Source organism: Hevea brasiliensis, chromosome 6 (assembly GCF_030052815.1).
Source record: "Hevea brasiliensis isolate MT/VB/25A 57/8 chromosome 6, ASM3005281v1, whole genome shotgun sequence".
Lineage (NCBI taxonomy): Eukaryota > Viridiplantae > Streptophyta > Magnoliopsida > Malpighiales > Euphorbiaceae > Hevea > Hevea brasiliensis.
The window spans coordinates 4,113,282-4,257,460 of NC_079498.1; the positions used below are offsets into that span (position 1 = coordinate 4,113,282).

The 144,179-nt window shown below is 34.6% G+C and overlaps 13 protein-coding genes, 2 long non-coding RNA genes and 2 other non-coding genes across 18 annotated transcripts; 12 read left to right on the forward strand and 5 right to left on the reverse strand.

Moving 5' to 3' along the window:
* Window positions 1–3,287: 3,287 nt before the first annotated feature.
* Window positions 3,288–4,124, forward strand: LOC131180951 (uncharacterized). Its single transcript, XR_009149612.1, has 2 exons — window positions 3,288–3,333; window positions 3,905–4,124. It is a non-coding gene; the product is annotated as an uncharacterized LOC131180951 (long non-coding RNA).
* A 10,562-nt stretch (window positions 4,125–14,686) lies between these two features.
* LOC131180735 (uncharacterized) lies at window positions 14,687–20,096 on the reverse strand. 2 transcript variants are annotated; one of them, XR_009149366.1, is made up of 2 exons: window positions 19,806–20,096; window positions 14,687–15,371 (listed from the first exon to the last, which is right to left on the reverse strand). It is a non-coding gene; the product is annotated as an uncharacterized LOC131180735 (long non-coding RNA). The 2 variants fall into 2 exon arrangements; XR_009149367.1 differs by having other exon boundaries at window positions 14,687–15,951.
* LOC110651299 (fasciclin-like arabinogalactan protein 12) lies at window positions 16,558–17,638 on the forward strand. Its single transcript, XM_021806589.2, has one exon. The coding sequence runs from the start codon at window positions 16,631–16,633 to the stop codon at window positions 17,336–17,338; it is 708 nt and encodes a 235-aa protein (XP_021662281.2). The 5' UTR covers window positions 16,558–16,630; the 3' UTR covers window positions 17,339–17,638.
* A 411-nt stretch (window positions 20,097–20,507) lies between the features above and the next one.
* On the forward strand, window positions 20,508–21,733 carry LOC110651296 (fasciclin-like arabinogalactan protein 12). Its single transcript, XM_021806586.2, has one exon. It carries the CDS (start codon window positions 20,636–20,638, stop codon window positions 21,443–21,445), a length of 810 nt encoding a protein of 269 aa, XP_021662278.1. The 5' UTR covers window positions 20,508–20,635; the 3' UTR covers window positions 21,446–21,733.
* Window positions 21,734–24,223: 2,490 nt separating this feature from the next.
* On the forward strand, window positions 24,224–25,236 carry LOC110651301 (fasciclin-like arabinogalactan protein 12). The gene has a single exon (XM_021806592.2). The coding sequence runs from the start codon at window positions 24,292–24,294 to the stop codon at window positions 25,102–25,104; it is 813 nt and encodes a 270-aa protein (XP_021662284.2). The 5' UTR covers window positions 24,224–24,291; the 3' UTR covers window positions 25,105–25,236.
* Window positions 25,237–26,687: 1,451 nt separating this feature from the next.
* On the forward strand, window positions 26,688–27,711 carry LOC110665388 (fasciclin-like arabinogalactan protein 12). The gene has a single exon (XM_021825474.2). It carries the CDS (start codon window positions 26,776–26,778, stop codon window positions 27,580–27,582), a length of 807 nt encoding a protein of 268 aa, XP_021681166.2. The 5' UTR covers window positions 26,688–26,775; the 3' UTR covers window positions 27,583–27,711.
* A 1,549-nt stretch (window positions 27,712–29,260) lies between these two features.
* Window positions 29,261–30,617, forward strand: LOC110665389 (fasciclin-like arabinogalactan protein 12). Its single transcript, XM_021825475.2, has one exon. The coding sequence runs from the start codon at window positions 29,558–29,560 to the stop codon at window positions 30,368–30,370; it is 813 nt and encodes a 270-aa protein (XP_021681167.2). The 5' UTR covers window positions 29,261–29,557; the 3' UTR covers window positions 30,371–30,617.
* A 1,983-nt stretch (window positions 30,618–32,600) lies between these two features.
* On the forward strand, window positions 32,601–33,773 carry LOC110665390 (fasciclin-like arabinogalactan protein 12). Its single transcript, XM_021825476.2, has one exon. The coding sequence runs from the start codon at window positions 32,666–32,668 to the stop codon at window positions 33,476–33,478; it is 813 nt and encodes a 270-aa protein (XP_021681168.2). The 5' UTR covers window positions 32,601–32,665; the 3' UTR covers window positions 33,479–33,773.
* A 2,173-nt stretch (window positions 33,774–35,946) lies between these two features.
* LOC110665391 (fasciclin-like arabinogalactan protein 12) lies at window positions 35,947–37,037 on the forward strand. Its single transcript, XM_021825477.2, has one exon. The coding sequence runs from the start codon at window positions 36,185–36,187 to the stop codon at window positions 36,875–36,877; it is 693 nt and encodes a 230-aa protein (XP_021681169.2). The 5' UTR covers window positions 35,947–36,184; the 3' UTR covers window positions 36,878–37,037.
* Window positions 37,038–40,096: 3,059 nt separating this feature from the next.
* LOC131181062 (small nucleolar RNA R71) lies at window positions 40,097–40,203 on the reverse strand. The gene has a single exon (XR_009149689.1). It is a non-coding gene; the product is annotated as a small nucleolar RNA R71 (small nucleolar RNA).
* Window positions 40,204–65,616: 25,413 nt separating this feature from the next.
* On the forward strand, window positions 65,617–65,724 carry LOC131181199 (small nucleolar RNA R71). Its single transcript, XR_009149827.1, has one exon. It is a non-coding gene; the product is annotated as a small nucleolar RNA R71 (small nucleolar RNA).
* Window positions 65,725–76,690: 10,966 nt separating this feature from the next.
* LOC110665392 (fasciclin-like arabinogalactan protein 12) lies at window positions 76,691–77,915 on the forward strand. Its single transcript, XM_021825479.2, has one exon. The coding sequence runs from the start codon at window positions 76,944–76,946 to the stop codon at window positions 77,697–77,699; it is 756 nt and encodes a 251-aa protein (XP_021681171.2). The 5' UTR covers window positions 76,691–76,943; the 3' UTR covers window positions 77,700–77,915.
* A 1,231-nt stretch (window positions 77,916–79,146) lies between these two features.
* LOC110665353 (fasciclin-like arabinogalactan protein 12) lies at window positions 79,147–80,400 on the forward strand. Its single transcript, XM_021825416.2, has one exon. It carries the CDS (start codon window positions 79,481–79,483, stop codon window positions 80,225–80,227), a length of 747 nt encoding a protein of 248 aa, XP_021681108.2. The 5' UTR covers window positions 79,147–79,480; the 3' UTR covers window positions 80,228–80,400.
* Window positions 80,401–86,146: 5,746 nt separating this feature from the next.
* On the reverse strand, window positions 86,147–89,063 carry LOC110665354 (zinc finger protein BALDIBIS). Its single transcript, XM_021825417.2, has 3 exons — window positions 88,408–89,063; window positions 87,888–88,284; window positions 86,147–87,636 (listed from the first exon to the last, which is right to left on the reverse strand). Exons 1-3 carry the CDS (start codon window positions 88,541–88,543, stop codon window positions 86,568–86,570), a joined length of 1,602 nt encoding a protein of 533 aa, XP_021681109.1. The 5' UTR covers window positions 88,544–89,063; the 3' UTR covers window positions 86,147–86,567.
* Window positions 89,064–98,809: 9,746 nt separating this feature from the next.
* LOC110665355 (NAC domain-containing protein 68-like) lies at window positions 98,810–100,805 on the forward strand. Its single transcript, XM_021825418.2, has 3 exons — window positions 98,810–99,141; window positions 99,234–99,520; window positions 100,078–100,805. Exons 1-3 carry the CDS (start codon window positions 98,970–98,972, stop codon window positions 100,666–100,668), a joined length of 1,050 nt encoding a protein of 349 aa, XP_021681110.2. The 5' UTR covers window positions 98,810–98,969; the 3' UTR covers window positions 100,669–100,805.
* A 16,524-nt stretch (window positions 100,806–117,329) lies between these two features.
* Window positions 117,330–120,127, reverse strand: LOC110665357 (syntaxin-72-like). Its single transcript, XM_058148260.1, has 6 exons — window positions 119,760–120,127; window positions 119,306–119,431; window positions 118,207–118,369; window positions 118,024–118,109; window positions 117,829–117,897; window positions 117,330–117,600 (listed from the first exon to the last, which is right to left on the reverse strand). Exons 1-6 carry the CDS (start codon window positions 119,913–119,915, stop codon window positions 117,565–117,567), a joined length of 636 nt encoding a protein of 211 aa, XP_058004243.1. The 5' UTR covers window positions 119,916–120,127; the 3' UTR covers window positions 117,330–117,564.
* Window positions 120,128–133,304: 13,177 nt separating this feature from the next.
* LOC110665358 (protein transport protein Sec61 subunit beta) lies at window positions 133,305–133,999 on the reverse strand. The gene has a single exon (XM_021825419.2). It carries the CDS (start codon window positions 133,865–133,867, stop codon window positions 133,544–133,546), a length of 324 nt encoding a protein of 107 aa, XP_021681111.2. The 5' UTR covers window positions 133,868–133,999; the 3' UTR covers window positions 133,305–133,543.
* Between the last annotated feature and the right edge of the window lie 10,180 nt (window positions 134,000–144,179).

The following is a 144,179-nucleotide window of genomic DNA, read 5'->3' on the forward strand; positions in this document are numbered from 1 at the left end:
AAAAATCTGGAGACACTACCTGTATGGTGAAGTGTGCGAGATATACACCGACCATAAGAGTTTGAAGTACATCTTCCAGTGAGAGGACTTGAACTTGAGACAGAGGAGATGGATGGAGCTTACGAAAGACTATGATTGCACCATCCAGTACCACCACAGGAAGGCCAATGTTGTGGCGGATGCTCGAGCGAAAATCTTACGCGATTTGGCGCACATTTGATGAGAGAGAGACCATTGATTCGGGAGGTACATGAGTTGATGGATCAAGGTTTAATCCTAGATCATCGGATGAGGGGTATTGTTGGCTCACTTTTCAGTGAGACCAGATTTGAGGGACAGAGTTAGAGTTTCCCAGCACAGAGACCAACAATTGATGAAGATCATAGAAAGAGTACAGCAAGGTGAAGGTGGTGAGTTTGGATTTGCCAATGATGGTGCCCTAGTACAAGGTTCTAGGATATGTGTGCCCGATGTGGACAACCTCAGGAATGAAATCATGCGAGAGGCACACTACACACTGTACAGTGTCCACCCAGGTTCCACCAAGATGTACCATGATGTGAAAGATAGCTATTGGTGGAATGGCATGAAGAGAGACATAGCAGACTTTGTGTCCAAGTGCTTGACTTGTCAGAAGGTGAAGTTTGAACACCAGAGACCGTCAGGAAAGCTGCAAGAGCTCCCTATCCCAGAATGGAAGTGGGAAATGATTACTATGGATTTTGTGACTGGGTTGCCTCGTACCACGCGAGGATATGATTCGATATGGGTAATTGTAGACCGTCTGACCAAATCAGCTCACTTCTTACCTGTAAAGACTACATACTCTGTGGCACAGTATGCCCGGCTCTACATTCGAGAAATAGTCAGATTGCATGGAGTTCCGGCTTCCATAATATCTGATAGAGGGCCCTAGTTCACTTCTCGATTTTGGAGAAAGTTGTAGGAGGCACTTGGCACACAGTTGAACTTCAGTACGGCTTTCCACCCTCGCATGCAGACAAATTGAAAGGACAATCCAAACACTGGAAGACATGCTTCGCATGAGTGTCTTGGATTTTGGAGGTCAATGGGATGAGCAGCTAGCTTTGGTGGAGTTTGCCTATAACAACAGTTATCACTCCAGCATAGGGTTGGCACCCTATGAGGCACTATATGGAAGAAAGTGTAGGTCTCCTCTGTGTTGGACAGAAATGGGGGAAGCGAAGGTGCATGATGTAGACCTGGTGCAGTACACTTCAGAGATGGTTCCCTTAATCAGGAGCAGAAAGCTTGACTTTGAGGCGTAAGAGTTATGCGGACCCAGACGGAGGGATGTGGAGTTTGCGATGGCGACTATGTATTCTGAAGGTATCTCCAATGAAGGAGTCATGAGATTCGGAAAGAAGGGCAAGTTGGCACCTCGGTATATCGGACCTTTTGAGGTTACGGATAGAGTTGGAGCGATTGCCTGCTCGGTTGGAGCTACCACCCAACCTTTCTCACGTTCATCCCGTGTTTCACATCTCCATGCTCAGGAAATACATTCCCGATCCTTCTCATATACTGCAGCCGGATGTGATAGAGCTAAAAGAAAATTTGACATTTGAGGAGCAGCCTGTAGCCATAGTGGACTACCAAGTGAGACAGCTGAGATCAAAACAGATCCCTATGGTAAAGGTTTTGTGGAGGAGTCAGTCGGTGGAAGAGTGCACCTGGGAGTCAGAACGGGACATGCGTAGCAAGTACCCTTACTTGTTCAATGCATAATCATGTACTTTATTCTGCCTTGTGTAAAAATTCGAGGACGAATTTTCTGTAAGGGGGGAAGAATGTAACACCCCAAAATTTTATTATTTATGAGTATTTTCGGTGTTTTAATTTTATTTGAATTTTAGGAATTTTTTTGAGATTTTTCGGATTTTAAAAATCGGGTTCGATTTTCCGAAAATATAAACTTTGATGATTTTTAAAAATTAATTTAAAGACCATGTGGCAAAACTAAAAATATATTTGGAGTCTACGTATTTTTCTGAGTTTTGCGGAATTTTTTTCAGAATTTTTGGACCTCGTTTTCGGTCCCGAGGCAGAGTAAAAATTTAAAATTTTGTATTTCGAATCGAACCTGCCGAATCGAATCAGATCGGACCTGGCCGAATCGGACCTACTTTTCCTTCTTCCTTTTTCTTCTCCCGCGCGTCGTCCCTCTCTCTTTTCTCTCCCGTTTCTCTCTCCTCTCGCACTTGCGCCCATTGACCCAGCGCAGCGGCCAGCAAAATGCCGCGATAGCCACCCAAACGGCCAGAAACACACCGCGCAACGCCTCATGCGCGCGCGCTTCGACTTCCACGGCCAATCCGCCGATCCGCCACCAATTGGACCGGTCTTGTGTCCAAAATCATCTACTCGAGAGCTTTCCATAGACACCAAGAACGCCGAAATCCATCGAGCGGATTGTCCGATTTTAGCTCGGGAAGATTTTAGCCCATTTCGACTTTTGGGCTAGATTTCTAAAACCGTGAATCCCACGAGGAAACCGAGACCACCAGACGCTCCATTCACGAGAGCTTCGCAACGACATAAATTTCAAATTTTTCCGACACCGTGGGTCCCACGGAACTTCGCAAAGATATTTTCGAGCATTAAATGAGCTTAGAAAATTCGAAAAATTTATGTACTAACCCCGTGTTATGGGCTTCGTAGGTATCCTCGATTCGCGAAATTCGACAATTGACCTGGTTCGCAAATTTCGGGCCAGATGGATTCTGGGAAAAGTCTCGAATTGGGCCGAGGTTTTGGCTAGCCCCCCATTGTCAGACGTCCCGAGCGCGTTCCCGAAGTCGGAATCGGCAAAGGTAAACCCGAACCTAGTTTTTACCTAATTTTCTAGTGCTTAAATAGGATTAAAAATTCATAAAATATTCGTGGTAGCTTAGAAAATTACGATTCTTTTTGCAATAGCTTAGTAATATTGCTAAGGACCGCGGGGCAAAGTTTTATAATTTTTAGAGCTTGTTTGGGCAGTTTTTGCAAAAATGATCAATAATAAGGACTAAATTGAAATTTTGCGTATTGTGATGGATGATTGATTTGATGGGCCCAGGAGGGGCTGTGTGATATGATTGAACTGTTGATATATGGATTGTGAGTATAGAAGTGCGTTTTTAGCCCTTTTGCAGGTTGGGTAGGTCTTAGGTATAGGGGAGACTCTAGGATTTTTATGACGACTTAGGACGTACTTGATCTTTTCTTTGTTTGTATTGAGTCAAATTTATTAAATAGATGTAATGTAATTGTCGTGAGCCGATGCCTTCTTCCTCCGCCCAGCCGCCACAGTAATTTGTCGTCAAGTTTGTGAGTAAAATATTAATTTTAATTGTAATTTCGATATTATTATATGTTCAGCATGCCCATGCATCACTTATATGCATATATTTATGTAGTTAAACTCTAGGCACGATTTATGTTGCATTCATAACTATAAATGTGCCATGAGTGTTGCTGTGGTAATTTGGAGCAGTGTGCGTGCGTTGGCATGCGTGTGATGTGGTGTGGACTATGGATAGGACGGGGTAGTCACGGCTTGAGTTCTTCGCTGGGACCCGTTCCTTCGAGGGGTAGTCACGGCTTGAGTTCTTCATTGGGACCTCGATTTGGTTTATTGCGAAAGTCCGCTTGAGTTCTTCACGCACCAGTTGGATTTAAGAGAGTCAGATAGGGATCAGCTCCCAATATATTATGATTGATGCTACAGGGTGTGTGAGTGCTCCAAATTACCTTTTTGATGCTATGATGTGAATATGATGTTGATGTTGCATTTCACTCTACATGGTGCATTAGTTACAGATAGTTATAGAGATTATGGTTAAAATTGATATTTTACTCTCTGAGTCGAACGCTCACTCCTGTTCAAAAATTTTTACAGGCCGCAGGAGGATATTTTATTCTGGGTTAACCTGCTTTTATACTTCGCAGGTTGTTTATCGATATTTGTGTAATTTTATTTACTCCTAGAATTTCCGCATGTGTTATCAGTATTTATTTGAAGTTGGTCTGTAATATTTTTATCATGTTGGACCTGTAAACTTAAATATGTTATGCATGTTGATGGATTGGATGAGGGAGCTGAGCTCCCATTTATTTTATGTTGATGAGTATGTGGAGGGTGAGCTGAGCTCTCCAATTGAGTATTTATTGTGTTTACAGGTCGGGTGAGTCAAAAACTCCCCGTTGGAAAGTCCATTTTATGGCCGGACTCTGTCCGTTTGTTTCCTTGAAATTGGGCCCAAATGGGCCTTAGAGTTGGGTTAATGAATAGTTAAGGCTTACTACGGGCCTCGGGGGCTTTAGGCTGGCCCAGGTCCTAGTGCCGGTCCGGCCCATAGGTTGGGTCGTGACATTTTCATACCAGTTTTTATACACATAACTTAAATATTTTTATTTCAATTCATAAATATTATTTAATATGGCTTGCAATTCAACATTAGATTGGTTTTATTTTTAATGATTAGGAGGTGCTGATGAGATGCTCATCTTGTAGTGTACTTTCAGTGGGAAGCACATCCTCAACAAAGGTGTCTAAACAAAGAGAAAGAAAAGTGTAAGTTTAATTGTGGAAAAAGAAGCATAGCTATGAGTTGTGATAGTTACAACTTTCTTTTGATTAGGCAGTCAATGATATGATTAAAACTCCATGATTTGGTGATTTTCAATTATTTAATCTCACTTAGTGAAACACTTAAAATATTCAAATTCAATTCAATTATAATTAAAAATTACATAAATTTAAATAATAATATTAAGTTAAAGTTTAAATAAATCCAATTAACCTCAAATTCAATTAGGCAAAAGGGGTGTCGGTGGAAATATAAACAAAGAGGTTGCAATTGATAATTGGTAGTGCATGTGGTGGCTAATTCCACTTCACCCACTCTCCTGTCCCATGAAGGAGAAGAAACCAAGGATGATGATAGTGATATGCCAAACACAGCCGTATGAGCATTATCATAATATTTTTAGTGTTTTTATTTTTTTATATGTAATTTAAGTAAAATGTTGATACCATTTTTCTTATTGTATATATATATATTTTTTATATAATCATTCTAAAAAATTATATTCAAGGGGTATTGATAAAAAATTATTGCAATTGCATCTAATTTTAACATTTATAATATTAAAATCATTTATAATAAAATTATAAAGTCTTGAACTAAAATTTCAATCAAAATTAATTTAAAAAAAATTATTTTTTTCAATGAAAATGAAGAAATATTTCATTAACAAGAAATTGAGTACGAAGGAAAAGTGCAAATTAATATATTATGGTTTTGCATAAATAAAATTAATTACTCATATAAAAAATAATATAAAGAGTTTGAAAAGTTTAGTAATAGAGCATATAGATTAACCAATAGACGGATTATGCATTATACTCCTTGACTCTATAATCTTTTTATGAACTCTACTAAATAATTTTAAAATTTAAATATTTTATTGAAGAAAAGATTTTCACCTCTTTAAGTACTCTTATCTAAAAAATAAAATATCTCAAAAAATAAAAAACTTAATTAAAGAGAAAAAAATTATAAAAACTCAAAATCTATTAATAAGGACGGATGTAAGGGTTTATTTATTTAAAATCTATAACTAATGATAAATTTAAGGAAATATGCTAAAATTTATTTCGAATAGACATAAATCTTAGTGTTATTAAAAAGAAAAGGAATTGCTACCGAATAAAAATACTTACCGACCGATAATCATTAAAAAATAAAAAAAAATAGAAAAATATATTTCCAGATAGAAGAAGAAAAAAAAATCATTAATTATTTAAATATAATATGTAATTTATTCACCCACATTCTATATTTAAATTTAATAGATTTCAAAAAATTATAAAATATTATTAAAGTACTAAAAAAAATGTTTATTACACTAAACAAAAAGTCAATTATCATTAAAATAAAAAGGGTAAGGTGAGTGAATATTTACATATACACAGCAACAAATAATTTTTCCTAAATAAATCTCACTAGGGTTTGATGAACTTAGAAATTGTTAATAATAATAGTGGGGATGCTGAAGACCATTATAGTTAATAAAAAAATAGAAAAATAATATTATAAGAAATTATGTAATAAATTAATTATTTTAGTAATAAACTAAAAATAAAAATTAAAAAACCTATAGTTGAATAGAATAATAGAAAAAAAAGAAAAGAAAAGGTAGATATGGAAAAATTGTAGAGAAGGGTGTAGAATGTAAGAAGGTGGGGTCAAAACGTGAAGAAAGGAGGACTAAATTGAATAATACACATAGTATAAAGGGAAATGGTTGGGAGATGGGTCCCATTAGCCATTCAGTAACACCGTGGGTCCACCACTGATTGGATATTCAAGGGGGTGTCCGGCCGGGATCAATGGAAAGATCTGAGTTAAACGCTTTGCTAGAAAAAAAAAAAAGGAATATATTGTAACAACTTTTGTCAATTGGGATAAATTTGTCAAAATCAATAGTACTGGATAAAATTAAAAAATATTAAAATATTATTTTTTTTTTATCATTAAATGTAAATTTTCGATTTCTAATAATAAGTCTTGTCTAAACATTTATATTTTTACTTAACCATTTTGTTATAAATATGATTTTTGGAAAAAATTATTATATATATTGAGTTCATAATTAATTGAGCCTAAATAAAATTTTTTTTGAATAATATTATGATTTAGAGAGTTCAAAAGAAGTCGCTATTTTATCAGCTTACTCTTTTTAGGAGTGCGTTTTATAATTCTACTTAGATATGACAAATCACTATATCTAAACTCAAATTTAATTAATATTTTCAAGGCTCGAACCATCTTAAATTCGATTAAAATTTATTCTTGACTACTTAAACTCATTATAAACTTGATTATTATTGTCTGAAAAATATCCGAACCCATTTAATTTATATATTTTAATTAAAAATCTACATAGAAATTATTTTTATTAATAATTTATATTTAAAATTTAATAATTCTATAAAATATTTTTTAATTTTATTTTATATAAAATTTATAAATATTATTATAAAAAACATATATTTTATGTTTAATTATGTTAGCATAATTACAGCAATTAGCATGATTATAGGAAATTTATGTAGCATAATTACAGCAATTAGCATGATTATAGGAGATTTGTATAGTATAATTATAACAATTATTATTCTTGTCTAAATTAGCTCATATTCTAATGTATAAATAGATGTAATATCTCTGTAAATAAGATATAGACAAATACACAATTATTTCATTCATTGCTGTTATTATACCATTTTTTTTTTCTCCTCGTCTTGTTATCAATGGAGAAATCTGATATTTCAAAACCTATTGCAACAGTTCTGACTGGTTCCAACTATAATCTTTGAGTTCAAGGAATGAAAAGTTTTTTGATAGGTCACAAGCTTTGGCGTATTGTTACCGGAGATATCATTACGCCGACAAGAGAGAACGATGAAACTGATACAAAATTTGCTGACCGTCTTGAGGATTAGGATAGTAAAAATCATCAGATTATCACCTGGTTTCGCAATGCCTCTGTCTCGTCCATCCACATCCAATTTGCTAATTATGACTCTGCAAAAGAAATAAGGAATTTCTTGGCTAATCGATATTAGACCACTGGACTTGCCCACTATTATCAGTTGTGGACTACTCTTCATAATCTGAAACAAGAAGCAGGTCAATCTGTGAATGCTTTTCTTGTTCAGGTCCAACCCATTTGGAATCAAATATCTCAGGCCAAAATAAGTGAAGATCATTTTATCTCATTCAAGTTCTAATGGCTCTTCGATCAGAATATGAGACCGTTCGAGCGTCCCTGCTACATCGAAATCCACTCCCATCATTGGATACTGCTATTCAAGAGATTATTTTTTAAGAGACTCGTCTCAGCTTGGATAAAACTCCTCAATTTAAAACTGCTCTTGCAACTACTCGATCCTCACATCAGAAATCTGGCAATCAACTCTGTAAGAATTGTAATCAAATTGGTCATGCTTTTGCATATTTTCCTACTATAGAATGCAGATATTGTCATGATTACGATCATATTCTTGAACATTGTCCCACACGTCCTCCAAGACCAAAAGGAGGGCATTCTAAATTCAAGAATGTCTCAAAGCCTGGATCTTCCTCTGTCACTACTGTTACTGCTACTGAGGGTTCTACTGCCATCACCACGAGTGATCTTGAGGCACTATTCAAACAGGTTATCTCTTCTATTTCTCCTGCTGCCATGTCTGCCACTCTGGGTAATTCTTATTGGCTTTTTGACTCTGCATGTTGTAATCATATAACCACTAATCTTAAATTCTTATCTTCTGCAAAACCTGTATCTTCCTTACCACCAATCCATACTGCAAATGGTACTAAAATGAACATCACACATACTGGTCATGTGTCTACCTCAAATCTTCATCTCCCCGACACCTATTATATCCCTAATTTAGCACTCAATCTTATTTCTGTTGGTCAGTTGTGTGAAAAAGGACTAAATGTTATTTTTTCTCCCCATGGTGTCCAGGTACAGGATCCACAAACGGGACAGATTCTTGGGGAGGGTCGCAAAGTGGGTCGATTATTTGAGCTTGCATCTTTACATCTTCCTCAGAGATTTGTGTCTGCAGCTATAATCCCTAATTCCTCCATTCACCAATGGCATCTTCGTCTTGGTCATGCTTCTGCCAGTAAAATTTAACCTTTAATTTCTCGTGGATCATTAGGATCTACTAAGTTTGAGTCATTTAATTGTTTAAATTGTCAGCTTGCAAAACAACCTGCATTATCTTTTTCTCATAATAATACTACTTCAGACACTCCTTTTGGTTTAATTCATTCTGACATTTGGGGTCCTTCTCCTATTTCTTCAATAAATGGTTTTCGTTATTTTGTGATATTTATTAATGATTATTCTCGGTTTACTTGGATATATTTTTTGAAACATCGATATGAGTTATCACAAATTTACATCACATTTACAAAAATGATTAAAACTCAGTTCTCTTGTGACACTAAAATTCTCCGAACAGACAATGCCATGGAATATCGGGATTCTTCTTTACTTCAGTTTCTTAGTCAATAAGGCACCGTTGTTCAACGTTCTTGTCCTCACACCTCTCAACAGAATGGGTGAGCCGAACACAAGCGTCGCAATATTCTTGATTTTGTATGCACTCTTTTTCTTTCTGCCTCATGTCCAGAAAAATTTTAGGGAGAAGCAGCTCTTCATGCTATTTATATTATTAACTGTCTTCCTACCTTAGTTCTTCATAATTTATCTCCTTTTCAAAAGTTGTTTGGACAACCTCCTGACTATTCCATCCTTAAACCTTTTGGATGTGTTTCTTTTGTTCTTTTACAACCTCATGAACATACCAAATTAGAACCCCGTGCTCGTCTATGTTGTTTTCTTGGTTATGGCATTGAACACAAAGGGTATCGTTGTTGGGATCCTGTTTCTAATAAGTTACGCATCTCTCGTCATGTTACCTTTTGGGACAATACTATGTTCTATTCTCTTTCCAAATTTCATCACTCTGTCAATACTGACTCTCTATTTTTTACTGACTCCTCCAAAGAGCTGTTTCCAAGTCTTGATCCAGATGATTGTGATGTGCTCAATATTAGCCCAACTACACCTGCCCCTGTTGAATCTGCACCAGTTGTTGATCCAGTACCTGCGCCTGCATCTCCTCCAAGCACTACTCTTCGTCGTTCTACCCGTGTAAGAGAAACTCCTCATTATCTTTTTGATTTTCACTGTTACTCTACTATTGCAACCCTTCATGAGCCTCGTTCTTATCGTGAGGCAATCGACCCTCTTTGGCGACAAGCTATGGTAGCGAACTTCAGGCTTTAGAGAAAACTCATACTTAGGATTTGGTTGATCTTCTACCAAACAAGACCCCTATTGGTTGCAAATGGATTTACAAAATCAAGACCCGTTCTGATGGAACTATTGAACGCTACAAAGCTCGCTTAGTAGCCAAAGGGTACACTCAAGAGTATGGTATCGACTATGAAGAAACTTTTGCTCCAGTAGCCCGATTAACATCTATTCGCAATCTCTTAGCTATTGCTGCAGTTTGTAAATAGAAACTTTTCCAGATGGATGTCAAAAATGCTTTTCTTCATGGTAATTTAACAGAAGAGGTTTATATGCATCCTCCTCCTGGTTATCATTCTCCTCATAAGGTTTGCAAATTTCGACGAGCCTTATATGGATTAAAACAAGCTCCTAGGGCCTGGTTTGCCAAATTTAGTTCCACTCTTGCTCAACTTGGTTTTCTCTCTAGTCCACATGATTATGCATTATTCACTCACCGAACTGACAGTGGTATTGTTCTTCTGTTGCTTTATGTTGATGATATGATAATAACAGGAGATGATTCATTTGGTATTTCAGAGTTACAACATTATCTCAATCAACATTTTGAAATGAAAGACCTGGGTTCTCTCAGCTATTTTTTGGATCTTGAAGTTTCTCAAAATTCTGATGGCTATTATCTATCTCAAGCCAAGTATGCATCCGACTCATTTTCTCGAGCAGGCATCACTGATAGCAAAACAGTATCAACCCCATTGGAGCTCAATTGCAAACTTACACCTCTTGATGGCACTCCTCTTGATGATCCTACTTTATATCGACAGCTTGTCAGGAGTCTTATTTATCTCACAGTTACTCTACCTGATATTTCATATGCTGTTCATCTGGTCAGCCAGTTTATGTCTGCTCCCGCTTAACTCATTTCTCTGCAGTACTTCAAATCCTTCGTTATATCAAAGTCACTCTTTTTCATGGTTTGCACTTTTTCGTTACCTCCTCCCTAGTATTATCTGGCTACTCTGATGCTGATTGGGCTGGTGATCTAACAGATCGTCGCTCTACAACTGGTTATTGTTTCTTCTTGGGTGATTCTCTTATCTCTTGGCGTAGCAAAAAGCAAACTGTTGTTGCACGTTCTAGCACAAAATCTGAATATCATGCTCTTGTTGATGCTACATCTGAATTACTTTGGTTACGGTGGTTATTAACTGATTTGGGTGTCACTCATTCTTCTGCCACAATGCTTCATTGCGATAATAAAAGTGCCATACAGATTTCTCATAATGATGTATTTCATGAGCATACCAAACACATCAAAATTAATTGTCATTTTGTACGTCATCATGTTGCTCATGGCACCATATGTTTGATTCCTGTCTCCTCTGTCAGCCAAACCGCTGATATATTCACCAAAACGCATCCTCCCGCTCACTTTCAGGATCTCTTAAGCAAACTCAAGTTGGCACCTGTGCTACCACCTTGAGTTTGAGGGGGGGGGTGTTAGTATAATTGCAGCAATTAGCATGATTATAGGAGATTTGTGTAGCATAATTTATATAGCATAATTACAGCAATTAGCATGATTATAGGAGATTTATGTAACATAATTACAGCAATTATTATTTTTGTCTAAATTAGCTCATATTCTCATGTATAAATAGACGTAATATCTCTGTAAATAAGACACAGACAAATATACAATCCTTTCCTTCATTACTTGTATTCTTTCTTCTAACAAAGTAAATATATAAAACGGGTTTTTGGTAATAAATACTCAATATGTAAACTCGAACTCAAACCCAATTTTATACTATCAAAACTCATTCTATTAAAATTCGGTCAAATTGAATACTCATAAAAATTCGACTTGTTGCTATTCCTAATTCCACTAAAACTTGTTAGAACTTATAAGCCTCCTTATTCTCTGATTAGGAACGAGCAAAAAATCAGTTTTTTTTTAATCAAACTGAATTGATATAATTCAGTTTTTGATTTTTTTTAAAAATTTTTAATTTAATTCATTATATAAAAATTAAACTAATAGAATTAACCAAAGTTTCATACCTTATTTGGTTCTTTTTTTTTTATAAGGCATTGTTTCTTACAAATCCAACTACTGTAAGACAAAAAGGCATTGTTTTGTTACCAACCCTACTTTCTCTTATATAAAATCTTCTCATGGTTTTTAAAATATTAAGGCAATAAGTTTATGAGCAATGGCGGATTTAGAAATTTTTTTTTTGTCAATTAACCTTTTATTAGTAAAAATATATTTTTTTATTAAAAAAGAAATTTTAATTATTAAATTTATGAAAAGTTAATTTAAATAAATATATAAAAGTAATTAAAAGAAAAAAAAAGAGTATATTGAGCTCTCTTTCATTGTCATAGATTTGCCATTATTTATAAGTCATTCCCAATAATCTTCCTTTCAAGAGTGAGTCTCTTCCATGTTAGACTTCACTAGACCTGCTTATTCACAAGTAAAAGCCTATCACTCATCTCTTCTTTTCAAATGTGAGTCTCTTTCATATTAAGCTTCACAAGACCTGCTCCTTCTCAAGCAAAAGCCTGTCACTTAACTCGAATTTTTATAGTATCACTAAGAGCCTAGTTACTTCACAAAGCCTATCCTATTCTATATTCCCAATAAATAAATATAAATTAAAAATTTCAAATATTCTTGACTTTTCGAACGTGGCCTGCAAGAAAAATTAAACAAGCGCTGCCATGTTAGTATTATGTTAAAACAAGTGGTAAATTAGGGCGAGGATGGGTTTCATTCACGGGTCATTGGAGGAATCGTGGAATGCGAAGAATTCCGAGACAAAAATGTCACAGTGGAGGCGTCGTGGAGCAATGGATTGGAAATGTGGGGGTGTCCTTTTCACTTGTTTTCCATAAGAAAATGAAGACCCCATGCCATAATTCGGGCTGCTAGCTCATAAAATTGGCATGTTCACTCGTCCATGGAAAAGGACATTTTGGCAATCTACTTGGTAGATTCATCATTCAGTTCAACTTTCCTTTCACATTATTAATGATGGGCTTCGCTTATTTATTTATAGTATCTCATGTTTCTGGAAAGAAAATAGTAAAATTTGTCTAGAATCAACTCTACACTACTGATTCAACGGGTTGTTGTGAAAGTTTTTATTATAATTTTGTTTTTATAAAATAAAATCTATTTTATTAATAATTATTTTTAAATAAATTAATAAATTTCAATTTATTATAAACTATTAAAATCAATAGAAAATAAAACAATCATAAAAAAACTCCTTTTGTTATACATATAATTTATTTTATATGATAATTTATATTTATATTTATATACAAATAAACTTACAAAAATAATAATTCTAAAAAAAAAATACATCAAATCAGTAAAGTGGTTTTTAAAAAAAAAAAATCAGAAATCTCATAATATATGAGGCGGTAATTTAATTTTACGTATTTATAAAAAAAAAATGATTAATTTATCTAATAATAAATATTTATAAAATAAAATTTACCTTATTAATTATAAAATAACAAAAAAATTTCCTTTCATTAATTATTTAAAATAAGTTTATCCACAAATGTGAACACAAGACAAATTCGGCCCTAACTAAATCTAAATGCACACAAATGTCGACCCAAGTGCTTCTACTTTCTAACGATGGTGTTGGACCACGAGAGACAAAGTGCCAAAGTGGTCCTCCAAAAATTTCCACTTTTCCACTTTAAAATTGAAAAAAAAAAAAAAAATCTCTTTTGATCTGTAATTTTTATTTGATGAAGCTGATGTACATAGAATAATTTTATTATAATCATTGATCATAATGAGACCTATGTGGGATTCACTATAATTAACGATTATAATGTAACCGTTATACATATATCAATTTTATTATATAATTTTTCGTCTGATCTAATATTCTGTGCTAATTGAAACTCAATTCAGGGACTTGTCAAGCTTCACATACAAATTAAATTGCATTCTGGTTAATTAACGCAGTTCGTTAATTAAGTATTATGAACTAATAATGGTGAATTAAGTGTCAAAAGATGATATTTCTTGAAATTGAATTCTGACAAAGATGGAATTAAAACACTGTATGCCATATGTGGAATTTGTCCCTTTGGAAAAAAAATGGAAGAAATCATAGTAACGGACTTGTGTTAGGTAATAATGCTTGCTGTAGTTTCTGATAAAGGCGTCGGTGAGGATTTTGTTTCAGATGTGACTGACATTTTGGTAGTAAGATGGTGCCCTGTTACTCTCTTAGTGGGAGCAACATGGTCTGTGCCTATGGTAGTGGTGGTGATCTAAGATTTGAAGTTTACAGTGGTGAATTGGTGAATGAGATGTTATTGCTATCACTGAATTGAAAGGACGGAGATTAATGGATGGACTAAAAGCAAGAATTGATAAAGTATGAAAGTTGGAATTATTTAGAGCTAATCAATTTGGTTAGTTAACCTTTTGATATTTATAAATTCATTAGAATTCATTTTTTCTTTGAGATGTTGGACTGTTAACACTCCCTCTCAAATAGCACTGATAACCAGAACATCTAGTTGATTTTTGAAACAATCTTCTTTAATGAAAAGCAACGGCAACGCAAGAATACTGAATTTAAAGTTGAAATCAGCCTGACTTGCTGTGATATACCACATCACTGAATTGAAAGAGTGGATATGAATGAATGGATTTAGACAAAAATCCATAAATATGAACTTATCGTTTAAATTAGGGCGATTACTAGTTTGATTATTGTGAAAATTAAGTGATGGTTTTTCAACAATTAGCGTGTTATGATTTATGATTTTACATGAAATTGAACAGTGCATATGAGAACAATATCTTGTTCGAAGATTGAAGCCCGACCATACTATAAAACCCAGCCCATCCAAGTATGACAGCTGAATATGGAAGTTCAGAACATGTCACAACAGTAATTTAGTGGGGATAAATGAGCCGAGTTGCTAGCAAGAAGGTTGACATGATATAATTAGCAGAATTGTCAAAATCATCACGCTTCAAGAACAAACTACCAGTACTCAAACAGTAAACAAACAGTATCCAGCTGAGACAAGGAACCAAAGCTTCAGCGAAGGGGAAGACAGAACTTGAAGCCAACGCAGCAGTAACCAGAAGGAATGAACAGAGGTAAAAGCCAACGCAACAGAGCAGAACATAATTACCAAACGCTTCATTGCCACTCACAGGTCAAATAGAGAGCCCAAAAACACAGCAATTCAGACACTATAGCCAAAGCATAATCGTTTATACAGGCCTATTAGTGAAAGACCCCCAGCAGTAGAGCTCAAGCCATGGGGTATCCTAGTTCCATGTAAGAGCTGTTCTGTTGGAATTTCGTACTTTTTCTTTGGCTGGAAGTTTAATATACGTGCTCAGGGTGAAGTGCAAGCAGTGCATGCCCTTACATAGTTGTGCTGTTTGTGACGTTGAGAAATGAAACAAGTCGTTTGCTACCTGACAAAAGATACCATTGTCTTCCCATGTGAAGTATAATCTGCAACAGGAAGTGGAATGTAATTAAAAGCATCCAAGTTTTTGAAATGAAGTTTTCCATCTTATGGTTTGTAGTGAGTTGTTGTATCATTGCCTTCATTCTGCATTTCTTTTTTTCCACAGCCTGGCGAATGGAATTCAAAATTAAAATTAAAATGCTAAGCATTAAGATTTCTAATAGTTACTCTTTAGATCTTCCATAATTATCGATGGTCAATATTTAATTATTAGCTGCCGGTTGATTGCAATTGCAAGTAGGTCTCAAATACAGCAATACAAACATAGTTCTGCTCATGGAGTTCAGAATAGAAAGAAGAAAAGGCCTCGCACCAACTATGTGTCGGTATTAATATGACATCCTTTTCATATTTATATGAAAATTTAGTGCTACCCAAGTGTTTTCGAGTACCTATTTCCCACAGAAAGAAGGGTACCATTTAAGCTTAGATTTACCATCCCTTTAACTGGCCAACTAATAGATGGGTCCATGTTGTGTAGGCTGACAAGCCATTTGCATTAGATGAAGTTGGCTGGTCACCTCTGTACAGGATCAAACGCCCGGCTTTTCAGGCTCTTAACAACTGCAATGTCAACTAGGCAATTATCTCAAATACACCAACCAAAACCTCTGATTATCTCTTTCATGATCATTCTTGTTATTATTTACTCATGGGGAATCAAATTCTTTCTTTCAATGCATCAAAATTCGAAAAACAACAAAGGGAAAAAATTGCCATAATTCAATCCACTGTGGAGCTGAGAGAGAGCCCACAAGAGCAATGAGAGAATTGAGAGAAGATGAAACATGGGTCGGAGGATAAACTGACAAACCACCAATTAGTGTCTTCATCAAAATCAGTAACACATTAAAAAAGGGAAAACCATAACAGCTTATTTCGTGAGATTGTGGCAAGCAAAGCAATATCAAGTTTTCACCCAAATTACATTAACAAAGTAAAAGCAAAGCAATCATGCAAAGTCTTTATTTGCCCACACATATATTCCCTGTTTTTTTCTGCTTTTCCAAGCAAACTAGTTGCTCCAACAGTGTTTTCTCTCTCTCTCCACTAATTTCCCACCACCTTTCCAAGAAAAATAAGGCTACTTACAGCTAAGTTTTTCTAACTAAAAATGCTACATGATACCTAACTTATTTCTTCCCCTTCCACAATAAAAACCCTTTCCTCTCCTTCTTTACACATCAAACACTTGTTGCAAGCTAGGCTAGTAATATTATAGGCCACCTCACTACAAAGTACTATGGTGGCAAAATTTCTCCTATTCTTCCTCCTCCATTGCACCACTACCCTTGCTCAGGGTCCGGCAGCAGCTCCAGCACCGGCTGGCCCAACAAATGTCACGAAAATCCTCGAAAAGGCCGGCCAATTCACTGTCTTTATCCGACTTCTGAAAGCCACCCAAGAGGATGTCACGTTAAATGGTCAGCTCAATAACACTAACAATGGCATTACCATGTTCGCACCAAGTGATAGTGCCTTTCAGAGCCTCAAAACAGGCACCCTCAACTCCATAAACGATCAAGAAAAGGCTGAGCTTGTGCAGTTTCACATCATTCCAACTTATCTATCGAGCTCCCAGTTTCAGACTGTGAGCAATCCTGTGACCACACAGGCAGGATCAGGCGATAGATTTCAGCTTAATATAACCACCACAGGGAATTCTGTCAATATCTCCACAGGACTTACAAATACAAGTGTATCTGGCGCTGTGTACACCGATGGGCAACTTGCCGTTTATCAGGTTGACAAGGTGCTACTTCCTATAGATATTTTTACCCCTAAACCACCAGCCCCGGCACCGTCGCCAGAGACACTTAAAAAGAAGAAGGCAAAGAGTGCAGAGAGTCCAGTTGTTCCTAAGGATATTTCTGGAGCAGTAAACTTTATAGCGAGTAACAATGTGGTTTTCTTTGGAGTTGGTATAGTTAGTGCAATACTTTCTTGGTGACACAGAAGACATTTGATGAGGCATGTTGGGGCGAGGTCAGTTTCCCAGTGGTGTATGATTTTGCTGAGTTGGGTTGAATATGATGATGATCAAGATATGGTGAGTGCTTTTAAATAATTGTTGTTTTTGCTCAGTCCCAATTGTATCATTTAAGTTTGTGATTAAGATTGAGTTTTTTATGTTTTCTTTTGTTGGGATTTTTGTTATTCCCCTTTTTCTTTTTCAGATTTGTTCTACTTTGAGAATTTTGTAACATATATAGTTTTAAAAAGAATATGCATCAAATGCTCTTTTTTTTTTTGATAATTTTGAAAATTTTAATTTGTAAAAATTAATTCATATATATTATTTATTTATTAAACCTTGTAAAGTATTGGTCCATTAACTTAATGATTGATAATATATAATGATTCAGAATTTCAAACACCGATGGAATTTTCACAAATTAAAATAATAATAATAATAATAATAATAATAATAATAATAATAATAATAATAATAATAATATGACAAAAACTAAGAGTATAAATAAGTTAAATCGCTTGCAAGCTGTGTGAGGTTTGATTCGCCTTGATAAAAACTAAGATCTCTTCTACTTATTTGCTTAATTAATCGATTTTGGTAAATAAAATCGAATTTAAGCTTTATTTTTAGGTTTATTTATTAAACAAGATAAGTTTAAACTTACAATTTGTGCGAAATTTGATTTATCTTGATAAAAACTATGCTCTCTTCGATTTATTCATTTAATTAATCAATTTTGTTTGACACTTTTTTTTAAGCTCATTTATTAAAAAGATGAAATTTAACTTACAATTGCATAACTTGTGATCTATTTCATTTATAAACTCATGAGTTGCTAATTATAGCCTTAATTCATAAGCTAACTTTTATACATTAATCTATCAATTTCATTGTATATATATTTTGTGACTAATTATATATAAGCAATATAATTATAAAATTAAAAGTATAACTAAAATATATTTATATAAAAAAATAAAATTTATCATTATAATTTAATTAATTAAACTTTTATAATTATTAATGTAATTATTAAGATTTAGTGAATATATCATTAAATGAGTTTTATACAATAATATAAAAGTTATAACCAGCTAAGTGGAAGTTAAATTTACTAGTTTGATAAATGAGTTATATACGAGACAAGTTAAATGTTAGTTGAGTTTAAACCGAGCTTGAATTTAATAAAATTGAAATGAGTTAGATCCAAGTTTGAAATCCAAATTTAAATCGTGCTCAAACTCAACGAAAATCTAACGAGCTAAGTTTAAGATTTTTAAAATTTAATTTTGCCTAACTCATTAATATGTAGGCCTAATTACACAATTCGAGTCAAAATTAGTGATTCTAATTCAATAATTTAAAGAGATCGAAAATATGTGGTTCCTATCTTTATTTCAGTTTGAGTTTTGATTTCGATTTTATCTTATTCACTCTTTTTTTTTTTTATCAAATTTAACAATTAAATTTTTGTTGAAGGAAAATTTTAATTCTGACTTTGAATCAGATTAAATAAGATTATAATTTTGATTAAATTCAAAATTAATGTTAATCTGATTTCAATTTGAAATTGGATCGTCCAATTTTAATCTGATTTCAAATCCAAACTAGACGGTGGACAAGCTTATTAACACCATTAGTGAAAACTATTCTGGATATAAGAAATTTCTAGCAGGGTTAGGGAAAATTTAAAAAAAAGGAATTGTTCGTAAGACTTGAAATCAAGTAGGATGGTGGCTTCATGGTATGGTGCCAAGTATACCAAATCCCAAATTCAGTGGAAAAATGAGTGAGACCAGGAAATCTTATACCAAATCCCAAATTCAATAGGTGTAATTTATAAGTTTTATTGTATATTTTATGTCTTAAATTTATAATAAATTGAATTAAAAAAAAAATTTATATGATAGCTATAGATATGCTATTACCAACCGAAAATTAAGGATATATATACTTTCAATTATTTTTAATTGGAAAATTCTTTATAATTTAATTTTTGATTCTAAGAAAGAAACAAACAAATAACACTTGAAGAATTCTTGTTCCAATTATTGCCAAACTGATCATCAAAGAGCTATAAAAACTTTATCTTTCCCTTATTTTTCTCACACCATTGCATATCTGTCCTCTCCTGTTTTTCTGTAAAAATTATCTAATGATTAATCAAATAGACCTTGTTTCACTTGAAAAACAGAATAAATTATTGAGGCCAACCATAGAATTGTTGGGTTCTTATTTGGTTCACATTATTTTGACTCATTAAGGGTGAATTAATTTCTTGCCAGAATTTTACACGTGAATTTGTCTTCTAATTAAAGCCTATTATCATATATATCTAATATTCATGATGAATCACAAGTAAAAGAACATGCATGAAGGCTCCAATAAGAAACAATGATACTGTAAATTTAGCTTCATACTTTCATTTGGTATATGAACTTACCTGGGCTGAACCCATTAGAGGAATTATTGGGTAGCTCTTGTTGCTATAGTATTGTGGAGTTACTTCACCTCAGGGACCAACAGCAAACTATACACATAATACCTGCAAATTACCCATAGAAGCCAATAGAGAACATATTTTCATAAGTCAGTCAAACTCTTAGCTTGCCTTAGTTGAACTTCGTGGATTTTACCAATCCAAATCCACTGCTGCTTTATAGAGTTTTGCTTCTTTGTATGCAAGAATATGGTGGCTAATTTTTTGAGTTTGTGCCTTACTATGGTTAATTAATTGTGCTTATTTGGATAAAAGGAAGGGCTTGAGTGTTGATTACTTTGTGCTTCTACTTATCACATGATCTGATGGAACATTGGATTGAGGCTGCTGAAACTGAAGTGAATCGTGCACTTTCTTCAGCTGAAACGTCACTGAGGACTCACTGTCAGTGATAAAGCTATCCTTCCTGCTTGAAACATGACAAGCCTAGCTCGTATCTGCTAGCAATCATGCAAAATCTTTATTTGCCAACGTACCCACTTGAAAATCTCCTCATTTTTCTTTTTTCTGCATTTCCAAGCAAACTAGTTGCTGCAACAGTAGCATATCTCACTCCATTGATACTCTTCACCTTTCGAAGTTAAGATAAGGTACTAGCAACTAATTAGTGTGCGTAACTAAAATTGCACAATACACTGAACTTGATTCTATCTCCACCACAATATAAACCCCTCTCTATCCTCTCTTTACACATCAAGCACTTGCACAAGTACTAGCTAGAGCTGGTTTAATTCCTTGTACATTTTTGCATTTGTTCCGGCTCCATTACAAATATGAAGCAGCAATCTTTCGTCTTATTTTCACTTCTAATTATCTTCATTCATTGCACTATCACTCTAGCTCAGTCTCCGGCTGCTGCACCAGCACAAGGACCCGTGGCTGCATCCCCACCTCCTCCACTCATAACACAGACACCAGCTGCAACCCCAGCACAGCCAGCTTCAGTGCCTGCTCCCACCAACGTCACTAAAATCCTTGAAAAGGCTGGCCACTTCACTGTCCTCATCCGCCTTCTAAAATCCACTCAAGAGGAAAACCACTTACTCACTGTCCTCAACAATTCAAACAATGGTCTCACCATCTTTGCGCCAACCGATGGCGCGTTTTCTACTCTTAAATCAGGCACTCTCAACTCCCTAACAGATGAAGAGAAGTCTGAGTTGGTGAAGTTTCATGTAGTTCCTACATTTCTATCAACTTCCCAATTCCAGACTGTGAGTAACCCAGTAGGAACAGAGGCTGGAAGTGGTGGTCGCGTAGCTCTCAACTTTACTACTTATCCCAATTCAGTGAACATCAATACAGGACTTACCAATACAAGCATTTCTGGCACCGTATACACAGATAACCAGCTAGCCATTTACAGGGTCGACAAGGTGCTGCTTCCTATGGACATATTTACTCCTAAGCCTCCATCTCCTGCACCAGGACCAGCACCAGAGAAAAAGCCCAAGAAGGAGACTCCTGTAGCTGAGACTCCCGTTGTTTCTACTACTGTGAATACGTCTGGTGCAGTAAGTTCTGCACATTATCATGTGATGCTTCTTGGAGTTGGTATAGTTGCTGCAATATTTTCTTTATGATAATGCAAAACAAGAAGGGGTTTTGGGTTTCATTTTTCTGAATCGGATTGAATGGTACTGGTGATCAGCATTGTGAGTGCTCTTGAATAATTACCAATTTTCCTTTCAGTCCTATTTGTATCGCCCAAATATGATTATTTAATTAGGATTGAGTTTGAGGTTCTATCCCTTTTTCTCTCTCTTTCCAGTTCCATGTGTATGGGAAGCTGTAATAAACATTGAGTCATGTATTAATATTCTTATTAATTAATCGTTTTCTTTTTAATATAACTATAATGTCTTTGGTTATTCTAATTTAGACTCTATCTATGAAGTATCATATATAAATATGTAAGCCTATAAATTTATATAAAATTTATTAATTATCATAAAAATTATCAATAATTTTTTATTTTAAATTAAAGTATATAGAGAAAATATAATTTTTTTAAATAAATAAAATACATATACATATGAGTTAATGACATAAATATATCATTATGATAATTTTAACAGAATTTTTATTTTTATATAATCCATATAAACGCATATTTTTCACATTTAATATAGGATCCGAAAGATCAGCCCCTATTGAGATGTGAAATAATACACGGTTAAATATCTTTTTACAAATATCGATTTAAAACCGATTAAAATTTAAGGGTTTTTAAAAGAAAATCTAAGGATTTTTTTTAACAAGCGTTTTTAGAATATTTATTAAGAAGCATATAAATTCTTTTTAAATTTTCTATTATATATATATATATATATATATATCCCATGAGACATGGATCTTTTTCTTAATCTAAAGACACCAATTTACTGGTTGGGTATCAATTTTGAGAATGACTTTTATTTTTATTTTTTTTTAAATTTAGCATGGCCTTTTAATAATAATTAAATAATTGAATCACATTTTATAATATATAATTTCCACATTAATAAGAAATTATGGTATTTTGGTTTACGTAAAGAATCACATTTTTTATTTATAAAATCTTAAAACTACATATAATTTTTTTTATTTTATTTTTAATTTTAACCTTAACAAATTAAATAAAGGGGTTTTATTTCAGTGGCATACAACTCTAATTTAACAAGCTTGTATATAATTTCTCTCTCTCTCTCTCTCTCTCTATATATATATATATATATATATATATATATATATTATTTAAAAATTAATTACTTACACATAATACAAATTTTCTTATGTTATTTAAAATATTAATTTTCTTATTTCAAAAATATAATGTTAATTTTCTAAAAAAAAAATAAAATATTAATTGGAAAAAGCTGGGCACAGCTACATATTTCCATATTAATTAATACATCATTAAACGACGTAAATCATTATTTAAAAATAAAGCTTTTTAGTTTTTAGCATTTAATTGGACACACAAATAAATTTATGGATTAACCTATCATCAAAGATTATTATTATTATTTTTTTTAAATTATGTTGAGAATGCCTAGGCTACAATTGAAACAAAACTCGTTTGTAGATACTAGAAATGGGTATCAACTAGGATTTAGGCCTATTTCATTATAATTTTTAAAATAGTATTTAGTGTTTTGACGCTAATTCAAATATCACTTCTCTTATTTATATTTATATTGTTCGATGATATAGTATTTATATTAATATTTAGAAGTTGATGGAGTGATTTATAAAAAATTATTCATCTTAATTTTTAAACTTTGAGGAAGTATTTTGATTAAAGTTAATAAGATAATACCACTATTTTTATATTTAGTAGCTAATTCAATAGTTATTTTTATTAAATACTTTTATTTTAAATCATTACGTAAACAGTTAACTACTAACGGCTAGTAAAATGGTTGACAACTACTAAAATAACTTATAACTATTAGAACATTTAATATTGCCGAAACAGAGCCTTAGCCACTAAAATTTTTATTTTATGCCATTCTATATATAGATATAGGTAAGTAACTTTTTATTTTTATATAATGCTATTATTAAAATTTAATTTTTGTATTTTAAGAAAACAGATTAAACGTTTCTAAATTTTTTTTCAATAACATACTTTCATTTCTTCATTTATTTTTGTTGATTAAACATTTATTTAGGAGATTAAAAAATGATCCACGAGTGATTAAACTGTTAATAGTGATAAAAAAAACTCACAATTATTCATAGTAGTAAAATTTAAAGATGAAATAATAATTTATTTTGAGGGTTATTAAGATATTTTCACTTTTCATTAAAAAAACTTTAGAAAAAAAAAAAAAGAGAACAAATGAAATTATATAATAAAATAAAAGTTTAAGAATATTTTCATCTATTTCTTAAAATACAAAAATTCAAGTGTTAATTATAATTAATGTAGCACAAGGAAGAAAAAAAAAATTTAGCCTTAAAAATTAGGAGATTCAAGTAATTACTGGAATTGATTAATAAACAAATCTTGATTAGGATTGGAATGCGATTGATGAAACTGAAGTGAATCATATGCACTTTTCTTTTCTTTTCCTTTTGCAGCTAGAACGTCATATGGAAAGCTCTTTCAGCGATATAAACTATAAATCCTTCCCTTAGATGCAGACAACATTAATTAATTCATGCACAGATTGATGCTTAGAAATCTCTTGTTAAGCTTAACTATACTTGCAGTTGCCTGCTGCAAGTTTTACATCTCTCTCCATTGATACCCTTCACCTAAAGGTACCATAAACTAATAAATCTCTGTAACTAAATTCACATTTCACATCTAAATTTCATTGTCACCTTCACATGCTATAAAATCTCCTCTTGTTTATTTACTCTTCACACATCAAACACTTGTGTGCAAGCATAAGCATTAGTACTTCAGCCTTATTCCATACACTACAATTCAATCAAGATGAAGCTACAACAATCTGCCTTCTCATTGTCTCTTCTCATTCTTTTCATCTGCTGCACCAAAACCGTATCCCTATCCCCGGCGGCAGCTCCAGTACAAGCACCAACGGTGGCCCCAGTGCAGGCACCGCCTCCACCTGCTGCACAAGTACCGGTATTGCCTGGCCCCATCAATGTGGTTAATATCCTGGAAAGGGCAGGCCACTACTCACTCTTTGTCCGCCTATTGAAAGCCACCCAATCGGACACAGAATTAACTGTGGAGCTTAATCACACACATAATGGAATAACCATCTTTGCTCCTACTGATGGTGCATTTTCAGGGCTCAAAGTGGGCACTCTCAACTCCTTAAGCGATGGAGACAAGGTCAAGTTGGTGAAGTTTCATATATCTCCTATATACATATCACCTTCCCAGTTCCAAACAGTGAGTAACCCTTTAAAGACTCAGGCAGGAAAGGGTGGCCGGATGGCACTAAATGTGACCACCACAGGGAGTGCTGTGAACATAACTACAGGGGTCATCAATACCACCATATCTGGCACTATATACAACGACAACCAGCTTGCAATTTATCAGATTGATCAGGTGCTACTTCCTATGGAGCTTTTCGCTCCTAACCTACCTCCAGCTCCTGCTCCAGCTCCAGCTCCACTGGTGGTGGCACCGCCGCCAGAGAAGCCTAAGAAGGCTCCGGTTGTAGAGAGTCCTACTGTTCCCATTGATGATGTCTCTGGGGTGGCAAGTTTTGGTGTGCACAAAATTGAGGTGATCCTTGCAGTGGGGGTGGTTGCTGCAATGTTTTCCTTATAAGTGGGTTAATTAATTTGTATGGGTTGGGTTCCCTTTGTGATTTTTCAGGAGATGTTACATTGGATGTGTTGATGAATTAATATATATTACGATGAGTGCTTATATGAATAATATAATTGCCATTTTTCGCAATCTTCAAATCTAATTCATCTCTAGCTAGCATAATTCAACTCTTTATAAGCTCTTCCTGGCTGCTTTGATTGATAAATGGATGTATACAGATTATTGTTTCAATTGCATATTTGAATGGCCTCAATGAAATTGGTTATTAAAATTGATTTTAAATTGATTCGAAACTAGTCAATTTGATTTAGTTTGATTTTAAGCTAAAACTGAATTAACTTAAAAAATATAAAAATTTTAATTATTAAATTTAATTAAAAATATAATTAAATCAAAATTAAAATCAAATTAAATTAAAATCAACTCAAAAGTAAAACATTCAATTAAAACTGTCGATTCAGCTGGAACTTAATATTTAAGATAATCACATAGTGAGTTATACAAAAATCTATTAAGCTAATTTATCATGCACCTAAGATTTTGAGTCTGTTTGCATTAATTTTTTTGGACTTTTCTGGATTGTTCTCAGTTTTACTCTTAGATTATTTATTTTGTCTTTTCCAAATTTTTTCACTTAGCATAATACGTTCTAATTTAGGTGTATTGAGATTGACTTGTTGGCTTGGATTAGTCGGATATTTCCGTGCTAAGTTTTTCTTGAATTTCTTAATTAATAAAAATTTTGCATATAGACAAAAAAGGATGTAAGCATATGGAACAATAGGCTTGGAAATATACGAAATAATGAGTAAATTTTATTATATATCTTATATTTTAAATTCATGATAAATAAGATTTAAACAAGAAAAATCTAAGAGAGAGATATATATAACTAGCGAAAAGAATGGCTTAGAACTTTTTTTTTATCCGAAGTATGAACACGAGTTTTATTGATCATCGTTGAGATGGTGGTTTGGTGATAAAGGTACATGCATATTCGTCAATTTAATTTTAATTTAAATTTAATTTTAATTTTTTTATTTTAATTTTTATTTTTTTTAAATTGCTGTCCAATAATTCTAGTATGCTTATATTGTTATATATGATGCTCATTACCTATCTAGAATTTTTTTTTTATTTTTTTACAAAATTCTGTTTTTTTGTTTTTTGGTAGATTACAAAATTCTGTTTCTGAAAAATAGGATTGGATTGTGACGGCTGAAACAGAATTAATCATGCGTATCTGTCGGCTAAAACATTACAGAAGGCTCTTTAAGTGATAAAGCTATTCTTCCTACTTGAGTCTGACGAATCCCATTTCTGCACAAATCAATCATTTGCCCACACACCCACTTGAGATCTTTTACTTGTTAGACAATTAAAAAAAAAAAAATTAAATTCATTTTGTGTTTCCAGCTTTTGAAGCTAATAATAATTTCAGCTAGTACTATAGCTCTCTACATTGATACCCTTCACCTTGTCAGGATTGATGTAATACTAGCAACTGAGCTAGCGTACCAAAAATCCCATATCTTGCACCTAACTTCATTGTCTTTACTACTATAAAATCCTTCATATATTCAATCTTTTATTGCACATCAAACAATAGCAGAGTAATCCCATTGTTTCCAAGCAATTCAAGCTATATTGCTCAAGAACGCAACAAATATGGCGCAACAATCTTTCTTCTCGTTTTCAATTCTCCTCCTCTTCCTGCACTGCACCAACGCTCAGTCACCTGCTGCTTCTCCAGTACAAGCACCGCCAGTAGCCCCTGTACAGGCACCGCCTGCACCCCCTGCACAGTCACCATCCGGGGTACAAGTAGCTGCTTCACCTGGCCCCCTTGATGTCGTTAAAATTCTCGGGAAGGCAAGCCACTTCAGTGTGTTCGTCCGCCTATTGAAAGCGACCCAAGTGGATACAGAGTTATTCTTGCAGCTTAACAATACCAACAATGGAGCAACCATCTTCGCACCAAGTGATGGCGCATTTTCAGGCCTCAAAGTAGGTACTCTGAATTCTCTAAGCGATGGAGACAAGATAGAGTTGGTGAAGTTTCATATATTGCCTACTTTTATATCGACTTCCCAGTTCCAGACAGTAAGTAACCCCGTAAGGACACTGGCCGGAGCAGGCAACCGGTTTGCGCTTAATGTGACCACCGGAGGGAATTTAGTGAACATAACAACAGGACTAACCAACACAACCATTTCTGGCACTGTATACACCGATTCCCGGGTTGCGATTTATCAGGTTGATAGGGTGCTACTTCCTCTGGACATGTTCACACCTAAGCTTCCTGCTCAAGCTCCGTCGCCGGCAGTGGCACTGGCTCCAGAAAAGCCGAAGAAGGCTCCCATTGTAGAGAGTCCTACCGTTCCTAAGGATCTTTCTGGAGCAGTGAGTTCATTTGTGCAGAATAATTGGGCCCTGCTCGCAGCTGGTACAGTTTCTGCAATGCTTTCCTCGTGATTATGTGTAAATTAAAGGGTTTTCACTAGTTATGATGCGGCTTTAATTTGTGTTATTAAATGGTGTTGATGAAGACATGAGTTACAGATTTTTCTTGTCTACGTTGGTGTAACATGAATTTTAAAATATAAGATACAAGATAAGATTTAAATATTAAATATTTAAATTTTTATATATTTATATTTTATAGTTATATTAAATCAAATTTAAATAAAAATTTGTTGTTAGTGATTCTAAATAATTCCTGTTGTCACCTATCTACAAGTGTAATCCATCATTGATTCTCTTGTTTGTACAAAAAATAATTGTGCTCCAGTTTTATAATTTTCCTGCAGCAATGGATTATCCATCCATCCACAATTTTTCAGTATCTCAAAAATTTTTAAAGAGATATAAATTGTCACGATATAAAATAATATTTTATATTATGAGACAGGTCATAACTATCAACCCATTAATATCTATTGATTCACAATTTATAGTGTAAAAAAATGAGAAATATTATTTGTAACATAAACATATGAGGAATTTTACATTCTTAGATTTTGGTATAATTATTGTTACAAGAAATAGCGCCAATAAATTCTAATTCAATTAAAAATGATGACAGGACAAGGTGTAATTAGATTTTATTATTTATGTTTCTACTTAAATTTCGGTATAATTGTAAGAAATAGCATCAATAAATTCATAATTCAATGAGGATGGAGAAGAGGTAAGAATAGTTTTTTGTTTTAATTTTTAATTTCATAATAAATTTGGACAATTAAAATTTGAACTCTAAAGCCTTTAACCCAAAAATATCTGATACCATATCAGAAAAGTTTAACCTTATTTTTTTTTATGAATAAAACTTAAGAGTTGAGGTTAATTAAAGAATCTATAATGTTATTGAACCTTATTTTTCTGTATTAATTGTTTGTTTAAATGTGAGATTTTAAACCTCTAACAGAAAGGATGGATAGTATAATAAATTGGTGCTCAAGTGAAATAGAAAGATGATATAGTAAGAACAAATAAACTGCATATTTGTGGTGAATCTGGTGATGGATTTAGGTAGAAGAATGTAGTAAATTTAGATAAGATTGTGAAGATGATAAGTTTCATTCCTGGCACAGAATATTTTAGGGCAGGCCAGATGATATTGATGCTAAATAATAGTTTGTACGATATTTCTTATCAAGATCTGGTTTATCATTAATTTAAAATATAAAATTTATGTTAGAATTCACCTATTAGAAAAATTTTTACTTAAATCCTTTCTAACTCAATACGTGTGTCCCACTAATCTATGGTAAATTGAGTTTAGGCAAGAAAAATTTTAATGATAAGTGAATTTCATATAATTATGTCTTAAATTAATAAAAAATTAGATATTGACAAGAATTTTCCTAATTGGCAAAAGCAATTAATTGGGTTTATATTTAGTTGAGAATTGACAAGGAGCAAGGCCTTATTTCTAGCTGCGACATGTCATTTGCCATCAGCATCAACGTTGCCCAATTCTGCTAAACCATTACACTAGGCTCTATCAGTGATGGAGCCATCTTTCCCGCTTGTTGCATACAAATCCCTTCTTTTTTTGTGTCCTTTTTTGTCAGTTCTTCTGGCATCGATCAGAATTAATTTGAGACCTCACAGCCCTTATTTACAAATTTATTTGCTTAATTTTATTTCTTTTCTTGGATAATTAAATTAAAACCCACCTTCAATCTTGTTCTGTTTTCCCTGCTTTTGAAGCAAATAATTAGGCAGTATTATTGATACCCTCTACCTTTCCAGGGCAGATTAAGGTAATGGATAGTAATTAAGCTTGTGGAGCTAGTACATTGTCTCTTCATTACTATAAATAAAACACTCTTAAACCCCTCTTTGTATATCAAACACATCATCAAGCATTAGTACTCTCCTGCATTTATCTCCACTTTACTTCCAAGTGATTCAAGCTTCGTTCCCTAGCTAAAACCACTAGGAAATGAAGCAACAATATCTTTTCTCATTTTCACTTCTCCTTCTCTTTCTTCACTCCACCGAAACTTTTGCCCAGTCACCGGCTGCTGCCCCGGTACAAGCACCACCCGTGGCCCCAGTACTGGCACCACCTGCACCCCCTGCACAATCACCAACTGGAGTACAAGTAGCTGCATCACCTGGCCCCCTTGACGTTGTTAAGATCCTTGGAAAGGCTAGCCACTTCACGGTGTTCGTCCGCCTATTGAAATCTACCCAAGTGGATACAGAGCTATTCTTGCAGCTCAACAACACCAACAATGGAGCAACCATCTTCGCACCAAGTGATGGTGCATTTTCAGGCCTCAAAGTAGGCACTCTCAATTCTCTGACCGATGGAGACAAGATAGAGTTGGTGAAGTTTCATATAGTGCCTACATTTATATCGACTTCCCAGTTCCAGACAGTGAGTAACCCAGTAAGGACACTGGCCGGAGCAGGCAACCGGTTTGCGCTGAACGTGACCACCGGAGGGAATTTAGTGAACATAACTACAGGACTAACCAACACAACGATTTCTGGCACTGTATACACTGATTCCCGGCTTGCAATTTATCAGGTTAGCAGGGTGCTACTTCCTTTGGACATGTTCACTCCTAAGCCTCCTTCTCCAGCTCCATCACCTGCACCGGCTCCCGAAAAGCCTAAGAAGGCTCCCATTGTAGAGAGTCCTGTTGCTCCTAAGGATCTTTCTGGTGCGGTAAGTTTGATAGTGCACTATCATGTAATGTTGGGATTCACTGCAGTTGGTATGGTTACTGCACTGCTTTCCTTCTGATCGATGCTGGTAGGCGCCTGGATTGCCTTGCTATGTGTTTTATGATTCCGGGGATTTGGATTATTGGATAATTGGGGTGGTGATTAAGTGAGTGCTTTTGAATAATTGCCATTCTTCTTGATTTCTTGCAGCACTATTTTTATTTTTATTTTTTTTGAAAGCTTGAGTTCTTGTAGCATAATGTGGTTCAAGTTTTCATTAATGTATCACCAGGAAAAAAAAAAAAAAACTCTTTTCTTGTTTTTATTTTCAATAATTTATATTTTTCTTATTTGTAAAATTTTGTATATCAACGTATATCCCATCATACATCTTGTATATAGTGAATTAGATTTATGTAAAAAAAATTTTATTATAGTAATATTTTGAAAGATCACATTAATTATTTTACAGAATAAATTAATCATATTTTAAAATCAATAGATATTATTAGAAAAAAATAAAAATAATATCTACGAAAAACACAATACAAAAAGATAAATAAAAAAATAAAAATAAATTTGTTATTGAAGGAGTGTATCTGAATTTATTAAAAAAAAGGAAGCTATTGTTGGTTTATAACGTACGGCAATTTCAAATTAAAATTAGAGTTGGAACAATTCTTGTGAGAAAATGCCAAAGATTAGCCTTAATATTTTCTTTATTTTAATTTTACTACATTAGAATGTGCCTTAATACTTACTTTACCTAATCTAAATATGAATCTTCCTTTCTCAAAAAATTATTAGTGTACACAAATTAAATATAATTTATTAACTTTATTTAAAAATTAAAAAAATAATTAATTAGTTGATTGATTGACTTTAGTTCAAACTTAAACTCTTTAATAATTCCACAATTTAAATAAAAAATCTAATTTTATTGAATTAAAAATAAAAAATATAATTAATTAATTAAATAATTTACACATGAAAATAGTTATAATACTATTAGAACAATAACTAAAAGAAAATTGCTACCTTTATATTCTATTTAGTGGCTGCCACAAACATATATGCATTGATATAAATTTTATTTGCTTATATGAATGCTATAAAATTATGATATAAAATAAATAATAAAATTTAATTATTTAATATATATATATATAAATCATATATTTATATTTTAAATTAATAATAAATTAAATCGGGATAATAACCACCCTACCCACATCACATAAATGCAAGATATTGTGCCTCAATATTCTAACTTTTTTGAAGAAAAAAAAAAAAATTGTAACATCATTCTTTTACATCAAATGGGCATTGGTATTTGGTAAATTGATAGGCGTGAGACGGACAAGGGCTAGCTGCTGTATGTGATAATAATCCTCTATAAAATTAAAATCAATTTAATTTTTAAAAAATTCCTAAGTTTAATATTTTTTTATCCTACTTAAAATATACCTATTAAATTAAAGTTACTCATATTAAACGAATTATTAAAAATTTAAAAGTTTAATAAAAAAAATATTGTGAATGTATAATATTGTATTTTAAATATATAAATATTATAAACGGCCACTCAACTTAAAAATATTTTCGTAAAAGTCTCTTAATTTTATTTTTTTTATAAAATTTATTAAATTTTAATTCCACATAAATCGATCCAAATTTTAAAATAAAAATTTAGTTGAGTTGTATATAATATTTTGCCAACTCTAAGTTCAAGTTTTGACGTCACAATTACAAATAAAATTAATGAACTAAATCAAAACCCTTTTTAAAAAGATCACAAGAATTTATTTTTTTTTTCATTGAACTCCAATTGGAGCTTCGAGATGGAATAATTATAATGAATTCAACACTTGAATTCGCTCGAAAAAAGAAAAAAGAAACGTTAATTTTTAGTTGCTCGAGATTCTTACTCGTCCCATTAATCCAATGAATCCAATCATTGCTAAAGATTGGATTAATGGGCAGTCGACGTTGAAGTGAATCTTGCACTTTCTTTAGTTAAGCCATCAGTTCACAGAATAAAGCTCAATGATTGACAAAGCCCTTCTCCAGAGTCTTTTAGATCTTCAATGACCCTACACCTACACCTACTTGAGAAATCTCTCCAGCCTATTAGTTTTTTCCTGCCTTTTCAGAAATCTCTCCATTGATACCCCACCTTTTGCGCTTGAGATAGGGTACTAGCAACCATTAGCAAGTCTCTGTAACTAAACTGAGCATTTTACCTAATTAACTTCATCCTTTTCAGTACCATTATAAGAACGTCCTCTATCTCCATTTTCCACATCGAGCAGTTTCAGCAGCAATTGCTTTTACAGTTTAGCAAAGCTTCAGAGCACCAAGCTAGGCCACAAAAATGAAGCTGCAATCCCCCTTCTCATTTTCCCTGCTTCTTCTCTTCCTACACTGCTCCACAATCCTAGCCCAATCACCGGCTGCAGCTCCAGCCCCTACAGGAAAAGCACCAGCTGCAGCCCCTCCTCCACCACCACCTGCAGCTGCTGCACCAGCACCTGCTCTGGTCCCGGTAATGCCTTCAAAAGGCCCTCTTAACGTTGTGAAAGTCCTTCAAAAAGCTGGTCACTTCACATTCTTCGTCCGCCTCATAAAAACCACCCAGGAGGACATCCAGTTATCTTCCCAGCTTAACGACTCGAGCGATGGGGTAACCATCTTCGCCCCAACTGATGGAGCATTTTCAAGCATCATCAAATCAGGCACTCTTAACTCCCTTTCTGATCAAGAAAAGATCGAGTTGGTTCAGTTTCATATAATTCCAAGATTCCTGTCGACTTCCCAGTTCCAGACTGTGAGTAACCCTCTAAAAACACTATCAGGAGCAGGCAACCGATTCGCTCTCAATGTGACCACCACTGAAAATTTAGTAAATGTAAGTACAGGACTCACCAATACAAGTGTATCAGCAATTGTCTACACAGATGGGAAGGTTGCCATTTATCAGGTTGACAAGGTGCTGCTTCCTCTAGATCTTTTCGCCCCTAAGCCTCCTGCTCCAGCGCCGGCACCGCCAAAGGCTAAAAAGGATGAAGGAGCAGAGACTCCTGTGGTTCCTAAGGATATTTCTGGTGCAGTACTAAGCTGTATTATTCACGATAATTTGGTGATCTTAGGAGTAATTGGTGTGGTTGGTGCAATATTTTCTTTGTGACACAAGAATTCTGGCGAGGTATTATGAAGCAGGTTCGGTTCTTCAATGGTGTATGATTTTGGCGGGTTGGGATGAACGGCGGTGGTGATCAACAGGGCCAGTGTGCTTTGAATAATGCCATTACCCATTCTATCTCAATCACATTTCTATCCTTCTAAGTTTGTGAATAATTTTGAGGGGTTTTCCTTCTTCTTGTTTTATATTTTTACTTTTTAAAATTTTCTTTTTTTTCCTTAAACTTTTATATTTTGTGAATTTTATATATATAAGTTGAAAATTTTCATATATTATTCTATTTTCTATTTGCATACAATTCATGATAATATATATATATATATATCTGCTAGCTGGTGAGCTTAAATTATGATGCTAATTAAGAAGATTGGAATGTCATAAATGAATAAGTAAATTGCTTTTAATTGGCAATATGATTAATTTGATGGGATGACAATAGTAGGATTGTGGGCTAATAAATGATAATGATATATATCTTTAAACACTTTTTTTTAGTAGACCTTTAAATATGTTAATTAAAGAGTTAAATATATTTTTAGTTATAATAATTTTAAAATTAATTTTTTTATTATTTTTAATAATATTTAAAATAATAATTAAAAAAAAATCCTTTTCGAGCTCTAAATTTCAACCCAAACAGGCCTTAGAGGAGTTGAAGTTAATTTTGCTCATTTGTTAAATTTGCGCTCATAAATCCAAATTTGCTGCTTCTGGGTTGCACCCAGTTGTGGGAAAATTATATAATTAGTTGGATGGGCCTCATTGTTTTAAGATTATATTTTTAGTCCTAATCTATTAAACTGAAAACACTTGTGAAATATCCAAAAAATAATGGCCCAATCACATTCAAACCATCCAAGAAAGCATTATATTTATGAATTTCATCTGATGAGACCTCCACGTATAATCCATCCCAAAACAGTTATAATAAAATCGTCGTTCACACATGGGCTTCATTTTGCTACCACAGGCGGCCTTCTTCTGCTTCCCCGGACAGGGAAGGCTGGCTTTCCTCTAACCTAGAGTGTGGGCTCTCTCTCGAGCCATTGGGTTGGCTGTAAATAGATTTGCTTTGTTTCTTCTTCATCGGAGGTTCTATTACCTTCCGGTCGATGGACAAAGCTAGGTGGCGTGCTGCTCCACTTCAACCTTGTCTATGTTTGCCCTAGGTTTAGGATACGTTGGCCACCCGGCCTAGATTCTGATGAGACTATGGTTTTTGGGTCTCTTCTTTCAATTTCTTTAGTTTTGAGATTGAATTTTGTATTGGACCTTTTGTCAAAGGCTGAACTCCGTACTCAACTCTAATATCATATGGCCTATTAAAAAAAAAAAAGGCTTCATATGCCCAACAGGTATCATATGGCCTATTAAAAAAAAAAAAAGGCTTTATATGCCCAACAGGTAACTGAATCATTTTTGTTAAAACTTCAAATAACTTGGTTATGAAATTGAATGGAGGCAAGCCATCGGCTAGCAATTGCCCCATCTTCACTGTCCAGGCATAAGCCTTCATTTGCAAAGGGAAATATCGAATTTTGACCACTTAAGACCTTCACACCTGAGAAAAAAAAATCAAGATATTGAAGAGTTTGCTCATTTATCTTAACTTATAAGCTATTAAGTTTTAAAAATAAACTGACTCATTTATTTATAATAATTTTTAAACGTATAAATTGAATTTATAAAGTAAAAAAAATAAGTTAATGAAATTCAACTTTTCATTTTAATGTTTATAATAAGCTAATTTTAATGATAAGTTAGTTTGACTAAATATTTTACTATATTATTTTTATTTAATTTTTTAAATTTTATTATAAATTTTATTTAATATTTTTTTATCATTTTAATAATAAATGTGCTTATAAGTTTTTTTTATCAAACACATCAATTATTTATTAGTCTCGTATAAGTACTTTAACTAAATATGTGACTGTTTAAAATTTTAAATGTTTATAAGATTAAATTAAGCTGATTATCATAAGTCAAGCTAAATACCCTGAATCAATGATTCACGTTCTTTTAATAACGAATATATCCTTGGTAACTACTAAATCGACTCACTTTAATTTAATATAGCCGAGAAGTTTTCTTATTACATACGTTTTTATTATTATTTTGAGCAGGCAAGTGACCTATTATGATAGTCTTCAATCCACACATTCGTAACATACAATTATAGAAAGCTCCAAAGATCACCTACAGAATTATGTTACCAAATTCAAGCTTTCATATTTTTATTTCCTGTAGTTATATTTACTCCTCTCAAAAAGAAACATTCTCTGCTTTGCAATTCCCACCAGTGACCATCTTAAAGGATTGGATTTTATGTGATGTAGACAATGGAAGGAACCTTGCAATTTCCTTGGACGAGTGCCAGTTTTGTTATTTCAATAATTAGCCACATATTTGCTTATGACAAACTTCAAATTGATCCCCTGTTTTTCCTGCTTTTTGAAGCAAACAAGTTGCTGCAACATTATCATATCCCTCTCTCCATGAATACCCTTTACCTTTTGAAAGAATGATAAGTTACTAACACCAAGATAAGGTACAAACACCTAAGTTTTCTGTAACCAGCCTTGCACATTACACCTAACTTAATTCCCTCACCCCGAGAATAAAAAAAGCCTCCTCCTTCCCCCTCTTTACACATCAAGCTAGCAAGAGAGACCATCATAAACTTCAAAGATGATGAAACGATCTCTCTTTTCATTCTCTCTTTTTCTCTTCTTTCTCCATTTGACCAAAACTCTAGCCCTGTCACCAGCTGCACCTACTTCACCTCTTGGCCCTGCCAACATCATGAAAATCCTTGAAAAGGCAGGCAATTTCACAACGTTTATCCGCCTTATAAAAGCCACCCATGTGGATATCCAATTATCCTCTCAGCTTAAAAGCTCAGGTGACGGCATAACCATCCTTGTTCCAAGTGATAGTGCCTTTTCGATCCTCAGAGCTGACACTTTAAACTCCCTAGCAGATAAAGAAAAGGTCGAGCTGGTGCAGTTTCATGTCCTAACACAATTTCTGCTATTATCCCAGTTTGACACTGTGAGTAACCCTGTAATGACACTGGCAGGATCAAGTGGCAGGTTACTACTTAACATAACAGTCACAGGGAATGTAGTGAATATAACTACAGGAATTGACTATGCAACCATTTCTGACACTATTTACACAGATAACCAGGTTGCCATTTATCAGATTGACAAGATGCTACTTCCTTTCGACCTTTTTGCTCCAGGGCCAGTACCAGCAAAGCCGGCGGAGAGTCCTGAAAATGATGTTCCTAAGGATGCTTCTAGTTCAACGAGTTTGGTTTTGAATTATATTGTGGTGCTCTTTGAACTTTGCAGAGTTGCTGAAATAGTCCTGTTGTGAAATTGAAGCTGAAGAGAGTTTCAAATCTATATATTGGAGTTGGTTAATTTCTTTGCTGAATTGGATTGAAGAATGGTGATCATCAACAGTGTCTTGAATAATTGACAAGTTTTATCAGTTCTTTTTGTAATTAATAAAGAATTCTGAACTTGTTGGGATATTGAAACTTTAGTTGATGTAATTATAGACTGATCATCACGACAAATAAATGTCTATTTTGACAGTAATTCAACCAAAAAAGTATTCCATGTTCAGCCAGCAACTAAACTACCAATAGAGTAGCTTTAATTGCCATATAATTAGCTTGGTAATTGAAAGAAAGCAACTAGGTCCAAGCAAAGATGAGAGACATCACTTATCCAATCACTATCTGTAACATAAAATCAACCAAGAGCGCAGAGTAAAAGCTACCATCACTATAAATGCATGTTGGATGGCAAAGAAGAGGGTAAACAGTAACAGTAAATAGAAAGGACCTTGTATTTTCGCTCATACATATACAGTATGTATGAAAGTCATCCTCTCATCCCCTCTTCCATCAAATTAACTTCGCTCATATTTTAAAAAGCACTAGCTCCGACCCTCATCCCCTCTTCCATCATCACAGTTCACCGATCTTTAGGTTTATATGCCGCCGCCTAGCTACTTCCTTTCAGTTTCTCTCTGTGTCTCAAAACCCTTGACGTTCATGGATGGGAGGGAAAAGTTTTCACTCATATTTTAAACAATACTAACTCCGGGATTTGACACACCGTTTCTCTTTCCAATGCCTCATCTCATCTGCCACTGCCTACTTCCTTTCAGTTTTTCTCGTCTCTGCGTCTATGTGTTACACTCATTTCATATAGGCATCTTAGGGTAGTTTTGCATCCATTTTGCCTTTATATTTTAGTATATTTTATGTTTTTAGCTTTATTTTAGCTTATTTGTTAACTTTAGATACTTTATATTTGATTTTTGTAATCTTGTTGTTTTTGATAGAATTTTGTGGCAAATCGAAGATCAACGAGTGCATTAGGAAGTGATTTGAAGAAATTGGGAATTCTTTAAGCATGGAGGAAAGTTGAAGAAATAAAGCTTTGAAAGAGCAAGTTAGCCAAAATTTGCTTAAGACTTTGCTTATGATGTTGCTTAGGGTATGTCATATAAGCTTAACCTTAGGCTTGTTTAAGCTGAAAGTCAAGCGCGGCTTAAACCCTGCATATTCAAGCTTTTACTCCACAACCTGTCCAGAATTGCTTAAGATCCTGCTTAGGGTAAAGCGGTAGTGCTTAAGGTGCAGCACAGATTAAGTTGGAAGTCATGTATGAGCAGAAAAAAAACCCATTTTATTTCGATCACTGAGATTTCTTGAGGGTCCGCTAACCTTAAGCGCATAAAGGCGACTGTTGAAATTTGCTAAGAAGTCGCTTAGGTTAAGCCGCACTCGAGCATCGCCTAGAACGTGAATAATGCTGCTGACTTGGATAATTTTACACCTCATTTCCTATCCACTCCTTGGCTCTTATTTACTTTTAGGGTAACTTTTTGGGGCGATATAAATTCATCATTTCCTAGTTTTTGCCACAAGAGGAAAGGAAGGAAAAACAAAAAGGAAAGAAAATATAATAGAGAGAGGAGGAGACGCCATTTTCTAGGGAGGAGCTGATGCAATCATTTTTGGAGCTCCAGCAACCAGAGTTTTGGGTTCTTCTACCTGGGTTTTTTTTATTTTAGTTCTCTTATTATGTTTTTCTTTACTTTTCCATCAATCTTTCTTGTAGATACCATCATGAGTGAGTAAACTCTTTAGATTTCAGAGTTGGGAAATATGTTTTAGATTAATTTGTGGATTTGGACTGGGTATTTCCTTATTTTACGTAAATACGAGTTTTAATTCCTTCCTTGTGTGCTTGATTTACTTGCCTAATGTTGGTACCCATTGGGTATTGTGTTAATCTTTGATTGAAGGACCGAAAGGTGAAAGTCATTGATAGATAATCAAGGATTGAAACTTAAAATTACCTAGATTTAGAAATAAACTAGGATTTTAAGAGGAATTAATGATTGGTTACAAAACTTAATGGGTTTTAGAGTAATCAAATAACATATGAAAGTAGGTTTGGTTATTTTAGAACACACTTTGGTTTGCTTGAAAAAGATATCAAAGGAATTTAGAATTAATCACCTTCAAACTCTATTTTTCCCTAAAAATTGGAATGCCCAAGAAAAATCCAAATTAATTTATGCATAAACCCCCAACTCTGGAATCACTTTTAACATAATTAGACTTTGATTTGAATTACCCATTGTTAATTTAGTTTAATTGTAAACTAGATCTAGAATTTATTTGTTTGCTCTTTACCCATTTCAATTAGATTAATCAATTTACCTTGCTCATTTACATTTACCATTTATTCATTAATCATTAGCCAAAATAATCGCTTCGTTCATAGTTTGGTACTCAAACAGCAAATCCTTGTGCGAACGATACTTGATTCATCACTTTATTACTTAAGATGACCCGTATACTTGCGGATTTGCCCCATCAAGTTTTTGGCACCGTTGTCGGGGATTTGATTTTTGTTTGATATTGAACAATTGTTTGTTTAGTTAATTTGGGCATTTTATTTTATTTTTTTTTTTATCATTTTACTTTGAGAATTTGTTTATTTTATTTTTCAGGTACCTTATTTTATGAGAAGAACAAAAAGTGAAGAAATCAATTTATTCTTTGATCTAGAAATAGAAAAGACAACAAAAGCTTTAAGAGCAGAATCTAAAAGGAGAAAAGCTGAAATTAAAGCTCAACAACAACAAGAAAGAGCACAAGAGCAAGAGCAATTACAAGAAGAAATGGCCAACAACAATAACAACCGCTCTGTGAAGGATCATGCCTATCCTAACATTGGGGATTTCATGCCAAGTATCACAAGACCAAGAGTAGAAGCTAATAATTTTGAACTGAAGCCTGCACTCTGTCAGATGGTACAACAATCACAATTTGGAGGAAATCCAAGTGAAAGTCCACATGTGCATCTAGCATACTTTCTTGAGATCAATGATATGTTGAAGATAAATGGAGTTTCTGATGATGCAATTCGACTCAGATTATTTCCTTTTTCTCTGAAGGACCGAGCAAGAGAGTGGTTACATTCTTTGCCACCGGGTTCTATCACAACATGGGATGAACTTTCTCAAGCATTTTTAGCTCAATATTTTCCACCAAGCAAGACAGCTAAGCTAAGAAATAAGCTGACTTCTTTCAAACCTAGAGATGATGAGAGCTTGTATGAAGCATGGGAGAGGTACAAGGATTTGCAAAGGAGATGTCCGCATTATGGGATTCCTAAGTGGATGCTTGTTCAACACTTTTACAATGGAGTTTCACCAGCTATTAGAAGTACAATTGATGCATCTTCTGGAGGTGATCTTATGGAGAAATATGAAGATGAAGCTTTTTCTGCTCTTGATAAAATTGCTTATAACAACTACCAATGGAGTTGTGAGAGGAATGAGATCAAGAAACCAGCTGGTATGTTTGAGCTTGATGCCATGAATATGATTAATGCTAAGTTTGATGCTTTGACAAGGAAAATGGACAAGCTAAGCATGAAAGTAGATTCTTTAACTAGAGGTTCTAGTAATTCAGCAGAAGTTAGAGCTGCAAATGTCAATTGTGCAGCTGATTTTTCTGCACTTAATCAAGATTTTTCAAGTGAGCTAGTGGATTATGTGGGGAACTACAATCAAAGACCAGGTGGTAACTCATTTTCTGCAACTTATGATCCAGCATGGAGAAACCACCCCAATTTCTCTTGGGGAGGTAGATAAGGACAACATCAGAATTTTCAGCAACCTTCTGGGTATCAACAACATCAGAATTTTCAGCAGAATAGAGGTCCTCCTCCTGGAATTCCTAAACCTCAAAATGCACCTGCTCCACCTCTACCACAACAAGCACAACCAGACAAGACAGCTAGATTAGAAGCTATGATTGAGACTCTACTTGTGAGCCATCAAAGTCAACAAGATATGATTTCTCAATTAGCATCTAAAGTAGATCAAATGGCAACACACAACAAGATTTTAGAGAATCAAATAGCTCAACAAGCTAGCTCTTCAAATAACAAAGCATTTGGGAAGCTCCCTAGCCAGCCAGAAAATTCAAGGGAGCATTGCAAGGCTATTACATTGAGAAGTGAAAAAATATTAGAGAATGGAGATAAAAAGATTGAAGAGAAAATTGAAGAAGAGAAAAACAGAGAAGGAGATGAACAAACTGAAGTTGAAGTTAGAATTGAAGCTGAGAAAGAAAATTCAGTGGAAGAAAAAGGAAGTAAGGAGAGAGAGAGCAAAGAGGAAGAACCTAAATATGTAGCACCTAAAGCCTACATGCCACCTTTACCATTCCCACAAAGGTTCCAGAAAGCGAAATTGGATAAACAATTTGGGAAGTTTTTGGAAGTATTGAAGTCTTTGCATGTGACTATTCCTTTCACTGATGCCTTAGCACAAATGCCTTTATATGCTAAATTTTTGAAAGAGATTTTATCTAACAAGAAGAAATTGGAGGAATTTGAGACCGTAGCTCTCACAGAAGAAAGCAGTGCTATTTTGCAAAATAAGCTTCCACCCAAACTGAAAGATCCTGGAAGTTTTTCCATACCATGTCACATTGGGGATATCAGTATAGATAAGGCTTTATGTGATCTTGGAGCCAGTGTTAGTCTAATGCCATTGTCTATCTATGAGAAAGTGAAGATTGGAGAAATGAAGCCTACTACCATTTCACTACAATTATCAGATAGGTCTATTAAATTTCCAATTGGGTTAATTAGGAATGTTCCTTTGAAAGTTGGAAAATTTTTCATACCAGTGGATTTTGTGGTATTGGAGATGGAGGAGGATGTACACATTCCTATTATTCTTGGTAGACCTTTCCTTGCTACTGTTGGAGCTGTGATTGATGTAAAAAATGGAAGGCTTACATTAGAAGTTGGGGAAGAAAAAGTTGAATTTAATTTGTTTCAAGTAATGAAAAAGAAAGATGATTCAAATTCATGCTTGAGAATTGATGTGATAGATGAAGAGGTCAGAGAAGTGCTCAAAAAGCAACATCCTGAAGATCCCTTAGAAGCTTGTTTGGTTTTTAACATCAAAAAAGGGAATGAAATCGAAGAAGCTGCAGAATATGCTATAATCTTGGAAGGAAATCCACCTTTGCCTATGGCTGATACTGAGAAGATTGGGAATTTGAAGCAAGATACAACTTCATCATCAAAGCTTGAAAAAAGTGAAGCACCGAAGGTAGAGTTGAAACCTCTTCCAACAAATCTCAGGTATGCTTTTCTAGGTCAAAATTCTACATATCCTGTAATTGTTAGTGCTAAACTGAATGATTGTGAAGTTGAAAAATTATTAAGAGTTCTTAGAAAGCATAGAAGGATAATCGGTTATACCATTGATGATATTAAAGGAATACATCCTTCTGTGTGCATGCATAGAATTTTGTTGGAAAATAATCATAAAGCCTCTCGAGAGTCACAGAGGAGATTGAATCCAAATATGAAAGAGGTTGTGAAAAAGGAAATCTTGAAATTGCTTGATGCAGGTATCATTTACCCTGTTTCTGACAGCAATTGGGTAAGTCCAGTTCATGTTGTACCCAAAAAAGGGGGCATCACAGTAGTGAAAAATGAAAATGATGAACTAATACCTACAAGGACTGTAACTGGATGGAGAATGTGTATAGACTATAGGAAGTTGAATAATGCAACTAGAAAGGACCATTTTCCATTACCATTTATAGATCAGATGCTTGAGAGACTAGCTCATCATTCTTATTTTTGCTATTTGGATGGCTATTCAGGGTTCTTTCAGATCCCTATTCACCCAGATGATCAGGATAAAACTACCTTCACATGTCCTTATGGTACCTTTTCATATCGAAGGATGCCATTTGGACTATGTAATGCTCCTGCTACATTTCAAAGATGTACGATGTCCATATTTTCTGACATGATTGAGGGTATTATGGAAGTGTTCATGGATGATTTTTCTATGTATGGTAAATCTTTCGATGAATGCTTATCTAACTTATCTAAGGTTTTGCAGAGATGTGAAGAGTTCAATTTAGTTTTGAATTGGGAAAAGTGCCATTTTATGGTACAAGAAGGAATTGTTTTGGGACATCTTGTGTCAAACAGGGGTATTGAGGTGGATAAAGCAAAGGTAGAAATTATTGAGAAAATGCCACCCCCAACATCCGTGAAGGGAGTGAGGTGTTTCTTGGGGCATGCTGGATTTTACAGGAGATTCATCAAGGATTTCTTTAAGATTTCTAAGCCTCTTACCAATTTATTGAGTAAAGATGTGGAATTTCATTTTGACACTAATTGTATGAACGCTTTTTGCAGGATAAAGGAAGCTTTGATATCTGCTCCTATTATGCAGCCACCTGATTGGTCATTACCTTTTGAGTTAATGTGCGATGCTAGCGATTATGCCATTGGGGCTGTTTTTGGACAAAGGAGAGATAAGAAGGTGTATGCAATATACTATGCAAGTAGAACCTTAGATGATGCTCAAATAAATTACTCTACTACAGAGAAAGAGTTTTTGGCAATGGTATTCGCAGTAGATAAATTCAGGTCCTATCTTGTGGGGTCTAAGGTAATAGTATACACAGATCATGCAGCTATCAAATATCTCCTTTAGAAAAAAGAGGCCAAACCTAGGTTGATAAGGTGGGTGCTACTCCTTCAAGAGTTTGACTTGGAAATTAAAGACAAGAAAGGAGTAGAAAATGTGGTAGCAGATCATCTGTCTAGATTGAGGCAAGAACAAGAAGATAATTTGGGAAAGGAGCCCCCAATAAATGATTATTTTCCTGATGAGCAACTATTAGTAATCATGAGTGCAAAAACCCCTTGGTATGCAGATTTCGTGAACTATCTGGTGTGTGGAATCCTTCCACCTGACCTAACATGGCAGCAAAAGAAGAAATTTCTTTTTGATGTGAAGGATTACGATTGGGAAGAGCCATTTTTGTTCAAGAGATGTGGAGATGGATTGATTAGAAGATGTTTAGCTGATGAGGAGATAGGGAATGTTATTAAAGATTGCCATTCTTCACTTTATGGGGGTCATATGAGTGTGACAAATACTGCAGAAAAAGTTCTTCAAGCAGGGTTTTTTTGGCCACGTATGTTTAAAGATGTGAGAAAGTTTGTAAATGCATGTGATAGGTGTCAAAGGATAGGTAATATCTCGAAGAGAGATGAAATGCCCCTCCAAAATATATTGGAAGTAAAACTATTTGATGTGTGGGGCATTGATTTCATGGGACCTTTTCCATCATCCTTTGGACACAAATACATTTTAGTTGGGGTAGATTATGTGAGCAAATGGGTTGAAGCTATACCATCTCCAACTAATGATGTTAGAGTTGTGATTAAATTCCTTAAAAAGTTCATTTTTACAAGATTTGGAACTCCACGTGCCATTGTAAGTGATGGAGGTTCTCATTTTTGCAACCATCAATTTGAGAGATTATTACAAAAATATGGAGTAAAGCATAAGGTTGCAACACCCTACCATCCACAAACTAGTGGTCAAGTGGAGATCTCAAATAGAGAGTTGAAAAGAATTCTTGAGAAAACAGTGAATAGTTCAAGGAAAGATTGGTCACTAAAGTTAAATGATGCTCTTTGGGCCTATAGAACAGCTTTTAAAACTCCTATTGGCACCACCCCATTTAGATTGGTTTATGGGAAAGCTTGTCATTTACCTTTGGAGTTGGAGCATAGAGCATATTGGGCCGTAAGGACAATGAATTTTGACTTAAAAACTGCAGGAGAAAAAAGAATGCTGCAACTAAATGAACTTGAGGAACTTAGATTGGATGCTTATGAAGATGCCAAGCTTTATAAGGAAAGAACTAAGAGATGGCATGATAAGCAAATTAGGAGGAAAGAATTTCAGGAAGGGATGTTGTTCTCTTATATAATTCTAGGTTAAGGTTATTTCTCGAAAAATTAAAGTCAAGATGGTCAGGGCCTTACACTGTTATAAAGGTATACCCCTATGGAGCTGTTGAGATAGGGAATGAAACCTCAGGGACTTTCAAAGTTAATGGGCAGAGATTAAAGCATTATATTGTTGGAGAACCTACACAAAAGGTTGTAGAGGTTTCATGGCTTGGTTCCCCAATTGGGGATATTTAGGTGATTTGGAGTGGAAGGTCAAGCTTAAGACCTTAAACAAGCGCTTCTTGGGAGGCAACCCAAGCGCATCCTTTTATAGTTTATTAATCTTCTATTTCATTTCATTTTCAGCTTTAACCCTCATTAAACTCAAAAGTGACATTTGTTTATCTTTTGTAGGTCATTCATGAAGATTGGGCAAATTAACACATGTAGCAAAAAGAAAGAATTGAAAGGGAGCAAGTATAAGCAAAATTCTGCACTTTATCCAGTACCTGTGAACAGTAACATCTTTAAACTTGTGCTAAATTGCTGATATTGCAATCTACTTGATAGCACATATTTAATTTTGTGTCTTGTGTAAATTTTGTGAAATGCAACTTAAATGAGGATCAATTTTGATATTTAGGACTGATGTGAGCTTTATTAAAGTGCAAAAATAGTGTTTGTTAAGTTTTACCTTTTAGTGTACATATAGTTTTTGTAATCTGTTAGAATTTGTATGTTTTTGTTTGAATTGCTGCTAGTTTTTGTAGTCTGCTAATTTTTGTTACTGTTCACGCTACTGTTCATGCTGCTTAAAAAGTCAATTTCTATGTCTTTTCTGTAATTTTTGAATGTCTAGAACTTGTCTCAAATGCTGCTGAAAATGTGCTTTGGGTATAAGCTTGGAAATCAAACCATTTCGTTGGGTTTGCAGAAAGGTAATTACAATCCATGCTTAATTTAAGTTGTTTGCCTTTCAAATCCCTTCATGGTTATGTTATGTTTGATGAGTTCTAAGAGATGATGAGCTTAAATTCCTCAATTTTATGGTGTTTGTGTGTATTTGGTAATTGCTGAGGGTCATGATAGCATTCCATATCATTTGGACTGTTTTTGGTAAGTAAAACCACAAATTTTTTCAAAACATGCTGAAACTTGCTGATGATGTTGCTTACTAAGCTGTACCCTATGCAAATTCTGCTGAACCCTAAGCAAAATTCTGCTTAAGCCCAAGCATAACCCAAATTACCAGATGTCCGCTCTACATTTTAAAACGCCACAAAATTTTCCCCATTTTTTTTATGAAGCCCTCGCCCTCACTCCCGATAAACCAAAGCACTATTCCACCCCACCCCCCCTCTCCACCATTTTTTCCGGCATTTCTAGGGAAGCTGAAGAGTTTATTTCTCTTCCTTAAATGGTGAGAACCAAGATGTGGTCCTCCCACAAACCCAGAAAATCCAAACGCTCTGTTAAATCGAAAATGGCTACTCCATCCTCATTTTCTGCGAACCCTAACCCCAGTCCCAGTCCACCACTACCTTAATCGCCACCACCGCAAACACCACCACTACCCCAAAACCAAACACCAACCCTCATTCCGCCGACCCCCCTTTCGCCACAAAATGCGCCACAAAATGAAACACCCATTTTCAAAACTCAGTTTCAAGAACCACTGTCTGAACCCGCGCCAACTCAAACCAAATCTAAAGGTAAAACCAAAATGGCTGCAGGTAGACCCAAGAAAGCACTGTCGGAAAAAGAAAAGGAAACCCCTCTATTCCTTTGGACTTAAACTCTCCACCTCAACTTCCCTCTAAACCAGTCAGTAAAAGAACTAGGTCCTCATCGCAAATTTCATCACCAGCGGTTCAAATCCCTATATCTCAGTTACCCTTAAACTCTCCCCAGCCTGCCACTGCTCCAGCAGCACCTGCGTCATCTGCCAATGATATAGAGGAGGTACTTTCTTCATTACCTTGGGCTTTTAAAGATATGGATATGAAAAATGCTTATGAGAGTTTAGCTTCTAAGCCTATTTTGGCAAATAAATATATGGATGAGTGATGCGTCCCAACCGCAAGTGCACGGGTCGTACAAGTAGTATAGAAAAATATCGATCCCACGAGGAGTTGTGTTAATGATTGAATTTTCGATATAAAAGTTGACTAAATTGAAGTATTTATGAGATTAAGTAATGAATTAATGGGTAATGGAGTATGAAATCTAAATGTGCATATTTAATATTCCATTCAACAATGTATTAATTAAACTAAAATTGCATCAAATAGAAATAAGCAAGTTCAAATATGGCAATATTTAAAATGGCAAATGATTAAATTTGATTAGAAATTAACAATGGTAAAAAGGTGATTCCGGAGTTCGGGATTTCATATTCGAGCTATTTTGGGATTTTAAATTGGTTGTCCAATCTTATGAAACTTATGAGTTTTAAGGAGATTAATCCTTAAATCCTTTGAATTCCCTTTCGAGTGAGACAAAGAGTGCCTTAATCAAACTAATCCTACTTTCGTGGACTTAGAATTAATTAAGACCCATTAAGTTCTTTAATTAATCTGTGAATCCTCTTAATCCTTAGCCTATTTCTAGGTCTAAGTTAATTAAGTCCAATTTCCTGATTATCTATCACAAGGTCTTCTCCTTTCGGTGCTTCAACCATGGATTAAGAACATTACTCAATGGGATCCTACATTAAGCATGTCATTAAGCATACAAGAAATGAATAAAAATCATTAAGGCCACAAAATATGGATTACCCAATCAAAATCCACAAAATATCTCAAATATTACAACCCTTACTCCAGAATCAAAAGTAAACTACTCACTATCCATAATGCTTACAAGATATGATGAGTTTAAATGGAAATAAAGCTTTAATCTAAGCTAAGAAGTAAGAAATTAAACACTAGAAATGTAGAAAAATGTAAAGGAAGGAAGAAATCTGCAAATCTTAGTTGAAAATGGTGTGGAAGGTGAAAATGACTCCTCAAATTCTGCTTAGCCTCCTCCTTCTTCTTTGCTCCTTGTCTCCTCCCTTTAAAATGAGAAAATGGGACTATTTATAGCATTTTTCTGACATGGAGCCCTAAAATAGTATGTTCTAGGAGGAATACATTAAGGGAATCTTACTTGACTCATTAATGAACTCTTTATGGGATCGCATAAGTGGATCGCATAAGTTATGCATCCCTTATGCGATTACCGGTTCTGGGTCACTTATGCGGTCGCATGACTTGGTGCATAGGTTATGCACAAATTCGTGAATGTGCATAAGGGAGGTGAGAATGTGCATAAGCTATGCAGTCTCCTTATGCACATTTCGGCTGGTTCTGGAACAGTGATCTTCCTCCTTATGCAGAACTGCATAGCTTATGCGGCAAGTTATGCACAGTTTGGTCAATGCATATTTCAGCTTGAAAACTTGTTTTTGGCATCTTTTTGCTGTAGAAGACACTCCTCAATGGCAAAATTCTCTTTAGTCCTTCAAAAACACCATTTTTCCTACAAAACAAAGTAAAAATTACAAATTAGTGCAAAATTGACAACTATGAAAAACTAACTAATTAACTAATGAAATTAGCTAAAAATGACTAATAATCAAATAAAATGATTGTGAAATTAGACCTAAATGACTATGCAAAATGTGTGCATCAAATACCCCCAAACTCAAGCTTTTGCTTGTCCTCAAGCAAACTTTAAAATGTGATGCAAAGTTTTTAGGGGTGCCTTATCCAAAGAGCTATGAAAATTACCTATTAAAGTAACTAAACACACCTTTAGCCATACCAACAATCAATATACCCATCCTTCAAAATGCAAAGAATCTAATGCTTATCCAAGCTTTCACCGCTTAGCCATCAAGTCAATTATCATTCAAAATCCCCAAACCAATCAATCAAAAGAGAGAGTCATGCTCAAAAGGAATTCTAGAACAATCAATAGTCAAGGTGTCTCTATATGGAATGATGGAATTGAATGAATGAATGAATAATTTCCCAATCCCATAGGCAAATTCTCCACTCCTATCTCCACTAATGTAGCTAGTACTATCAAGAGATCAAAGGTCTTTTTAGGGATGTAATGGGGCCATGGGGTTCAAAATGAGGCTAAAAAGAAAGATGGGTAAAAAGGATTCAAAGCATGAGAATATTTTCAATTTTGAAACATAAGGTACACTTTATTATATATTTTCTTCTTTTTCTCTTTTTTATATATATGGGAGAGAAGAATACACAATGACGATTGTCAAGTGCTAGCATAGTTTACATAAAAATGGAGGGACATTTTGATACTTTAACTTGTATTTTGCATTTTCTTTTGATGATTGTCCCTAAAATTTGCCACCCCCAAACTCATTTCTTTTAATACTTTGGGTGGATTTCTTTCATTTTGAATGGCAATAGTGAAAAGCACATATACTAGCACTTTTACAAGATGACAAGCATTTCTTCTCCCTTTTATTGTATATATTTTTTTCTTTTCTTTTTCTCTTTTTTTTTATGTACCTAATATTGTAAATAATTATTCTCATGAAAAGGGTTGTAGTGTTTGGTTCATTGGCTAGGTAACAATAAGGGATTCAAGAAAAATTAGGGATAAAAAGGCTCAAAAGGGGTTTGCAAGGGTCAATTTTAATTAGGAAAAGGGCCAAAGGTTTAAAATGAGAAGTTTTAAATCAAAGAATGCCTAATCATCTCTCTTTCCAAGTACAAGCTGGTATTTCGCCTTGAAAGGTTTAGAAAATTTGTTCTAGGATTGGTGAGACATCATTTGACTACCTTATATCCAATAACTCCCTCTAAACACTCCAATCTCTAAAGGACTAGTTGGGTGGCTTTTTGGCTAAGAAGATATAGGCAAGGGATAGACACTTCAAAGCTTTGCATCTCTTAGGAAACTTTCAATCCACAAACCCAACTAAAGGTAAGTCAAATCACTCTCATAGGCAACTTTTCAATACTCAAGGGATTTGGCAAAAGATTTTAATGCATGGTGTATGATTCCTAAAATGAGTAATGCATGAACTAAATGGAGGAAGTCTATTTGTATGCAATTTGTACAATTTCTAAGTGATGTATAATGTGTGTGTAAATGTGTAATGAATATATATGTATGGATGTATATGTAAAATATTTACAATATATGTAAATGAAATGGGATGGGATGCTCTTATACTCAAAATGTGAAAAATAAAGCTAAAAATCAAAATGTGCACCCCCAAACTCAAAATTAGACATTGTCCTCAATGTCTCAAACAGTAGATATCCAAAACTCAAAGCAAATAATATTGACCAGGAATTGTAAAAATTAAGAGCAAAAAGAAAGAGTTACCTGGTATGAGAATTCATGTGCATAGGTAAGATGCATAAGCCATGCGGTGCTGCATAAGAGGCAATATATGTTGCATAGGCTATGCAGGACAGTTGCATAAGGAAAATACAACACATGCGATTCTGCAGTAGCGAGAAGGAGTTGCCTGAGCTATGCAAAAGTTGTGCATGAGGAAATTCATAGCTGTGCAGTGTATACAAAAGCTGCTGCATGGGAATTGGCAAGGGGAAATGTACAACCAGCAGTAAAAGTATGGAAATATATATAGAGTATGGGCAGATATGTACAAAAGGGCAATAAGTGCAATAAAAATCAAAGAAGACTAATGTAATAGCTATCCAATAAAACTTCAAAAGAAACAGAATTTAAAACAAACTAATTCAGAACAAACAAACAAAATCCAAAACAAACTATAAATGTTTGAACATATTTACAAAGAAAAGGTCCTACAAGATTGAACAAAAGTAAAATAAACACTAATCTATGTCTATTGTTTTTCCTTTGTCCAAGGATGTTGCTAAGGGGCTGGTGGCTGCTGCTGGCTGACGAAATGATGGTGCAGGAGGAGGTGATGGAGGTGGAGGTGGCATGCCCAGAAAGATCATGAGTTGTTTCACCATCTCCTTCAGTTCTTTCTGCTTGTCCCTGGTTTCCATGACAAGGTCAAATAGTTGATCATGACGATCCTTTAGTGTATCAAGACCACTGTCAAGCTTTCTATCCACAAAGTAGATATCATCACTAAGCCTGTCAAGGTAGGTGAATAAGGCTTTAGTGTTGAATGCAGGAGGTGCTGTGGATGAGGTAGGTTCAGCTGTAGGAGGTATGAAATTTGAGGTAGCTGGAATGTCTGAGTAGGCCGAGGGGTGGGGTAGGTGTAGTAGGGTCTTGTGGACCGTGTGAAAGGTTGGGTTTCTGGTTGTGCAATAGGCTCAGTTTCTGCTGCAGGGTGGCCAGTATCAAAATATGATAAATGAAACCCTGTTTTGGTTAAGTGTGCAGTATCAAAATAGGAAGTGTCCTCAAGTGCTGGGATTGAGTGCTCTGCAGGATTAAAACCAAAATGCTTGGCTATGACAGTAATGAGTCCACCCAAAACAATGTCACCAATGGATTTGGTGGCAATATGCAAAGACATGTTCACAAAAGAAGTAACCGGAGATACCTTAACTTTGTGAAATGCACACCATAACATAAATAGTTCACATTTGCCACACGACTGTAACTAGTCCCTCTGCCCAATATGGTGCTAGCCATCAGCCTATGAATAAACCTAAGTGCACGATCAAGGATTTGGGATGTTTTGGATCTACCAGCAGAGAAAGTTTGAGGTTGGTTTGTTATGATTCTCCAAAATTGGGCAGGATTCCAGATGCCCTTGTTGGCTACCTCTACTCCAGTGTGTGGTACTCTAAAGAACCCATCAATTGCAAAACCAAAAATGCCATGAAATTGGTCTAATGACAGTTCTCTATTTTGCCCCAAGCATCTAAATGTCATAATTGGCTTATGGTCTACATCATGCAAGTTGAGGGTAGCAGAGAATGAAGAAATAAACTCCAAGACTAGAATCGGATAAACTACCTCTTGCTTATGCACAAATTCTGTCCAACCCATACCGTCAAGAAATGCAACTACATTGTCAAATAAACCCAGAGATTGTAGAGCATCAGCAGACATATACCTAGTAGGTTGTACCCTTCTATCTTTGAGTCTTTTGAAAGCAGCTTTTTGAATTGTATCAGGGAGAGGCCAGGGTAGCTTTGATACAAATGGGGTTGCTGAAATTGTCTTTTTGCTGGAAGAAGGTGTAGAGGCTGGAGCCTTTGGCTTTTTAGGAGGTGGTTCCGAAAATGGGGTGGGTGGGTCTTTGCGTTTGGACAGAGGAGGAGCAGAGGACATGGGTCGCACGGATTTGGATCGGATTTTGCGTTTGTATGTGGTTGGTGGAGGTGGTGGGGGTGTCGTTTGTGGTGGAGGATTGGGCGTGGGATGTATCGATGACAATGGAGAGACTTCGAGAGGAGAGGCGGGGCGGGAATGTGGAGGGGAATCCATTGTCGATGGAGAAGAGATAGGGGGAAATGAAAATGTAGGGGGATTTAGGGTTTTCGTGATGAGAGCGCTGGTGGAGAAGATGGGAGAGAGACGGCGAGAATGCCGGAAGAAATGGAGGATGAAGGGCGGTCGTGGGGTGAAGAGTCGGGAAGTGGAGGTGGTGGGAATTTTCTTTGCCGAAAATGAATTTGAATCGGGTTTGTAGGAGACTGCATAAGGGGAAAATGATTTATGCATAACCTGTGCACTCTGTTGTACATGTGTTAAAATGATTTAAACTTCAGAGAAATGCTTATGCACAAGTGCATAGGTTATGCACTGTCCTTATGCATGTTTCGGTGACCCTTGAAATGTTGAGGAGCGAAGTTATGCGGGAGTGCATAAGTTATGCACTCCCCTTATGCATCTCTCGGCAGAAGTGGTTGTTCAGAAAATTGGGTCATGCAGAAGTGCATAGGTTATGCACTCTGCTCATGCACTGTTCGGCAAGTTTTGGAATTTTGGTTGGTGGTCATGCAGATGTGCATAAGCTATGCACTCACCTTATGCACTCTGCGGTAGGTTTTGAAATTTAGAATTTTGGTTATGCAGAAGTGCATAGGCTATGCACATTGCTTATGCAGGTCTCGGCAACTTTTGGGATTTTCTGATTTCTGGTTATGCAGAAGTGCATAGGTTATGCACTCTGCTTATGCACTGTTCGGCAAAGTTGTATTTTTGGAGTTCTTGGTTATGCAGAGGTGCATAACTTATGCACCTTCCTTATGCACCCCTCGGCAAGGTTGATTTTTCTGGGTTGTTGGTCATGCAGAAGTGCATAGGTTATGCACTCTGCTTATGCAACCTTCGGCAGAATTGGAGTTTTGGATTTTTGGTTATGCAGGAGTGCATAATGTTAGTAATATGCCCTAGAGCATATCATTTAGTATGTATCTTGTACATATTTTTATTAATAAAGGCATTTCCACTTTTCCGTTTACATAATATATTTATGTGTAATAGAAAAGGTCCATTGATATTTTGTTAGAAATATTATTCTTAAGTTGTTAAGAATATGAGTGACAATATTTCTAGCACGAAGTATCATAAATAGGTTCACAATCGAGGATACTTCATAATAAGGACATGACTTATCCAGAAAGATTGTATTCATGTTTGTTCCCAAGTTATTTATATGAGATATAAATAAGATGGAATGGTGAGTCTCATGCCATATAACAAACATGATAGGCACTTATAAATGATAAGTAGGCCGAACCAGTGACGCTTATGACAAGCACATGGAGTTTACTCTTGTCAATGTTTTGTCATAAATCATATCAGTGCATATAATCTTTAGACTGAGATAGCATGATTATCTTGTATATAGGTAGTTTGAGTTTGATCGCTTTCATACTTGTACTATGTATGGGTATATGGGCATGTGTTGGCTCCTACTAGTTATATATGGAGGTAGGTGTTGATCAAGATGGAATCTGTTCCTCTAAGTAAATAGAGATAAAATCCTATGTTCATTTAATTGTTCTTGATGTTTCAAGTTCTGGCAGACAGATAGATTTATTCGAAAGAGTTTCGATGAGAAAAATCTTTTAATCAAGAACTGGAATTAAAAGAGAACATAATATTCATAGCAAATGGAGTTTGACATAAACCATGACTCGGCTTGAGTTGGGATTTTGTAACAGAGAGATTCTAGTGCATGGTAACATATGATTATAGGTTCATTTAAGGTAAATCTTATTACTAATTGGGTGGCCATGGCATGCTATGCTAGGTGTTAACCATGGTCTATGAGGTTCATAAAATGATTTAGAGAAATCATTTATGGTAAGAAAGAGTTCGATGATATTAAGAGTTGATATCATGTCTCATTGCCAATTAGTGATGAGCCTAGTAAGTCACACACATACACAAGTTATCACCTATTTAAATATGATTTAATTAATTAATTAAAGAGTTTAATTGATTAATTAAATAGATTTGGTTTGCAATAAAATTGCAAAGTCCCTAGCATGACTTGAAACCAAATCTAGATTATTGGATGTGTAGTATAAATTAAATTTATATTTAAAGTGTTTAAATATGAATTTAATTGATGAGAAATTAATTAATAGAGATTAATTAATTAATTTATATTTGATATAAATTAATTAGAAGAAGAAAATAATTATTTTGGGTTAAGAACTCAAAATTAAGACACGAGGGCATTTTGGTCATTTTGCGTGTGACACGTGGCACCATGAGATGGTGACACATGGCATAACACATAAGCTTGCCAAATAATTTTAATCATGTAAGATGATTAAAATCAAGATTAAATATAGGTTTGACACTTGGCACAATGTGATTGGGTCACTTAAACCTAGAGCTAATCAAAAGGTGACATGTGGCTAGGGTTTAATGTGTTAACCTAGCTATTTAAGTGGGGTTATGAAAGAAAACACAACCAGCAGCCTCTCCTCTCATATGTCACGCCACTTTGAGCCTCTCCAGCTATTTCTCTTCATCTCTCATCAATTCAAAGAGATTAGCCATCAATCTCTTGAATTAAGAACACTAGAAATTGTTTCTAGTGTCCTGTTTGCATCTCTAATCTCTTAAAAGGAAGAACTTGAATTTCTAATTAATAGAAAAGGCTTTAGAAGCTGTTCAAGGGCTGCCATAGGTGTTCTTGGTGTGGACAAGCTAGAGGGACAACATCTGGTGTCCTGAAGACGAATCTCAAAGGCGAACATACTGCAAGACATCAAGAGGTTAGTGTAATCGTTCTTGATTTAATCTAGGGTTCTAAAATTAATCTGATTAATTTTAAAATCTTAAATGGCAAATACAGATCCAAAAACATATTAAAAGAGTTTTAATATGTTGTTTATTATTGAAATCAAATAGATAAAAATAAATCTTGCATGGTGCTTGTGACCCTAGGTGAAAATTTTTGAATTCAATGGTATAATCTTGTGTTTTTCACGCTTCCGTTCCTTCAATTGGTATCAGAGCCACTATATTTGCCATTTAGATTGTTGATTATATGATTTAATTGTGTGATTTGATCATAAGATGATTGATTCATTGCTGGTTGGATTAAGAGGTGTGGCGTCACACATGGTGAAGCCACCAATGGTGGCGGCAACAATAGTTCCATGGGTGATTCAAGGTTTGGCTTTTAATTCTGCAATTGTTGTATGATCTAAGGCCTATTCTTTGACTAATTAAAGTGTTTAATTAGTTGTTTTAATCACACAATTAAATTATGATTCAAATCAGAATTTTAAAAAAAATGTTTGAATGTGATTCAAATCTGAATTTTAAAAGTTGTTTGAATGTGATTCAAATCTGAATTTTTAAAGTTGTTTGAATCATATTTAAATCTGATTTTTTAAAATTGATTCAATAAAATTCAGATCTGATTTTTTTAAAAAATATTTGAATGTGATTCAAATCTGATTTTTTAAAAAATATTTGAATGTGATTCAAATCTGAATTTTTGAAGTTGTTTGAATGTGATTCAAATCTGAATTTTTAAATTTGTTTGAATGAGATTCAAATCTGAATTTTTAAATTTATTTGAATCATATTCAAATCTGGATTTTTAAGTTGAATATGAGATATTCAATTTAATATAAGTATGTATGTTTTATTTAATTGTTAAATAGTGATATGCATGATGGATGATCATGGACTATAAAAGACCAATGTGATTGGATTTATTTCTTTTATGTTTCTTTGGGATTGTAAATTAATTTATTTTAATTTATTTTGGGCATATATTATTAAGTTTGTAATATTTTTGGGTTGTAATTTCATTTATTTAAGTTCTTGTAAATTCGCCTTGGTATGCCAAGGATTACTATGTAATATTGGATTGCAAGAAGTTCAAGGAGGTCAAGAGCATTGGTGGGACAAGTGGGAGGAATTCAAGATCAAGTGTTGATTATGTACTCCTTCAGCAACTCTTGTAAAATGAATGAATGAAATGCACCTAGGAATGCCCTGATTCAATTCTTGGTGGCTCAGAATCCCTTAGAAAGTCCATGATCATACCATATTTACTGCTTATCCATGAATGCATGAGATGTATGGGAATGTATGCAATTATATGATATATGCATGCTAAATGGATAATGTGCAAAGTGAGACCTTAATAGTAATTAGGATGGCTATAAAATCTTCCAAACAAATGATTAAGTTGGAAATGCTATAATTAAAGTAATTATAACATAAGCCCTCCATTGGGGCAATTATTTTAAGAAATTTTAAATAGTTGCATGAGATGCAATTAATTTAAGAGATTTTCTTAAGAATAATTGTTAAGCATGAGATGTTGTAAATATGTAAATGGTTTGGTGGCCAATATTGGATGTACCTGAGGACATTTAAATTATTTGCATAATTCTTGGCTCAATGGGATCAACTTAACTAATGCAAGATAAGTCAATATTGGATGTACACGAGATTTTGAGCATTAGGGGCTAGTAAAGGATTGAACCTCACATGAGATGTGATGGGCAAGGAGTTGCTCACTTATAGTTTATTGTAATTCCAATAATGGATGTACGAGGATGATCAATAGAATTATAAGAATTCAATCACCCACTAGAAATCCATCCAACTAGGATTTCGTTTTCTACTTTGGAAGTGTAGGATTCGCTAAGTTAGTGGGAGGACCAATTTGATTAAAAGACCATAATCATTTTGGTTAATTACATGATACATTTACTAATTAATCTGGTTATTTTCTGAGTTAATTTTACGATAAAAATGAGCACAAAACAACCACCACCATCCAATATCCTTGCAAGCATACTTGATCACAACAAGTTGACAGGACCTAATCATGCGATTGGCTAAGAAATTTGAAACTTGTCTCGAACCTTGAACATATAGGATATGTTCTATATTCAAATGTTCTGGTCCCTTACCTCCAGAGGCCACACAAGAGGAACATGATACTTTGGACAAGTGGAAGGAGCATGATATGAGAGCTAAGTGTTACATGCTTGCTTCCATGAGTAATGAGTTCTGAAGCAACATGAGAACATGCAGTGCTAGTGAGATCCTCCTTCACCTACAAGAGTTGTATGGTGAGCACGCAGGAATGCTAGGTATGAGATATCTAAACATTATTCCGTATGAGGATGTCCGAGGGACAGAATGTTGGGGATCATGTCCACAAGATGATTGGCTGATTGAGCGGTTGGAACATCTTGACTTCAACATGGATTTCCAACTACAAACGGATTTGATCCTTGATCCCTTCACGAGTCTTTTGGGAATTTTGTGACAAATTTCCATATGACTAAACAGAATGCACCTTAGTGAATTACTCAACATGCTGGTTATTGCCCAAAAGAATATGCCGGGCAATAAAGAAAAAGAGGTAGCTTTGGTTGTATCTTCTTCCTTGGAAAGTCCAACAAGAAGAAAGGCAATAAGAAAAAGAAACCTCAGTTTACGGTCCTTCCAAGAAAATAGCTAAGCAGAAAAGTAAGACTAAAGGCGATGGAGGCAAAGGAAAGTGTTTCCACGCCAATAGGAAAGTGTTTCCATTGCCGAAGAAAGTGTTTCCACCGGCAGTGTAGCAATCTAAATGAAAGCAATGCCATGGTGAAAACCAACTCAAGTTCAAAATATACTTGGCACTTAAGGTTAGGTCATGTTGCGTAAGATAGGATTGCAAAATTGGAGAAAATGGGGATTCTATCCTCATTGGGCTCGAGCCTACTCCAACTTGTGAATCTTGCCTTCAGGCAAAATGACTAGATCACCCTTTGTTGGACAAGGGCTAAGAGTGAAAATATTTTGGAGCTAATACATAGTGATGTATGTGGTCCATTTAAAGAAATGGCTAGAGGGGGCTTTCATTATTTTATTACCTTATCGATGATAAATCAAGGTTTGGGTATTTGTATTTGATGAAATACAAACATGAATCCTTTGAAAAGTTTAAGGAATTTAAATCAAGTAGTAAATCAAACAGAAAAAATATTAAAGCTCTTCGATCGATCGTGGAGGTGAATATTTGAGTCGAATTTGATGAATACTTGAGAGAGCATGGCATTGTTTCTCACCGACTCTCCAGAACGCCACAACCGAATGGTGTATCCGAAGGAGAAATCGTACTTATTGGATATGGTACGTAGTATGATGAGCTATACCGATATGCCAATCTCCTTTGGGGATTTGCATTAGAATCACTTTGTATATTCGAATAGGATTCCATTAAAATCGCTTTCTTCCACACCTTATGAGATATGGCATGGAAGAAAACCAAGTCTTAAGCATGTTAAGATTTGGGGTTGTCCACTTATATCAAAAGTCGAACACCGATAAATTGGAGACCGATCGTAAAAGGTCTATTTTTTGGATATCCAAAAGATAGTTTTGGATATTATTTTTATTTGCCTACTTCACAAAAGGTTGTGATAAGTATAGTTGCCACATTTCTTGAACAACTTTTTGTTCAAGAAGGAGGCAAAGGAAGGCAAATAGAGTTAGAATTGGAGAATTCGACCAACCAATGCATCGATGGATATAGATCCATCTAGTCAACCTATACCCATTGATGAAACATCTACAAATTGTTCCTCGTAGAACAACCAGGGTATCTCACCCACCAGTGAGATATGGTTTTCTTCATGAAGAAGAACAAGAGTTGTCTACTCATGAAGAAGTAGATCATGGAGATGATCCACTTACCTATGAAGAAGCTATATCAGATATAGACTCTTCAAAATGGATTGATGCTATGAAATCCGAGATTGATTCCATGTATAAGAATCAAGTTTGGGATCTTGTTGACCCACCTAAAGGTATTGTACCTATAGGGAACAAATGGGTTTTCAAGAAGAAAATTGGTTCTGATGCATAGGTAGAGACCTATAAGGCAAGGCTAGTAGCGAAAGGGTTTCGCCAAAGGCAAGGAATAGACTATGAGGAGACTTTCTCGCCTGTTGCCATGCTTAAATCAATTAGGATTTTATTAGCAATAGCTGCATACTATGATTATGAGATTTGGCAGATGGATGTCAAAACAGCTTTTCTTAATGGATACATTGAAGAAAACATTTTCATGGAACAACCTAGGGGATTTGAATCCCAAGATGGTTCCAAGGTATGCAAGCTAAAGCGATCCATTTATGGGTTGAAATAAGCTTCAAGGAGTTGGAACATCCGTTTTGATGAAGCCATTAAATCCTTTAGTTTTATCAAAAATGAGGATGAGCCATGTGTATATAAGAAGGTTAGTGACAGTGCTATCATTTTCCTTGTCTTATATGTGGATGACATCGTTGATGGGTAATGATACAGGTATGTTGACGACTATAAAGGTATGGTTGTCAAATACATTCTCCATGAAAGACTTAGGGGAGGCAACCTATATTCTTGGGATTCGCATCTATAGAGATAGAGCGAAAAGGATAATTGGTTTATCACAAAGTCTATACTTGGAAAAGGTGTTAAAGAGGTTTAACATGCTTGATTCCAAGAGAGGATTGTTAAAGTGAGACATGGTATCCATCTTTCTAAAGAGATGTCTCCAAAGACATCTCAAGAAAGAGATAAGATGGCAGATTCCATATGCTTGGCTATTGGAAGTTTAATGTATGCAATGTTGTGTACTAGGCGGATATCGCATATCGTTAGTTTGACTAGCGGTATCAATCCAATCCAGTGTTTGGAACATCGGATAGTCATCAAGAATATTCTTAAGTACTTAAGAAGAACTAAGGATTTATTCTTGATTTATGGACGTGGAGACTTGCAATTGGATGGTTATACCGATTCGATTTCCAATCGATATCGATGATAGAAAGTCTACCTCTGGATATGTGTTCATTTGTAATGGAGGTGCGATCGGTTGGAAGAGTTCCAAACAGAGCACGATTGCGATTCCACTACGAGGTCGAGTATATTGTTGCATCGATCTCGCAAAGGAAGTCGTTTGGATAAAGAAGTTCGTAATGTAACTTATAGTAGTTCCTTCCATTAAGTCAGCTCCACTACATCGTGACAACAATGGAGCGATCATGCGAGCTAAGGAACTAAGGTCTCACCCAAAATCCAAACACATAGAAAGGCACTACCATATTATCGGGGATATAGTTGGGCAAGGCGATATAGCCATGCAGAAATATAACATCGCCTAAAAACCGGTGATCCATTCACTAAGCCTTTGTCATAATCTCGCTAGACGACATCTTGAGAAGATGGGTCTAAGATATTGTAATGAATGGCTCTAGTGCTAGTGGGAGATTGTTAGTAATATGCCCTAGAGCATATCATTTAGTATGTATCTTGTACATATTTTTATTAATAAAGGCATTTCCACTTTTCCGTTTACATAATATATTTATGTGTAATAGAAAAGGTCCATTGATATTTTGTTAGAAATATTATTCTTAAGTTGTTAAGAATATGAGTGACAATATTTCTAGCAGAAGTATCATAAATAGGTTCACAATCGAGGATACTTCATAATAAGGACATGACTTATCCGTAAAGATTGTATTCATGTTTGTTCCCAAGTTATTTATATGAGATATAAATAAGATGGAATGGTGAGTCTCATGCCATATAACAAACATGATAGGCACTTATAAATGATAAGTAGGCCGAACCAGTGACGCTTATGACAAGCACATGGAGTTTACTCTTGTCAATGTTTTGTCATAAATCATATCGATGCATATAATCTTTAGACACGAGATAGCACGATTATCTTGTATATAGGTAGTTTGAGTTTGATATTGCTTTCATACTTGTACTATGTATGGGTATATGGGCATGTGTTGGCTCCTACTAGTTATATATGGAGGTAGGTGTTGATCAAGATGGAATCTGTTCCTCTAAGTAAATAGAGATAAAATCCTATGTTCATTTAATTGTTCTTGAGGTTTCAAGTTCCTGGCCAGGACAGATAGATTTATTCGTAAAAGAGTTTCGATGAGAAAAATCTTTTAATCAAGAACTGGAATTAAAAGAGAACATAATATTCATAGCAAATGGAGTTTGACATAAACCATGACTCAACTTGAGTTGGGATTTTGTAACAGAGAGATTCTAGTGCATGGTAACATATGATTATAGGTTCATTTAAGGTAAATCTTATTACTAATTGGGTGGCCATGGCATGCTATGCTAGGTGTTAACCATGGTCTATGAGGTTCATAAAATGATTTAGAGAACTCATTTATGGTAAGAAAGAGTTCGATGATATTAAGAGTTGATATCATGTCTCATTGCCAATTAGTGATGAGCCTAGTAAGTCACACACATACACAAGTTATCACCTATTTAAATATGATTTAATTAATTAATTAAAGAGTTTAATTGATTAATTAAATAGATTTGGTTTGCAATAAAATTGCAAAGTCCCTAGCATGACTTGAAACCAAATCTAGATTATTGGATGTGTAGTATAAATTAAATTTATATTTAAAGTGTTTAAATATGAATTTAATTGATGAGAAATTAATTAATAGAGATTAATTAATTAATTTATATTTGATATAAATTAATTAGAAGAAGAAAATAATTATTTTGGGTTAAGAACTCAAAATTAAGACACAGGGGCATTTTGGTCATTTTGCAGTGTGACACGTGGCACCATGAGATGGTGACACATGGCATAACACATAAGCTTGCCAAATAATTTTAATCATGTAAGATGATTAAAATCAAGATTAAATATAGGTTTGACACTTGGCACAATGTGATTGGGTCACTTAAACCTAGAGCTAATCAAAAGGTGACATGTGGCTAGGGTTTAATGTGTTAACCTAGCTATTTAAGTGGGGTTATGAAAAGAAAACACAACCAGCAGCCTCTCCTCTCATATGTCACGCCACTTTGAGCCTCTCTAGCTATTTCTCTTCATCTCTCATCAATTCAAAGAGATTAGCCATCAATCTCTTGAATTAAGAACACTAGAAATTGTTTCTAGTGTCCTGTTTGCATCTCTAATCTCTTAAAAGGAAGAACTTGAATTTCTAATTAATAGAAAAGGCTTTAGAAGCTGTTCAAGGGCTGCCATAGGTGTTCTTGGTGTGGACAAGCTAGAGGGACAACATCTGGTGTCCTGAAGACGAATCTCAAAGGCGCAGACATACGCAAAGACATCAAGAGGTTAGTGTAATCGTTCTTGATTTAATCTAGGGTTCTAAAATTAATCTGATTAATTTTAAAATCTTAAATGGCAAATACAGATCCAAAAACATATTAAAAGAGTTTTAATATGTTGTTTATTATTGAAATCAAATAGATAAAAATAAATCTTGCATGGTGCTTGTGACCCTAGGTGAAAATTTTTGAATTCAATGGTATAATCTTGTGTTTTTCACGCTTCCGTTCCTTCACATAAGTCATGCACTCTCCTTATGCAAGACTCGGCAGAGAGAGAAAATGAAGGATTTGAAGCTATGCAAGTGTGCATAAGTCATGCACTCACCTTATGCAAGTTTTGACAGATATGAAATTTGACAAAATGAGGTTATGCAGAGTTGCATAAGCTATGCACTCTCTTTATGCACTTGCAATAAAGGTGAAAAATGGCAAGAATTGTGGTTATGCAGGATTGCATAAGCTATGCAGTTGCTTATGCACAAGTTAGCAAGATCAAGAATGCAATAGAACATGGATTGCAAGTGTGAAAAATACCCTAGAATGAGGAAATATAATTCCATGAAGCATAAACCATGAGAAGTTTCACAAAAAACACATCAATATATACAAAGTATATCAAAAAGGCATCACACAAGCATGTAAAAATGGATCCTACATAAAAGACCTTTGAGAACTATGCCATTTTAAGACAAATTCTGCAAATCAACATTTAGCACATAAAACTCCATAAAATTTGCATGAAGTTGCATCTAACCACAAATGATGAAATGAAGTCTCCAAGTTTTGCCAAGAAAATGCAACATTTTTACCTTGAATCCTACAACCCAAAGAAGCTCAAAACTGCAAAAATGACTCACTTACCACCATATTAAGATTAAAATCACACATACTTAAAAGTCTCACACCCAACCTCACCAAAAACACAAGCCATCTGCTGCAAACACCCTCTTTGTTGCAGAATTTCTTCTTCCTCTCTGCATAAACCAGATTGCAGCTCAAGGACAGAATCTATCTCACGCAGACTTTTCCTTTTCTGCAGATTGCATTTTTCCTCTGCAATAACCAGATTGCAGCTCCCAATAGTTCACCAGCCTTTCTTCATTGATATACATCTACAAGGGACAAGATTTAATAATGTCAAAATTGAATTTGAGGAAATTTAAGATAAAAAACAAAATTAATGAAAATGAAAGTAAATCAACAAAAGCAAAATAAAAGGACTTGGGATGCCTCCCAAGAGCGCTAATTTATAGTCCTTAGCTAGACTCTTTTCATGTTTCATGGTGGCTGAAATTGGAATTTGTTGCCTCTGTTTCCAATAGGTGCTTCAATGAATCTATACTTCATTTTCTTTCCATCACATGAGAAGATCCTTGTTGCTTTGTCTAAAAATCCGACCATTTCTTTCTTGACAACCTTTGGTGCATCTTTTTCTTTGAGAGATGGTTGCTTTACTTCACTTTTCTCCACTTCCTCAACTTGAAAGATTGGTGCCATAGGACAAGGTGGATTACTATTCAAATCTTGTGCAAATGCAGCCTCTTTTGGATTTTCATCATTGATACTCCCTTCATGGATAAGACAACTTTCAAGAGAAGCCTTCGGATAGCTCTTTCTAAAGAGCTCTTTACTAACTCATCAACTATATCAATTCTCAAACAAGAGTCTACATCTTCATGTTGCTTCTTCTTATCATTGCCAATATTGAAGACTAACCGATCCTCTCCGATTCTAAGAGTAAGCTTTTCACCTTTCACGTCAATCAAAGCACCACTGTAGCTGTGAAAGGCCTCCCAAAATGATTGGCATATGAGAATCCTCTTCCATGTCCAAAATGACAAAGTCAATCGGGATGTAAAATTTTCCAACCTTCAGTGGTATATTTTCCAAGATCCTTCGGATATTTAATTGATCTCGCCAAATCAAGAGAAATGTAGGTTGGCTTAAGATCTCCCATGTTAAGCTTCTCATAGATGGAGAGGGGCATAAGGCTTACACTAGCCCCTAAATCACATAAAGCTTTTATAGAACATGATTCCCCAATATGGCATGGAATTGAAAAACTCCCTGGATCCTTGAGCTTTGGAGGAAGTTTCCTTTGGAGGATAGCACTACATTCCTCAGTTAAGGCTACAGTCTCATAATCTTCAAGTCTTCTTTTATTTGAGAGAATTTCTTTCAAAACTTAGCATAAGAAGGCATTTGGGAAAGAGCATCGATAAAAGGCACATTTATATATAGCTTCTTCAAAACCTCTAAGAACTTCCCAAATTGCTTATCAAGCTTGGCTTTTGAAATCTCTGTGGAAAGGGAAGCTGTGGCTTGTAAGGCTCTGGAGGTATATATTTCTCTTCTTTCTCTTCAACCTCCTCTTTACCTTTTTCTACACTCTCTTGTTTTTCATCTCCCTTGACATCTTTCTCATTTTCTCTCTTCTCCCTTTTTCACTCTTCTCAAGATGCACTATTTTACCACTCCTCAAGGTGATGGCATGACATTGCTCCCTTGGATTTTCTGTTTGACTAGGAAGTTTCCCCATAGAATTGGTACTTTATGAGCATGCTTGTTGTGCAATCTGATTTTCCAAAGATCCTATTGTGTGTTTGCATTTGTTCCAGCCTTGCTTTCATCTCTCTCAACTCTTCATCACGCTTAATTTGATTAGCAAGAATTTGTTGTAATAAAGCCTCTGTGGTGGAACTTTGTTCTTCATTGCCTTGGTAAAGGTGCAGATTTGCATTCTTTTTTTGAAAACTAGGTGGTGGTTGCCTAGGTTGTTGGTATTGATGCTCTTGTTGAAGTGATGGAAATATAAGAGTTGAAGATTGATTTTTCTGATTCTCCCAAGAAAAATTGGTATGATTCCTCCAATCATATTAAGTATAATCTAATCCAAAACTCATTGTTCCTTCCGCATAAGTAACTTGTTAAGAACTTCCAGAGCATGATGATGAACTGACTAGCATACTTAAATCCTCCATTTTCTTAGCAAGGACATTAGTGAGTGCATCAAATTTGGCATTGATCATGTTGAATGGATCAAGCTCATACATTCCAGCAACTTGCCTTTTTTGAGTTGGAGTTGACCCTCTTGGACTACTCCATAGATGACTGTTCTTTGCTATTTTCTCTAATAACTCATAAGCTTCATCTTCATGCTTAATGATGAATTCCCCTCCAGTTTGAGCATCAATGATTCCTCTGATAGCAGGAGTGACATTTGTGTAAAAATTCTGGTTTATCATCCATTTAGGAATGGCATGATGTGGACATTGTCTCTCCAACTCCTTCCATCTCATCCATGACTCATAAAGAGTCTCATCTTCTCTTGGTCTAAAAGCAATCATTTGATTCCTCAACTCTTGAGTTTTTCCAGGTGGAAAATACTGTGCAAGAAATGCATCAGTGAGTTGCTCCCAATTTGTAATGGAGTTGTGAGGTAAAGAATCAAGCCAATCCAATGCTCTATCTTTCAAAGAGAATGGGAATAGCTTCAATCTTGCTGCATCATCAGACACTCCAGGTTGTTTTTGCATGTCGCAAATCATAGCAAATTTCTTCAAATGTGTGTGTGGATTTTCAGAAGGATGTCCTCCAAATTGAGAGTTTTGGATCATTTGAAGAACTCCAAAATCCATCTTGTAACTATTTGCATCAATTCTTGGTCTTGCTATGCTCTCTCTCAAATCATCAAACCGTGGAAAAGCATGATCCATCATACTTCCCCTAGGCACGTTTGCATTAACAACTTCTTCCCCTTGGGCTTCATTTTCATTGTTTTGACCATTTCCAGCATTACCAACACCAATTCTAATTCTTTCATCAGCCATATCTGCTTCTAATTCAGTTTCTCTCGAAGCTTCTTTCCTTTTTCTGGTTTCTTTCTTGTTGGCCTTACAAAATTTCTCAATTTCAGGATTGAACAGTAAGGTTGTGTCACTTGTGCTTCTAGCTCTTCTCATAAAAGATTAAGAGTACCTGAAAAAGAACAAACAAACACAAAATGAAAAGATAACAAAGATAAAACTAAAAACAACTAAAATGATCAAGAATTCAATCTTAAACAAACAACTCCCCGGCAACGGCGCCAAAAACTTGATGCGTCCCCACCGCAAGTGCACGGGTCGTACAAGTAGTATAGAAAAATATCGATCCCACGAGGAGTTGTGTTAATGATTGAATTTTCGATATAAAAGTTGACTAAATTGAAGTATTTATGAGATTAAGTAATGAATTAATGGGTAATGGAGTATGAAATCTAAATGTGCATATTTAATATTCCATTCAACAATGTATTAATTAAACTAAAATTGCATCAAATAGAAATAAGCAAGTTCAAATATGGCAATATTTAAAATGGCAAATGATTAAATTTGATTAGAAATTAACAATGGTAAAAAGGTGATTCCGGAGTTCGGGATTTCATATTCGAGCTATTTTGGGATTTTAAATTGGTTGTCCAATCTTATGAAACTTATGAGTTTTAAGGAGATTAATCCTTAAATCCTTTGAATTCCCTTTCGAGTGAGACAAAGAGTGCCTTAATCAAACTAATCCTACTTTCGTGGACTTAGAATTAATTAAGACCCATTAAGTTCTTTAATTAATCTGTGAATCCTCTTAATCCTTAGCCTATTTCTAGGTCTAAGTTAATTAAGTCCAATTTCCTGATTATCTATCACAAGGTCTTCTCCTTTCGGTGCTTCAACCATGGATTAAGAACATTACTCAATGGGATCCTACATTAAGCATGTCATTAAGCATACAAGAAATGAATAAAACTCATTAAGGCCATAAAATATGGATTACCCAATCAAAATCCACAAAATATCTCAAATATTACAACCCTTACTCCAGAATCAAAAGTAAACTACTCACTATCCATAATGCTTACAAGATATGATGAGTTTAAATGGAAATAAAGCTTTAATCTAAGCTAAGAAGTAAGAAATTAAACACTAGAAATGTAGAAAATGTAAAGGAAGGAAGAAATCTGCAAATCTTAGTTGAAAATGGTGTGGAAGGTGAAAATGACTCCTCAAATTCGCTTAGCCTCCTCCTTCTTCTTTGCTCCTTGTCTCCTCCCATTAAAATGAGAAAATGGGACTATTTATAGCATTTTTCTGACATGGAGCCCTAAAATAGTATGTTCTAGGAGGAATACATTAAGGGAATCTTCTCACACTCATTAATGAACTCTTATGGATTGCATAAGTGGATCGCATAAGTTATGCATCCCTTATGCGATACCGGTTCTGGGTCACTTATGCGAAGTCGCATGACTTGGTGCATAGGTTATGCACAAATTCGTGAATGTGCATAAGGGAGGTGAGAATGTGCATAAGCTATGCGCTCCTTATGCACATTTCGGTGGTTCTGGGAACAGTGATCTTCCTCCTTATGCAGAACTGCATAGCTTATGCGGCAAGTTATGCACAGTTTGGTCAATGCATATTTCAGCTTGAAAACTTGTTTTTGGCATCTTTTTGCTGTAGAAGACACTCCTCAATGGCAAAATTCTCTTTAGTCCTTCAAAAACACCATTTTTCCTACAAAACAAAGTAAAAATTACAAATTAGTGCAAAATTGACAACTATGAAAAACTAACTAATTAACTAATGAAATTAGCTAAAAATGACTAATAATCAAATAAAATGATTGTGAAATTAGACCTAAATGACTATGCAAAATGTGTGCATCAATGAGCAGATTTTAAAAGAGTTAGGCATTTGTGACTCTGTATTTGCTTGCTTAGATGCTGTCAACTGGACTAAGTTTGCTAGGATTAGGGAACCAGTGTACAAGGATTTGACCTTGGAATTTTTGAGTTCCTTAAGGCTGAATTTCAAACCAACAGTACCTGAGCATAAGGATGTAATCTGTTTTCGATGTGCTGGCATTGATAGGGAGTTAGACATGGATTCTATGAGTGAAATTTTTAGTTTTCAGGGTTCGGGCTATAAAAGTATTGAGTGGCAACAAACCATTTATGACTCTGTTCAGTTCTGGAAAGAAATTGCACCTTATGGGGGTTATTACAGACAGAGGACAACAAAAGCCTCTAGGATAGTCGATCATGTGTTGAAAAACCTCCATAGATTTATCTCTTACACTGTTTTAGGAAGGGGACACAGTAACAGTATTGTGGGTGCTGGAGACTTATTTTTCTTGTGGTGCATCAAGGAGAGAAAACAAGTTAGCACAGCCCATTTCCTAGCTACTCATTGGCACCAAACCGTCATAAGGCATACCAAAGGTATCATAGTTTTTGGAGGCTATATAACTGCCATAGCCAATTCATTTAGCTTTGATGCTAGTCTATATAAGCTACTGCCAATGTCTGGTGAATCATTTATAGACAGCACAATGTTGCTACACATGGATCTTTGTGAGAAAGTAGGACATACTTATGTTTTGTTACAGCAACGTGCTGATGCTAGTGGTACTACATAACCAAATACCTTTGCACCAGCAGAACCTTTGTAACACCCTCCCTGTAGCAACTCCGTACATTCTACTGTTCCGGTGACCAGTGTCGGTTCGGACAGCTAGAACGTCCAGAAAAATATTTAAACTAAAGTGAGGAACCATAATTAACTTAAATATTAATAAGAAAAATTTAGAAAAAATTTGAGAAATAAAATACAACCAAGTTAAATGAGCCGGTGCCCTAGCGATGGGTAAACCAGTGGGAAGTTGCGGTTCTCGCATCTAGGAGCCCTAGACCCAGGGGAAAATTCATAAAATAATTTTTGAGACTCCAGAGAAGGGTCATTGAGGTTTCTATGGCATTAGAATGCCAAGAAAAGGTTTAGAAAAGTTTTTAAATCGGTATAGACAATTTTAGTCTGTTAAGCCAAACGGAGGGCATTTTGGTCATTTCGTCTTCAGAGATAATTTTTGGCCGACTTGTCCAGTTAAGTAAATAATTATTATGATATAAAATATGAATAAATATTACTAAAAATTAAATTGAAATTTAGTAGACAAGAAAAGGAAGGAAAATTAAAGAATTGGAATTATGACATCATTATGATGTCATTAAAAATTCTCCCACCCAATCAAACTTTGACACATGGCATTAACTTATTTAAAATGACTTAATGGGCAAAAAAAAAGAAAGAAAAATCATTTGCTTCTTCAACCTTTGGGGCAGCAAAAAACGTGGAGAGAGAGAGAGAGAGGAAGGAAAACTCCATTAAAGCTCACCCAAGCTCCCAACCTCACCAAATCTCACTCCAAAACCCTAGCCTTCTTCACAAAAAATTAACCTAGCACCTTGAGAAAGCTTTGGGCAGCAAAAAGAAAGAAAAATCAAGAAGTTTTCTAAGCTAGGGAAACTCTCCAACAAACGTTAGTGTCAATTAATTCTTTAAACTTGTATATGCATCATTAGGAGTATGAATTGATCCATTGATTGTATGTGTTTGAAAAATTGAAATGGTAGAGCTAGGGTTTGGACCCAAAATTGAGATGCTGATCATGTAATGGTGAAAGTAAGTTTTAATGGTCAATTAGTGACCATTTGGTTATGTGTGAATGAGAAATGAAGTGGTTTATGTAGTGGGAAATGAAGTTGGTGTGGCTGCCCTTGGTGACCTGCAGGGCTGGGCATGAGTCCAGTAGGTTTGGGCAATAATAACTTGAATTGTAGAGGTTCAATTGGTGCAAGGCCAATTGGACATGAAACTAGACACATAATGGCACAACTTTGGTGAAGAAACCATGTCCAGAAAACCAAACCAAGTTGACCAAAAGCTTGCCCTAATTAGGGTGACCTGCATTCTGCCTGGGCAAAATGACCAAATGAACAGTGTTTGGTCATTTAGCCATAACTTAGTGTAGAAAGGTCCAATTGACCTGAAATTTTACTAGCAATAAGCTGAGATATAGATCTACAACTTTCATGAAGAAAGTTAACCCAAATTATGACCAGAACATATTCAAAAAGTGAGTTACAGTCACTATTCCAAGTATTGTAGATTTAGTCAGTCCAGAAATTCTGGAAAAATTTCAATCCGGCTAGTTGTAGTTTGTGGGCCATAACTTAAGCTACAAAACTCCAAATGGAGTGATTCAAAAAAGGAAATATAACTAGACAAAATAAGAAACAACTTTCATGTTGATCATTTTACCAAATTCCCACTGCAAAAATGACAAATAGAACAGTAAACACAAAGCTTGAAATCTGAAAATTTTGAACAATTAACATTAAGCTTAGAAATAGTATTGGCAACCAATACCAACAATTTTAGAATGCAAAATGTGGTATGTTGGGAGTATTAGAACCAATGTACCTATTGTCTATGCAAAAGTCAATATTTTAGTTGACTAGTGAAATGAATAGTAATACCTAAACTTAAATTTCAAGAATTGTAAAGTTTAAAAGTATAACATGCCCTAGTACACCTAGCAAGATTGGTTTGGATAGGTTGGCATGCCAATAGGGTTCAGTTAGCAGTACTGCACATGGCATTATGTCATTCTGTGATTTTATGGCTTTTAGCCATTCTGACATTGTGTTGATTCTTGGCCTTGTGCCTAATATTTATTACAGCTCATTAGCTGTTCTGTTGCACACTGGGAGATACATATGTGACCGATGGTGTGATGGCCCGAGGTACTTGATACCCAGTGCCAGTTTACCTGTTTATCTAGTCCAGTCATCCAGTATAGGTTACTTGGGCAATTAAAAAATGGAAGTGGATAAATTTAATGAAATTATGAATATAACAAATACAAAATAAATAAAATTACCAATAATGATCGAAAAATTGTTTGCATAAGACATCAGAACATGCACTGCATATTTATTTTCTATTATTTATTTTTATTTTATTATTGGCACCACTAAGCATTATTGCTTAGCGCATTGCTTTTTGCCACGCGTAGGTTCTGGAGAGACCGACCGAGAGCCCAGTAGACCACAGACTGGGTGAGACCATTTGCAGCTCTGCATAATGTCCGTGTCACCTCACTGTCTTCAGTGCATTGGTAGGACACTAGGTTTCATTTTGGTATTATGTAATCAAACTTTTATTTTCTCATGTATAATAAGACTTATGTAATGTATTTTGATATTAATGTAAATAGTGAAAATTGTGTTTATGAATGAAACATTGAGTATTTATTTATGACTTGTATATGAATATTATGTGAAATGAATGAATGAGAAATTGAAATATTGTTGAAAAATATTGAGACCATGTTGATGGTTATTGGAGTTTGAGAATGATTGAAAATGATTATTGGAAGTGTTTTTCACAGGTTCCGAAGAACTGTTTTCTCCATTTTTAGCCGGCACTCTACTGAATTTTTTATAAAATTTACAAAACCTCAAATAAATTATAATTTCAATAAATGACTTAAATGAAATATATTGTACTTCATATCAATGATAAAAATAAATTAAGGAAGAAAAAAAAATGATTGAGATAAAATAGAGTGTTCCGGTACACTGTGTGACATATCTTACTCGGCTATACTGTAGACGGGTAAGGGGTGTCACAATCTCAAACAGCCACTGCCCCGCAGTTTTCAGTAGATATTTTGTCCCTCCTAAGATCCTTAGAATCCAAAGTAGCTAGCTTCACTGTCCAACCATCTATTCCCTCACCTGACACCATAGATATCCTTGTAACCTTGAAGAGCTTAGAAGTTAAAATTGATACCATGGGTCAACAGCAGGTCAACCAAAAGAAGAAGCTAGAAAAGAAACTTAAAAAGAGATTTTCATCTCTTAAAAGGAAGCAGCAGCAGCAGCAACTTCAAATGTTGGAGCTCTACAACAAATTGGCCCAATCTTATAACAATTTATATCATTGGGGCCAAGACATGCTCTAGGAAATGAAAGAACTCAGAAAATTTGAAAACTGCTTCTGAAACTTCAGATTACAATGAGACTACTGCAGAACCTGAAGTAGCAACAAAGCCTTGACAGCAGTAGCAGTAGTTTATTTAGTTTAACAAGTTTCTATTTCTATATTTGTTCTTGTGTTTACTTTAGTCTTTGGTTTCATTTTATCTTTTGTTTGTTAAACTTCAAACTTTGGTAACAAATGTGATTTATCTTATTTTCTGAGTGTGCTCACACTTACATATTTTCTTTAGCTTATTCTCTCCTGTTTTATTATCCTGTATGATTTTGCAGTAGTAAATCTAGTTCTTTTCTGCATATTCCTATTTTCCACCTTAGTACACATTATCTTTGCATTTTCTCCTTTATTCAGTTCTAATTTTGTGGATATTAATGAGTGGCACAATTTACCTTCAGCCAAATCTGTTTCATTTTATCATGAGGTACTGAATCACTCACAGTTCTTTCTATATTTTTTTTAGCATGTTCCCAGAGCTTAAGATCTTGCCTAACCTTATGCAGATCTCGCTTAACCTTAAGCAAAGTCTTAAGCAATTTCTTAAGCAGTGTAAATTCATACATTTGGGATACTTTTTCACATTTTTCTCTCTAACGCTTCATTGTTAATATCATTTTGAGCTAATTTTGGAATTCTTGAGCTTATATTGATTTAATCCCCAATTGTATATATTTCATTAATTGATTAGTTTAGACAATTTTGCCCATCTTTGCATTCATTTTAGACATTGAGGACAATGTTTCATTTGAGTTTGGGGGTGAGGGCAAAATTTCTTTAAAATTTTCATTCATTCATTTATTGCATTTCATTCATCCATATATAGATAATCCATACACTTATACATATACCACACACATGTCTATACTCATATATATACATTTGCATATAGTTTTCATATAGATTACACTTAGTTTTAATTTGATTTGATTTATGCATTCATTTTAGGATCATGCATATCATAAAAATAAATTTTTACCTTGTCCTTAGAGGATTGAGAGTTGCTTTGAAGAGCAATTAAGCTTACTTTTAGAAGGGTTTGATGGATTGAAAGTTCTAGATAGGTGCAAAGTTATTAGATTCTTGCTTTAGTTTATATCTTCTTAGCCAAGGGCCACCCAATCAATTGCATTGACTTTGAGTGCTTAGAGAAAACTCTAGGGTGAGAAGTAGCTAATTAATGTCTCACCAATCCTAGAACAATCTTTCTAAATCTTTCAAGGCGAAATCATAGCATACACTTGAAAAAGAAATGATCTAGGCATTCTTTGAATTTTAAACCCATATTTTAGTCTTAGCCAACCTCACTTTAAAATTTCCCTTTGGAACCAATTTGAGCCTACATTTATCTCTCTTATTCCTTTGGAACCCACATCAATGCCTAGCCATAAACCCAAACACTTATCTACCCTCCATGAGAATAATTCTTTGAGTGATAGATACACATAAAAAAAAATAAAAAATAAAAAAATATATATAACAATTAGTTGGGAGAAGTGACTAAAATAAAAAGGCTAGCAAATTCAATTATGGTATGTAAAGTAATTCACCACCCAAGTACACAAAGAAATGAGTTTGGGGGTGAATTGAAAGGGACAATTATAATTCAAAGTCAATGTTATTTATGTAGTCCCTCTAAAAGCTTCAAAATTATATGTTAGCATTGGTGAATAGTTGTAAAGTTCCTTCCCCCGTTTGATTAAAAAAAAAAAAATTGTGTGTCTTGATCTTTTAATTATTTGATTATTCTCATATTTTGTTACCTTTATCATTTCCTTGTTAGCCACATTATCACCCCCTTGGCCCCATTACAACCCTTGAAAGTCCTTTTGATCTTTTGATGGTGTTGTACTACATTAGTGGAGATTGGAATAGCAGAATTGCCTATGGGATTGTGATATTATTAATCCATTCATTTACTTCCATTATTATTTGAGACACTTTAGTTTGTGGATTACCCTATAGTCTATTTAGGCATGATTATTCTTTGTGATTGATTCGTTTGGGCTTGATGATATGGATAATTGACCCAAGGGCTAAGCGGTGATAACTTTGGTGAGGATTAAACTCTTTGTACCTTGAAAGTGGGTATATGGTTTGTTGGTGGTTAAAAGTAAGCTTGAGAGTTTGGATAAGTAATTTTCATAAATTTAAGGTAAGGTACCCCAAATTGCATTAATTGTTTTAATTTGCTTGAGGACAAGCAAATGTTTGAGTTTGGGGGAATTTGTTACACTCATTTCATATAGGCATCTTAGGGTAGTTTTGCATCCATTTTGCCTTTATATTTTAGTATATTTTATGTTTTTAGCTTTATTTTAGCTTATTTGTTAACTTTAGATACTTTATATTTGATTTTTGTAATCTTGTTGTTTTTGATAAGATTTTGTGACAAATCGAAGATCAATAAGTGCATTAGGAAGTGATTTGAAGAAATTGGAAATTCTTTAAGCATGGAGGAAAGTTGAAGAAATCAAGCTTTGAAAGAGCAAGTTAGCCGAAATTTACTTAAGACTTTGCTTATGATATTACTTAGGGTATGCCATATAAGCTTAACCTTAGGCCTGTTTAAGCTGAAGTCAAGCGCGGCTTAAACCCTGCATATTCAAGCTTTTACTCCACAACCTGCCGAGAATTGTTTAAGATCCTGCTTAGGGTAAAGCGGCAGTACTTAAGGTGCAGCACAGATCAAGCTGGAAGTCATGCATGAGCAGAAAGTAAACCCATTTTATTCGATCACGAGATTTCTTTGAGTCCGCAACCTTAAGCGACGGTCGACCAGCTGAAATTTGCTAAGAAGCTGCTTAGGGTTAAGCCGTACCCTAAGCAGACAGCCCAGAACGTGAATAATGCAGCTAACTTGGATAATTTTACACCTCATTTCCTATCCACTCCTTGGCTCTTATTTACTTTTAGGGTAACTTTTTGGGACGATATAAATTCATCATTTCCTAGTTTTTGCCACAAGAGGAAAGGAAGGAAAAACAAAAAGGAAAGAAAATATAATAGAGAGAGGAGGAGACGCCATTTTCTGGGGAGGAGCTGTTGCAACCATTTTTGGAGCTCCAGCAACCAGAGTTTTGGGTTCTTCTACCTGGGTTTTTTTTATTTTAGTTCTCTTATTATGTTTTTCTTTACTTTTCCATCAATCTTTCTTGTAAATACCATCATGAGTGAGTAAACTCTTTAGATTTCAGAGTTGGGAAATATGTTTTAGATTAATTTGTGGATTTGGACTGGGTATTTCCTTATTTTACGTAAATATGAGTTTTAATTCCTTTCTTGTGTGCTTGATTTACTTGCCTAATGTTGGTACCCATTGGGTACCAACATTATGTTAATCTTTAATTGAAGGACCGAAAGGTGAAAGTCATTGATAGATAATCAAGGATTGGAACTTAAAATCACCTAGATTTAGAAATAAACTAGGATTTTAAGAGGAATTAATGATTGGTTACAAAACTTAATGGGTTTTAGAGTAATCAAATAACATACGAAAGTAGGTTTGGTTATTTTAGAACACACTTTGGTTTGCTTGAAAAAGATATCAAAGGAATTTAGAATTAATCACCTTCAAACTCTATTTTTCCCTAAAAATTGGAATGCCCAAGAAAAATTCAAATTAATTTATGCATAAACCCCCAACTCTGGAATCACTTTTAACATAATTAGACTTTGATTTGAATTACCCATTGTTAATTTAGTTTAATTGCAAACTAGATCTAGAATTTATTTGTTTGCTCTTTACCCATTTCAGTTAGATTAATCAATTTACCTTGCTCATTTACATTTACCATTTATTCATTAATCATTAGCCTAAATAATCGCTTCGTTCATAGTTTGGTACTAAACAGCAAATCCTTGTGGGAACGATATTTGATTCATCACTTTATTACTTGAGACGACTCGTATACTTGCGGATTCGCCCCATCACTATGCTAGCTTTCCTCTCAGGACTTTGGTTTTTTTTTCTTTGCTTAACTTGAATTTCTTTGCATGTTTGTGGATTTCAGTTTGGTTTGATCTTGTTTCTGTTTATTTAGACTATTTAGTGGTTAGTCCTTACTCCCTGGAATCAAATCATCTTTAGAGACCATTGTTAGCGATTTGTGAACCTTGTGATTTCTGATCAGACCAAGCATGCAAAACCAATGAAAATTAGAAGATCTTAGGTTCCTGAGGACTACGTCTTTTGATCAGATTAATAATTTCAGAGGATTGGATTGGATTATGGCAGCTGAAACTAAGGAAACTTGTGCATTTTCTTCAGCTGAAAGGTCACAGAAGGCTCCGAGACACTCTAGAGTGATAGAGTAGCACTTCGTGTTTGACATAGACAAACCCCATTTCAACAATCATTTGCCTGCACAACCACTTGAAATCCCCTCATCTTTTTCCTGCTTTTCCAAGCAAACTAGTGGCTGCAACAGCTTTATATCTCTCGCCATTGATATCCTTCACCTTCTGAAGTAGGACAAGGCACTAGTATCTATAATTTTTTTCCAACAATTAAAGATGGATAAGGTACTAGCAACTAAGTTATTGTAACCAAAATTTGAAAATAACACCTAATTTCATTCTCTTCCCACCATCTTAAAAAGCCCCCTTAACCCCTCTTTACACATCAATCACTTGTGCAAGCACCTTCTTGCTTGAGTTGCGTCAATTTTTCACACTTTCTCGGAGCAATTTAGGCTATCACTTTTCAAGATGGAACACTATCTTTTCTCATTTTCACTTCTTCTGCTCATCCTCCATTGCACCAACACACTTTCCCAGTCACCAGCCTCTGCACCAGTAGCTGCTCCAGCACAGGCACCAACACACCGCCCATCTCACCGCCCACACAGCTCCCCTCCGCCACCTGGCCCGGTAGACGTCATCCAAATCCTCCTAAAGGCCGGCCACTTCACAGCCTTCGTCCGCCTTATAAAGGCCACCCATGTGGATACTCAGTTAACTTCCCAACTCAACAGCTCAACCGATGGTATAACCATCTTTGCCCCAACCGATGCTGCATTTTCAAACCTTAGAGCAGGCGCTCTGGGGTCTCTAAACGACAGAGAAAAGGTGGCGTTTCTGCAGTTTCATATATTACCCAGGTTTCTCTCAACTTCCGACTTCCAGACTCTGAGTAATCCAGTAATGACATTGGCAGGATCCGATAGTCGGTACCCAATGACCATATCCACCACTGACAGTTCAGTGACTATAAATACAGGACTCACAAAAACAAGTCTAGCTAACACTGTATACACTGATAAACAGGTTGCTATTTATGAGATTGACAAGGTTCTTCTTCCTAAATACCTTTTTCCACCGGCAGCTGCACCGGCACCGGCGAAGCCAGCAGAGAGTCCTGAAATTCCTAAAGATGTTTCTGGAGCAATTAGCTCTGTTTTGCATTATAATTGGGCAGTGGTACTTGGAGTTGTCTTAGTTACTGCAACAATGTTCTCTTTGTGACACCAAGATGTGGGGGTGGAGTGAGTCTCTCTTTATTTATTTTTTTTCCTGGTTTATTATGATTTTGATGGGTTGCAATATTGAGCAGTGGTGATCATCAACAAGTGAGTACGTGCTTTTTCAATCATTTCTTTATGTATCATTACTGTTTCTGATTAAGATTGAATTGGAATTTGGAAGTTTTCAAATATGAGACGAAAATATTGGATTGAATAATTGAACTTATATATAATATTAAAATTGAAAATTTATTTTTTAACCTCTCACCGTTTCAAGATACAATATATAAATAATTATATGTAAAATAAACAAATTCTGAATTTATAATAAATTAAATTTAGTAAAATTTTTAGTAAAAATTAATTTTTAATTTTATTTTATTTTATTTTATTGTAACTAACAAAAAGGTAATTTATCAATTGGTCCATGATTTTTTGATTCGATTCTTATATTTGTAAAATTAAATAATTTAATTTCATTTATATTTTTCTCAAAATTAGAAATCATTTTGTCTATATTACTATTTAATTAAGTGAAAAGATAAATATATAATTTATTTAATTAAGTAAAATTTATTATTTAGTTCATAAATTTTGATCATTATTAAAGAAAATTTACTTAATCAATCAATTTTTAAAATATAAATATCAAATTATAATGCTAATTAAAATTTAGAAATCAAATAATTAACAAAAATTAAATATAAGAATGAAAATAAAATCAAACCAAAAGTTTCTAAAAAAAAATAAAATTATAAGGGCACACGCTTTAGAATATGGATGAGAGAGGCCCAATAAATTTTTCTTGATGGGCATTTCTATTTCTGCAAGATGGGTTCGTGAAAGATCCATTGGGTTTGGATAGCTTTTCAGCCTTTCAGCAGGGGACCCATTATGGTGGCCGATGCCTGAAGAAATTTCAGGGCATCAGGCACTGATTTGGCTTTTTTACTTTCTTGTCTCTTTCCTTTGTGAAGGACAAAAAGAAAACCTGCCCTGACCAGACCACAGACCACATGTGAAAGTAAGCTGCCACCTTCTTTGTAATCAATGGATGGGATGCTACACAAAATTAATGGGACAACAAAGTTTTAGACCTCAAGCAAAATTTCTCTTATAAGGAAAAATTTTATCAATAACTCATTTTAAATATCATTAAGAAGTATAGAATTTATAACCATTAATAAAATAATTTTGATTTAATTAAGATTGAAAGGATGACCATAAACCAAATGTTCATTATGAATAATAGAAATTAATTGATTACAAGATTAAAGCAGTATAATAAAACTAAAATATGTACTAACTACTATTGGATGCAGTGATAAAACTCACTCTATTATCAATGGAAGAACTCATATTCTCTTTTAGAAAAAATATTATTAAGAGGAGTAGAAATGAATAATTAGAAAGAAACATAATTACAATGAGTTCCACTAATGGGGCATGCATGTGGGATAGTTGAAAAGTTTTATGATTTCTGCAACTGCAGTGCTCTCGTGAAAATGTAAGTGTTATGAATGCTATTGCAAGTTTTATCAATTGTGGTAAAATCATATTGAAATATTTGCCTTTTTATTCCTGCTACTCTAAGCAAGCTAGTTGCTGCTATGTCTCTCTCTCCACTGATTCTCCACACTTTTTAATAAAAATTAGGCCGCTCACCACCAAATTTTTTTCGCTACTAATTTGCACATTATACCTAACTCGTTCTTCCCACCATAATAAAATCCATCCCTAGCCATCAAACACTTGTGCAAAGCCCAAGTAAACATCGCAAAGATGAAGCAACAATTTCTCTTCTCATTTTCATTTTTTATCTTCTTCTTATTCTTCTATTGTACCACAACCCTAGCTCAGTCACCTGCGCCGGCTCCGGCTCCAGCGCCACCACGAGGCCCCACTAATGTCATCAAAATCCTCAAGAAGGCTGGCCAATTCAAGACCTTTATCCGTCTCTTGAAATCCACCCAGTTGGATAGCAACTTAAACTCCCAGCTAGGGAACACAAACAACGGATTAACAATCTTCGCACCAAGCGATAGTGCATTTTCAAGCCTCAAGAAACGTACTCTCAGCTCCTTGACCAGTCAAGAAATGGTGGAGTTAGTTCAGTTTCACATTGTCCCAACATTCATCTCCGCTACCCAATTCGATACTGTGACTAACCCCTTAAAGACACATGCTGGATCAGGCGTTAGGTTTCAGCTCAACGTGACTACAAGTGGGAGTTCAGTGAATATAAGTACAGGACTCACCAATACTACCATCTCTGACACTGTATACACAGATGACCATCTGGCTATATATAAGGTGGATAAGGTGCTACTTCCTTTGGACATATTTACCCCAAAGCCTCCGGCACCGGCACCGGCACTCGCAACAACAAAGACTAAGGCAGAGACTCCTGATGAAGAAGAAGATGAAGTTCATAAGGATACTTCTGGTGCAGTAAGTTCTGTTGTGGATTATAATCTGGTGGTGTTGCTAGGAGTAATTGGTACAGTTTCTGCAACATTTTCTTTGTAACAATATATAGCAGTTTGGTGGGTTGTGGGGTCAGTTATAGAATGGTGTATGATTTTGCTTAGTTGGAAGTAATGGACGGCGGTGATGTGATGGAAAGATGGAGAGAGATTTTGAAGAATTAAAGCAATTTGCATGATTTAATGAATAAGTTGTGGTTCAGATTGAATTTTAAAGTTGTGATAATGTTTTGTTTTGTCTTGTTTGAGCTATGTGATCATAATATTATTCTCACAAAGATGTAAAGTGTGGGTGGGTAATATGGAGGTGGTCAATCAGTTTTCCTATTTTTCAAATTAGTAAACAACTTGTTGCTTTTCAAATTTTAATTAAGTAGGGTACAGAGAAATACATTGTCCTCAATAATGTAAAATTCATGAGAAAAAAAAAGCGTTAATAATTAAAATGTTCAATATTTATCTGATGGTAAATTATTGTGTAGTTGGTCTATGTGCATACTTACTAGTTATGTTTTTTTAGAAAGTTTAGTATTTAGCTCTTGAGTTTTAACTGATATTATAATTTGATCTTTATATTTTGAAAATTGAATGATTTAGTTTCTCATTTATGTTTTTATAAAAATCAAGAGTCTTTTCGTCCAATATCATCGTTAGTTTAAGTGAAAAGACAAATATACCCTTTATTTTATTAAGTAAAATTTATTATTTGATCCTCAGAATTGACTGATATTATGATTTAATTCCTATATTTTAGAAATTAAATGATTCAGTCTCTTATATTTTCCTTTAATTAAAATTAATTGTTATCAAATAAATTAATCCTTTTTGTTTTATAAAATGAATTCAACAAAACTTTTAATAAAAACAAAGTTAATAAGAAAAAAAATTCTAATAATTTTAGCCATTATCAAATATATGGACTAAATCATTCAATTTTCAAAATACAAATACCAAGTTGTAATATCTATTAAAATCTAAGGACTAAATATTAAATTTTTTTAATTGAATAAATGATATATTTATTTTTTTCACTTAAACTGATGGTAGTATTGGACGAAAATACCTTTAATTTTAACAGAGATATAAGTGAGTGATTAAATCATTCAATTTCTAAAATACGAAAAATAAATCTTAATATCTGTTAAAATTCAAGGACCAAATAATAAATTATCCTTTATTTTTTCTTTATATTCAAGCTTTTTTCATGAGTATTAATTTACCTTATCTAAAAAAGAGGTGTAAAATTTATATGTGAGATAGTAAGTGAATTATATTTTTTTTGTTTTATTAACAATCAAAATTTAAATATTAATATTTAAAAGTAATTCTATTGAATATGTAAACTGAATGTATAAATATGCCTTTTGAATTCATTTTAAAAAAATTAATTTCAATTAATATATGAACAGTCAGAAAAAATATTGAAATATTTTAAAGATGGGAGAGGAAAAAAATTTGAATTTTTATTATAGCACAATAAAAATGGGTTAAAAATGAATTAAATGTGTTCTTGGCTGGCTGCAAAGCAATTAATTTGTTCCATCAAAGCGACAACAAACAGAAAGAGATGAATTTTTTAATATATTTTTTTTTGAAAAAAAGGTCATCTCTGGGCCAATATGAATTAAATCCAGTAGATGGCCAATTGTATCCACATGTCACTTATGAGATTATTTTTCAAGTTAGAAATTAAATAAATTTATTTTGTGGACATTAAATTAATAGCGAAAGGTTTGGTCGGTTACTTTAAGAAAAATAGGCAATGAAAAGTTGATTTATGAAGAAAATTCTGGCTGTGATTTGCTTGGAATATGACATTATATAGTAGGAAGTTGCTTTCATATGGTACCATGTAATTTCATTGAAATTCATCATGGACAATTTTTTTAATTTTATATATATATAAAATAAATTAAATAATAATTAAAATATGAAAAATAAATTAATGAGATAAATCAAACTGAAGCACAGATATCTCACTCTGTTAAAAGAGATTCAAGCTCTCCATGATAGGTAAATCTCATAAAACTAATGCAACTTATCTGTTATGTTGGCTTGTTTTCAATCAACTACAATAGCCTGATAATTTCGTTTTGTGATTCTTACAATTTCATGTTGTGATTCAAACTAATTCTACATTAGTGAAAGTTCTACTCAAAAAACATCTTTTCTTTGACTTTAAACTCTCTCAAACACTTTTCTTTTTCTTTAGTGTTATGCAAAATAGTAAAAATTCATCTATTTATAAATAATGTAAGTAGAAACATAAATTACTTTAAGTTAAACTTTTATATATAGAGAGAGTAATATCAATTTTGATTAAATAGATTATTTTAGTAAGCAAAGATAAAAGTTTTATTTTTAATTAACAGTTTAACTTCATTAAAAGAACATAAAAAATTACTTAAAATTAATTTTTAATTCATTAAATTGATGTATGAGAGTGTACTTTTAAAATCACTCAAATAAAGAATTTAATTTTAATCACATAAATCGATAAAAATATCTATGATTAAAAAAAAAAATTGAAGCTATTCTTCAACATATATATAATTATTCATTAGAAAACTTCAAAAGAATCAAATAAGAAAGCTATTTTCTAAAAAGAATATTGAAAGTTGGATCTTCAAAAATCTTTGTCTGTAAATTATTAGAGTTTTGTCAGAATTTTTTTCACATTTTCTTCATGGATTAACATTTGATGAGAATCCCACCTTGGCAGCCTCTTTATCGGTTTATCGAGCTTTAAAGGTTATCAAATGTCAATCGGGTAATCGATAGAAACACATGCATTAGCGATCTCAATCAGGAGAGTTTATATATTAAGATTGCAAAAAATTTTATCTGTCTGGCTTAATTTAATAGCTGAATGCATATTACTTATCAGCAGAAAAATTTATGTTTGAATTCAAACTTCATTAATTAAAAAAAATTATTATATGAGATTTCAAGTTTAAAGATAATGAAAGTTCAATAAAAAGTAATTGTCACTAATAATTAAATCAAATAAATCTTAATTAATTATTTAATAATAATTAAATATTGAGTGATAAAAAATGAAAATTTCTCTTAATTATTTTTGCAATTTCTTAGGAACCTTAGCTATCTCTGTCAATTAATTTTCTCCCCACTTCTCTTTTCGGTTCTTGTTTGTTTTTCTATAAAGTAGGCTGTGAATTTAAGTTATAAATGTTGTTGAAATACAGTAAAATTGCTTCCACATAAAGGCTTTCACAGTTTGCTTATCACCCACTTAGATTAGGAGAAATATATATATTTTTCTTAAGGGTAAAAAAAAAAAAACTTCACTTGAGATCATAAGAAACAACTTAAAAATGTAAATAACTGAGCTTATATAAGTAATTAGATTATTTACACATCAAAATGATTAGCTAATTCAATATTACAACCCAACCACTTATATTTACCTTGTAATTTTTGTTTATTTCACTTCCTCTCAAGTATAATCATATGATTGTCACTTAATAATTAGTTTATATTAATCTAATACAAACCTAATTATACAATATTATGACTCAGTTCAGACTCCGATACCATATTAAATTTGTATAGAGTACTAAATAAATTACGTATTAATTAATTTTAATCTCTATTTATATAAATGATTGAATCACTTTATACATAAAAATGATTAGCTGTTTAATATTACAATCCATCCATTTATACATAACGCTTTTACTTATGTAGACAAACATATTTCAACTGACCAACGCATTTAGTTTTAATTCATTGGACATCAAGCTGACCAATTTTGAATTTTGTTTCATTACATATATATGTCCTCTTCTTGTTAGCTAATCTTCTTGTCTCCTATCCCTTGAATAAACTGAAACTTCCTCATAATCGACTCACAGTTAGAACACCAATAAATCAAATACTTTTAAATACTCAACCCAATTAAATTCTATTTATAATCAAATTTAAAATGAATTTGAGTTTAAAAAATAATACTCATTATGTGTTTGTATCAAATTTGAATTGTTTTATATATTGAAAACTTGTTACCTAAATTTATTTATATAAATAATTTTTTAAATATAATATAATATTTATAATTTTTTATAGGATTATTCAAAATTTTTAAATATGTATTAATCATAAGTTTTTTTATATAATTATTAATTAAAATATATAAAGTTAAACGAGTTTAAATAGAATTCGAGTAGTTTGCTCAAAACCCTATACCATATATCAGAAAAGGCATTTATTTTCATCTTTAGAAATCCCCTCCTTCTCCCTGTCTTCTGACTACTTGAGTTCTTCACAATAAACTTTTTGGTACTTAAAATGAGAGGAGGTGGATATTTTAATTCGCATTTCTAACAAGAAATTAACATTATGTTCATAATTAATTATATTTCTTTGCCTAATTTGATTTAATTTAGTGGCTAATAAAAAATTTGTATTAAATATAAGACTAAGGCAAACCTCTTACTTTTGATATAACTTTTGGAGTGGAGTTAAACTTGATCTATTTTCTCAGCATAGTATCAGTGTCTACCCTATTTCAATATTAAAACACTCGCAGATGTGTTTACTTATAAACTTTACACTCTATATATTGATGTCTAGATGCGAGGGGGTATGTTATCTCATATTAGTTTGGATAAATGATTTATGTTAAATATAAGATTTGGGCAAATTTACTCTCCTTCAATTAATTTAACTAACGTTTGGAGTGGACTTTAGATTCGATTCATTTTCTCTCCAAAAGCCATATCACTTAACTTCCCACCTCTTAATCCTCTTTTAAAAAAAAAAAAAAGCAAGCATGTTGTTCATTACAGCTATAAATTTGGAGAGACTCCATTAATTACGCTGGTGTATCAATTTTGTTAATGATTTAAGATCTTATACCTGTATGGACAATGGAAATTAATTGATTTACAAGACGATAAGAGACTAAAGCCCAAGAAAAATTAAATACAATTTAATGTGCAGCTACACATGCATTAAAAGCTGCTAAAAAACTCATAGACAAATTAATGTGAATATAAAGCTTATCTGAGGGTTACAGCTCTTTAGCAATTCATTCTTATAATATTTGCAGTCCAGCTTCAAACAAAAATATAATTTGCAGTCCAGCTACAAAAGGCCTGTCTATGCGTTCGATTTCATGCAAGACTCAAGCTTCTTCTTCTTCTTCTTCTTCTTCTTCTTCCTTCTATGATCATTTCAATCAAATATCACTGTTGCATGGCAAAAGCCATGAGATTTTACTATTATTCCAAAAGCTTAGCATTCTATTTTTAGTAGTAATCGCTCATCAAAATAATTGATTGATACTCTTCGTTCATTAAAGTTGTAATAATAATAATAATAATAATAATAATTGTTCAGACACAATCATTCATTTTGAATTATTGACAACATTCGTTTGCATAGTACAAGATAACAACAATAATAATGCAAAAATTAAATAGAAATATATTAATCTATTGGCCAATATGATAATCCTCTATAATTAAAAATATAATTGATAATATTCAAATTTCAATATATTTTCATTTTATTTTAAAGTTATTAAATATATAATAATTGATTTTGATTATTAAATTTTATCATAATAATTTCACGGTCATATGAAATTTCACACAATAATGAGTTTCAAAATATATGCACTCTCACTTATATAGATATATTTTTTGTGATTTATAAAAAAAATATATAGATATATTTTTTTGTGATTTTATAAAAAAACAATACATTTATATGATCATACTAAAAATATTAAAATTTAATTTTTCAGTTTACATAGTAATTTACCGGACAATTATTGTAGAAGTAAAATCCAGTTCCAAAAAGTTGATGAGCGAGTGCATGCAAATGCAATCTATGCACGAAAAACCCTTTTTTTAGTCTACTGTTGAAAATTATCACAGCCATCACAGTAGAGGGTGGCTGTGAATCCCGTGATCAGTGATCATCTGGAGTCGCAATCTAATCAACAGTCATTAAGTTTTTTTTTTTTTTTCAAATTTCAGAAAAATTAAAAAAAAAAGAAAAAAGAAAAAGAGAGAAGCTGCAAACTACATTGCATGGAGGGTCCCAACAACCTCCTTTGATTGATTTCCATGTCTGTCTGTTTCTGCTATGTCTCTTCCAATGCAGTGGCCCCCACGACCCTGACCACTCAGTCACGAGTCTCTCACTCGTTACTCGTTCGAGTTCACTCGCTTTCTTCCATGGAGTGTAACTCGGTGCTCAGGCTTCTTCAGTTTTTGTCTGTTTTCTCCTAATATTCTACTTTCTCAATGTATATAAAAAAAAAATTAAAAAAAAACACAGACTAGCTATAGCTAGCTAGCTTCATAGCTAATGTATAGTACAACAACAATTTTACTTTCTGGAATTGGATTAACTCAACGATGCCCAGAACTGTATTGGCTCAAATCCATTCCTGAACTTATTGATGCAAACTTTGCTAGCTCTTTTTGCAAGAATGGTCTGCGTGTTTCACCACCTACACCAAGAAAGTCTCTGGTTAAACTTCCTTCTATTTCACTGGAGCTCCCATGGTTTTGCTTCCTATTTGCTTGCATCATTAAATGATTCAAGTTCTTGCTGGTCGTACTAGTAGTACCCAAAATTGTGTTTGAGTTCGATTCACCCAAAAACGTGGCTGGATTTGAAGGAGAAAGCGAATGAGCTAGTTCGTTAAAGTTCTCTGCAGCTTGATTTGGTTGCCTGCTCAGAAACTTGAGGGTTTCTTTACTTTTGCTTTGGTCATAAGTGTTGAAGCTTGTCGCATTTGAGAGAGATGGTGAGCTCATCAATGAAATCCCATTGCCGGTACTGAATGCTGGGTTGCTCTTTGTAGATCCCATTTGGGCTGCTTTTTGCAAAAGTGCAGTAGCTGACATGTGAGCCGAGTTCTTTTGCTGCTGATGCTGGTTACTTGAATACAAAGAAGTAAGAGATTCAGATAGATCTCCCGTGTTCCCTTCTTCCTCTTTTAGTCCTCGTGGCAATGCCGACATAGAGAGATTGCTGCCACCTGTAAGCTGTGCTTCTTGGTACTTATTGAGCCACTGAGCTTGTGATGATGCTGAACCAAACATATTCATCTGTGCTGTGTGAACAAATTCAGGCAAGCAAGCTGAGTTTGATGCCAAGAAAGCATTAGAATTATTTGCAACTCCAATTGGGCTCATTTGTGGATTGGCGTGGTCTAGCCATATTGGAAGCCTTTGCTTTTGCCCATCAACAATGCTAATATCACCCACCAGCTCGGATCCAGCGGCAAACTCTGGTCTAAGCACAGATGAAAATTGGGATATCCCAGTGGATTGATGGGGATTACTATTAGGAGCTCCGTTGATCAAATCGTTTCTAAAGTTCGCATTAATGGCTGCTGAAACTGAAGTGAATCGCGCACTTTCTTCTGCTAAAGCATCACAGAAGGCTCTGTGGGTGATGAAGCTATCCTTCCTGTTTGATGAGCACAAATTAGCCTCGTTTCAACAAACTTTTGTATATTTATAGAAGACCCTTATGGTCTCACCTCATTAAATTCTAATGTATCATAAATATAATAAAACCCCATTAAAGGCTGCTTCGGAGCATTGATTTCTTCAACAAACTAATCACATAAAGTGGAGAATATTTTTACACACCAAACAAAGAATCAAGAAAGAGAGTGACAGATTTGAAATCTACAATCAATATACATGCATATATACCTGGAGAAGAGGGTGCCACAGTCGCATCTGTACTCTCTGGTGCCACAGATCTTGCCATGAGCTTTCCAATCTGATTGAACTGCGTATTTCTTTGAACATTTCTCGCACTTCCACTTCTTTTCTCCATGCTTTCTGCTATAGTGCTTCTTTATTCCTGTGAGGTCGCCAAGGGCTCTCGTTGGATCGTGGTGTACACAGCTCTTTTCAGGGCAGATATACACCTTCTTTCGAACCTCTTTGGTTGATCTTTGCTTCAGCTTCCATGGAAGATTGTGACCTCTTCTGTGAAGTTGAAGGTTTTGGTCTCTTTGGAAGCCCTTATTGCAGATTTCGCAAATGAATCGGTTTGTTGCCATGAGAGATTTTGGCGATAAGGCAATTACTTCGGCATCTGGATCTGCTTGAAACAAAGAAATAAAACCCAGAGAGAAAATAACTTGAAACAATCATGCAGGAAAGAAAAAAAAAAAATTGCATATGTGATTTATAAAGTTAGGTAGGTGAAGATAGATGAGCTTGCCTGGTGTTCCCGGTAAATTTCTCCTCTTCTTCACTGAATTTGTAGTAGGGTTAGGGTTAGGGTTTGGAGTTGGTTCTTGATGAACAAAGCCTCTGAAGGTAGAGGAGGGAACAGAAAACCCATCTTCAGACATCATTGTAATTGGTATACTGAAGCTGAAAGAAAGTGGGTTGAGTCCTAAACTAGCTAAAAGAGAAGAAGTAACATGAGGGAGAGGTAGAGCAGTAGCTACCAAATTAAACCAAGAAATAAAATAAAAACAAAAGCTTCACTGCTCAGCATAATCCCAACAAATCTCTCAAAAATTCTTCCCCTCTAAAAGAAAGAATCCCAATTTAGACTTGTCTTCAATTCCTTAAATTGCACCCTTACCTTAATTCAAAACTCATGTTTGCTTTGCTTCCCTTGAAGCCAAGACAAATACACCAAACAAAACGACACTGCTAACTATAGATAGAATATTTCTCTCTCTCTCTCTCTCTCTCCCCTTATCCTACACGGCTCCTCTCCAACTAAGTCAGCCATAGACTCAACTGGACCGCCACGTACGTCGTCTATAAAACCATATTATATGCATATATAAACATATACCTCACGGAGGGAGAGTTAAATAATAGAGATTTAAATTCTCATAATTGATTAATTTAAATTATGAAAGATATTCCAAACTTGACAGCATATAATGCTTTAAAAAAATGTTAAATATGGACCTACCATGATATAATAATCATATATGAGCTGAAGCATGTATTAATTATAAATGTTGAAGAAAAGGAGAAGAGAACAAATGAAAAAGAAAAGGGGGTGAAGATCGTATCAAAGGGGATTTGAAAAAGGAGCATGTCATGTGTAGGATAGAGAGAAAGCAAGAGAAAAAGTGAGTTGCCTTTACAGCCAGTAAGAGATCAAAGAGATTAAAATGATTATGCTATAATTGGATTAGAGACTAAGGAGACAGAGAGAGAGAAAAGAAGAGGAAGAAAATTAATTTTTTTAAAGAAAAAAGGAAGATGAGAATGCCGTCCGTGAGAGATGAGTGGCTGAGAGAATGGACCCACAAAGACTGGCAGAGGCAGATACAGAGAGAGAGAGAGATGATAATAGAAAGACAAGAGAAGACTGGTACCGCTTCATTTGTCGACCAGCTAGCCCACGAGACACTCACTACTCATATCACAGTTCTCTAGAAATTCGTTCCTCAAAGCCCCCACCCATGGAGAGAGGTGGCTGCTACATTACAGAATTTAAAGAATCTCTTTTCTTTTTCATCTCTCTCTTATTTTTTTTTCTAAAAACAGAAAAAGAATTCTGTGAGTTGACTCGGTCTTAATTTGATGTTTTATAACTATTACTTAGCTGCATCTCACTTGACTCGGTTGCCCTTTCTGTGGGGTGATTGAAATCGAAAGAGTACTAATTTCTCAAGTGGGTTACTAATTTCTCAAGTGGGGTTATGCAACCCAGTCACAGAGACTTAGACTTTTGGTGGTACTCATGGATTACAGACTTACAAATGAAAAACCATTAATTTTATTATGGACTTGTTCATAATGCACTACACATCTTACAATGCAAAATCATCGCACGTGATGGTATTGAAATTTAATGGAGAATTTCAGTTTAAGTATGAATAAGAGTTTTTTTTTTTTATCAATTATAATTTAATTTTATTAAAAATATTTAATTTTAAATATAATATATTAATACGAGAGACTTTGTCTTTAAAATAACTCAAAATAGACTTAATACTAATATTTATAAAATTGACTTGAAAAATATCCCTAATTAATAGCCGGTTTCGATTCAATTTATTCAGTTTCACAATTCGAACTAATTTAGTTCAAAATAATTCAAATTCAAAATGATTCGATATAGTTTAATTCGATATGGTTTATTTAGCTTTCTATACCTCAAATTTGAACTGATTTATGAACTAAAATTATTAATTTGATTTGATTTTGAGTTTGACTTAAATTGATTCTTGTTTAATTTATTATTCGAACCGGCTCATGGCCGAATCTAATTAAATACACGTTTTTTAATGTAAAATTTAAAATTAAGGGTTTAAATACAATAAGGAATATATAATTTGTGTCTAATGAAACAAATCAATTAACTTAGGAATTACGATATGGGATTATTCATATAATATTTTTATATGTGTGTGTGAAATTGGTTTCAAATTTTAATGGAAGGTAAGTAAGCACAATCAATCCAAGGCAAGTAGCTTTCAGAAGTTCAAGAGTAGTCAATATGGCACATTTTTATATATATACACCGCACCAACCAGCCTATATATGCTTTATTTTTTCTTGCTATCACGTGTGAAAAAGAGAACTTCAGATGTGTGAAAGCAAACGTTTTTCTTGCAAAGGTACTTCAACATTTGATTTTGATTGTACTTGAAATTGGACGTTAAAGCTGCAATTTCAACAAATGACTATGAAATGCCTGATTAGTGTGTAAATTACTGTATGAATCTTGTTTCTTCTCTTTTTTTTTTTTTTTTTTTTTTTTAAATTAATGTATGAATCTTAATTACCTTTCACAAATATCTATGCTCTTTGACATTCCTGGAAGAAAAATTTTAATTCCTTCGTCTCATTTCAAGTTTTTTTCTTAAGACAGTTGCATAATAATTAAGAAAATAGTTGAATAATTTCATTTTTATAAAAAAAAAAACTAAAAATTAGCTAAAATACCATTGTATTTAATTAAGATTGATCAGAAATGTGATAAGAAAGAGATAAAAGCATTTGAGATAATAATAGATAAGAGTAATATTGAAAAAAAAATTAATATTTCTTTAATTTTCTAAAAAGGTAAATAAAGCAAGGTAAGAAAAAAAATATAAAATATCACCTGAAATGGGATAGAGGGAGTAAGTAATACTCCTTTCGTTCACTTTTATCTGTCATTTAAGATTTTTGCATGATATTAAGAAAGTAATTAAATCATAATAAAATATTCTTTAATTTAATTAAATTATTATTTATCTCATCTATTTAAGATGGAGGTGATAAGAAGAGTTTTATGAAATTGTACCATTAACGATTATTATGTTTAGTAGAGATAAGGATAAAATTACAAAAAATTAATTAATACTTTTTAATATTTTTAAAATGACAGATAATTTTAAATTAAATAATTTTTAAAAAATGATAAATAAAAATCAACCCAGGAAATATTAGGTAAACGGATATGGATTTTTTTTCTATTAACCATTAAGTATCAGCAAGACTACAACCAAAATCTCATCTATGAGGATTAGTAGATAAGTTCATCATTAGACAAATGATCAATTTATTTTCTACTTTATTAATTAAGGTTTAAATTTAATTTTGAGATCAAATTATAAAATTGTATTTTGTTCATTTGCAAATCTATTAGTTACATACAAGTATTGAAAGATATATATGAAGGAGCAACTATTATTGTGCGCACAGTGGAAGGGGGCACAAGAGATTTTTCGATCTCAATTAGATTACACCAAAGATCAGCTATAAACCATTACCTTTTTACATTAATTTTAGATGAATTAACGAAACATATGCAAGAGAGTATTCCTTGGTGCATGATATTTGCAGATAATATTGTTCTAATAGATGAGACACGAGAAGGAGTCAATAGAAAACTAGAGCTTTGGAGAAGTACTCTAGAGCCAAAGAGCTTTAAGTTAAGTAGAACGAAAACAGAATGCATGCATTGCAAGTTCAGTGAAGCCAAATTGGTGATAGGGAAGGAGTTAGTTTGGACGGAATGGTACTATCCCAAAGTAATCACTTTAAATATCTCGGCTCAGTCCTTCAAGTAGATGGGGGATGTGAGGAGGATGTTAGTCATAGGATTAAAGCTGGATGGTTGAAGTGGAGACGTGCCACATGAGTTTTATGTGATCACAAGATTCTCAATAAGTTGAAAGGAAAATTTTATCGTACAGCCATACGACCGGCTATGTTATATGGTAGTGAGTGTTGGGTACTAAAGGAGTCGTATGCGTCTAAGATAACAGTTGCAGAGATGAGAATGTTAAGGTGGATGAGTGACCATACTAGACTAGATGAAGTCCATAATGAGAGTATTAGAGAAAAGGTAGGAGTGGTGTCAATTGAGGATAAGTTGAGAGAAGGGAGATTGAGGTGGTTTGGTTATGTGAAGCATAGACATATAGAGGCTCCACTTAGACAAGTAGAGCACATTAGGTTAGAGGATAGAAAGAAAAAAATGGGTAGACCTTGATGAAGGATAATAACATTATCCCATGTATGTCGGATACTCATCTACCTACAATCATTATCCTATGTATACCGGATACTCATCTACTTGAAATTCATTGTTATCTCTTTGTAACCACTAGATTGACCTAAATTGACTTGGAGGAGAGTAGTACAACACAACTTAGAAGCATTACACATTTATGAGAATTTAACCCAAAATCATTTAGATTGGAGAAAACGAATCCATATAGCTGACCTCAAATTTTTGGGATAAATACTTAATTGAGTTGAGTTGAGTTCATTTGCAAATCTCCAGATAATATAACATTGATAATATAATTTTAATATAACCAATTAATTTTAATTTAATTATATTGAAGTAGCTTCAATATTATAATATCTTGAATTTAAACTCAGTTAAAATCAATCGATAAATTTAAATAATAATAATAATAATAATAATAATAATAATAAATTTTTGGTGTATTAATTAATTAATATTATTATGAAGGGGTGCATATGCATGTGATACATGGGAGAGGGAACGTTGTCTGATTGGTGAAGTTGGTCCACCGTGGGCCTCTGAATATGGCATCCAAAGTCCTTGCGTATGAAACTCTTCAACAGGGCGACTCATACTTCCAGGCTCCTATAACTCAAAGCCTAAATTAAACTTATTACAATATAATCTAAAAATAATTAGTAATAGTTTAGACATTTCTCTACAATTATATTATTTTTTATTATTTATAATTTAAAATTAATTTAAAATAAATCATATTCATCCATAGTTATATTAAAATAAAAGAGTATTAATTAGTCAAATTAGACTAACTCCACTTAAGATCACACACACACACACACACACACACACACACACACACACACACACATATATATATATATATATATATATATATATATATATTTCAAGCAAATATTACATTGATTTTTTTTTTTATTGTAATCAAATCAATTAAAAGAGTGGATGAATACTTTGTACATCCCATGTATAGAAAATATATTGCATGAATAATTTGAAATCTTAATTCAAAGATAAAACAAAAGCACATCTCTCATCCTTTCATCTTTTCTCCTCTCCTCTCTTCTATCTTTCCCTTATTTTTTCTTTTTGGCAACCATCAGTGGATTTCTTACTAATGACTCTCCCTCCCTTTTTCTTGCTTTCTTGATTTTTCTTTTTTTAAATATTTTCTTCTAATAATTCTCAAATCTATATATGTTTCAACCATATCTGAAATTTATTGACTCTGATCAACCTTTGTTAATAGATCTGGGGAGTGTTAGTGCTCCTCAGTGGAGTTTTGTTAATGTTTTGACTCCTTTCATAGAAGTGTCTCTCCTTATTATAGAGCTTGTTTTGTTGGATCTTTGTTTTGTTGGTTCTATTCAATAACTCTTAGTTTCTGTGTCCTTTTGAAATGAATTTTAGGTATAAAGGTAATTCTTTTAATCATGGAGTCTATCTACGTAATTTTGATTGTGTTATTTTATTAATTGGAATGGATTGTACTAAGAAAGTGCGGATTTTTTTTTTTCTTAATAGGAGATTCGTATTTGAAAATTTTTCAATTGGACTTATAGAAAAATATTAGAAAATAAAAAGTCGTATAATGGCTCGCCATTGAGTGGAACACATTGAAATAACCTTCATTCTAAAAAGAAAATGTGAATTCGATCTTTCAAAACTGGTTTAGTTTTCAGCCATGTCTCTGTCATGTTCATAACAACAAACAATCAATCTTGAAAGACAAAACCACATAGGATTCGATATCTACGATCTCATGACAATACAAACCCTAATCGATTTAAACAATGTTTCTAACACCATCTCATGCGATACTTTTAATTCCCTAAAATAAATATCTGATGTCTCCATCCATAATCAACCTACTTTTTACACCTGGGTTTCATCGCTTTGTTTCCATCAACAAGCTTCACTTCTAATTAATTACCTTCTCCTCCTTCCTCACTGCTTAATTGGCAAAGAAAACAAAACCCTTTTCTTAATTTTCATTGAGAGATCTAGTTAATTAATTACCTCCAATGGTCCTCATGACTAATTAGAGGTAACTTGAAGATGGAAGAAGTTGTTATCTGCTGTGTAGCCGATGAATTATTATCCGACTTAATGTGCTTCCAATAATTTAAAAAATTCACTTTTATTAATAGGAGATTATTCATACTGAAATTGGGTATTTACCAAAAGAAAAAAAAATACATCTTATTATTCTGTTTAAAAAAATATATCTTATTATTCTGTTTAAGACTATATTTTACATATTCTTAATGTTATTTTTTTATTATTTTTAAATCATTTTATCATGCATAATAAGTATAAATCCAACCCAATACAATCATAATAATATATATAGTTGAGATTAGTTAAATTTCTACTCAGAAGTTTAGTTAGAATCCCAGATTTATCTCCAAATAAAGCCAAGCCACCCATTCTCATGAATGAATTAATCAAGAGGTATATAATTTTTGCTTATTAAAATATATATATACATATACATATATATATATATATATATATATATATATATATATATATATATATATTAGAAAAAACACATATTTTGAATTTAAATCAGAATTTTTTTAATCTACTTTAATTTAATTTAGTAATTAAAAACATAACACTCACACGTGATAGAAAGAAAAAAAAATCTAAATTTTTACAAAAAGAAAAATTCGCAGCCTTGATTCAGTGCGCTTTAGCTGTTTTGCAGCATAATAAGGTACAAATTAAGCAAGATCCAAATAAAAAGTTGCAAGCAAACCGCAAATGGTTAGAAATAAAACCCAAGAAAATCCTAATTATAAAAAGATAAAAAAAAATTAAGACGGTTGATTCCCCATTGATTTCATGGGTTACTGATCACTGTTTTGGCATAAATTAATATTGATCAGTTGTGTGTGGTATCACCATCTCCATATACTTTGGGCTACGGATAAACCTAAGCCATGCATAAAATAATGCCAAGAACAGGATCATTTTTTACTTGCTGTTTATAATTACGTCCAACCTTCCACTAAATTTCAGGATTCTTTATCTGGCATATTATGACTCAACCTTTCTTGTCTTAATCATGCAATTTTTTCCACCTCAATTGATATTTAAATTTGAAATTTCACATTTTCTAAATTAAGAGTTAGGATATACCCAAATTTCATTGAGAAATTAAAACAATAGTAACGATTGATAGGACTCAACTCTTAATCTAGTGCTGATTGAATTTTATTAACTGAATTAATCCTCATTGATCCTGAACTGAGGGAGATAGCCCATCTCGATAATTCTAGATTTTATTAATCTTTATTTCTATCAGAATATCTTGGAAACTCGTAGGGTAAGTCCAATTTTGAGAACCAAATAGTGAGAAAAACTAAAAGGATGAAAATGCATGGTTAAATTTTATTACAAGTTTACAATATACTTATTGTTTGGCATTTTGGGGGATGCCTCTAATTTCATGTTCTTCCAATACGCGACGATTTATAGATAAGAATCGTTAAATTTGAGAGATTACGGAATAAATTATATATTAATTCATTTTAATACAAATTTTATATAAGTGATTAAATTATTTTATATGTCAAAATAACTAATCAATTTAATATTATAATCCAACCATATATATTTTTTTCCTTTAATTTTATACATTTTTTTAATATGAGACTTCTAATACTCTCCCATCAAGTGTAATCGTGTGATTGTCACTTAACATTTAATATTAACTCGATACGGATCTAAATATGTAATTAAAGAGAGTGTTAAATAAATTAAATATTAATTCATTTTAATACGAATTTCATAAACGTGATCGAGTTGTTTTACTCATCAAAATGACTCACTAACTAATTTAATGTTGAAATCCAAACATATGTATTTTGCCTTTTCTTTTCTTACATTTTCTATGTGGGACTTCTAATAAGACTAATAAATAATAATTTTATAATAGATTTAATTAGATCAATGCAAGCAAATGATAATATTTTGAACTTTTCATCATAATAAAAATCTAATTAAGAATTTATTAAAATATAAATAAGAAAATAAAAAGTTGCACTGAATTTTTTTTAATTTACATTTTATAATTTTTTTAACAATTTAAACAATATTTAAATATTGAAAACAAAAATTTTATATAACTTTGATTTAGTTTGTTACCAAGTTAAGTATCCAAATTTAGTTAATTTTCTTACTTTTTTAATAAAAATATAAAATTGACCCAATTATTTTAATTGGCAATTGGTAACGTTTTCATTTGAGTTAATCAAGTAAAAAAAAATTCTTAAAATTAATATTTTCATCTATCTCTATAATTTAGTATTTTTTTTCGTAGCTTGAGTGGGTCATTTCATTCACTCAATTACACTTAAAGCTTCATTTATTTTGTGAAAAATATCTTTTTAAAATAAATATTTTTATGTTTTAATTATTTAAGAGTTAAAAATAAAAATACTATAGAAACATTATTTTTTCAATAATGAGAAAATACTCTTCAAATTTTGGAAAATAGCTTCTGAAAAATATTTTTTTTCTTAATGATTACTTGACTATCATTGGCTTTTTTTTGTTGTGGGCCCACTTGGGCTTTTTAAATCACTGAAATTAATAATTTTTTTTTTACTTTTTTCACTTAATTTTTTTATAATAAATTTAATTATTTTTCAATTGATTTTTAATGTCATATTAAATAATAAAAATAATAATTTTCTTTTAGAAATTTATTTCTAAACATTATTTTTTATAAAACAAGCGAAACTTTAAATCTATCCTGGAAAATGCAACAAAAAAAACAAAATAAAAAAGCATTATGAGAGTAGTAATTGGCATTAAAAAAAAAGGGTAATATTATCTAGGCCTTATTTAATTGAAGATAAATTTACTCAAAAGCTTTAACTTAACAAATTCAATTTTTTTGATTGCCATTTTTATTCCACTTCATAAGAAGTAGCTTCCTTTAATTCAAAGGGGTAAATTACTTCATTAGAAGTGAATTTTTCAAAAGATTAAGAGAGTTTGAACCAAATAAAACTATAGCTGTCCATGATTGAGGGAAATTCTTTAGCTTTGTTGCAAAAGAGGGAGATATGCAGTGATTCATATAAAAGGAAGCTAGACAATTCTTTTTTTCTTTTTTTATTTTTATAAGTAAGACTGTAGTAAGATTAGAAAAGTGAAAACTCAACTTAAATCTATTAAATGAGTAATATGTCTTTATCATTCAGTCACTTAATTCATGCAGACTATACGAAGTTAGATAATATATTTTTCAATTTTAACAGATCTAGGTAATACTTTTTTTTTTTTCTCTAACTAGTACATGTAGATATTTAGGCTTTTACTATAAATATACAGTTAATAATAATGAAAATATTTGATTATTTATTTGTTTACTTACTATAAATTTTTCTATTTAGCTGAATAATGTTAAAATCATAGGTGAAGATAAACATGACTTAGAGATTTCTAAATAATTTTTCACTTATCTTGAGGATAAATTTTTCAGTGCAATTTTAATATTAGTTTACTAATAAATTTTAATTCAGTAATATTGAAATTGTTTCTAAAATTATGAAACAGTCGAAAAAAAAACTTTAACATTAATTTAAACTTTTTCTATTAATGAAAGTCGAATGTTTTTCTTGTTAGGATCCCTAGCAATCCCACAACCACTTAATGAAATATTGGAGTTTAAAAAAAAAATTCAGTTTTAGTATATATTCATAAATCAAATAAGTCTAGAAAAGTTATTCCTTCAGGTATGTATCCCAAGCTCAATTCAAAAGCATTTATACTAAAATGTTTTCAACGAAAACCCAACAGATTAGCAAGGTTGGGGGATTCACTTACTTATCAATCAAGGTCTGTGAGCACTCTGAGATTGTTTTTCCTAAATGTATCAGGTCAATATAGAGGAGTGTGTCCTTAAGATCACTCAGAGAGGAGACTTTGTTTTAATATGCGAAAGCTAATTGAAAATTTCCTTTGACATTAAGTACCCAAAAGAGAAAAATGTTATTAACGACCTTGTATCAGCTGGGCAGCTCGCAAAGGAATACGAAATAACAATTCCATAAGGTAAAAGCCAAAACCTGTTGCTTTCAGTCTGTTTCTTTAAGCATACTCGTAAATTTGGTTGGCTCTTTCCTTTCTATTATCTTAAATGCTGTCCATATCTGCATGAAATTGCCCCATATAATCCCTGGACACTTCACTCTTACAACTACATTTTCGATTGATAATATCGCAATTTGTTGACTCCCAAATCTCCTAATCATTGCCAGCAGAAGAGGCACAGAGAAATATCAATGGAAAGGGAACGCTTTTCAAATTTCCAACTTCCTCCAGGATTCAGGTTTCATCCATCCGACGAAGAGCTCATCGTTCATTACTTGAAAAACAAAGTAGCTTCACGTCCACTTCCTGCATCCATTATTGCAGAAATCGATCTGTACAAGTACAATCCATGGGAGCTGCCTAGTCTGTCTCCTGCATCCTGTTAATTCCTTTTCTTTTCCTGGGTTATATCCTGGCTGCACTTAATTTATAATCTTGTTTTGTTGAAACTACAGAGAAGGCTTTGTTTGGAGAAGATGAATGGTATTTCTTTACTCCAAGAGACAGGAAGTATCCAAACGGAACAAGGCCAAACAGGGCTGCGGGGGCAGGTTACTGGAAGGCCACTGGTACTAATAGACCTATTCTCACTTCTTCTGGATCAAATAACATTGGAGTCAGAAAAGCTCTAGTTTTTTACTTGGGTCGACCTCCTAAAGGAACCAAGACAGACTGGATCATGAATGAGTATAGACTGCTTGATGCAACGGTGAAACCCTCCAGGTCAAAAGGGTCAATGAGAGTAAGTTAAACATCAATGATTTTCTGATAAAATCTAATTAATAATGTTTCTTTAGTATCAGGAATTTTAATTTAGGGTTTTATGTTGACATAAATAAGTTGATTTAGAATTTCAACACTAATTATTTGAGTATAACTAGTCTGAAAGCAAGTTTGTACCTTAAGAGGGAAAGAAATCCAGCAGGAACATGATCATAGGACAACAAAGTGAAGGAATCATAGGCAGCTAATATGATATGATATGATATGAAATCCACTGCAGAAATCCCTTCAAGCAAACAAACCTGCTGCAATACCCTGAACTTCCTGCTTTATTTGTTTAAATCACTAAGTACTAATAATCCAATGATGAGCGAAATAAATATATGTCAAAGTGGCACGATAAATCTGCAGTTCAATACTTCAATTTGATGGAATAAGAATGATAATAGATGCCTTACTCTTCTCATTTTTTCACTCCTGCATCTATGCTGTATCACCACAATATTACTTATTTCATTTTCATTGAAAAATCTCACTAAATCCAGTTAAAAAAAAAAAATCCGCCTGTTTTTACAGTTAGATGACTGGGTACTATGCCGAATTCAAAAAAAAGGCAATGCGTCAAAGAAAACAAATGAAGTTCAAGACGAGCAGAACAAAGATCTGGTTAGGTACTTACAAAATATGGAGGAAGCATGTCGCACATACACCAACTATAACAATGACATGATCACTGATTGTTTAAACAATGGTTGTAGACTATTAGCTTCCATACTTGCTGGGCAAACTTTACCTCCAATCGAAACCATTTCATGTATTAGCAACCAAGGGAGCAACAAGGACAACAGTTTTACTTTGGTCTATGAAGATGGTAGCGATATGTTGAATTCTCCAATAACTGTTGCTTCTTTTGACAATCATAGCTCACTGAAGAGGAAACCTAATGAGGAAGCTCGGTGTGAAAATCTCCATCCATCCAACAAGAAGCTAGACAATGGCAATAGAGATGAGGATCTTCTACCTAGACACACACTACCCAGCAGTGATTTGAACTACTACCACCAAAACCAGTTACAAGAAAGCTTCTACACTTCTAACACATTTGATCCAATCAGCGGACTTCTTGAGCTTAATGAGTTGGCCTTCGGTGGTAAATATTTACAATGATGAACACTTTACAGAAGCCTATTCTTAAAAGTCATACTGTACAACACAAAATGTATATAAGGCAGCCAAGGTGGATAGGTTTCAAGGGAGATGGGCAATGCATCAACCGAAGTAGTATTCCGTTTATCAAGAATAGTCTGTGGCTAATTCTCTTATAATAGAAGCATGGACTCATAGTTGAATATTTATAAACAATAAATTCTGATGCTGAAACATGAAAGCCCCAAATTAAGATATGCAAAATAATATTTGTATGATATGCAATAATAAATGCTAGAAGTCATTGACAGGCAAAAGAGTGTGACATAACATATTATGATAAATTGATCTTTTTGCCATATGTTTAAAGCTCCAATAATTATTATCAAGTTTGATACAAAAAGTCAACTGCGAAAGAATTCTTTGAGGGCAGTATAATAAATGAACAAGTGCTTAAGATACTGAAAGAATTCAGAAAAGGCCCACAGATGATGAAAGTCATTATACCAGACAACATTATGATCAAACAGCAGAACAAGCCCATGAAACCCATTCATCTCAATATACTGCAAGAAACAACAAGAATTCATTAAATAATTTACTAAGCAAAAAAAAAAGTAAAGCAATCAAAGAACACAAAATTAATAGTCAAAAAATGAGAATTTGGTATATAACATGAGAAACTGCATAGTTATTATTCTGCAAATGCTAGGGGAAGCCATAATTCATCATCTCAATAAGATGAATATTTTGTTGAGATGCATACAGAAATGGCCCATCCTTCCTCATAGAATTGCATTATATATCTGAATTGGAAATCAGTCATTATATTTCAATATGAACAAAAAAGAAAGCAAGAACACGATTATTGCACACAGACAGTTTGCACTTTGCACTAGTCCTAGTTTTTTTGGTAATTGAATACTACAGTCCCCTTTTACAAATCAGTTTCAGGTTGTTTACATGCAAAGGGATGTAACAAAACCAAACATATATTTTGCCATCAAAAATCTTAACAAAATATGTTAAGAAAATTATTCCACAATCAATTCAGGAAACTAAAAAAATAAAATGAAAGGATATGAATTATGATATATGGCTCTAAATATTTCTCCAAATATGAAAAAGATTAAAATAGATAAGAAAGGAAGGTACTTCTAGATATAGGACGCAATTCCCAAGATTACGCAAAGCAGAATAATGTCAATGCAGAAGTTTCAACTGAACCTTATCTGGAAGAAAGAAGGAGCAAAGAAAAGCTATTTATTGGAACAATGTCTAAGTCAGCTAAAAAAGGGTATGTTGATTTAAAGACTGCATTGTGGAAATTGAAATTGAAATATTCATATTTATGTCAATTACCTCAACAATTGTTTTCTTGAGCCTAACATTTGTGTTTCTAAGATCTAAAGTTGCCTCATCCACCTACAAAAACAGCAAAACAGCCAGGAAACTCCAATATATTTGTCTCCATGATCTGATTTACAAGGTACCAAGAAGAATAATATTCACCTTTGTATCAATTTCAACCATCAAAGGAACTTGCTTATCTGTTGTCCCAAGATAGTCCAAGAGGGGGGTGAATTGGACTTTACAATTTTTCGGCCCTTACTTGTAGCCTAATGAAAAATTGTGGCTTTATTCAATTAGGTGCTCCTTTATATATAGTGAAAGTGATATGTGTTTCAATAATGTGTCCCTAAATTGTAATTCAAGCTTCAATCAATATTTATAACAATTTTTAACATAACATGCATTACAAAATATTCAACTAATTTCTCAACCTACTCAATATATCCTCAAGTATATCAACTCAATCTATTCAATCAACATTCAATATCATGCATAGAAATTAAATTACACAAAAGTAAAGAGATTAAGGTTAGAGAAATCAAACACAATGATTTTTATAGTGGTTCGGCTTAGCTAGCCTACATCCACTCTCTCAAAGAACCCTCTTTGAGTCTCTTCTCTCCACTATTTGCTCTTTTAAAGGCAAGAGACCAAAAGCCATTTACAACTTTTTCAACAAAAAGCTTATACCAAGGTAGCTTGACCCTTGACAAGTGCTATCTCAAGCACTCACACTCTCAAGCTTTAATAGGTGCTTACCTCTCTTAAATACAATTTAATGTTTTAATACTCACTCTCACTCAATACAAATCAAACTATAAAGAAGAGATGAGTTGATTTGCCAATGGTAGCTCAAACACTTTAAAGCTTTTGAATGAAAGCAATAAATGAAAAATCAAGATTGGAGTGTAAATGTAAGCTTTCATCTAGTGTAAAATGAAGTAAAGAATGTGTATTTATAGTCCTAAATCATTTTAAACTGTTTGAAATCTTTTTGGAACGTTATACACTCTGTTCTAGGCAAAATAGCCGTTATTTTGTCTTTTTGTGCGAAGTTGAGCAACTTTGATCATTTAGCAAACTAATGAAATTTTGGCGACAGTAGTAAACTAGTTAGCAAACTAATGTTTTAGCAAACACATTAGCAAACAAATATTTTAGCAAACAAGTTAGCAAACTAATTTACCAGATGCCTGTTTCAAATTGTAATCTTTAAAAAATCTAATTTAGACCTTAAGAAAAAAACATATTCCAATAGCAATATCCAAGGTCATGATGAGAGAAAATTTTATAAAGTTGTAGAAAGAGATGATTCTTATTGATTACAATTAATCTGTACATGGGTATATATATACAATTGATTCCTATAATTGTGTTCTACTAATTAGGAAGAAATCCTAAATAAGAAATCCTAAATAGGAATACAGAATACAAAATATACAGAATACAAAATATACAGAAAAATAATATAGTGATTGACTTTCCATAACATAGTGATTGACTTTCCATAACACTCCCCCTCAAGTTGGAGCATAGATGTTAATCATGCCCAACTTGTTACAAATGTAGTCAATCCTAGCTCCATTCAGACCTTTTGTGAAAATATCTCCTAACTGCTCTCCAGTTTTGATGTGTTCTGTTGAGATGATCTGTCGTTGAATCTTTTCACGAATAAAGTGACAATCAATCTCAATATGCTTGGTTCGCTCATGAAACACCGGATTAGAAGCAATATGAAGAGCAGCTTGATTATCACACCACAATTTCACAGGCAGGGAGGTCTTAAAACCTGTCTCATCTAGTAATTGAAGTATCCACATTACCTCACATACTGATTGTGCCATGGCTCTGTATTCGGATTCAGCACTAGATCGAGAAACTACACTCTGCTTGCTTCTCCAAGACACCAAATTTCCTCCAATAAAAAAGCAATATCCAGTAGTTGACCTCCTGTCAACCTTAGATCCAGCCCAGTCGGCATCTGAAAAACATTCAACATTTAAATGCCCATGATTACCATATAGCAAACCTCTTCCTGGAGCGCCCTTCAGATAACACAAGATTTATTCTAAGGCTTCCCAATGAGCAACAGTTGGGGAAGACATAAACTGACTTACCACACTAACGGCATAAGCAATGTCAGGACGAGTGACTGTAAGGTAGTTCAATTTTCCTACCAATCTCCTGTATCTCTCTGGATCTTCAAACAACTCACTATCCCCTGCTAACAGTTGTAAAGTTGGAGTCATTGGTGCGCTACAAGGCTTAGCACCTAATTTTCCTGTCTCTGTCAATAGATCGAGGACATATTTTCTTTGAGACAAGAAAATACCCTTCTTACTTCTCATAACTTCGATACCCAAGAAATACTTTAACAATTCCAAGTCTTTGGTTTGGAGGAAGGTTTTAAGAGATGAAATACCTGCAGAGTCACTCTCAGTGATGACAATGTCATCCACATAGACTACCAAGAGAATTAGACCAGCCTCAGATTGCTTATAAAATACTGAGTGATCACACTTACTCTTTTGCATACCAAACTCCTGTACTGCTTCACTGAATCTCCCAAACCATGCCCTAGGACTTTGTTTCAAGCCATAAAGAGACTTTCGAAGCCTACAAACTTTACCCAACTCCCCCTGAGAAACAAACCCAGGTGGTTGCTCCATATACACCTCCTCCTGAAGATCACCATGAAGGAAAGCATTCTTAATATCCAATTGATGCAGGGGCCAATCATATGTAGCTGCTAAAGAGATAAACAGGCGAATAGAAGTAAGTTTAGCTACAGGAGAAAAAGTATCAGAGTAATCAACCCCATATGTCTGAGCATATCCTTTTGCTACAAGGCGTGCTTTTAACCTAGCCACAGAACCATCAGGATTTACCTCATCAGATATACCCATTTACAACCAATAGCTTTCTTACCGGTGGGTAAAGGCAATAGTTCCCATGTACCATTAGCATCTAAAGCCTCCATTTCCTCTTTCATAGCATCACACCAGCAGGGGATGAGACAATTGCCTCATTAATGATTAGGGATAGTAATGAGTCTAAAGAAGTAACAAAACACCGAGAACAAGAAGACAATTGATTATAAGAAACAAAAGAAGAGATAGGGTAAGTACATGAACGCGTTTACCTTTACGAAGAGCAATGGGTAAGTCTAGATCGAATCATGATCGATGAGGTGCAGGATCTCCCAACGAAGTAGCTGGTGGAGGATCTGAGTCAGGAATCTCCAATCTCCTGGAATAAACATGAACAACGGGAGGTCGAGTAGGTCTAGAGACAGAAGGAACAGGCTGTGGGAGAGTACTAGACATTGGTTGGACAGTATATATTAAGAGATCATCCTCCTCCCCCTGACTCTCATACACAGATGATGGAGGAAAAAATGGAGTGGACTCAAAAAATGTGACATCTGCAGAAACAAGATAACGATTAAGAGTAGGAGAGAAACAACGGTACCCTTTTTGGAGCCGGGAGTACCCAAGGAAGACACATTTGAGAGATTTTGGATCCAATTTAGTAACCTGTGGACGAACATCACGCACAAAACAGGTACAACAAAAAATACGGGGTTCAATAGGGAACAAAGATTTCGTAGGAAACAAAGTAGTATAAGGAATATCCCCATTAAGGACAGAAGATGGCATACGATTGATCAAAAAACATGTCGTGGAAACTGCATCTGCCCAAAAGTGTTTAGGTACTTTCATCTGAAAAAGAACAGCACGAGTTACCTCAAGAAGATGACGATTTTTTCTTTCGGCCACGCCATTTTGGGATGGGGTATCCACACAGGAAGACTGATGAAGAATGCCATTTTGTGTCATATAAGGCTGAAATTGTGCTGAAAAGTATTCTTTGGCATTGTCACTTCTTAATATGCGCACAGAAATATTAAATTGAGTTTTGATTTCATTACAAAAGGCACAAAAGATAGAAAACAACTCAGAACGATTTTTCATTAAATATAACCAGGTAACACGAGAGTAATCATCAACAAAAGTAACAAAATAACGAAATCCAGTTTTAGATGTAACAGAACAAGGACCCCAAACATCAGAATGAACTACCTCAAAAGGAGATGAAGCCCGTTTATTGACTCTAGACACAGAAGGCAAACGATGATGTTTTGCAAACTGACACGACTCACATTCTAGTACTGATAAAGACTGAAATTGAGGACACAGCTTCTTCATGGTAGACAAAGAAGGATGACCCAATCTACAATGAGCTTCAAGAGGTGTTAAGGTACTGGAGCAAACAAGCGACCGCGGTACATGATTTTCCAGAATGTAGAGACCACCTGACTCGCGTCCTCTACCAATAATCTGCTTCGTCGTAAGATCCTGAAACAAACACTGGTCAGGAAAAAAGGAAACAGAACAATTTAAGGTACGAGTAAGTTTACTAACAGAAAGTAGATTAAAAGAGAATTTTGGTAGACACAAAACAGAAGACAAAGAAATTGACGAAGTCGGGTTCGCAGTTCCAGAACCCATGACACAAGAAGTAAAACCATCAGCTAAAGTAACAGTAGAGGAAGTGAGATTAGACTGAAAAGCAGATAGAAGACTAGAATTACCTGTCATGTGATCTGTCGCACCAGAATCAATAACCCATTTGGATGAAGAAGACACAAGGCATGTAGTAGATTTACCTGACTCAGCGATCGCAGTGACAGGGGAACTGGTAGGCTTTAGAGATGCCTGATACTGGGAAAATTGTGCAAAATCCTCTGCAGATACCAAAATAGTTTTCTCAGAGGAAGATACTGTAGAATTCTCTGCTGCCATATTTGCCATCTGTGTTCGCTGATTTTTTCCCTGAAGTTGCGGACAATTATATTTTGTATGGCCAGGCTCATGGCAATAATAACAAATGACTCCTCTTGAGTCCTGATTAGAACTAGCCTCTCCATTACTGATTACACATTTGCTGTAATTCCTCCTCTACTTCCTCTTCTATTACCCTGTTGTCCATTTGGATTACGGATAATAAGAGCACTACTGACAGGTTGTGAAGATTGAGTACTCTCTGTACGAAGGACCCGTGTGAACGTTTCATGCAAAGAGGAAATCTCAGTACTGGAGAGAATCTGAGATTTAGCAGTCGCATACTCTGAAGGAAGGCCTGCAAGAAAACTCATAACACCTGATTGCTCCGTTGGGCTGCTGAACTTTCACATCATGACTAAAAGGCAACAATACATTAAGTTCCTCATATACCCGTTTAAAATACATAAAATAAGCCGTGAGAGACTTATCCTCTTTCTCAGCACGGTAGAATGCCTTACAAACATCATAAATACGGGAGATATTCCCTTTACCAAAATACAGAAAATCTAAGTAATCCATCAATTCCTTAACAAATTCACAGTGATTAATTAAACTAATTACCTCACTATGAATCGAGTTCCGAAGCTGCAAAAACAATCGAGCATCCTTCCTTAGCCAAGTTTGTCGTGTATCATCAGTGGGTGGATCTTTAGTAAGGTGATCATCCTTATCAATGCTACGCAAATAGACCCTAACAGTCTTACTCCACTCCAGGTACTTCGAACCATTAAGTTTGTGTTCCGTGATCTTAGTCATCACCGGAATCACATCAGAAATAATATTCTTATTGTCTGCCATTTGTTGAGACAAAGAAAACTAACCGAAACGCTAATCCAAAGTGCTTATAGCAGCAAAATAACCCAAAATCACAAATCAAGCAAATACCGAAATAGGATCTGAGAGCCAAACCTCAGAAGTCCTTTAATGGTTATACTGGATCAGGCAACAGCATACGGTGGTGGAATGAGGGGGTTGAGACAACGCCAGCAATGTTGATCGGGGTTGAAATGGCCGGTCGGCGACCAAGGTCTCTCCTGAGCTGGGTAGTGAGAACAAATAGTCACCCTAGATTGATGACCTGCTCTGATACCATGTAGAAAGAGATGATTCTTATTGATTACAATTAATCTGTACATGGGTATATATATACAATTGATTCCTATAATTGTGTTCTACTAATTAGGAAGAAATCCTAAATAAGAAATTCTAAATAGGAATACAGAATACAAAATATACAGAAAAATAATATAGTGATTGACTTTCCATAACATAGTGATTGACTTTCCATAACAAAAGTAATTGAAAGAAAAAATTAATTTTGAGCTCCATTTGACTAATACTATCATCTATTCTTTTTACACAAGTCCTAAGACTCAATTTCTAACTCTGTGACTTTCATACCTTTACTTTGAGTCTTAGCTTTCATAATCTTGTTCTTTCTCATCATAGATTCATCTTGAGATGCCTTTGAGTGTTCTTCCTCCTTAGATGCCACTTCAAAGATTCTTCATGAATAAGAGAAATAATCTACACATCACTTAAAATTGAGTTAGATAGATTCTATTTGAGTTTTGTTATCATCAAAATCAATACTCATTTTGAGCTATACGAGGTCAACAATCTCCCCCTTTTTGATGATGACAAAACTCAATTGAATCATCAAGTAAGAATAAATAAAAGTGTGCGGAAGTTTATGTATATCCAAGCAAGCTAGTATTCGGAAAATACTCCCCCTAAATATATGCACACAAGTAAAAAAAAAAATATTGTCAGCTATACAAAACTCCCTCTGAATTTATGCTACAAAGCATGTTTATAAGATATTCACAATTTTAATATGCAAAATGCTAAACTTAATAATTTGCACATAAACATACTTCCATTTTCAAAGTATAAGCACATCCATTTTCCCCAAAACAAAAGCACACATCCATTCCATTCTCCCCCTTTTTGTCATCATCCAAAAAGGAAACAAGAAATATTAATCCAAAAAGAATCAAGTTAGCACAAACTTAAAATCAGTAAAGTAAACAGTAGCAAACTGAAAGAGCATTCAACAACAGTAGTAAACATACTAGTAAACTAAAAATGCAGATAGGAAACTAAAAATGCAGATTGTTTTCTAATCATTAAGTCTTTTGCTCCTTCGAATAGCTTTGGAAGGCACCATCTTCTTCCTGGAAGGTTTAGCAGCAGGTGACTGAGAAACTTGGTCACTCAAAGGCTCATGCTCCTGTGGCTCATCCTCATCAGATGGCGTTTGAAGGGCAACAGCCAGAGTCTGGTATGGATTGGTCACCGTAGACTTAACTCTTTTCCTGCTCTTCTTGGCCTGAGATGCTTCAGCTGCAGAAGGGTTAGGTGGAGCACTCTCCTGCTGATCCGTTAGAGAGGCTTCCTTCTTTTGTGGAGACTCAACTGCAGGTTCTACAGTTGGCTCAACTACAGGTTCTGCAACCTGTTCACTAACATGTTCTACAGTAGCAGCAGACTCACCAAGCCCAGTACCTCCACACTCAACATTACCATGATCAAAGACAGGATCACCATGAGTAGAAGGGTCACCTGCAGGTACATCAGTTTCAACTTTGGTTGCGAAATCAGTTTCCTGTCCCTGCTTAAGATCTGCAATCTGTTTCTTTAACTCCTCATTTTGAGTAAGCAAATGACTCACTTTGTAATCAACAACATCCACAAATTTTCTCAGAAGTTTAATAGACTGATTTGATGTACTGAATTTATCATTAATAAATGTTCTTAACCCTTGAAGCTCACTCATAATCTCACTTTGAGAATCTGAACCAACTTTAGCTTTAGAAGATCCACCTTTTTCAAAACGTTTCTTTCTTCCATCAGTATCAGAATGAATTTTTCTAAGCACAATTAAATCTGCCCTAGAACTCTCCTTAAAGACATTTATATCCAACTCTCTAAACAGGCAGTCAAGAGATGGGCATAAGGTAATTTACCAATCCCATAAGCTTTACACATATTCTTGAAAATCAGATATGCCAAATTCATTCTTACTCTGTTAACAATATGCCACATGATGCACATATTCAAGTAACTCAAATATCCATAGCTGCCAGATTTAGGACAAAAAATATAATTCACTATATTGTGAATAATCTTAATGTGCTAAAAAGCTTTTGTGCTAGTGGACTTTTCACTAGTGGCAGTGTTGGCAGGAAAGACTTCATTTTCAAATTCAGCCAAGTTAAAGCCTGGAACTCTAGCAACATCTCTATGAGTAGAGATTTTATTTCCATCATTCGGCAATTTTAAGGCTTTAGCAATCAACTCAACAGAAATGTCATATGCTCTGTTATTCAAAGAGACCTCAATTCTGTCTTCTTCATCAACTAGTTTTAAAGTTCTATAAAATTCTTGGACTAGTCTAGGGTAGTAAACATCAGTGCATTCGTAAACATTCATCCATTCTTGAAATTCAAAGAGTTCCTTGAATTGAAAATTTACCTGATCAAAATTATCCCATTTAATGAACTTACAATCGAGAAGCGCTTTGTCAACAACAGAGCCCGAAGATTTTGCAGCACCCTTTTTGCGTTGAGTATCAATCCCGCGCATTTTCCTCCCCTTTTTCTTTTCTGGTGCTGTCACAGCAGGTTCAACTTCCTTAGATGGGTCAGAGGATACACTCGTCAATTCAGTTTCTGGTGTTTTCTTCTTTTCCTTGAATTTCTTCTTTAATGCGGCAACTGGGAGTTCTTCAAATGACGACGAGGACGGCGAGGTTGCGGCTGGGGTTTTTCTCTTAGTGCGAGCCATGAATGGCGAATTTGAAACAGTGAGGTATCGGGAAAGATGGGTTCCAACGCAATGAAAATGAGTGAGGGATTAGAGAGTGAAATAGGCGCTCTGATGAGTATGAGTCAGTGTTAATGACAAAAAAAATTGATAATAGTAATATCATAAACCAATGCAAAGGAGAGAGAGTCGAGTATGGCGAGAGAAAAAAAAGAGTGGTGATAAGTGACGATTTCGTATAGCAGTGGGTAAGATTTCTTGAGTCCCACGCTTTCCCTCTTCTAGTGTACCTTATTTGAATTTTATTTTTATTTCATATATATATATATATATATATATATATATAAATCTGACACAGCAAAGAAAATGTGAATGGGTAAGAACATTGATTGGCGAGCAGAAAATTCAAAGCACAAGCACTTTTTGATTTTGAATTTGAACAGTACATGATACAGCAAACTAATTTTAGGCACGCAACATTAGCATACAACTTAGTAAACTAATTTCACGAGTACACAAATAAGTTAGCTAATGTTATTTAGAGTTTTCTCAACAAATTTATATCACAGCAAATTACTCACACATTGGATAACATGGAGATATATTAAATCAATATGAATTGAATTTCAAGCAAGTGGTTCACTCATGCCAATTTCCCTTCTAATTTTACAAAAAGTTTCCTCAATGATTGGTTTTGTAAAAATATCTGCAAGTTGATTTTCAGAAGTAACAAACTCAATTTTGATATCTCCATTTTGAACATGATCTCTAATAAAATGATGTCTAATCTCAATATGTTTTGTTCTTGAATGTTGGACTGAATTTTTGATCAAGTTTATGGCACTTGTGTTGTCATACCTTATTGGTACATGATTATATTTTAAACCAAAATCTTCCAATTGTTGTTTCATCCATAAAATTTGAGCAACACAACTACCAGTAGCTATATATTCAGCCTCAGTTGTAGACAGAGCCAATGAAGTTTGTTTCTTACTATGCCAAGAAACTAGTGCAAGACTAAGAAATTGACAATTACCTGAAGTACTTTTTCTATCAAATCTACTTCCAGCAAAATCTGAATCACTATAACCAACAAGATTAAATGATTCACATTTTGGATACCATAAACCAATTGTGTGTGTGCCAATGAGGTATTTGAAGATTTTTTTAACTGCACTTAGATGGGATTCTTTTGGACATGATTGAAATCTTGCACACAAGCAAACACTAAAATGTATGTCTGGTCTAGATGCAATAAGATACAAAAGAGAGCCAATCATACCTCTATAAAGCTTTGTATCTACTTCTTTACCTTTCTCATAATTGTCCATTTTAATTTTTGAACTCATAGGAGTGCCCATGCTCTTCAAATCTTCCATTTTAAATTTCTTCAACATATCCTTGATGTACTTTAATTGATTTATGAAGATGTCATCTTTCATTTGCTTAATTTGAAGTCCAAGAAAGAATGTGAGCTCCCCCATCATGCTCATCTCAAATTCATTCTGCATAATCTTAGAAAATTTCTTGCAAAGAGATTCTTTAGCAGCACCAAAAATTATATCATCAACATATATTTACACAATGAGCATATCATTATGATGCTTCTTAACAAAAAGTGTTGTGTCCACTTTGCCCATTTAGAAATCATTTTGTAAAAGGAATTTACTAAACCTTTCATACCATACTCTAGGAGCTTATTTTAAATCATATAAAGCTTTAGTAAGTTTATAAACATAATTTGGATGCTCATGATTTTCAAAGCCCAGAGGTTGTGCAACATACACTTCCTCATCAATATAGCCATTTAAAAATGCACTCTTGACATCCATTTGATAAAGCAGAAAATCCTTGTAACATGCAAAGGCACACAACATTCTAATAGCTTCAATTCTAGCAACCGGAGCAAAGGTTTCATCAAAATCAATCCCTTCCTCTTGGTTGTAGCCTTGAGCCACTAGTCTAGCTATGTTTCTAACAACATTGTCTTTTTCATCCATTTTGTTTCTAAAAACCCATCTAGTACCAATAATTGAATGATTTTTTGGTTTATGCACCAAATTCCAAACTTTGTTTCTCTCAAATTAATTGAGTTCTTCTTGCATAGCAAGAATCCAACTTTCATCATTTTGAGCTTCTTCAAAACATTTAGGTTCAATTTGTGAAACAAAGGCAACATTATCAAAATATTTTCTCAATTGTGCTCTAGTCATCATCCTTTGAAATGGATCATCAATGATGTCTTCTTTGGGGTGATTTCTATGAAATCTCCATTCTTTAGGTAAATTTTCATGTTGGGGCTCATTCACTTGTAATTCTTCTAAATTTGGTATTTCTTCATTGATTTGATCATTGTTGGCATTATGGACGTCTATTGTGGTATCTCCTTGAGTTTCTTCATCTTTGTCATCAATTTATTCCATTTCTTGACTTGATATTACATTTTCTTTTTCAAACACCTGCTCATCATTATCATAAAAAACATTTTTCCTTCTAATAGAAAGGTTAGCCTTATCAAACAAAACATGAATAGTTTCCTCAATAACTAACGTTCTTTTATAAAACACCCTATATGCTTTACTCTTTGTTGAATATCCAAGAAAGATTCCTTCATCGGATTTGGCATCAAATTTCTTCAAGTTATCCTTCTTATTATTTAAAATATAGTACTTACATCCAAATGCTTTGAAATATGAAATATTTGATTTTCTTCCTTTCCAAAGCTCATAGGGGGTCTTTTTCAAAATTGGTATAATCAAAACTCTATTCAACACATAGCAAGAAGCATTAATAGCTTCAGCCCAAAAATACTTTGGCAAATTATTTTCATTCAACATGGTTCTTGTCATTTCTTGCAAAGTCCTATTTTTCCTTTCTAAAACCACATTTTGTTGTGGTGTTCTAAGAGCTGAAAAATTATGGTTGATTCCATGTTTATCACAATATTTTTCAAATAAATGAATTTCAAATTCAGTTCCATGATCACTTCTTATAGATGTGATGCAAAAACCTTTTCCATTTTGAACCATTTTACTAAAAGAGATGAATTTCTCGAAAGTTTCATCTTTGTGAGCAAAGAAGAATGTCCATGTATATCTTGAATAGTCATCAACAATAACTAAAGCATATGTCTTCCCACTAACACTAGCAAGAGACACGGGTCCAAACAAATCAAGATGAAGCAATTCTAATGGCCTAGTGGTAGAAACAATATTTTTAGATTTAAAAGATGCTCTTGTATGCTTTCCTAGTGCACATGCCCTACATTGAAATTCATTTTCATAATTAATCTTAAGAAAACCTTTAACAAGTTCTTTCTTGGATAATTTTGAGAGTGTTTGCATGCTTGCATATCCTAACCTTCTATGCCATAAATAACTAGAATTATCAAAAGATACTAGACATGTACCATAATTAGTTTCAAAGTTATTCATGTCAAGCAAGTAAACATTATTAGATCTATTTGCAATGAACAATGTGTCATTATCTAAGTTGTTGATTGTACAAAGAGAAGAAGTGAACTTTACCTCAAAACCTTTATCACAAAGTTGGCTTACACTTAGCAAGTTGTATTTCAAACCTTCAACAAGTGACACTTCTTCAATGCAAGGTTTGGTTCCAATTGTGCCATTCCCAATTATTTTTCCTTTTCCTTTATCTCCAAATTTTACATGTCCTCCATCTACCATTGTAATTTTTGAAAACTTGTCCTTTTCACCGGTCATGTGCTTTGAACAACCACTATATATATACCATTTTTCACTTTCCTTCATCCATTTGAAACAAACCTGAAATTTAATCATTTAGCTTAGGTACCCAAGCAACTTTGGGTCCTTGGGGGTTAGTGACCTTAGGTAAGGTTCCCTTTGGTACCCATACCTTCTTTACCTTAAGAAGACCCTTCCTAATGCATAAGAACTAATCATATGACCCCTTTTATTGCAATAATAACATGTGACATTAGGCAAGGAGGATGTAGATACTTTAATGAAATGATTCTTGTATTTACCATAGTTCATGAAACCATTAAAACCAATTCCATATTTTTTATTTGAAATTCTTTGGTTTTCAAGAAGTACATCTAGAGTTTCTTTTCCTTTTGTAAATTTTTCCAAATTATTTGTCAAAGATTCTACTTTAGCTTCAAGAACTTTATTTTTCTCAATGAGCTTTTCACAAGTTTCTTTTGAGTTTTTCAACTCCAAATCTAGCTCTTTAAACAAAGCAATTTGTCCTTTGTAAAATTCATTTTCTTTATACACATTGGACATGGCAATATTTTGTGATCTCTCAATGATTCAATTTCTAAATTCATTTTAGTGCACTTTCTCTTATAGTTTCTATACTCATCATATACTTTAGCAAATGCAAGTTCAAGTTCCTCTACATTAGGAGATTCAGAAGAGTTTACCTCATTATCACTTTCTTCTTCCTTTTGTGAACTTTCGACTTTCTCTTCGAATGCTATCATACAGAGGTGAGTAGTCTCCTTGTCACTTGATTCATCATTTGAAGATTCTTCACTGTTGCTCCATACTACTTTCATAGCTTTCTTGCCCCTGTCTTCTTTTCCTTTCTTCTTTTTGAGCAATGGACATTTGGGCCTGGTTTGTGACACTCATAACATACAACTTCTTCTTTTGAATCCTTGAAACGTTTATCCTTGGGAGTATACTTTTTTAGGAATTTCTTGTATTTACTTCCTCCCTTCTTGAATGCTCTTTTGAATTTTCTGGCAAGCATAGCCATTTCATCATCATCACTTGAGTTGTCACTTGAGTCAATTTTAAGTACAACTCCTTTCTTCTTATCTTCGTCCTTATTGGACTTGAGAGCAATGCTTTTCTTCTTCTTTTGCTCATTTTCAACTTCTTTTGCTCATTTTCAACTTCATCTTTCTTATGTACCATCTCATGCGCAATGAGAGATCTAATGAGTTCATCATAGATGAAAGTTTTAAAATCCTTGGTATCTTGGATAACTGTAGTTTTTGCTTCCCAAGATTTTAGAAGTGATCTAAGAATTTTTTTCACAAGTTCGGCTTTCTCAAATCTTTTACCAAGTGCTTTGAGAAGATTTACAAGATCGGTAAACCTTGTACTCATATCTGCAATTGATTCTCCTGGCTTCATTTCGAACAGCTCATAATCTCGGATAAGGAGGTTTGCTTTGGACTCCTTGACGACATCTGTTCCTTCATAAGTGACCTCAAGCTTATCCCAAATTTCCCTAGCAAATTGACATCCTGAAACACGATTGTATTCATTTAGGTCAAGTGAGCAATGCAAAATATTAATAGCTTTAGCATTTATAGAAATTTTCTTTCAATCATTTTCATCAAATTCATCTTCATTTTTAGGAACTTTAGTATTTCCTTGACCATTCTTTTGAGGAACATGTGGACCATTTTTAATAATTCTCCATGCATCAATATCTACAGATTGTATGAAATTTCTCATTCTCACTTTCTAAAATAAGTAATTAGTGCCATTGAAGAGTGGTGGTCTAGTAATTGAGTAGCTTTCAGCTAGTAGTGTGAGTATACCGGCAGTGTTGCTAGATGAACTAGCCATTGGGGATCACTTCAAAGTTGTGACACCTTAAGCAAGAGAGACAGACTCTGATACCAATTTGTTGTCCCAAGATAGTCCAAGAGAGGAGTGAATTGGACTTTACAATTTTTCGGCCCTTGCTTGTAGCCTAATGAAAAATTGTGACTTTGTTCAACTAGGTGCTCCTTTATATATAGTGAAAGTGATACGTGTTTCAATAATGTGTCCCTAAATTGCAATTCAAGCTTCAATCAATATTTATAACAAATTTTAACATAACATGCATCATAAAATATTCAACTAATTTCTCAATCTACTCAATATATCCTCAAGTATATCAACTCAATCTATTCAATCAACATTCAATATCATGCATAGAAATTAAATTACACAAAAGTAAAGAGATTAAGATTAGAGAAATCAAACACAATGATTTTTATAGTGGTTCGGCTTAACTAGGCTACATCCACTCTCTCAAAGAACCCTCTTTGAGTCTATTCTCTCCACTATTTGCTCTTTTAAAGGCAAGAGACCAAAAGCCTTTTACAACTTTTTCAACACCAAGCTTATACCAAGGTAGCTTGAACCCTTGACAAGTGCTATCTCAAGCGCTCACACTCTCAAGCTTTAATAGGTGCTTGTACAACCTCTCTTAAATGCAATTTAATGTTTTAACACTCACTCTCACTCAATACAAATCAAACTATAAAGAAGAGATGAGTTGATTTGCCAATGGTAGCTCAAACACTTTAAAACTTTTGAATGAAAACAATAAATGAAAAATCAAGATTGGAGTGTAAATGTAAACTTTCATCTAGTGTAAAATGAAGTAAAGAAGGTGTATTTATAGTCCCAAATCATTTTAAACTGTTTGAAACCTTTTTGGAACGTTATACACTCTGTTCTAGGCAAAATAGCCGTTATTTTATCTTTTTGTGCGAAATTGAGCAACTCTGATCATTTAGCAAACTAATGAAATTTTGGCGACAGTACTAAACTAGTTAGCAAACCAATGTTTTAGCAAACACATTAGCAAACATATATTTTAGCAAACAAGTTAGCAAACTAATTTACCAGATGCCTATTTCAAATTATAATCTTTAAAAAATCTAATTTAGACCTTAAAAAAAATATATATCCAAGGTCATGATGAGATAAAATTTTATATATCCAAGGTCATGATGAGAAAAAATTTTATAAAGTAATTGAAAGAAAAAATTAATTTTGAGCTCCATTTAACTCATACTATCATCTATTCTTTTTATATAAGTCCTAAGACTCAATTTCTAACTCTGTGACTTTCATACCTTTACTTTGAGTCTTAGCTTTCATAATCTTGTTCTTTCTCATCATGGATTCATCTTGAGATGCCTTTGAGTGTTCTTCCTCCTTAGATGCTACTTCAAAGATTCTTCATGAATAAGAGAAAGAATCTACACATCACTTAAAATTGAGTTAGATAGATTCTATTTGAGTTTTGTTATCATCAAAATCGATGCTCATTTTGAGCTACACGGAGTCAACACTATCCAATTCCTTAGCATATTAAAGCAAAGGATTAATCATTATCTCTTTCCTCTCTCTTCTTATGTAACAATATTTTAAAAAAATGTACAATTCATATCAGTAGTCAAAATTTTCATATCATGTGTGTAACCAACCTCATTCATATCGTGAGCCAAATTCTTCAGTGTGTCCAATCCTTCCAATATAAAATCAAGACCTTGATCCTTCGAAAATGAGAAGGCAGAGGAGAATGTCATAAAGTGCGGAATCCTAATAAAATAACTAGCCTAAAATCTTTAAACTATAGAATAGATATTGATGCAACCAAATCAATCAGGAATCTTACATGCCTGTTTTAAATTCCGCATTTCATACTTGTGTCTAAATTGACTTGATTCGTCACTTTGTTGGAAAAAATCATCTTGAAGGTGTTCATCTGTTTGTTGCCAGTAGTGTAACTAGTAAATCATATAAGCTCACATTCAAAAGAAATGAAAAAGAAAGGGTATTAGCAATTTAGCATGACTGATTAACTGATGAGTCAAACTTGACATTTTTATTAGGTGTTGATCCTGCCCATCCTCCAGTTTGTTTGGCTGCTACTGTGGTCCCATCTGGTATGGCTTGTATCCTCTCTGGCAATGCAAGAACCAGATCAGGAGGGATTCCTATTTCTTCTTTTGAAAGCCCTTTGACCTACAATTACAAGCATTCCAATGCAACCATGCTAAGTTATGAGATTGCACTATATGCCCAAAGGAAATAGAAAAGTAACATATCAAGTAGGAGAAACTAAGCATGCCCAGTCATTGGAATGCAGAAGCTAACTATAAATTGGTTTTATTGTAGAGTTACAAAAGGGATCTCCAATTTGCCATGATGATTAAATGTGTAACTTCCGCCCTTTTTTCACAATCCTCTCTTATAAAAATAATTTCACTTCTTCAAATTGAACTTCTTTCTTGTAAACTTCAGTTCACAATGTGAACTGCTTGGGACATTCTGCAAACACATGCTAGGTGGATAACAATAACCAATTAATCTAATTAGCATTGATTTATGAGACCATATTTGTCTCCTTTCTCTGCCTTCATTTATAATCATCTGTACACTTCCATTTGTACTTTTCATTAGCTGTTGGTAGAAAGTCTTGTTTTTTCTAGACTCCTTAATAATATCATCTTTCTTCATTTCTGACAAGTTGTCCCACTATGAGAACCCTTATTTCCTCAATCTAAGTCGATAGTCAACAATATCAATTACCAATTACAAAGACACAATAAGAGTTGGACAATCAGCTTTATTTTATTTAACACCAGTAGATTTTGAGGGGCAAGTTGGCCAAGGGCTACCAAATATAAACCTTTCTGTTTTTTTGTTAAAAGTGCTATTATACAACTACTATTAATGGAACAAGCTTATAGCTGTATTAAGACAAACCACTTGATGTGTGAAAACCACATATGATTTAAGGATAATTTCCATTGCCACTTTCACAACATCATACATACTAAATAAATATCCTTCTTTAGTAATTTTAACCATTCTAGACCTCATTTTAAATTAGACACACATTTCAAAGCATTAAAAAAAATAGAAGAAGAAGAAGAAGAAGAAGAAGGGCCAATTCACCTTCTTGTGAGCCAATTTTTTCGGCTTAGGAAGTTCATCCATCAATCGAGCCTTAATCCTACGAACCTCTGCGTTCATTGCCGTACCAGAAGCCCTGTTCTTCTCCATTGCAGCCAACTCAGATTTCTGCATAAATTAATAAAACACTAATATAAACATACATACAGAATTCAAATCCTAGCCTCACTGCTTTCTTCTTCGGCTTGAAAATGCAAGAACTAGTAGTCCTTATTTTCTTTCTTTCCCCTTTTTTTGGGTTCTTAAGATCAAAATACTACAAAAATTTTATTTAAGCCGAGCCAAAGCGCCGAGCCAAAGCTATCAGTTTCAATTCTCAACAATTAATATTTGAGTGAGTATACGCTTATGATTTCATTTTCTTGTGATTTCTTAGCTACCAAACACGAAAAAATTAACAGAAACAGAAGAGGAGAATGAAGGAACAGAATCAAACATGGAGAGCGGCCTCGATGTCAGACTTGACACAGGCATAGAGTTGAGCGAAAGCATCATCGCCATAGGCATTAAGCTCGCGGTGCTTGTCCATGTCGTACTTATCGTATTTCTTGCAGATTTCATCAACTCTGAATAGAATGTCAATGAAGCTCATCTTTTGTCCGGCTTGATAATGTTGATGATGGAAAGAAAGGAAAGGGAGGGAAAATGAGAGAAAGAGAGGATGATGATTCTCTCTCTATTTTTAGCATGATTTCATGCCCTTTAAACTCTAACGTAAGGTCTCTGAATTGTTGGTCGCCTATCTCCATAGCCATAATCATAGAACGTACAATGCGCTCTTCAGAGAAAGAAGAGAAGATTCTTAGCAAAATTTACAATTTATTTTTATATTTTTTAAATAAGCATGGTTTTGTCTCTCTATTCATTTTTTATTTAATTTATTATTAATTATAATCAAAATAATCAAAATATTCCTAACTCTATATATTTTTTAATTTAAATAATTTGATTTTAAGTTTTTATTATAAATAAAATAATTTAAATTAATAAACTTTTTATTTATAAAATTTAAATAAAAGGATTATTCTGTTTACAATATTAAATCATTGCAGTTGGAAAATATACAGAGTTAAACATGTTTTGATACTTTTTATTATAATTAACATTAATCAGATTGAAAATTAGACTAAAAGAGTAAATTATAGGCTTTATTCAATTTTATGGATTAAATTATACAATTTTAAAAATATAAAAATTCAATTGTAAATTTTATCAAATTTTAAGAAACAAATTATAATTTATTTTTTATAAATTACTTTTTTAATCCTTATTTTTTTAATGTGATTAATAATTTTATTTTTATTTAAAAAAATAAATTAAAAATCCATATAATTTGATTTCATCAAACATTTTAGTTATTTTTATTAAATATTTAAATATATTTTACCATATTTCATCAATGAAACAAGTTAAATGAAAGATAAAATTTTAAATAAATTTTGTCAATAATAATAATAATAATTTTATCTTTATATTTAAAAAAAATATATTAAACCATCTCTAAGATTGTTGGTTTCAATGAGAATATTTTATTTTTTCTAAAGCATTAATGGCTAAATAAACTAAAAACAAATGAAAAGACTAACGTATTTAATAGAATTAAAATTTTAGTAATTTTTTACTTTATTTTTTAAAATAAAGAGTTAATAATGATCATGAGATTAAAAAGTAATTTATCTTTTTTTCAAATGAAAATTATAAATACTAACACAATTTTTTAAGCATTTATATTTTAATTTAATAAAAAAAAAAGACAACCTAAGTTTTAAAGTATTAATTAATATAATATATCTTCCAAGGGAAATTAAGATTCTACAATATGATTTTGGATTGCGAAGTAAATCACTAGTGTGGGATTAGAATGGCTAAAAGGACATATCGTGCAATAAGAGTATGGTGATAGGATATCAAAATTCAATTCTTATTATTATGCAATAAGAGAAATTCAAATTCATCGGGTATGGTGTTTGTTAAGAAGTGGACTTGGAGAATGTTAATGATTATTTTCCTGCCCATTTATTACCAAAACTCAGAAGTGCTAAACTTAGCTAAAATAACTCATAATTTTTTTAGTGAATTTGAGCATTTGGATTAGGGGGTGAATATTTTTCGGTTCAAACTAAATAAATAAAACTGAACCACCTTAATTCGATAATTCGATTTGATTTTTAAGATAATTCGATTCGATTTTATATTATAAAAATTTTGATTATTTCGATTCAATTTGATTTTGAAGAGAAAAAAATTAGTTAAACTGAACCGAACCAAATAATTTTATTGATTTTTGAATTAATTTATTTTTATGAAGAATTTATAAATTATATGTAATTATATATATATATATAAATTATTTAATTTCATTGATTAATAGTTATTAAGTTCAAACCAAGGTCAAAATCAAACTAAATAACTTGAAAATCAAGTCTAAATTAAAAAATCAATCAAAAATCAAAACCTATCGATTTGAATCAAATCGAACTGAAATAAAATAGTTCGGTTCAATTCAGTTTTTCATCCATTTCGGTTCGGTTGGATTTCTAAAATATGTAATTCAATTTTTATTTAATTCGATTTGGTTCGATTCGAACCGAATGTTCACCCCTAATTTGGATCAATGAAATTTCCTAAACAAATAGAAATTAAGTCATTTTAAAAAAATATATATTTTCAAGAAATGAAGCCATTTTTTATTTTTTAAATTATAGTAATTTTATTAAAATGTAAAAAATATATACATATATTATAACACCTCAAATTTTTAAATTTATTATTTTGTGAATAATATTAATATTTTTATCTTATTTAAATTTTAGGAAATTATTTGAAAATTTTCGGATTTTAGAAATCGGGTTTGATTTCCCGAAAATATAAAACTTTGATGATTTTTAAAAATTAATTTAAAGACCACGTGGCAAAACTAAAAATATATTTTGAGTCTAAGAATTTTTCTGAGTTTTCTAGAATTTTTTTTGGAATTTTTAGGCCTCGTTTTCGATCCCAAGGCAGAGTAAAAATTTAAAATTTTGTATCATGAATCGGACCGACCGAATCGAATCAGACCGGATCAGACCTATCGAATCGGACCGACCTTTCTTTTCTTCTTCTTCTCTTCCCCGCGAGTCCCGACCCTCCTTCCTCTTTCTCCCGTTTTCTCTCTCCTCCCTCACCCCCAGGCCGCGCCGCTGCCACCCAGCCTTCCCCACCTCGCCGGCGTACCACCCCAGCGCCTCCCCAAGGCCAACCGACGCTCCAAGCGGCTGAAAAACGCGCGCGAAGACCCACCTACGCGCAACGAGCCGTTTCGGCTTCCCGGTCGATCCGGCCACTGATTGGGCCGGGTGTTGTGTCAAACACCATCTACACATCGAGAGCTTTCCATAGACACCAAGAACACCAAAATCCATCGAGCAGTTTGCCCAATTTTTATCCGTGAAGTTTTAGCCCATTTCGACTTTTGGGCTAGATATCTCGCAAACCGTGAACCCCACGAGAAAACCGAGAGTACTAGAGCGCTCCACTCATCGAGAGCTTCGCGGCAATATAAATTTTAAAATTTTTCAACACCATTTTTCAGTGGGTCCCACGAAATTTGTAATATTTTTTTGAGCATTAAATGAGCTTAGAAAATTTCATAAAAATTATGTACTACCCCCGTGTTGTGGGCTTCGTGTAGGTACCTTCAATTCACAGAAAATCAACGGTTGCCCGGGTCTGTGAATTTCCGGCCAGACAGACCGGCGACCGAAAAAGTCTTGAAATTAGATCGAGATTTTGGCTATCCCACGATTGTCAGACGTCCCGAGCGTGTCCCCAGAGTCGGAATTAGCATAGGTAAACTCGAACCTTACTTTTTCGTAATTTTCTAGTGCTTGAATGGGATTAAAAAATTCATAAAATATTCATGGTAATTTAGAAAATTATGATTCTTTTTGTATTAGCTTAGCAATATTCCTAAGGACCGCGAGGTAAAATTTTACAATTTTTAAAGCTTATTTAGGTAGTTTTTGCAAAAAGGGTCAATTATAAGGTTTAAATTGTAATTTTACATCGTGTGATTGATGACTGTTTGGATGGGACCAGGAGGGGCTGTGTGATGTGATTGAGCTGTGGATATATGGTTTGTGGATATAGAAGTGTGTTTTAAGCCTTTTTGCAGGTTTAGTAAGTCCTAAGTATAAGGGAGACTCTGCCGAATTTTCGGCACGACTTAGGACATCCTTAGTCTCTTCTTAGTTTTTATTGGGTCAAATGTACTAAATAATTGTAATAAAATTGTCAGGTGAGTCGGGACAGCCTTCTTCCTCCGCCCAGCCGCCACAGTGACTGTTGTTAAGTCTGTAAGTAAAATATTAATTTTAATTGTAATTTCAATATTATTATATGTTCAAGCATGCCCATGCATCACCTATATGTATGTATCTATGTAGTTAAACTCTAGGCACGTTTTATGTTGCATTCACAACTGTTAAAATGCCCTGGATGTGTTTGTGGTAATTTGGAGCATTGTGTGTGCGTTGGCGTGCATGTGGTATAGTGTTGGATATGGACAGGACGGGTAGACACGGCTTGAGATATTCGCTGGGACCTGGTCCTTTGGGGTAGACACGGCTTGAGTTCTTCGCTTGGACCCCGATTTGGTTTATTAAGTGGAAGTCCGAACTTGAGTTCTTCGCTGGCACAGTTTTGATTAAGAGAGCTGTATAGGGGATCAGCTCCCATATATGTATTGTTTGACATTATCGGGTGTGTGAATGCTCCAAATTACCTTTTGGCTATTATGATGTGAAAATATTGCCAATGTTGCATTTCACTCTACAGGGTGCATTAGCTTTAGATAGTTATAGAGATTATGGTTAAAATTGATATTTTACTCTCTGAGTTGAATGCTCACTCTTATTCATTATTTTTCCAGGCTACAGGAGGATGTTTGTTGTGGTTAACCTTCTTTTCTTCTTCGCAGGTCGTTTATTAATATTTGTATAATTCTATTAACTCCTAGAATTTCCGCATGTGTTAGAAACATTTATTTGATTTGGGTTTGTAATATAATTTGCCATGTTGGACATGTAAACTTATTATATGCATGTATGTTGGACTGGATGAGGGAGCTGAGCTCCCATTTATTTTTGTGACATTTGAGTATGTGGAGGGTGAGTTGAGCTCCCCAATTGATTGTATATTGTGTTTACAGGTCGGGTGAGTCAAAAACTCCCCGTTGAAAGGTCCATTTTATGGCCGTACTCTGTCCGATTGAATTCTTGAAATTGGGCCCAAATGGGCCTTAGAGTTAGGTCGAGGAATAGTTAGGCTTACTACGGGCCTCGGGGAGTTTAGGCTGGCCCAAGTCCTCGTGCCGGTCCGGCCCATAGGTTGGGTCATGACAAATGTGGTATCAAAGCTTAGGCTCCAGATTCATAGGGAATAATTATCTAAAGTGTTGGAAAGAGTCTAATAGGAGTCGCATGCGGAAAATAGGGTCCACATTCGTCTTGCATTGTCATCTTTGCTTCTAGTTTCTGCTTCATATATTGTGTGCAAATATGAGTTTATAGAGCAGTGTAATATGCAGTTTTGAAATTTTATGGACTAATGCTGCTGAATTTCAAGAAAATGCGTAGAAGTAAGAGAGCTGCCACTGCACCAGAACCAGATGTGCCTGACGAGGTGTCGGCATAGGATGAGGCGCCTGCCCCGAGGAGGCGAGATAGGAGGCCTAGAGCTGCTCAAGTAGAAGAGCAGCCACCACCAGCTCAAGAACAGTCTTTTGTGGCCCTGGGTCCCATGGACCCAATGGCAACTACTCTAGCTGGTTTGCAGAGAACCATCAATATGATGGCACAGTATATGGTCCACCCTCCCCAACAGCAGCAGTCCACCACACCAAGAGGGGAACCTTACAAACAGATAATTAATTTCAAGAAATTGAAGCCTGGTACTTATGATGTGTCGAACGGTGCCTATCGGTTTTTGGATTCTTGCAAACAGGAAGGGATGGAGTTGCAGTTGACTGATAGGAAACTCAGAGTGTATGCAGCATGTCATGGGGCCTATGCCTAGACAATGGATGAATGACTACATATTACCTCGAATAGAAGGTTTGTCATGGACCCAGTTTGTGGAACTGTTTATCAACAGATTTGTACCAGAAAGTTTCAGAGATCAAAAGCAGTGGGCCTTTGAGGCCTTAAGACAGAATGGCAGGTCTATAGATGAATATGCTACATAATTTCTGAAATTAAGCAGATATGCCCCTATTGCAGTGGCTACTGAAAATATGAAGGTGAAAAGATTCCTAAAGGGGCTGGACAGGAGGTATGCAAACATGGCCATGATGTCTGATCAGTCTTTTGATGTGGTAGTTGATCGAGCTCGACAGATTGAGATTAGCTACACCGGAGATGACAGTGGAAGAGCAAAGAAAAATAGAGCAGAGGGTTCTTCAGGTGTTCCCCACATGGGTGCTCCGGACAGCGGAGGCCAGAGTAATTACAGAGGAAAAAGTAGGAGTAAGAGGAGTGGTTTTAGACACAAATCTCGAGAATTCAGACCCGGATACGAATCCAACAGTGGTCACAGTTCGGGGTACAGCAGTTCTTGGTCTGGTTCAGGATCCTCCCTTGCGCCTTGTGCACAATGTGGAAGAGGACATTCAGGACCTTGTCTGATGGGTTCAAGAGTATGCTTCAGGTGTGGCCAACCAGGTCACTTTGCTAGGGAATGCTCAGTGTTCAGCGAGCCACAGATGGGGTCACAGGATTCTGTTGCAAATATTCCTCGTCAGTTGTATCCTGGTGCTTCCAGCATGGCAGGCAGTCAGTTCAGTGGCCAACAAGGCCAAGGACAAGGGGGACGTGGATTTGGAGGCAGATCAGGAGGTAGGAGTCAGTATCAGGGTTCTGCAACCTAGGGTAGGGGTCAAGCTCGGGTTTTCACCTTGACCTACCATGATGCTCAGGTTTCCAATGCAGTTGTGGCAGGTATTCTTCTAGTCTGTTCCTATGAGGCTCATGTTTTAATAGATCCGGGTGCTACGCACTCATTTGTCTCCCCAGTTTTTGCCATGAGATTGGATAGGAACCCTACAACTTTAGAATGCCCTTTGTCTGTAGCTACCACGCTTAGTGACAACATAGATGTAGATATGGTTTTTCCGGGTAGCCCAGTAATAGTGGATGGAAAGATCCTCCCAGCAAACTTGGTTCCTCTACTAGTAATGAATTTCGATGTAATTCTGGGAATGGATTGGTTGGCAACTCATTATGCCACTTTAGACTACAGGAACAAAAAGGTGTATTTCCACATACCTGGTGTGGAAGAGTTTAGCTTTGATGGTGACAGGAGCATGGCTCCATATAATTTGGTATCAACAATTAGTGCTAGAAAAATGTTGGGGCGTGGATGTCAAGAGTATTTGGCATTGGTGAGAGATACATATGTAGAATGTGTCAACATGGAAAATGTTCCTGTTGTTAGAGAATTTATGGATGTCTTCCCTGAGGAGCTTCCAGGATTGCCACCAGGAAGAGAAATAGAGTTTTGCATTGATGTTGTGCCGGGTACAAACCCCATATCAATGCCGCCTTACAGGATGGCACCAGCAGAATTGAAAGAGTTAAAGGAGCAACTACAAGAGCTTTTGGACAAGGGTTTCATACGTCCGAGCACTTCACCATAGGGTGCTCCTGTTCTATTTGTGAGAAAGAAAGATGAGTCCTTGAAGTTGTGTATTGATTATAGACAGCTGAATAAGGTGACTCTGAATAACAAGTATCCACTTCCTCGGATCGATGATCTGTTTGACCAGCTCCAAGGAGCTAGATTCTTTTCCAAGATAGACCTGCAATCAGGCTACCATCAGTTGAGAATCAGGATGAGGATGTGTCCAAAACAACATTCAAGACAAGATATGGTCATTATGAGTTCTTGGTGATGTCTTTTGGACTTACTAATACACCAACAGCCTTCATGGACCTGATGAACAGGGTGTTCAGGCCATTCCTAGACCGTTTTGTCATCGTATTCATAAATGACATTTTGGTATACTCTCGGACTGAGGAAGAACACGTGTGGCACTTGAGGATAGTGTTGCAGACTTTGAGGGAGCACCAGCTATATGCCAAATTTTTAAAATGTGAATTTTGGCTAGAAAGCATCTCATTCTTGGGACATGTGGTTTCTAGTGAATGCATTCAAGTGGATCCCAAGAAAATTGAGGTCAGAATCGATTGGCTTAGGCCTACAAGCCATCCGAGGTGCAAAGTTTTACGGCCTAGTAGCTACTATAGGCGTTTTGTGCAGGATTTTTCCAGGATAGCAGCTCCCCTAACTAAGTTAACTCGGAAGAATATTCCATTCATTTGGACAGATGATTGTGAGGAGAGTTTCCAGAAGCTTAAGGAGTGTCTAACCACCGCCCCTGTGTTTACACTACCGATGAGTGGTAAAGGATATACCGTGTACTGTGACGCCTCCAGAGTTGGCTTAGGGTGTGTTTTGATGCAGAATGAAAAAGTAGTGGCTTATGCTTCAAGACAGCTAAAGAGGCATGAACAAAACTACCCCACCCATGATTTGAAAATAGCGACTGTAGTCTTTGCACTAAAGATCTGGATACACTACCTGTATGGTGAAGTGTGCGAGATATACACCGACCATAAGAGTTTGAAGTACATCATCCAACAGAGGGATTTAAACTTGAGACAGAGGAGATGGATGAAGCTTCTGAAGGACTATGATTGTACCATCCAGTACCACCCTGGGAAGGCCAATGTAGTAACAGATGCTTTGAGCAGAAAATCTTCTGGCAGCTTGGCGCACATATCAGCGGATAAGAGATCGTTGATTCGGGAAGTACAAGAGTTGATGGATTAAAGTCAAATCCTAGATCTTTCAGATGAGGGAGTATTGTTGGCTCATTTTTCAGTGAGACCAGACCTGCGAGACAGGATTAGAGTTTCCCAGCACAGAGACCAGTAATTGATGAAGATCATAGAAAGAGTACAGCAGGATGAAGGTGGTAAGTTTGGATTTGCCAATGATGACGCCCTTATGCAAGGTTCCAGGATATATGTGCCCGATGTGAACAATCTCAGAAATGAAATCATGCGAGAGGCACACTATACACTGTACAATATCCACCCAGGCTTTACCAAGATGTATTATGATGTGAAAGATAGTTATTGGTGAAATGACATGAAGAGAGATATAGCAGACTTCGTGTCCAAGTGCTTAACTTGTCAGAAGGTGAAGTTTGAACACCAGAGGCCGTCAGAGAAGCTGCAAGAGCTCCCTATCCCAGAATGGAAGTGGGAAATGATTACTATGGATTTTGTGACTGAGTTGCCTCATACTACGCGAGGATATAATTCGATATGGGTAATTGTAGACCGCCTAACCAAATCAGCTCATTTATTGCCTGTGAAGACCACATATTCTGTTGCACAGTACGCCCGACTCTATATTCGAGAAATCGTCAGATTGCATGGAGTTCCTGCTTCCATAATATCTGACAGAGGGCCCCAGTTCACTTCTCGATTTTGGAGAAAGTTGCAAGAGGCACTTGGCACGCAGTTGAACTTTAGTACCGCTTTCCACCCTCAAACAGACGGACAGTCCGAAAGGACAATCCAAACACTGGAAGACATGCTTTGCATGAGTGTTTTGGATTTTGGAGGTCAATAGAATGATCAGCTACCTTTGGTGGAGTTTGGTTACAACAACAGTTATCACTCCAGCATAGGGATGGCACCCTATGAGGCATTGTATGGCAGAAAGTTTAAGTCCCATCTGTGTTGGATAGAAATGGGAGAAGTAAAGGTGCATGATGTAGACCTAGTACAGTACACTTCAGAGATAGTTCCTTTAATCAGGGAACGATTGAAAACAGCTTTCAGTAGGCAGCAGAGTTATGCAGATCCCAGACGGAGGGATGTAGAGTTTGCAGTAGGCGACTATGTATTCCTGAAGATTTCTCCGATGAAGGGAGTCATGAGATTTGGAAAGAATGGCAAGTTGGCACCTCAGTTTATTGGACCTTTTGAAGTTACTGACAGAGTAGGAGCAGTTGCATACCGGTTGGAGTTACCACCCAACCTTTCTTATGTTCATCCTGTATTCCACATCTCCATGCTCAGGAAATACATTCCTGATCCTTCTCATGTGCTACAGCCGGATGTAATAGAGCTGAAAGAAAACCTGACGTTTGAGGAGCAACCTGTAGCCATAGTGAACTACCAAGTGAGACAGCTAAGATCAAAACAGATCCCTATGGTTAAGATTTTGTGAAGGAGCCAGTCAGTGGAAGAGTGCACCTGAGTCAGAGCGGGACATGCATAGTAATTACCCTTATCTATTCAATGTGTAATTCTGTACTTTATTCTGCCTTTTGTAAAAATTCGAGGACGAATTTTCTGTAAGAGGGGAAGAATGTAACACCCCAAATTTTTAAATTTATTATTTTGTGAGTAATATTAATATTTTTATTTTATTTAAATTTTAGAAATTTATTTGAAATTTTTCGAATTTTAGAAATCGATTTTAATTTCTCGAAAATATAAAACTTTGATTATTTTAAAAATTAATTTAAAGACCACGTAGCAAAACTAAAAATATATTTTGAGTCTACGAATTTTTATGAGTTTTCTAGAATTTTTTTAAAAATTTTTGGGCCTTGTTTTCGGTCCCAAGGCATAGTAAAAATTTAAAATTTTGTATCCTGAATCGGACCGGCCGAATCGAACCGGACCGGTCTAATCGGACCAGCCTTTCTTTTCTTCTTCTTCTCTTCCCCGCGCGTCCCGATCCTCCTTCCTCTCTCTCCTATTTTCTCTCTCCTCCCTCACCCCCAGGCCGCGCCGCCGCCACCCAGCCTTCCCCACCTCGCCGGCGCACTGCCCCAGCAACTCCCCACGACCAGCCGACGCTCCAGGCGGCCAAAAAACGAGCGCGAAGACCTACCTGCGCGCAGCGCGCCGTTTCGGCTTTCTGACCGAAATCCGGCCGATATGGCTTCCGATTGGGCCGAGTCTTGTGTCAAACACCATCTACACCTCGAAAGCTTTCCATAGATACCAAGAACACTAAAATCCATTGAGTGGTTTGCCCAATTTTTGTCCAAAAAGTTTTAGCCCATTTCGACTTTTATGCTAGATTTCTCGCAAACCGTGAACCCCATGAGAAAACCGAGAGTACCAGAGCGCTCCACTCGTCGAGAGCTTCGCGGCAATATAAATTTCAAAATTTTCCGACATCGTTTTTCAGTGGGTCCCACGAAACTTTGTAGTGTTTTTCCGAGCATTAAATGAGCTTAGAAAATTTCATAAAAATTATGTACTAACCCCCGTGTTGTGGGCTTGGTGTAGGTACTTTTAATTCGCAGAAATTCGACGGTTGCCAAGGTCTATGAATTTTTGGTCAGACAGACAGGCTACCGAAAAAGTCTTGGAATTAGATCGAGATTTTGGCTACCTCACCGTTGTCAGACGTCCCGAGTGTGTCCCCGAAGTCAGAATCGGCATAGGTAAACCCGAACCTTACTTTTTCGTAATTTTCTATTGCTTGAATGGGATTAAAAAATTCATAAAATATCCGTGGTAACTTAAAAAATTATGATTCTTTTTGCATTAACTTAGTAATATTCTTAAGGACCGCGAGGCAAAATTTTAAAATTTTTAGAGCTTATTTGGGTAGGTTTTGCAAAAAGGGTCAATTATAAGGACTAAATTATAATTTTAAATCGTGTGATTGATGACTGTTTGGATGGGCCCAGGAGAGGCTGTGTGATGTGATTGAGTTGTGGATATATGGTTTGTGGATATAGAAGTGCGTTTTAAGCCTTTTTGCAAGTTGGGTAAGTCCTAGGTATAGGGGAGACTCTGCTGAATTTTCGGCACAACTTAGGACATCCTTAGTCTTTTCTTAGTTTGTATTGGGTCAAATGTACTAAATAATTATAATAAAATTGTCAGGTGAGCCGAGACAGCCTTCTTCTTCCGCCTAGCCTCCACAGTGATTGCTGCTAAGTCTGTAAGTAAAATATTAATTTTAATTGTAATTTCGATATTATTATATGTTCAATAATGCCCATGCATCACCGATATGTATGTATCTATGTAGTTAAACTCTAGGCACGTTTTATGTTGCATTCACAACTGTTAAAGTGCCCTGGATATGTTTGTGGTAATTTGAAGCAGTGTGTGTGCGTTGGCATGCGTGTGGTATAGTGTTGGATATGGATAGGACGAGTAGACACGGCTTGAGATCTTCACTGGAACCTGATCCTTCGGGGTAAACGCAGCTTGAGTTCTTCGCTGGGACCCAGATTTGGTTTATTAAATGGAAGTTCGAGCTTGAGTTCTTCGCTGGCACAGTTTGGATTAAGAGAGTTGTATAGGGGATCAGCTCCCATATATGTATTGTTTGACATTATCGGGTGTGTGAGTGCTCCAAATTACCTTTTTGCTGTTATGATGTGAAAATATTACCGATGTTGCATTTCACTCTACAGGGTACATTAGCTTTAGATAGTTATAGAGATTATGGTTGAAATTGATATTTTAGTCTCTAAGTCGAACGCTCACTCCTGTTCATTATTTTTTTCAGGCTACAGGAGGATTATTGTTGTGGTTAACCTGTTTTTCTCCTTCGCAGGTTGTTTATTAATGTTTGTGTAATTCTGTTAACTTTTAGAATTCCGCATGTGTTAGAAATATTCATTTGATTTGGGTCTGTAATATAATTGCCATGTTGGACCTGTAAACTTATTATATGCATGTATGTTGGACTGGATGAGGGAGCTGAGCTCCCATTTATTTTTGTGACATTTGAGTATGTGAAGGGTGAGCTGAGCTCCCCAATTGATTGTATATTGTGTTTACAGGTCGGGTGAGTCAAAAACTCCCCGTTAAAAGGTCCATTTTATGGCCGAACTCTGTCCGGTTGAATTCTTGAAATTGGGCCCAAATGGCCTTAGAGTTAGGTCGGGGAATAGTTAGGTTTACTACGGGCCTCGGGGGCTTTAGGCTGGTCCAGATCCTACTGCCCGTCCGGCCCATAAGTTGGGGCATGACATATATGATATAAACACGTATCATTAGCTTTAACTTTGCATTGCAAGCAAGTAATAGAAAATATTTATTAAAAAATATTTTTTATATATAAATTATTTTTTGCAAAACTAAAGTAACTTTTTTATTTTCCCTTCTTCTTTCTCAATCAATCACCAAGCTACTCAGCTCCATCAAACAACCATACTCAAGCTGGAAATTAATAGCTCATTGCTCCTCTAAAAGCAGACTACCAAACCCATGCAGGTAATTTAAATGCATTGTTGCCACTTACACTGGAGACCAAAATTTACAAAAGACGGGAGAAGGAAGCTTGTAAATTTGGGTAATTCCCGGAACAGAGAACACTAGAAAATCTCAAATCTTCATGGGGTAAAGAGAAAAGCAGGTTATGGTTGTGGCCGAGGCCAGAGACCAAGAAATAACAAAAGGCAAAAAGGAGATTGTATTTGTGGCCAAGGCCCTTTAACAAAATAAGGGGCTAAACAAATTCCTGCTTCAGTTGCTATTTGCCATTCTCTCTCCAATGAGTAGCAGCAACTAACAAGCCAATGACCACATCTACCTCTCAATTCATGGACATTGAAAAGCATAGTCTTGGATAAGAAGACAATCACCTCAGTTCACCTACTCAATTCTCATGGGCATTCATTTTCGGTGCAACTACATTGCCACAAGCTATCATCTCACAATGTGATGGTACATTTGATATCATAAACAGAGCTAGAAAAATCTGAAGCCGAACATTAGCAAGTTGCTTATAAACAAAACCAATGCCAATGTCATATACTAGCAATCAATAAACCACAATACCCAACTCTAATCAGCCGATCCATCTCGTATTACCAATGACATAAACTAGCAATCAAGAACAAGTGAAGCAAATAAACAAAACCAGAAAAATCGATCAAAACAAATAATAGAACACCCAAAACTCACTTGTTAACTTCCATCAAGTAATAGAATCCAACGATTGCAAATTCGATTTCAACAACAAAGCTCCTACTCGCTACAACCCTCCCATCATTTACAGAGCAACACAACAAGGGAGTGGGTAAGGGGAAAAAAAGCATTCAGTTACCAGTCAAAGATCCGCAACAACAGGCACATCTTCTGACTTGGACTTGGGTTGGGGCTTGGTTTCGGATCGTTCAGTTTAGGCTCCGGGAGCCACCTTGCCGCGATAAAGCTTGCCAAACACGTGAAGAGCGGTGACGAAACCGATGAAGCAGAGGCTCATCACGAGGACGATAGTGGGAGAGATCTTGAGGCCCGGAGCATCATCAGTATAGAATCGGAGCATGTTGCTGCTGCCACCTCCGAGTCCCCCGGCAGCACCGGATGCAGAACCGGAAGCAGAGGATCCAAGGCGGCGGCGACGTAAGCCAGCCGTAGCAGCAGCAGACCCGCGAGGAGCCACGACGCCGGGACGGGAGGTAGAGGAGGAAGCGGTTTGAGACTGGGAAGTTCCTCGCGCCATCGATCAAGCGTAGAAGAGACCGAAGCAAAGCAATCAGTGAAGTAAGACCACAAGAGATGGAGGAAGATAGACAAAATAGGGGAGCAAAAATGAAGGAAGGTTAGGGGTGTAAATATGATGAAATTGAAGGGTCTAGTGATAATGATAGCGGCCAATGTGGATAAGCAGCGTGGATCGGGATTTTTTATATTTGTTTTTAATGAATTTAAAGCTAAATTTGAGTAATATCTTTATTTTTAATTGAAAATAATTTAATCTTTTAATTTTTATTTTATGAATAATATTATCCATTCCTTAAAAAATTAATATTATTAGTCAAAATAAAAGAAAATTAAATTACTCTTTTAAACTCTTCATTGTCAATTTAAAATATTTAATAAACGCAATATTTAGTATAATTTTTGGAAATTTAATATAATTTTTGTGGTATAATAAAATTTCTATAGAAATTTTATGAAATTTTTAATGGAGTGTTTAAGTTACATGATAGTACAATGTTAGACTGACTTAAGGATTATGAGAAATTAATATAATATATAATTAAAATCAACTCTAAAAAAAATGAAAATACATAAATGTCATTACTAATAAAATGAAGGGCAAAATTTCTTCACAAAAATAAAAACAAAACTCACCAAACACAAGGTTTTGGAATATTTTTATAGCATTTATTTTTATTTTTATCTTTTAATTTAAATTTATAATTAAAAAATTTTTAAATATTAATTTTATTTCATAAAATTTTCTCTTAATTTATTATAATAAGTTTATAAGTTAAAAATTACTTTTTTATTTCTTTTTTCACATTTAAAAAATATCAGTCATTTCGACGATTATCTGAACCTATAATAAAAATATCAATCCTATTACAACAATTTGTGCCTTAAACATAGATATCAGCAATCTGCTCGTCGATGTTGGCCCGGTCACCCTCTAACTCCCCTATCTTCTTCCTTAGCTTGGCTTCCATAACTAAGTGCCTCTCCCTGGTAGCAACAAGATCACCTTCGAGAGTAAAAAACTTCTCCTTTAACTGTTGAAGATCGGTTTTAGAGTCCTAAGCCCTCTTCTTTGAAGTATCCATAGCTTCTGTTAGCAGTGTAAGATCAGTTTTTTAAGTACCAATGCGACCTCGCAGTGCTTGGTTTCTCTCTCTTAAAATTTGAGTGTAAGATAATTGCTCCAAGAGGAGGGACACTGATCGTAGAGCCAGATCGTCATCATGTTCACCCTCTAATTGAGCATAGTCCAGAGGGAGCATACATTTTTTAGTAAACCAGTTGGCAAGCCTCAAGTTGTCCATAACTGATTCGCTCACCAGCGCTTATCCACTATTTGCCTCGGCTATGGAGGAAGAGGAGGAGGAGGAGGAGGAATAGTCTCATTCTTCTTAGGTGTAGAACAAGGAGCCGAGGTGTCAGGACATCCCTCGCCCGAGTGAGGAGAGGAGAGCGATACGATAACCCTAGTTTTCTTAGCAGCAGGTGTAGTGACATCATCAGCAGGTGGGGTGCGACCAACCTTCTTCTTTTTTTCCTTATCAGATTTTAATGTTTTTGGCGCTGCTCGCCATATCTATAAGAATAAAATAATCTCAGTGAATAAAATAATCTCAGTAAATAAAAAAAAATATAAAAGAGCAAGTTCAAGTTTTTACCCTCTATCGGAAGGTTATTATAATAATCGGCTAAGGTCGACTCCTACAGCACATAAGTCGCTTTCCACCACTTATTTTCGGCTTCTATAATTTGGCTGATTACAATCTTGTTAAAGTGAATGATTGTTTTTAGCTCGTTTATCTCAGGAAAGAGCCTTAGTTTGTCAACCTTTTTATTGGCCAAACAATTCCAACTAGTCCTAATACCGCTCTAGCACTCATCTGCAGTGTCCTCAATAAAGAAGAATCGGTCTTTCCATTTCTTCAGAAAAGACAGAAGATTGGCAAAAAGCCCCATCCCTTTTTGGGCATGAAAATGCAAATACTCCTCAGTTTCACGAGTGTTCAATTAAAAAAAGTGGTAAACACTGGAGCGAATGCATGTATCCTTTTCTTCGGCATAGTGCTTAAAACGCTAATAGCAGCCTCTAAGCATTAGGGTGCATTTGTAGGATGGACAGTTGGTAATACTTTAAAACTTTGACATCAAAGATGACCAAAAGGTAGCCAAAGACCACATTTCAACTATTGTTTATACACGACCACTCTAACTGGCCAAATGAGGATAGTATCTGCTCGCCCCCTTTGCCTGGTAATGAAACTCAAAATCTATCCTTATCTATTCCATATGATTTCGTGAGATCTAATAGATCCCACCCACTTAAGGCAGAAACAGTCTCGCTCACCCCCGATGGCACACCTGACACGAAGGAATTAGCACTAACATTTCGAACAGGGATAGCACTAGGCTCAGTCGTATTGGTAGACACCAGATAAGATGTACCGGTAACTTTAACACCTCCCCTGACACCTTCAGCTCGATGACCTGAGTTAGAATTAAGCTCATGGGTGCTCGAATCTTTGCTAAAAATGATCGCTGGAGTCTGAGGAGTCACACTAGAACCACCCTCTCAACTCATTTTCAAATGAAAAATGTAGAAAACTTTAAAGAAATGACGTTTTACCTTTAAATTGGAGAAGCAGAGGATTCACTGGAATAAGAAATCAGAGAATAGTGAAGAGAAAGCAAAAGTGCAAATGAGGAAAGGAAATATGACTTTTATTGTAACACCCCTATTTGTATAGCCTGGTATATTTCACTATTCCGGTGACCGGTGTCGGTCCGGACAACTGAGGGGATTAGAACCATACTTAAGATAACTAGATAAGCCCTGAACACAAATAATTAATAATTGCTAATTAGTTAAGTATAAATAAGAAAAACAGAACATAAGAAGTTAAATGAGCTGAGAGTCACAGCGATGGGTGACCTTCTCGGGAAGGATTGCGAAGTCGATTTAAACTCAAATTTCGAACCGTAAAATATGACGCTGCGGTCCTTAGGACTATTACGAACACAGTGAAAAAGAGAAAATCATGAAAAAGAGTTGTTAAACCAGTCAAATAATTAGGTCAGGGAGCCAGAAGAAATATTGAATTATTTGTAAACCGGGTCTGGCGAGGGGCAATTTGGTCAATTGACCCCGAGAGCTGACTCTTGACCTAACTGTTAAATAAAATCAGAGAAAAGAAAATTTCGGAATCGGAAATTAAATTAAAGAACTAATGGAAAAATAAATAAAAAAAAAAGAGGAAAAAGGAAAAGTAAAAAGTGATGACATCATGCATGACCTCATGCATGATGCAATAAATATATAATTAATAAATTTAATTATTTTGATTTTATGGTCTTCCATAAGACTAAAAACATAAAAGAAAAAAAAAAACCATCTTCTTCCTTGCCGCCCCATATCCCTCTCTCAACTCTCCCTCACCAAATTACCATTAAAGCTCATCTTTGAGCTTGAGAAACTAAAAACTTCACCATAGAAAAATTACTCACCATAGTTAAAACTTGTTTTGGCAACTAGAAGAGGAGATTGAGCAAGAAAGAAAGAAGAAAAGAAAGAAGAAATTGGGTTATTGAACTTCAAAGTTGAGGTAAGCTATTTACTTTGGAATTTTGAATTTAATACATGTGTTTATGATTGAATGAACTTGGAAATAAGCTTAAAATGAAATGAAAACAAGTGTTAGGGGACAAAGTTGAATTTTGGCCAGCTAGGGTTTGATGGTGTATATATGTATTTTGATTGAATTAGTAGATTAGATAAGCTTGAATGAGTTAAGGAAGCATGTTTATAAGTGTTTAATTAGCTAAATGCAACAAATGGCATGAACTAGGGTTTTGGGCACCTGGGGTTTGGGAGGCAAAAATGTGAGAATTGGTTAAATGGTGTGTTTGACCTTGTTTGAGATAAAAAAATGGTCATTTGTGACCAATTGAGATGTGTTGAAAGCGTTAGAAGTGAGTTTAAATTCGGACTAAAAATGGCCATATTGCAGGCAGCAGGACCAAGATCCCTTTGAGGGACCAAAACTGAAAATTTACAAGTGTGAGGCCAATTGAGAATGAAAATAAACACAAAATGGAACATTTTTCATTTAGGAATCCTGCCCAAAAAGTGACCAAAACCTAGTGAACAAATTGACCAAATCCGGATTAGGCAATCTGACCTGTACAAAAATAACCAAATGAACTGTTCATTTGGCCATAACTTGGGCTAGGCAGGTCTAAATGACCTAAAATTTTACCAGTGGAAAGTTGAGATATATACCTAAAACTTTCATGAAGAACACAAACCCAAATTATGCCCTTAACCAAGTCATTTGACCACCCAAAATCGGTGACCTAAAACTACCAAAACTAGTTTGGTGCCCAGAAATCTGGGTTAAGTCCAATCCGACAGCCATGATTCAAATGGCTATAACTTGAGCTACAAAACTCCAAATAGAGTGATTCAAAAAGGAGAATAAAGTTAAGACAATAGAAAACATTTTCTATGAAGAAAGTTTTACCAAATTCTAACAGAAAAATGACTAATGGAATAGTACAACTTAAGACACCAAAACTGAAAATTTGTAAATCTGCCTAAAAAACTTAAATTTTGAGTAAACAACCAAAACCAACAAATTTAGTAACCAAAATGTGGTATGTGGGTGAAGTTGGAATTCCCATACCTATTAAGCCTTAGAAAGTTAATAAATTGACTTGAATAGTATCGTGAATAGTAACCCCGAAACACAAATTTTAAAGAATATCAAGTTTAGCACATTAGAACTAGGTAAAAGTGAATTTAAATTTATTTTTAGATTATGCTAAGTTATGATACTGAAACACTGTGAAACTGTGTATTTCAGTGGAAAAGAACACCGGGAAAGAACCTGAGGTGTCGAGTTAAGGCCAAAAGGCGACTCACATAAGGTTTGTGCACAACGTAGAATTTCTGTAAATTTTCTTCTGCATATTATTTTGAATAAATTGAAATATTGAATTGTGACATCATTGTGATAAAATATTTATTATGCTTTTGATGTAAATTGTTGAAAGTTATTTGTGTATATTTGAGATGGCATAAATGTTTAGTAAATTGTTAAGATAAGTTTTAAAACCACAGTGTCATGACCATATATTTGAACACCTCACTAGCATGACTAGTGAGGGTAATCAGTTTCGAATTTTGATTCCTTCTCTGGCTGAAGTGTTGAGGTGTGTGCCAGTAGAAGAAGAAAAAGAATGGGTTCCTATATATTTGAGCTAGCTAGCCTTGTGATGTGACTTCTCCTTAGCCTTTGGCTATTGAGATTATATTTATTTCGAATGGCATGATATAACTGTGGGTTTTATGAAATTGGTTTTGACACTTCGAAATGAAATTGTTTGGATTAAAATCTCATAATTTATATTTTGTATTTAACTCTCATTTTCAGTCCAATTTTTGAATAAATATGATTTGAATTCTGCATAAAGATTATTTTAGTATGTTATGCACCACTGAGTCCTCGTACTCAGCGATGGCTGTTATTACTGTCGCAGATATAGAGACTAAAAGAGCAGTAGAGTGAGCTGCTGAGGACAGAGGAGCTACCTACTTTGAAGTCTATCGGGTATATTTTATACTCTGACTGTAAAAATTTATTTTGATGTATGTAATGTATGTAAATATATGGACATGTAAAACTGGTCTTGAGCAGTTTGTATAAAATTTGTAATAAATTTTAGTTTGAATTTTTCCTAATGTAAATTTTTAGTATGATGTATATAAGTTGTTTTACATTTAATTACATATGAATGGAAGTATTTTATTTTAATTTGAATGAAAGTAATTAGTAATATTTTGGATGGTATTTGAATTGAAAATTATGGATTTGAATTTTTGAAAGTTGATAAATGATGTTGAAATTGATTGGGATGATTGTGAATTTGAAGAAGTTGTTGAGACAAATTATTGTAAGTGCTTTTTTTACAGGAATTTGAAGAACTGTTTTCTCAAAATACAGACGGCACTCTGCCGAAATTTTTATAAAATTTGCAGAAAAAAAAAAGGGCCAAAAATTTTAACTAGTTTTTAACTTTAATTAAATGTTTTAATATCTATTTAGAAATTCTCACCACTTATAAAAGTAAGAAAATTGTTTTAAAATTCCTTGTAGGGTACTTAATGAGTTATCGGTAGATGAAGTTCGGTAGTTCATTAGGTATTCTACGGGATCATGTTATGCCTTACAGAGGGGTAAGGTGTGACATGTTTTAGTGGTATCAGAGCAAAATTTTTGAAGTAGGTTTTACTTATGAATTTGTGTCTTTTCTTTGCTAAGTACAACTGTTCAATATCCTTATTTGTTACATACAGTGCATTACATCGTAAATATGAACTAACGGAGGGAATCTCCTTGTGTTATTTGTTCAGGAGATACCCTAACTTCAGACTGAAATAGAAGAAGGAGATCACTCTGTTGAGCAATCTGTTGAAGTTGAGACACAAGGGGAAGCCCTAGCTCTACAGAATGTTAATGGGTCAGTGGCACCAGCCCCACAAATGCCGCAGTTTCATGCACAGTTCGCACAGCAGATGGCGGCAATGTTTCAACAAATGGCTGGGGGTATGCCTGCTCAAGCTCCACTTTAGACACCTGTGGTACAACCACAGCCTCCAGTCAGACAGTATGACAAGCCGTTGAAGTATGGGGCTACATAATTTAAGGGTACAGTGGACCCTTTAGAGGTAGAGCAATGGCTTGAAAGGATGGATAGAGTGTTCAAGAAGCTGCACTGCCCAGATGAGTTGAAGTTTGAATACTCTGTGTCACTATTGCAAGGGGATGCATATAATTGGTGGAAGACCATCCCCCACAGCTTGGCTGAATCACCAGTACTGACCTGGGACAACTTCATCAAACAGTTCAGACAGAAATATGTCCTAGATGCATATGTGGATCAGAAACTGCAAGAATTTCTGAGTTTAAAGCAAGGGAGTATATCAGTGGCAGAGTGTGAGAGGGAGTTCTCCCACTTAAGCCACTATGCTGGGAGTCTCCTTTCTACCAGCAAGGAAAGGTGCAAGAGATTTGAGACTGGTTTGAAGCCCAGTTTGAGGATGTAAGTAGTGGGATTCAGACACAGCAACTTCTCTGAGCTCATCTCTTAAGCACTTGAGCTAGAAAGGATTGAATCAGAGGCGACACCTACAAAAGAAAAATCAGAGAAGATTAAGAAAATAGAGAAAGATAAAGGTGAAAAGTCAGTAAAGCCAAGTCCTAGTGGTACCTCTGGAAAGAAGAAGAAATTTGGGGGACCTAGCAGAGGTCGAGGTGGAAGGTTTGGAAGGGGTAGATTCTCTGGACAGACACCCCCTAGGTCTGGTCAGCAGTCGAGCAGGGGTTCATATCCTACTCGCCCCTGTGAGACTTGTGGCAAGATTCATGGGGGAGAATGCTATTGGGCTACAGGAGCCTGTTTTAACTATGGAGGTAAAGGTCATCTTACTAAAGACTGCACTAGTGCTCCTAGATATGGTCCAGCTCCTACTACTGTCGAAGGATCTATTCAGAGTCCTGCTCCTAGAGGTTCATAATCAGTTGGCAGAGGAAGAGGCAGAGGTAGAGGCACTGCTTCTGGCAGTCAGGGCACTGTTGGTCAATCAGCACAAGGAAGTGTTTCAGCCAGAGTCTACACTATGAGATAGCGGGAAGAAGCTGAAACTTCTGACATTGTGGCCAGTACATTCTCTATCTCTGATCAAGAAGTATTTGTGTTGTTTGATCCGGGTTCAACCCACTCATATGTTAATACTAGCATAGTCAGTTCACTTACTGTTCCATGTGTCCAAATGGGTTTTAAAGTGCTAGTAACTAGTCCGTTAGGATAAGAGGTTCGAGTCAACAGAATCTATAGAGACTATCCTTTGGTGATCCAAGGACATGTTTTTCTGTCAGATTTGATTGAAATGCCCTTCAGAGATTATGATATCATCTTGGGCATGGATTGGTTAGCCGGGCATGGATCACGCCATGATTGACTGTAGACTGAAGACAGTCACTTTTGGTCTCCCTCTGTACGGTGATGTGGTAATACATGGGGAGAGGCATTTACTGCCATCAAACATCATTTCAGCTGCACTAGCCAGAAGGATGATCAGAAAGGGGTGTGAAGCATACTTGGCACATGTGATAGACACCCAAGTGGGGAGTCCAGCACTGAGGGACATCCCTACGGTATGTGACTTTTCGGATGTGTTTCCTGATGAATTGCCAGGATTACCTCCAGAAAGAGAGGTGCAGTTTGAGATTTATATTATGCCTGGTGTGGACCCAATCTCCATAACACCATATAGAATGGCACCTGCAGAATTGAAAGAATTGAAAGTGCAATTTCAAGAGTTGCTTGACAAGGGCTTTATCCGCCTCAGTGTGTCACCTTGGGGAGCGCCAGTGTTGTTTGTTAAGAAGAAAGATGGCACTCTCCGCTTATGTATTGACTATCGGCAGTTGAATAAGGTGACAATGAAGAATAGATATCCATTGCCCCGCATTGATGACTTGTTTGATCAGTTGAGAGGTGCAGCTGTGTTCTCCAAAATTAACCTGAGATCAAGTTATTATCAGCTGAAAGTACAAGAGCAGAGTATTCCTAAAACTGCCTTTAGAACGCACTATGGCCATTATGAGTTCTTGGTCATGCCATTTGGGTTAACTAATGCTCCGGCTGTTTTCATGGATCTGATGAACACTATCTTCAGACCATACCTCAACCAGTTTGTTGTGGTATTCATTGATGATATATTGGTCTATTCGAGAAGTGCAGAAAAGCATGATAGACATCTATGGATTATACTGCAGACTTTGAGGGAGAAACAGTTATACGCTAAATTGTCGACGTGTGAGTTTTGGCTAAAAGAAATATCCTTCTTGGGGCATGTAGTATCAGTAGAGGGCATCAAAGTAGATCCAAGTAAGATAGAAGCTATCCTTAATTAGAGGCCACCCAGAAATATAACGGAGATTCGCAGTTTTCTGAGTTTAGCTGGATACTACCATCGATTTGTGAAGGGATTCTCCATGTTGGCATCTCCATTGACCAAGTTACTTCGAAAAGATGTGAAATTTCAGTGGACGGATAAATGCCAATAGAGTTTTGATGAATTGAAGAAATATTTGACTGAAGCTCCAGTCCTGACTTTACCTACTCCGGGTAAAGAATACACAGTTTATAGTGATGCTTCTCACAATGGGTTAGGCTGTGTATTGATGCAAGATCGAAATGTCATTGCCTATGCATCATGCCAGCTGAAACCGCATGAGAGGAATTATCCAACACATGATTTGGAGCTTGCAGCTATAGTGTTCGCTCTTAAGATCTGGAGACACTATTTGTATGGGGAGAAGTGCTATATCTATACAGATCATAAGAGTTTGAAGTATTTAGGCACTCAGAAAGAGTTGAATTTGAGACAGAGGAGATGGTTAGAGTTGATAAAAGACTATGATTGTCTGATAGATTATCAGCCAGGGAAAGCTAATGTGCTGGCTGACGCCTTAAGTCGCAAAACTATGGTAAGTCTACGGGTTACTCCTTTGTCTATGGTACATGAATTGAGATCATTACATACCAGCTTAGAGATTATTGATGAGGGGCAGATAACAGTTGCATGGCATGTACAGCCAGTGTTGATTGATCAGATCAGAATGACTGCTTAGAATAATGAAAGGCATCAGAAGCCGTTGGAAGAAGTCAGATAGGGCAAGAAACCAGAATTCTCAATAAGAGATGACGGTCTACTGCTACACCAGGGCAGAATGTGTGTTCCTAATGACATTGATTTGAGGCAGATCATTTTGAAGGAAGCACATGAGTCTCCTTTTACCATGCACCCTGGTGGCACAAAAATGTATAGAGGGCTAAAGGAGCATTACTGGTGGATGGGTATGAAAAAAGATGTGGCAGAGTTTATTTCTAAATGCCTAACTTGTCAGCAAGTGAAGGCAGAGCATCAAGTACCCGCTGGGTTGTTACATCCACTACCAGTACCGGAATGGAAATGGGAGAGAATAACTGTGGATTTTATGATGGGACTTCCGAGGACATAGAAGAGTCATGATGCAATATGGGTTATTGTCGATAGACTGACCAAATCTGCTCATTTTCTGTCAGTCCGGATGGACTATAGTGTAGAAAGATTGGCCAAATTGTACATTGATGAGATAGTAAGATTGCATGGAGTGCCAGTATCCATTGTATCTGACAGAGATCCTAGGTTCACTTCTAGATTCTGGGGTAGTCTTCAGAGAGCCCTAGGAACTAGATTGAACTTCAGC

Bases quoted from the DNA above. Each gene is read 5' to 3' on its own strand.
- LOC110665355 (XM_021825418.2), top strand. From the start codon at position 98,970: ATGGAAAGGGAACGCTTTTCAAATTTCCAACTTCCTCCAGGATTCAGG. The intron at 99,142-99,233 runs GTCTGTCTCCTG...TTGAAACTACAG, and splicing joins CAATCCATGGGAGCTGCCTA to AGAAGGCTTTGTTTGGAGAA. The intron at 99,521-100,077 runs GTAAGTTAAACA...CTGTTTTTACAG, and splicing joins GGTCAAAAGGGTCAATGAGA to TTAGATGACTGGGTACTATG.
- LOC110665388 (XM_021825474.2), top strand. From the start codon at position 26,776: ATGGCGCAACAATCTTTCTTCTCGTTTTCAATTCTCCTCCTCTTCCTG.
- LOC110665353 (XM_021825416.2), top strand. From the start codon at position 79,481: ATGAAGCAACAATTTCTCTTCTCATTTTCATTTTTTATCTTCTTCTTA.
- LOC110665358 (XM_021825419.2), bottom strand. From the start codon at position 133,867: ATGGCGCGAGGAACTTCCCAGTCTCAAACCGCTTCCTCCTCTACCTCC.
- LOC110665391 (XM_021825477.2), top strand. From the start codon at position 36,185: ATGATGAAACGATCTCTCTTTTCATTCTCTCTTTTTCTCTTCTTTCTC.
- LOC110651296 (XM_021806586.2), top strand. From the start codon at position 20,636: ATGAAGCAGCAATCTTTCGTCTTATTTTCACTTCTAATTATCTTCATT.
- LOC110665354 (XM_021825417.2), bottom strand. From the start codon at position 88,543: ATGATGTCTGAAGATGGGTTTTCTGTTCCCTCCTCTACCTTCAGAGGC. The intron at 88,285-88,407 runs GCAAGCTCATCT...TGTTTCAAGCAG, and splicing joins AAATTTACCGGGAACACCAG to ATCCAGATGCCGAAGTAATT. The intron at 87,637-87,887 runs GTATATATGCAT...CTCATCAAACAG, and splicing joins TGTGGCACCCTCTTCTCCAG to GAAGGATAGCTTCATCACCC.
- LOC110651301 (XM_021806592.2), top strand. From the start codon at position 24,292: ATGAAGCTACAACAATCTGCCTTCTCATTGTCTCTTCTCATTCTTTTC.
- LOC110665392 (XM_021825479.2), top strand. From the start codon at position 76,944: ATGGAACACTATCTTTTCTCATTTTCACTTCTTCTGCTCATCCTCCAT.
- LOC110665357 (XM_058148260.1), bottom strand. From the start codon at position 119,915: ATGAGCTTCATTGACATTCTATTCAGAGTTGATGAAATCTGCAAGAAA. The intron at 118,370-119,305 runs GTGAATTGGCCC...TTGTAATTGTAG, and splicing joins AAAAATTGGCTCACAAGAAG to GTCAAAGGGCTTTCAAAAGA. The intron at 118,110-118,206 runs TTAATCAGTCAT...GGCAACAAACAG, and splicing joins TGTCAAGTTTGACTCATCAG to ATGAACACCTTCAAGATGAT.
- LOC110665389 (XM_021825475.2), top strand. From the start codon at position 29,558: ATGAAGCAACAATATCTTTTCTCATTTTCACTTCTCCTTCTCTTTCTT.
- LOC110651299 (XM_021806589.2), top strand. From the start codon at position 16,631: ATGGTGGCAAAATTTCTCCTATTCTTCCTCCTCCATTGCACCACTACC.
- LOC110665390 (XM_021825476.2), top strand. From the start codon at position 32,666: ATGAAGCTGCAATCCCCCTTCTCATTTTCCCTGCTTCTTCTCTTCCTA.